General features: G+C 44.5%; 4 protein-coding genes across 8 annotated transcripts in view; 1 reads left to right on the top strand and 3 right to left on the bottom strand.

The window, feature by feature from the left end:
- gipc3 (GIPC PDZ domain containing family, member 3) overlaps positions 1-14,527 on the bottom strand; it is a 26,284-nt gene extending 11,757 nt beyond the window's left edge. The window contains 3 exon segments of the mRNA XM_056277763.1: positions 6,238-6,418; positions 7,375-7,560; positions 14,234-14,527. Of these exon segments, the coding sequence (XP_056133738.1) occupies positions 6,238-6,418; positions 7,375-7,560; positions 14,234-14,527 (661 nt within the window).
- A 37,118-nt stretch (positions 14,528-51,645) lies between these two features.
- si:zfos-943e10.1 (GRAM domain-containing protein 2B) lies at positions 51,646-71,824 on the top strand. 5 transcript variants are annotated; one of them, XM_056276115.1, is made up of 13 exons: positions 51,646-51,782; positions 63,658-63,816; positions 64,696-64,759; positions 65,272-65,344; positions 65,547-65,650; positions 65,848-65,946; positions 66,186-66,257; positions 67,010-67,078; positions 67,525-67,621; positions 68,121-68,210; positions 68,468-68,567; positions 68,860-68,967; positions 69,443-71,824. In XM_056276115.1, the coding sequence occupies exons 1-13, from the start codon at positions 51,691-51,693 to the stop codon at positions 69,456-69,458; spliced, it is 1,143 nt and encodes a 380-aa protein (XP_056132090.1). In that variant the 5' UTR covers positions 51,646-51,690; the 3' UTR covers positions 69,459-71,824. The 5 variants fall into 5 exon arrangements, with proteins under 5 accessions (XP_056132090.1, XP_056132089.1, XP_056132093.1 ...); XM_056276114.1 differs by having other exon boundaries at positions 63,655-63,816; XM_056276117.1 differs by lacking the exon at positions 51,646-51,782 and adding an exon at positions 62,006-62,315.
- Positions 71,825-81,839: 10,015 nt separating this feature from the next.
- Positions 81,840-91,582, bottom strand: lim2.2 (lens intrinsic membrane protein 2.2). Its single transcript, XM_056277826.1, has 4 exons — positions 91,399-91,582; positions 90,851-90,991; positions 90,486-90,620; positions 81,840-81,910 (listed from the first exon to the last, which is right to left on the bottom strand). The coding sequence occupies exons 1-4, from the start codon at positions 91,574-91,576 to the stop codon at positions 81,840-81,842; spliced, it is 525 nt and encodes a 174-aa protein (XP_056133801.1). The 5' UTR covers positions 91,577-91,582.
- Positions 91,583-131,171: 39,589 nt separating this feature from the next.
- LOC130110464 (WD repeat-containing protein 47-like) overlaps positions 131,172-144,179 on the bottom strand; it is a 45,566-nt gene continuing 32,558 nt past the window's right edge. The window contains exons 13-16 of the mRNA XM_056277572.1: positions 136,901-137,071; positions 136,011-136,142; positions 134,697-134,915; positions 131,172-131,314 (exon numbers count right to left, since the gene is read on the bottom strand). Coding sequence (XP_056133547.1) covers positions 131,172-131,314; positions 134,697-134,915; positions 136,011-136,142; positions 136,901-137,071 — 665 coding nt within the window. The remainder of the gene's footprint in view (positions 131,315-134,696; positions 134,916-136,010; positions 136,143-136,900; positions 137,072-144,179) is intronic.

Raw genomic sequence — 144,179 nt, 5'->3', positions numbered from 1 at the left:
GGCTCCAGGCTAACTTGGCAGGGGATCTCGGAGCAGCAGTGGGCCCCAGAGATATGGTGTGCAGGCACTGGCACCTATCAACCACTGCCCCGCTGCCTTGTGGGTGAGTCTGGAAGACATAAGGCTAAGGGAGCTTACCCCAACAGAAAAGCAAGCTGTGGCGGCACGCTTCGAGGCGGTTTCCGAAAAACTGGATTTCCGGCAGCCCCCTGCAGTTGTGTGGAGGTGCCGGTCGTCTAGGGATCCCCCTTGCCATCGGAACCATCTCCTCTACAATCAAGTCATGTGGCGTTGGGAGAAGCGCACCCCCCATGCCACTTTAAAAACCATCTCTGCGCAGGTATCTTCTGCTATCTGAGTCCTCAAAGGACCCACAAATAGAAGAAGATGGTCATCATCGGGCACGATGGACAACCAGCAAGCAAGCAAGTGTGTAAAATAAAACTCCCTCTCTTTACATGGATCAATAAAGTATCTTATATTTGTTGTTGTTGCTGTTGTTGTTGTTGTTGTTTTTGTTGTTGTTGTCATTCAGATATTCGTTTTCTTCTGTGAGGGCAAGTATGTGTCCTTCTGAGCATGGAAACATTAAATTTGGATATGATGTCCTATCCAGATGTGTACACTGTTATAGGGAAATGTCTTTCCCAAACGTTCCAGTTATACTGAGTCAGTAAAGAAGGATGTGGATGACACTGCGATAGTACTCCCACGGGGTCAGATTTCCCAACATCCACCTGGTGTTTTAGAAAGGAATTGTTGACATGGAAACAAAATATAAAATCAAATATAAATATACAAGCAGCAATTCAAGGGTTCAAGCCAACATAGACCATTAGAAGTTGAAAGCTTCAAAAGCTTAGTTAAAACTATCCACCAAGTTTGGTGATGCTTGGCCAAACTGTCATTGATGTATGGTCAAATTTGCACCAGGCCCATGGTCATGTTTGAAACTGGTGGCGCCGCCTGCTGAGCGATTTCAAAATAGTTGGTCGAGTTGAATGAAACGTTCAAGGTATGTTTCAGGTCCGTATGTAGACATATCCTCCAAGTTTTGTGATGACTGGCCCAACGGTTGTTGACTTTGGTCTATTTATGTGCTGAGCCTCACCCTTTTGAAGTTCATTGGTCAATATCTTGAAAGTAAAAAAGATATTAACAACCTTTATACAACTTTTGATAAGCTTGGTCCAGTATGATCAACAGAAAATCTGGTAGCAATCGGGTATAGGAGGAGATGCCAAAAATGTTCATTCATTCATTCATTCATCTTCAGCCACTTCTCCGGGGTCGGGTCATGGTGGCAGCAAGCTAAGTAGGGCACTCCAGATGTCCCTCTCCCCAGCAATGCCCTCCAGCTCCTCCTGGGGGATCCGAAGGTGTTCCCAGGCCAGATTGGACATGTAGTCCCTCCGGTGAGTTTGGGTCTACCCCAGGGTCTCCTCCCAGTTGGCTGTGCCTGGTAAACCTCCAAAGGAAGGCGCTCAGGAGGCATCCTAATCAAATGCCTGAACCACCTCAACTGTCTCCTTTTGATGCAAAGGAGCAGCGGCTCTACTCCAAGCTCCCTCCAGATGTCCGAGCTCCTCACCCTATCTCTTGGAAGAGTGGGGTGGTTGGCCGGGTACAATTGGGGAGAAAAAGGGGCAAAAAAATAAAATAAAAAATAAAAGAAAGAGTGTGACTGTGATATTCAGGTCAACACAAGAACAGTATTTGTTAAGCTGCTGGCGCCTTAACAAGTGAGCTGTAAAGAATTTGAATTTTGAATTGATCCATATATCACACAAAGTTCTTAACTGTTTGGCTATTGTTCCCATCTAGTCAGGCTCATTAATCAATATGTACTAGCACAGACTCTTTGTTTGGAAGATGCCGGTTGTCTCTCTACCCCTCGCGAGTCAAGACAAAATCACCACCAGGCAAGAGTCTTCTCTGGAATGAACTTCCAGATACGATCAGGGAAGTCGACTCCGGACATTTATGTCTAGACTCAAATCACATCTCTTTCCCACATCAGTCAGTATTCCTTAATTTTCCAGTCGTTTTGACTATGATCATTTGACAGTTTTTCACTTCTGTTGCGCTTTCCTTTTCATTTGCCACCTATTCTGTAGTATATCTCTTGCCTTCTGCAGTTATTTCACTTTATTTTATTTCACTGATTATGATGTATAAAGTGCATTAAGACTGCTGTGTGATAAATCCACTTTAAACAAATTTGAATTTGAAATTAACTTGTAAGAGTGTGTGTGTGTGTGTGTGTGTGTGTGTGCGTGCGTGCGTGTGTGTGCGTGCGTGCGCGCTTCCTTGTAAATTCTGTGGAACATGGCTTTACTGTAAATTCATTGGGTTTCTTGAGAATCGTTTAGTCTGGCCCCTCTCCACCACATTAAGGTGGCGATTCTCGGAGGGGGCTCGGGGTCCCTTTCTCTCCCATCATTTTCCCATGGCTGCTGCTCTTGTTACCCTTCTAGCTTGGTTTAAAGAGGGATTAAAATAGTCCTCAATGGGAGGATGAGTTTGTGGTCTTTTGGAAGCGGGCCAAATGGACATATGTATATGACTTTTCAGTTATGCATGTGAACTGTTCTATTCTGAGTGTTAGCCATGATTCTCTCGGGCCAGCTAAAACATACAGGATAATACTAATTCACTGGCTCTGTGTTGGTATTTGTCTCCAGAACCTTGTCAGTGCTCTCAGGATTGTTACTAGTGTGGGAGTGCAGGAATGAGGAGACGGAGAGATCGAGTTGAGTCAATTCCGTTTACTCGCCACACAAAACGACACCGATACAGCACAATCTCTCGTGGCAACCAGCTAACAGCTAGGCTGCTGCAAACATGTCTCCACCCGGAAACTCTCAGCAGTGCCCTACGTCAGCATTCTGAATGTCTGCCTTAAAAGAGCAGCAGCCCCTGGTGAATCTACCCTCATTTGTGTATCACCACACTAGCATATTAAATCATTTTGCGCATGAAACCTAATCCATCATATTCTTATATTCAATTAGCTAATGCTATGGTAATCATGGGGGCTTCAATTATTAATGGTCTTTATTTACTTGGATGAACCAATAAAGAATTTGATTGGCAGGTTTGTTCAGTGAAGTAAAGGAGGATTGTTCTGGTTTCTCTATTACCTTTATAATTAGCAAAAACTTGAACTGGAACTGTAATGTCCCACTTGACAAGCTTATGTTGAAGGTGTGTCAAATTGTTACGTCTTTTTTAAAACAAATTTTTAAACCTTTTGAGATCTTAGAAATATTCTGTGTTACAGAGGACCAGGCCACGTCAAATCACAGTCACTATACAGAAGAATCACATGAATTTGTGGAAAGTCCCATGTGAGCGTCCCCACACGCATTATTAATCTGATCAAATCACGTGTGTGGAGAACATGTGCTTTTCACACGAGATATGTGTAGCTTTGGAACCTTTGCACGTGGTAAAGTAACTTCATGTGACAACACAGTACACACGTGCACCACATGTACTCACACTGAACTCTCATGTGTTTTTTTTCTGTGTCGGGGAACTGCACCTTTGAACCTTTCACTCCTTAAGTTTAGTTGAGTGCAAAAATTGGATGCACGGTGGCCCAGCGGTTAGTGCTGTCACTTCACAGCAAGAAGGTCCTGCGTTCAAACCCTGCAGTTGTCCAACCCTGGGGGTTATCCCAGGTCCTCTCTGTGTGGACTTTGCGTGTTCTCCCTGTGTCTATGGTGGGTTTTCTCCGGGTGCTCCGGTTTCCCCCACCATCAAAAAGACATGTATTTAATAAAAATAAAAGACAATAAAAATCACAAAGACATGGGTTTAATACTCCTATCTGTGCCCCTGACTGAGGCAATGGAAAGAAGAACTGGAGTTGGTCCCCGGGCGCTGCACAGCGGCCGTCCACTGCTCCTAGCTACACAGCTAGGATGGGTTAAATGCAGAGAAGAATTTCCCCACGGGGATTAATAATGTATAGCAAAATTTTTTAAAAAGAGCATAAAGGTACTGTAAAGTGCTTTGAAATGTGGGAAATGTGCCTTACACCATAAACAACAGTATGCTAACCCATACTTGATTCGTTTTGCAGCTAGGAAGGGTAAACTGATGACAAATCATCTTTTTAATGAACAATTACATCCTTCTGAACATTGTTAGGTCTTGCACTCTGACGTTACACTAAGAGATTCGGATTAATAACAGGAAACATGTCTAAGGGTTGCTGACCTGGCTTCCTGCCTGATAAACAAGGGTGTGGTTGATGGAGCGTCTAGCCATTGACCACAGCCACCAATGTTTTATTGAGTCAGAAGATATTATTTCCATCATGGCTTCCCCTTTCTGTGTGACAGAACCAGATGCAATCAACAAGTCTCTTATTGCTGTACTGTAAACCGACAAAACCATTTTCAAAAAGGAAAGGGCGTCATGACTGCCTTGAGACTGTACCCCGGCTGAAAGATCATAGGGTCAGAGCCCCAAAAAGCTATGTGTGTCCTTGAGCAAGACGCTAAAGCCTCAGTTGTTCACCAGCTCTAAATGTGAACACCAGCTAATTCTCCATTATGCAGTTGAACTGGATAGAAGTCCCTGTGAGTGCTGCACCATGGCTAGGAAAAGATGTGGGGTCAACCAAGGTTCAGTTAAAACGAAACTGAAACTCATCTTAAAAACATAATTTATTTATTCAAATCACTCATGGCTTCATGAATAAGTAAAACAAAAAGAAAAGCGAGGCCATTCTTTGTTAACCAGTGGCCATATAGTCTTGCCAAAGTGCCGTTGAGCAAGACATGTAGATTCTACCTTTTCCCACACTGTAAGTTGTGTAAGCCGAAGTGAAGTGAAAAGTGAAAGTGCTTTTCAAATCCTCGCAACAAGAGAACACACAGGAAGCATTTCTTATTATAGTTCCCATTTCACTGGCCGGGTGATGTATATGTATATTACGAAGGGCATGACTTCATGTGGAATGTGTTTTGTGTGTGTGTGTGTGTGTGTGTGTGTGTGTGTGTGTGTGTGTGTGTGTGTGTGTGTGTGTGTTTGTGTGTGTTTGACTGCTTACAGAGCTGTAACCCCTGGGCTAGACTGATGTGGTTCCAGTGAACTCAGAGGACGGTTAACTTTTATCCTGACAACTGGGACTGTGTTGCAGTGCGTGGAAATCAACCCTGCATGGATACATTATCATGGGAAACATACACCGCTCCTGGCTTCAGGAAGACAAACGGGAACGTTTATATTCACATCTGCAGCGCTAAGATTGCACCAATTTGCTTTACTAGGTAAAGTGACATCTTGATATAGCTTTTAGGAAACCTTATTATCTTTATTGCACAGAGACCGTCATAGGTCTCTTTTGGCTGACTGCCTGGCAGGTCCCTGTAGTCTTCCCATGGAACCACAAAATCCCTTCGTTTTCCATCCAGACTATCGAGTTGTCATTCATTTTCTTGCCAGAGAAGGGAAATATGTCAAAACCAAAATTACTTTCACAGACATTTTCCTCACTAAGTACAAAGACGATCCAGGAAATCTTGGGGGCATCTTCAGGGACATGCCAGCCACTTAAGTGGTAACAGTACTGCATGCAGGCACAAATGGCACAGGCATAAAAGGACCTTACCCACAGTGTAACTCATTAGCCCCCAATTTTGTTTTGTCTTTTTTTTACCCTTTTTCTCCCCAATGGTACCTGGCCAACTACCACACTCTTCTGAGCCATCCCAGTCGCTGCTCCACCCCCTCTGCCGATCCGGGGAGGGCTGCATACTGCCACATGCCTCCTCTGATACATGTTGGAGTCGCCAGCCGCTTCTTTTCACCCGACAGTGAGGAGTTTCGCCTGAGGGACGTAGCACGTGGGAGGACCACGCTATTCCCCCCAGTTCCCCCTCCCCCCTGAACAGGCACCCCAACCAACCAGAGGAGGCGCTAGTGCAGCGATCAGGACACATCTGGCTTCCCATCCGCAGACACGGGCAATTTTGTCTGTAGGGACGCCTGACCAAGCCAGAGGTAACACAGGGATTCGAACCGGCGATCCCCGTGTTGGAAGGCAACGGAATACACCGCCACACCACCCGGACGCCCCCTTGTTTTAGTTGTCTACCTGAAGCAAATGCCATTTATTTCATCTTTTGGAGGTTACACTTAGTTTTTCCAGGCTAAAGCTGTCATCCAAGTACCTCAAAACAGACCAGAGCAGCAACTCAAAAAGAGATGTTTGCAACTCACCAAAAGCTTTCTTTGGCCCCACCAGTCGGAGAGTGAAGGGTATACCTCTGGGTTGCTCTTTGAGCATCTTGGCCACCTCGTAATGTCTGCACCCTACGATACTCTGGTCATTAATGGCCTCGATGTGGTCCCCAACGCACACCGTCTTCAGCCTGTCTATGGTGCTGCCTTCCTTTATCCTCTGCACAGAGTAAATTGGAAAAAATGTCAGAGTTGGAATATGAATGAAGGTGTGCAAAATGTCGAACTCAAGATTTTATTTCCAAAACCTCCTATTCCACTGTGGATCTTAACTTGGAGTGAAATGCCAAATAGCTCCAAAATATAGAGTACATGTCCCAAACATGTGTTATCATTATGTTCTCTGAGCTGAGTCAAACTGATCATTTTTACAAAGCAACCATGATCACAAACCTAAAACGGAAAATGAGCAACTTTTTAAAAAATTTTTTTTACTACTTTTATTAATCCCCATGGGGAAATTCTTTCTCTGCATTTAACCCATCCTATTGTATAGGAGCAGTGGGCAGCTCCAGTTCTTTTTTCCATTGGTCAACTTGACTTGCTAACTAAAAGTTTAACCTTTTTCATTCCAAGTCACAGCATTTTTTCCCCCTTTTCCACTGTCTGAACAGTGAAAAACATAAAGCTATATGAAATCCAAGTTTGTTTTCATGGCGCAGTCCTCTCACTTCCATTGCTTGTTTTTGCTGTATATTCACACAGGGAGGACAAATGTAAGGGGAGACACAGGAAAGGACATTATAGGTGGGACTTTATTTTGAGCCAGTGGATTCATGCCCAATTCCTGTCATCATTCAGGAATACTTTTCTTTTCTTTTTCTTTTTTTTACACATTCAAAGACATGTAGGTCAGGTGAATCGGCCATACTAAATTGTCCCTAAGTGTGAATGTGTGTGTATGTGTGTCGGCCCTGTGATGGACTGGCGGTGGCCATACTAAATTGTCCATAAGTGTGAATGTATGTGTATGTGTGTTGGCCCTGTGATGAACTGGCGGCTTGTCTAGGGTGTCTCGTCGCCTGCTGCCCAATGACTGCTGGGATAGGCTCCAGTATCCCCGCGACCCCGATTGGGTTAAGCAGCGTGGATAATGGATGGATGGATGACATTCACCTTAATGAAAGCATATCCGGCTCCGTTGTCTGTAATGGTGAGGCCAAGCGCGTCTTCGGTCTTGATGACTTCCACTTCTTTGGTCTCTCCTCTGACATGGGCAAAGATGAAGTCCTCCAGCCCGATCTGCCCCCCAAGCAGCTTCTGCATGTCCACCTTATGGGAATTCAGGGTGCAGAACAGGATCTGATTGAGAGAGATGAACACAAATGTTATGTAAGCACGGTTTTGCTTGTGTTAACTTTACCCATATTTTGCATGTTTATATTAAGCTTTCCCAGCAGGATAAGCGGTTCGGATAATGGATGGATGGATATTAAGCGTTCCCTTTACTGGATTTCTGCAGTATTTGCAAACTGCAAAAGAATACGCAAGAGAGCGAGCGAGCTTGACTACTGGGTCACTGCACCCTGGCAATATAGATGTACCTAAACATGCAAGTGTGACTGCAGTGCCTACATTTGACAGTGAAGCGATAGGTGAAAAAAACAACTCTGAAAAACAAAATTGGACAGAAGACAGCATCGTCTCTTACACCATGATTGCTTAAACCTATGCAAAATTCTGAGTATGTGTCCAAGTGAAACCACAAGGGTACCAATAACTTGTTAGAAATAACAAACCACTTGACAAATAGATTGGCAGATATTCTTTTCTATCTCATTATGACCCGGAGACTTAGAGGTTTTGTTACAAATCCAGCATTTTAAAGTGGGATATCCACTCTTACTCAATGGCTGATAGCACAACAAAACTCGATGACACTTTTGGAGAGGGAGCTTCATTCCCAAGGCTACTAAAATGTTTACTACACTTCTGCTTTAAATTTCAGGCTTTAAATTAGGAACACTAGCACTCTCTTAACATCTACAGGAAGCATTTTGAAGTGAGAACTGGTAATTATTAACCTTCTCTCCCCCTGCTATGTTGCTTATTTACATCATATCTTGTTGAAGTTATAGTAAAGTTAATTGTTAGTGCTTTCATGATGTGTTTTATTGCTTAAACTTATTATACGCCTACTTCTCCTGGAGGAGGTATCCCTCCTCCGTGGGTGTCATCTGTGTAGCCCCCTTTTTTTTGTGCTCAGATTTTCCTCATCCAAATTGAGGGTCTGGTCTTTGTGTAAAGGGTCTCGTCCATTGTCATCTACTGTTTCTTACTGTGGGAATGTAAAACCCTCTGAGTCAACCAGTGATCTTCGGCCTATATACGGCTCAATACAATTGACTTGATCCAAGATGATACCATGGATAATGATGGATTGGGATATTGGAAATAACGGCTAATTTCTGTCAGACTCTCCTATTTCACCATCTACTTCTCTCACGTTCTCTCCCAGCTCCATGATGTAATAACACAATCTCAACAACAGAGGGCAGTGTGATCCTGGAAAAGTACCCTCGCTGTTGTGGCCATTTTGGGACCCCAAATGGATATATGTCTCTCCTGAGTTCATAGTTTTGCTCCCATAAGAGATTGCATTCATTTAGAAAACGCGATCCTTAATTAACCCCAATTAAACCAAAGAAATCACGGTCCCTCTGGAGGACAATGGGTAATGGCAAAATCATAGTAGACAGAATCTTCTTATTTTATTTTTAGCCAGTGTTGATCTTTTAACATAAGGGTATGTTTGAGAAAGAACTCGTGAAATTTTGGGATACAAAATCTAATCATTGACCACAAAATTGTTTCCAATGTATCAGAGAAAGTGTTATGGGTGGGAGTGGAGTGGTGTGGAAGCTTAGCACAAAATCCCTATAACCCTCATTAATACACTTACATTTCAAGTACAGGATATGGGCTTGATTGTCTCGTTCCCTCATAAAATGTGTGTCACGGCCATCTCATGAAAAGCACAATACCATTCAAACCTTTTGAAGCAGCTAAGAGGATTTGTGCTCGGGTTTGCTCCCTTGGAGGAGTCTCAATTAGATTTTCTTCACGGTGATTCGTTTGGATGCCAATTCTGTAAAAGTGCAGCCCAAGGTCTTTCTTGGCAACTTACTTAAGCAATGCAATACCATAGTCCAAACAATATCAAGAAGACTGCTACACTCTGAGTTATCTGTGATAGCACTCATAAGCCTGTTTGACTGTAGTTCAAGGTCTTCTCTTACATGGCACACAAAAGGCTTGTTTTTCAAAATACTGCCCATTATTAGAAGCAAGTGAATGATTCATGACCCCAAGGTTTTTCTTCACTAGCTCCTAAAATGATAACTCATGTTGTGAAAGCCAAAAATTGTAAAATCTCAGAAGGCAATCATCAGGTAACCCCTCCAGGAAACCATCTGTACCATAAGGAGAGAGTCAATCTCTTGCACATATCGATGACGGTTTTTCTGATAAACTAGTCAAGGTTGCACTCTCTGGAATGTACATGGCTCCGTATCAATTCATCTTCACGGTCCTTGAAATCAAGCAGGTAATATCACACAGATAGGGTCAGGCTTTTACTGTAGCCTTTACAACACAGCTGATACGCATTAGATATTGTCAATGTCACCTCTCTATTATACTTTCTGTTTCCATGGTGGGCTACTGTAATATAACATGGTACTTTGAAGTGTTAAGGTGTGTGACTTTATGAAGGTTTGGCAGAGTGTTACGGGAAAACAGCATATCTCCACCACATGCTTTTCTTATAACGCCAATCTTTTCATCTCATCAATCTTTGGGACAGCATTTGCTTACTTTTAAGGCTTTAAATGGTATTGCTCCTTTATACATTTGTGATTTGTTGACTTGGTATGTCCCCCCTCGACTATTAAGGTCTGCAGATGGAGCCCTGCTAGGTATTCCCAGGTCTTGGTTGGTTACAAAGGGTGATCGGGCTTTTGCTGTTAGAGCCCCCACACTATGGAACGCTCTTCCTGCTGAGCAAAGACGAACTAAGCCTTTAGCTTCTTTTAAATCTCATCTTAAAACTTTTCTTTTTATGAAAGCTTTTACAAATATTTGATATTGGTTTTTATTTTTACTCTTATTTGATCTTACTCTTATTCCTGCCTTGTCTGGTTTTATCTGTTTTTCTGCGAAGCACTTTGTAAATTTTTTTTAGAAAGGTGCTATATAAATAAAATTATTATTATTATTATTATCATTATTTATAAAGTCTCAGTGCACTGAGACTTTACAAATGTAGTCCCAAACAAGTATTTAGCTTTCTTCACTGTATTCTACAATTGAATTCAAAGTGAAGAACACGTCGAGAGCAACTTGCAAGACATAAAGACAAAACACATGCGCTATATGGTAAATCTACCTGTTACTTACATAGAAATAATCCCTTATACTGTCTCTCTTCCACATTCATTTCATTGCCGAGCTCTTCTACCTGGTTTTCCTCTACCATACATGACCATTCCACAGTCATTACATTGTAGGTTTTTTAATTTTAATTTTATTTTATTTTCATTTTAATTTACATCCTGACAGGATGTGGAAGCGGGTCAGGCTAAGCTAACTGCTAGCCCATGCAGACCGGCAGTTCCGATAACACAGAGGGCGGTGTGGCGTTGACTGTGTTTTTGGTGTCATCGTGTGGAGTGCGGGGAGGTGTGTCGAAGGTGTCTGGCTGGGAGAGCTGGTGTTTGATTGGCTGGGGGAGCCTGGTCTGCTGCATCCGGTGGGCCCAAGGACCACGGCTCTGCCTTGCGCTGCGCCCAAAGAGGAAACACCGAGGGCAGTCTGACAGGATGCAGAAGCAGGGCAGGCTAAGCTAACTGCTAGCCCATGCAGATCAGCAGTTCTGACAGTCATCCTGGCTGGTGTTCGCTCTCTTGGACAGTGATTTTTTTTATTTTTATGTTGGATATATGTGTTTTTGTAGTTTGGGGTTTTTTTTTTTATATGTTGGATATACACTACCGTTCAAAAGTTTGAGATCACCCAAACAATTTTGTGTTTTCCATGAAAAGTCACACTTATTCACCACCATATGTTGTGAAATGAATAGAAAATAGAGTCAAGACATTGACAAGGTTAGAAATAATGATTTGTATTTGAAATAAGATTTTTTTTACATCAAACTTTGCTTTCGTCAAAGAATCCTCCATTTGCAGCAATTACAGCATTGCAGACCTTTGGCATTCTAGCTGTTAATTTGTTGAGGTAATCTGGAGAAATTGCACCCCACGCTTCCAGAAGCAGCTCCCACAAGTTGGATTGGTTGGATGGGCACTTCTTTGAGCAGATTGAGTTTCTGGAGCATCACATTTGTGGGGTCAATTAAACGCTCAAAATGGCCAGAAAAAGAGAACTTTCATCTGAAACTCGACAGTCTATTCTTGTTCTTAGAAATGAAGGCTATTCCATGCGAGAAATTGCTAAGAAATTGAAGATTTCCTACACCGGTGTGTACTACTCCCTTCAGAGGACAGCACAAACAGGCTCTAACAGGTACTATTTAATGAAGATGCCAGTTGGGGACCTGTGAGGCGTCTGTTTCTCAAACTAGAGACTCTAATGTACTTATCTTCTTGCTCAGTTGTGCAACGCGGCCTCCCACTTCTTTTTCTACTCTGGTTAGAGCCTGTTTGTGCTGTCCTCTGAAGGGAGTAGTACACACCGGTGTAGGAAATCTTCAATTTCTTAGCAATTTCTCGCATGGAATAGCCTTCATTTCTAAGAACAAGAATAGACTGTCGAGTTTCAGATGAAAGTTCTCTTTTTCTGGCCATTTTGAGCGTTTAATTGACCCCACAAATGTGATGCTCCAGAAACTCAATCTGCTCAAAGAAGTGCCCATCCAACCAATCCAACTTGTGGGAGCTGCTTCTGGAAGCGTGGGGTGCAATTTCTCCAGATTACCTCAACAAATTAACAGCTAGAATGCCAAAGGTCTGCAATGCTGTAATTGCTGCAAATGGAGGATTCTTTGACGAAAGCAAAGTTTGATGTAAAAAAAATCTTATTTCAAATACAAATCATTATTTCTAACCTTGTCAATGTCTTGACTCTATTTTCTATTCATTTCACAACATATGGTGTTGAATAAGTGTGACTTTTCATGGAAAACACAAAATTGTTTGGGTGATCCCAAACTTTTGAACGGTAGTGTATGTGTTTTTGTAGTTTTGTCATTTTTTTCCTTTTTTTTTCTTGTAGTTTGGATAAATTCTTTTGCCCTGTGATGGCCTGGTGGCCTGTCCAGGGTGTCTCTCTGCCTGCCACCCAATGACTCTGGGATAGGCTCCAGCATCCCTGCAACCCTGACAGCAAGATAAGCGGTTTGGATAATGGGATGGATGTATGGATGGATATATGTGTTCCTGTAGGTTTTCGATATGTTTTTGTCTTTGTGTTGCACTGCTGGGGGAGACAATATTTTGTTTCATTTCATGTAGTATGCAAGTACATGAAATGAAATAACAAATAAATGTTCCGGATTCCTGATTTTATTTCTTGGTCACTGTGGCTTTAGTCTTTACACTCTCACCAATAGATGCTTGTTATGACGGCGATTTCAGAGTTTCAGCTAAAGTTCAAGCTTATTTTACTCCTTGTAAATCACCCTGGATTAAAGCAAAGGGCAAATGCATTCAATAAAAGAACTGCAAAAACAAGCCCCGTTTGCTTACACCACTTTCCATTGTATCATCACAGCAGCCTCTACCTCAGGCAGCCCATGATCTTTGGTTGCAGTTGGCATTGAGAACAGCATCAGGCTGCTGTGTAGATGGGCCAGTCCTGACCTACTAAAAAGTTTATTCAGTAGATTTCCTCTCAAAGAATCGAGCCCTGCATGCCAGCTGTCTGCTGCAACTTCACTGCAAGAGTACATTTTGAATTCAGTGCTGTACTAGAAAGTATATGCAGGTATGTACCAACACACACTGGTACATACTCATTTTGGGGAACATACTGTTGTCTCCTGAAGTACTTAAGTACTGTTTAGACACAGTCTTCTTGTTTCGTGGAGTCAATTAATTTTGTCAGAGCGGGCGTCATATTTTCCAAATTATGGATATTTAATTTTAAATTATAACTCTAAATTCTACAGGTTCCCTGAAATCTGCTGCCATCTTCGAATGTAATAATATCATGGCTTCTGTAATTATTGTATTTGAGTAGTGTCACTTTTTGGACTATTTCCAAATTTTAATACTTAATCATTCCGTTTGTGTATTCAAGCACTTGATTGTTATTTTTCTAGAGTAGTAAACCCAGTGAGAATCTGTGTGCAATAACAGTGACTTTGGACTTAATGTAAACTTTCCATAAGACACCTGTGTATGGTTACTTTTTCAGCTCATGTTTACAAAACTAAAACTTTGTGCTGATTGTGGTGGCTATTTAAAATATTTTAAAGGCACTAAGCAGAACAGATGGTACGCTAATTTTTAAGGGCAGGGAAGGGGAAAAGTACACCAAAAAAACCACATAAAAATTCTCACTCAAACATTGAACTGAATTAGCAGTATTTCTACATGAGTAAAACTTGTCGGTATTCTTCCCACTTCTTGAGTTAGGTGGTGTGGTCTGATGTAAGGGCCATTTTCACTCTATCAACATGATCCATTGTCTTCTGTGTGGTGCTTACTGACTAAAGATCATTATCTGGCTATTTGGTCCAATTATTTATCCTAAACGAGGATCATATGAGTGCAGAGTCTGGCAGAAAGTCTGGCAAGGCTAGACGATCGTCTACAGTGCATCATGGAAACAAGCCTTAATGGAAACCTAACACCTTCTTCCAGCCGGCCTGTCGGACCACAAATGCAAAGAGGGGATGAAAAGATCCATTTACCTGCATTTTCTTACAATAATTATCATTGACATGAACTACCATAGTAGTTATCTGATTGTATTTACCACATTAACCAAAAAACAGCTCTAGAATGTTTTGTACCTCTGAGGAGGAGATGTTAAACACTTCAGCAATCTTGGCGTACAGCTCCTTGACGTTAGTAAATCCGTGAATGCGGCCTGTTGGACTCCCATGGGCCAGCTGGGTATGAAAGATGAGCCTGGGCCTGGGATATTCTGGTGGCCCTGGCGGTGGTGGTGTTGGAGGTGGTAACGGTGGCGCTGAAGGCTCCACAACTTCCTGCGGCCGGCTGTCATTCTGAGCCTTCTGCTCCTCTGAGGCCCTGGCCCCCGCCGCCTTCGAGTCCTGCGGGCTCATAGCCTCCCCGTTCTGCATCAGCCCCTGCTTCGGTGTTGTCCTCCTCCGGAAGCCCTGCTGGTGTACTGCTCTGGCCTGGGCACAGAGAGACACTGTCCTTCCCCCTTACGTGGAACGTCCAACCTACCAACAACCCGTCCAACCAAGCAGCCACCGGGAGCTTTGTGGCCCAGGGTGCTACTGAATTAATCATAAGGGCAGTCAGGTAATGACAGTCCGAGGTAGCCTGCCGGGCCCTACCAGGTAGAAACCCAACACCCTTTGAGCTGAGGATCATATGCATGACATCTGAGCCTCCAGCAGCTCACCCATGGAGCAGCAACAAAACATGATAGGTAAAAGTTTTTTTCATTAACGTGATACCACTAAGACCTTAATCCCCTCATATCAAAGTGTGAGACATACTCTACATACATGATCCTGAATGACTGAAAGCATATACTCCTTGGAGGTGTGAAAATACCAACCATATCTGCCAAATGACCTTCAAATTGTGCCACCTTGGTATGGCCACAGACAATATCCCGGTGTTGAAGGTAAGATAATACCGTTGAGTAGGGAGTGAACTCCCCTTCCAACATCACTGAATGAAAAAGAAGGTGGTTGCCTCATTGGATGCATGGCAAAGTATTGACCTTTTTTGACCCTGAAGACAACTCACAGATATACCAGATGCCAGTTTAGCCCAATAAAAAATGTTTATTTCAGATGTGTGCGCTGGAGTTTTCCAAGATAAAAAGGTTGCCTTTTTTGTTTTGCTTTCTTTCTTTCTTTCTTTCTTTCTTTCTTTCTTTCTTTCTCCTTTTTTTTTGGGGGGGGGGGTCCGACCTGTTTGTTTAAGGAAAAGAAATTAACTTGTTAAAGGTTCAGGAGCAGGGTCACACCTCAACCACTCCTCTAATCACCTAGCAAGCCTACCTGGTCAACCCATCCAGTACTGTTTGTCTCCGTTCTCTCGATGAGAGACTGTGCTTTGTGCCTGCACTTGATCACATTGATTCAAAACAGACTAACGCGGAAAATAAAACAAAAACCAACTCACCATGGATCCCAAACTGCAAATCAATCCATCTGATTCAGGTGACGAGCTACTCAATAGCATTTCTTCTCCAGTCATGTTATTCTCAAAGCAATCAGACCATAGCCAATTTTCTCACCAAAGCAGCTTGTGTTCTACGATACACATTCCTCAGCCTCATGGGCACCCCCATCCAAGCCCACCTAATGAGATCTCTCCATCTCCGACTCAATCCCAGGCTTTGTCTCCTCCGTCCACGAGGCCCAGGACCCATGGTCACAACAGACATAGACGCGGAAGCCAGCTCAATCGCTCTCCTCATCAGCGGCCTACCTCACGTCCAACTCCCGACAGCCTCCATCGGCACACTCGAGGTGCGCCTCCATCGCATCAGCCATCTCCACATCAAATTAAAATAAGCTTGAAACAAACTTCAGAGACTGGGCCATCGCTTACCTTCAGCGTGCCCTAAAGAGGAAAGTCATCCCCTTCAGTCGCTCTAATAATAAAACTAGGTTAGTTCAACCTTACTTAGCATCCACCAACACTCCAGCCACAGCAAACAACGAGCCTCCTGTGCTTCCGGACCCTCACATGAGCTACCGAACTCCAGGATCACCTCCTCCACCATGGCCACAGCCAGTACCATCAGACCCCCCCCCCCAGCCCCCAGCAGGTACCAGGTCATATTTACCCCTGTGCCTGCTCCCTCTGTCTGATTTCTCTCAGTTCATCACATCTTTCTTTTTCATCCCTGTCTTTCCAGACTTCACAATATCCCCATACATCCTTTCATCCCATCATCCATTCCAGGCCCGTAGCCAGAAACATATTTTGGGGGGGGTCGGACAACACTGCCGAAAGCTACCGGTAAATAAAATTCCCACACTGTATACTATAGCCTAATACCCAACCGTACGGTAAATGTCAACGTATTAATGGCCCATAGATAACCATCAACGCATTAATAAATAAAAGTGGGTCTTACCTTATAAAAGCAGGTCCAATCGTCTTTTTTGTCTGCAAAAGATGTCCAGTACCTCTTCCGGCGTCACCACAATGTCTCTGTGCTCCGAGAACAATGTCAGTCCATTAAGCCGTCTTTCCGTCATTGTACTGCGCATTTTGTCCTTGATCCTTCCCAGACGGGAAAAACTTCTCTCGACATGGGCACTGGTGACAGGAAGCGTGGTCAAAACGCGGAGAAGCTTGAAGATGCTTGGAAACAACTCACTGTTACAGGCATTTAATGCCTCAATGGCATTTTGTGGAACATAAGTTGCATCTTTCCATTTATCCCGCCAGGTGTCAATTTCTGACTTTACAACTTCCAGATGCGGTGACACTTCATCAGGATACAGGTTGGAGAGCGCTTGAGCTGAGCTGTCGTTCAGCATGCTGACCTTAGATGGCAGTAAAGAGCAGAGGTTGGAGATCACATTTCTGTGTTTTCTGAAACGTTCCTTCATCTGTGATGAATAAAAGTCAAGCATGACTATGAAAAGCTTTTGCCCGTAGTGATTTTCACAGGCCTTCAATGGATCCTCATTGCAGTCCGCGCCTCTTCATGGTCAAAATTCAACCCCATACTTGGCTGCTTGGGAAGAGGTCTTTTGGAAAATCTGCCTGAACTCCATCTCAGAGTTAGCCCTCATCTCATCTACCTGCTTAATAACAGCATCAGCAGCTGAAACGCAACTCACCAAGTCACAATTTTCCTTCTGAAGGAAGGTGGGCAGGTGGTAGGTTTTTGCAAGCATCTTCTCACTCACATTCATGGACAGCATGAATTCTGCATTGTCAATTGAATTAAAGAGCTGAGTGGCTTTGACAGATGTGTCTCCTGCGAAGGTTTCACTGATTTTCTGCAGGCTGGATCGCACAGGGTCTAAAAGCTCGTTGAATGTAAATATTGCGTCGTGGCGTTCGACCCATCTCATTTCACACAACTTCGTCAGTAGCGTTTTCTTGCAGTCGGGTAAAAGACGTTCCGTCTCGTGTCGCAGACTGCATGCAGACCGCAAAGCCGAATCATGGAAAAAAGTGCAGATTTCCGAGACAATTCCAAAGCAATTTTGCACCATTTGTACAGTGCAGCACTTGTTTAGGACCAAATTCAAACTGTGGCCGGCACAGTGCACATAAACTACTTGCTTGTGCTTCTCTTTGATTTTAGCTTAGGCACCATTTAAACGGACACTCATGGCAGATGCGCCGTCATATCCCTGGCCACGTAGAAACTGTAAATCTGTCACATATCAGGAAAGAACCCAAAAGCAGACGGGACAACCAGGTAAGGGAAGAATCCAGTCTTTATTGAAGTGACCGATCTCGGGGGTAGAGCAGGAGGTGGCTCTGTGGCAGGTAGGCAGGCAGGCAGAAGTCCATGAATGGCGACATTCCAGTGAAGACTGGTCCACAGTGGAGGCCTTCTAAGGGTGAGGACGATTGCTTGATGGCCAGCTGGCGTGCCGGGGTGAAGGAGGGGGCAGCAGGTGTCAGCTGGTGTAGCAGGTGTCAGCTGGTCTGCCGGGGTGAAGGAGGAGGCAGCAGGTGTCAGCTGGAGTAGCAGGTGTCAGCTGGCGTAGCAGGTGTCAGCTGGTGTAGCAGGTGTCAAGGGTGATCGCTTTGATGTCAAGGGCGAGAGGCTGTGACAGTATCCCCCCTCCGAGGGGCGCCACCGGGCGATCTACTAGGCCCGTCAGGGTGCGTCCTGTGGAAGTCCCGGATGAGGTTCGCGTCCAGGACAAGGCGACGAGGGACCCAACACCTCTCCTCCGGGCCATATCTCTCCCAGTCCACGAGATACTGCAGGCCGCGACCGCGGCAACGAGAGTCCAGGAGATGATGAACGGTGTAAGCTGGATGATCGTTGATCATACGAGGAGGTGGGGGCGGGGGGGCCGGAGGAACTAGAGGGCTGGTAGAGACAGGTTTGAGGCAGGACACATGGAAGGAAGGGTGAACCCGGAGAGTGCGGGGCAGCTTCAGACGGACCACAGAGGGGTTAATGACTTTGACAATGGGAAAGGGACCAATATACCTGGGGGACAGTTTTTTAGCATCAGATCTCAAGGGTAGATCCTTTATAGAGAGAGAGCCATACCTGGTCACCAGGGGAGTAGTCCGGAGCAGGGGTGCGATGACGATCCGCCAAGCGCTGGTAACAGCCGGAGGCCCTGAGCAGTGCAGCACGGGCTCGTCGCCAAGTCCGACGGCACCGACGGACATGGGCCTGGACAGACGGAACCGGAATGTCTACCTCTTGAGAAGGAAAAAGGAGGGGTTGATAGCCGTAAAGGCATTGAAAAGGGGACAACCCAGTAGCAGACGATGGCAAGGTGTTATGGGCATATTCTACCCAGGGAAGTTGTGAGGACCAAGAGGATGGGTTGGCAGACACCAGACAGCGGATGACAGTCTCCAATGCCTGGTTGGCCCTCTCGGCCTGGCCGTTGGTCTGAGGATGGAACCCCGATGACAGGCTGACGGTGGCACCGATGGCAGAGCAGAAAGCCTTCCAGACAGCAGAAGTGAACTGGGGGCCACGGTCAGACACTATATCATGGGGAAGAGCGTGGACCCAGAAAACCTCCCTGACCAGCAGATCCACAGTCTCTCGGGCCAAAGGCAGTTTAGACAAGGGCAAAAAGTGAGCAAATTTACTGAAGCGATCAACGACAGTCAGTACAACGGTGTTACCGTCAGAGGCGGGCAGACCAGAGACGAAATCCAAGGACAGATGCGACCAGGGACGGTGTGGAACAGGCAGGGGGTGCAGCAGACCGGCACTGGCCCGAGTGGAGGGCTTATTCCGGACACAAACAGGACAGGCAGAAACAAAAGACCCAGTATCCTCCGTCATGGAAGGCCACCAGAACCGCCTGCGGAGGAAGGCTAGGGTACGGGTTACTCCAGGATGGCAGGTAAATTTGGAAGAGTGAGCCCACTGCAACACGCTAGATCTAACAGCGTCTGGAACAAACAAGCGCCCGGGGGGACCGTTACCTGGGTCAGGCTGAGTCTGTTGTGCTGCCATGACCTCCCTTTCAATGTTCCAGGTGACAGCCGCAGCCGCAACCACACAGGTAGAGGGAACGATGGTGTCAGGTTGGAGCTTGGGCTCAGACTCCTCCCCATGCACACGAGACAGAGCATCGGGCTTGGCATTCCTGGAGCCAGGTCTGTACGTCAAAGAAAAATTAAAACGACCAAAAAAGAGCGCCCACCTGGCTTGGCGCGCGGTGAGTCACTTTGCTGACTGGATGTATTCCAGGTTCTTATGGTCAGTCCACACTATAAAAGGAAGCTCAGACCCCTCCAGAAAATGTCGCCATTCCTCCAGTGCCAATTTCACCGCCAGGAGCTCACGATTCCCCACATCATATTTCCTTTCAGCTGGGGAGAGACGGCAAGACAAGAAGGCACAGGGGTGTGTCTTGCCATCCTCACTGGAGCGCTGAGGAAGGACCGCCCCCACCCCAATCTCAGAGGCGTCCACTTCTACAACGAACTGCTTGGTTGGGTCTGGCTGGATGAGGATAGGAGCTGTGGTGAAGCGGTGCTTGAGGGCTTGGAAAGCTGCCTCTGCTACAGGGGTCCACAGGAACGGTCTGGAGGTGGAGGTGGGAGCGGTTAGTGGGGCCGCAACGCAGCTGTAGTTGCAGATGAACTGTCTGTAGAAGTTGGCAAACCCGAGGAACCTCTGAAGCTGCTTACGGCTGGTCGGGCTTGGCCACTCATAAACCGCTCTGACCTTGGCGGGGTCCATTCTCATCTGCCCATCGGCCACGATGTAGCCCAGGAAGGTGACTGAAGGGGCATGGAATTCGCACTTCTCTGCTTTTACGAAAAGGCGGTTCTCCAGAAGCCGTTGAAGGACTTGGCGGACGTGCATGACATGCTCTGACAGGTCTCTGGAAAAAATCAGGATATCATCCAGGTAAACAAAAACGAAACGATCCAACATGTCACGTAGGACGTCATTGACCAGACTCTGGAAGACAGCTGGGGCATTAGTGAGACCAAACGGCATCACCAGATATTCAAAATGCCCCAGGGGGGTGTTGAAGGCAGTCTTCCATTCATCTCCGTCTCGAACCCGGGCCAGGTGGTAAGCATTGCGGAGGTCTAGTTTAGTGAACACTGTGGCTCCCTGGAGAGAATCAAAAGCGGAAGTCATGAGGGGCAGAAGGTACTTATTCTTGACTGTGATGTTATTGAGGCCTCTATAGTCAATACACGGCTAGAGGGTCTTGTCCTTCTTGGCCACAAAAAAGAACCCCGCACCAAGGGGTGATGATGACGGGCGAATAAGACCAGCAGCCAAGGAGTCCTTGATGTACCTCTCCATGGACTCCCGCTCAGGCTTGGAGAGGCTATATAGGCGACTGCTGGGGAGGGGAGCGCCCGGCAGCAGGTCAATAGCGCAATCATAGGGGCGATGAGGAGGCAGGGAGAGAGCTTGCTGCTTGTTGAACACGGCTTGGAGGTCAAGGTACTCTGGAGGCACCAGTGACAGGTCAGAGGTCTCAGAGCTTGACACCTGACAGGGGACAGACTGAGGCAGAGCAGACTGGAGGCATATGGCATGACAGACGGGACTCCAACTTGAAATTCTGGCCGATGACCAATCAATATGGGGACTATGCTTAACCAGCCAGGGATGACCAAGTATAATGGGAACAAATGGAGAATTGATAACGAAAAAACTTAACTCCTTTTGATAGTTTCCCGACAACAGGAGGCGCACAGGCTCGGTCTTAGAGGTTATCCGGGCCAGGAGACGCCCATCCAGGGCATTAGCTTCAATAGGCTGGTTCAGACTCACAGTGGCAAGACCTAACTGCTTCACAACACTTGCATCCAAAAAGCTTTCATCAGCTCCAGAGTCAATTAAAGCCAAAAGTTTAGTGGACTGACCTTTAAAACTGATGGTAGCTTGCAACTGGGTACGTGGACGAGGAGACAGAGGGCAGACAGTTGGGCTCACGAGGATCCTCCCCCTCCCTCGTGAGCCTGCTAGTTTGACGGAACGGTGAGGGCAGGAGGCGAGAAAGTGACCAGGCTGACCACAATACAAGCAGCTGTTCTCGGTGATGCGACGTTGACGCTCCTCCGGGTTGAGCCGGAAGCGGCCGAGTTGCATCGGCTCCGAAGCTGGGGAAGAGTCACGCCTCGGGCTTTCTCGGAGGACGGCAACCTCAGTCGAGCGAGCTCGGCCCCCAGAGTTTGGAGGTGTGGCCCGTGGTAAGTTGTTGTGACCAGGAAAGCGGCGTGTCCTCTCTCGCCTCCGTTCCCGGAGACGGTTGTCCACACAAATGGCCAGGGTAACCAATTCCTCCAACCCTCCAGGCTCGGGGTAGGAAACCAATTCGTCCTTTATGGATTCGCTTAGCCCGTTGGAAAAGCCGGCTTGGAGGGACTCGTTGTTCCATCCGCTCTCCGCTGATAGCGTACGGAACTCAACTGAGTAGTCAGCGACGCTGCGGGAACCCTGGCGGAGAGAGATCAGTCTTTTTGACGCCTCCTTTCCCCGCACGGGATGATCAAAAACCTGGCGAAAAGCAGTGGTGAGCTCAGCGTAGGATGAGGACTTGGAGGCCCGCATCTCCCACACCGCTGTAGCCCAATCCAGGGCGCTTCCCCGGAGAAGACCCATGATGTAAGCGACTTTGGCCCCATCCGTGGAATATGACTGGGGCTGCTGGTTAAACACAATCTCACACTGCATCAAAAAAGGGCGACAAAGTCCAAAATCTCCATCATACTTATCGGGCGGGGCAACCCATGGTTCCTTAGCCGAAGTTGATGGCGCTGGGGGTGGCGGAGCTGGAGGGGCGGATCCCGGGCTAGCGGAGGCACTAAGTTGGGTCTGGATTCCGGAGATCTTTGAGCTGAGCCCACGGAGGGCGTCAGCCATCCCCTGTAGCACCTGGCTGTGCTGGCCGAGGACCGATTCCTGGTTGGCTACAGCCTGGCAGACCGTGGCCAGGTCTGTGGTGGAATGGTCTGCTGGGTCCATAGTGGCTGGAACGTACTGTCACGTATCGGGAAAGAACCCAAAAGCAGACGGGACAACCAGGCAAGGGAAGAATCCAGTCTTTATTGAAGTGACCGATCTCGGGGGTAGAGCAGGAGGTGGCTCTGTGGCAGGTAGGCAGTTAGGCAGAAGTCCATGAATGGCAACGTTCCAGCGAAGACTGGTCCACAGTGGAGGCCTTTTAAGGGTGAGGGCGATTGCTTGATGGCCAGCTGGCGTGCCGGGGTGAAGGAGGGGGCAGCAGGTGTCAGCTGGCGTAGCAGGTGTCAGCTGGTGTAGCAGGTGTCAAGGGTGATCGCTTTGATGTCAAGGGCGAGAGGCTGTGACAAAATCAACGCCTGCATTTGTCAACTGACTTTCGATTGAATTGGCGATTGCCTCCCCGGTTAACCTCGATATCAACAAAGGACAAAAAATCCTCTCTGATGCTATATTGGCTGTCATGCTGGTTCACGTGTCTGACACAGACAGAAAGCTGCTCCCGCCCTGAAACATCTTTCATTTCATCTGCCAACACAGCGAAACACTGCGCGGAGTTTATTTTCTGCACCAGTTTGTTTGTTATCACATCTCCAATTATGCTGATTATTTCATTTTGTACATCAGGACTGCAGTAGCTAGCGTTTGCTGCACATTTACTCAAGTGTTGTAACAGTACTGTGTCGCCAGATGTAGCCCTAAACCTGAGTAAAGCCCTGAAATTTCCGTCATTGTGAGTTGGCTCATTCAATGTCACTGGTCCTGAATCAATATCACCTCTCAGGGCGAGTTCTTGGCGACCGCAAAAAATCAACGTTGCAATGATGCTTTTGAGTTTTTCTCTGTTATCTTGGACTCGCTTTTTTCTCTCAGAATCTAGCCTCAGTGAAATTGCATCCATTTTATTGTTGAGAACCATTTGGAAATTGTCCGCTTTCAAACATGCATCCTTGTGATATGCCTTTTGTGCATGGTCTTTGAACGTCTCTAAAGCATGTTTCCAGTCTGAGAAGTGGACATTAATTAGCTTGCCAGCTTTTCTGTGCCCTCCCTTGCCCACATGCTCGACTGCAAACGCAACACAGTGCTTACAAAAACAACCGTCGGACCTTGTTGAGTATACTAGCCAGCTAAACTGGTCAATCCAATGACGTTGGAAACGTAGTTTACCTCCTAGTTTTGTAGGGAATGTTTGTCCGATATTGGCCGTCCAGTCCAGTGAGTATATTTCTCTTCTCTGTTCGTCTGCTATTTTCCCACCAATATAATCCACAAAGTCGTGTGAAAACGTTTCCGAGGTAGAGGACGGCGGGCGGGTCTGCTAACTCTGGCTCCGTTTCCGAGGAGGAGGGCAGTGGGTCTGCTAACACTTGCTCCGGAAAATCGGTAACGTTAGTGACCAGATCATCTGTAATGTTCTTTTTTTTCTTTTTTGGGTCGGGACACGTTGAAACAAAAAAATCACTGATTTTACGAATATTAATTTTACTGCTCTTGCCTGATTTACAGGTAGCTTTCGGCGGCTCCATTGCTTTTGAAAAGCAAACTATAGATCGACCATTTAGCTAGCATAACCAGTGGCAGGTTGCTTAGCTGACTCGTCAGACCCCTGAGCCAATCAAAAGCGTGTGATTTTATTTGTTCTACGAAACAGACCAATAAGATACATCATGTTTGGAAACAAATTAACTGACAGGTTTAACGCCTGTCAGTCACGATGGATGCAGTGTATGAGTAGGCTAGAGGGGCGGTGACAAATAATCAAAACGATAACTAAATAATTATTGGTGCCATTTCAGATGGGCCGTGGGGTTTCGGGGGGGGGGGTTCAGACACGAAAACCACCTACCTTGCTACGTGCCTGATCCATTCCTCTACCTTTCCTTCAGTCATACACAGCAACACAGCTCGTTCTACTTCTAATACTTCCCTAACAGCAAACACAACAACCCAAAACTCTCGCCCAGTGACCCCAGAGGCCCCATCTCAGATGAACCAAGCTAGGATAATTTCAGCCTCCCCCTCCATTTCCTACTGGTCTACCCATTTTCCCCTCCCTCCATAACACTCAAATTTTTCTACATACATCTTTTCACCCTAGCTACAGCAATGCCAACCCCACGGCCAGCTTCATCAATCAGCTGCCCTTCCCGTCCCTACAGCTTTACGCCAGTGACATTTCTTTTTTCTAAACCCGACGACATTCAACTTTACACCGATGCAGCTCCTTCCATAGGCTTCGGCAGTTACTATGGCAGGAGATGGTTCGCGTCCAAGTGGCCCCCAGAGTTCATTTTTCTTGTCTCACAATCCTTTCCCCCCCTTGTCCATGTTCCATGAGCTGTACCCCATCATAATACCTGCCATTCTTTGGGGGCACGAATAATCTAGGAAGTATACACTCATCCACGCAGACAACACCACAGTAGTAAAACTCATAAACAAAGGTTGATCTCGTTCTCCAGAAATTATGCAGTTCCTACACAGACTCACATTAATCTCCACCTAACCAGTTCTTCCTCTGTGCAGCTCAGGTCCCCAGGCACCACAACTGCATAGCTGATTCATTGTCTTGCGTCCCCTTCCAGAAATTCAGACTTTTGGCCCCTGAATCCCACATCCATCCATAACCAGTCCCACCATTTTCAGCCACCATATTCAACTAGTTCCACAACTCGCAAACCTATCAAATGCTTCACAAGAATCCATCCTTAACAGCCTTGCACCATGCACACTCTCAGCCTACCAAACTGACTGGAAATGTTTCAAAGCATATCTCGCCACCTGCCAGTTGGTAGGTAGCAAGATATGCCTTGGTCCTTTCCCTCGCTAGACATCATAACTATGTGCAACTTTATTACCCACGCTCATTCAACGCTAAAAAAATCCGTTCCTCCACAATCCAGACTTACTTGCTGGGAATCAACATTTTCTTAAAATTGGTCACCAGCCACTGTCCCTCTATCTTCTATTCCCATGTATACATGCTTCGTAAAGGCTTGTGAAAACAAGAACCTGCCCTCTCTGCAAAACGCTTGCCACTCACATCTGATCTTCGCAGCTTCTGAATCCTTTCACTATGCTCAGGCTACTCATCTTAGAAAAAAAGTGCTATATAAAATGCAACTTGATTGATTGGTTGATCTCCCACAGTCGACCTAACCTTAGAATCCATATTTTTGCTGGCCTTTTTTGGCTTCCCACATTGCTCTGAATTCGCCTCCAACTTCTTCTACCTATAATCCATGTCTTAATCCCAGTCTGTCAGACATCCCTGTTCACACTACTGACCCTCTCATATTCACACTCCATAGAGGGAAAACGGACCAATTAGGAGCTCCATTTCCCATCTACATCTTCCGCCTGCCTAGAGTCCTACCTCTGCCCATATGAGCCACTATCCAAATATGTCTGTTCCAGGTATGCTGCAAATGCCTCACCTCAAGACCCACTCTTTCTTACTGAAACCGAGAAAGTGGCCACCAGATTCTTGTTTAACAATTTTTCTTTTTGCGTCTTTGGCATATCTCTGAAACATTATTCTATCCATTCCTTCCACATTGGAGTGGCTCCCACAGCAGGTAGACTGGGCATCTCAGATAAAACAATTCAAGTTCTCGGTCATCTCAGGCATATCGTTCTTACAGCCGCAATAATCCCAATGACTTCTGTCAAGCCCATGCTCACCTCAGCTCCATCTAATCCAACTTTTTGGGGGTACGTAGTCGGAAAACCATCACCTGAGACGAAACCCTCACCCTGAATCTCTTCCCCAGCCATCGTATGTCAAGATGTCTCAAGCGGCCTAACCAGACAACCTCCACATCCATCCTCACGTCCATAATTAATCCCCATCATCCAATGCTTCCTCTCATTAAACCTCTAAACTCACTTTGTTGTGGTGTGGTCCTTGCTACTGAAATTAAGTTGTTAACTTGTTAACTAAGGTTCGGGAGCAGGGCCACACCTCAACCCCTCCTCCAATGACCTGCTCAAGCTTACTTATACTTGGTCAACCCATCCAGCACTCTTTGTCTCCGTTCTCTCAACTCCCTCCCTCTCTTGCGTTCACCCTTGTACCTCATCCCTCCCCCTACGCATCCTTCACATCCATTCATCCCCTCATCCCTCACCATCCTTCTTCACATCCTTCATTCCCTCTTCACTCCTTTTTTTCCTCTCCTCTTTTCTGGCACCATCTGGGGTATGTATTCAGCTCGGCACTGGAGGACAAAGGCAAAAACTCACATCCACACAAGTACTGGGATTTCACAAATGCTCGTCGTTTATTAACTACACGTCAACCTTACCAAGCCCGGTTGTACGGCTACTATTTTATCATACATGAACAAACAGAGGCCACATCTGGATCCATTCTATAAAAATAAAACCACTGCATACGTTATGTATTATATAATTACATATCTGCAAGAATATCCAACTGATAAATCAGCTAATGTGATGATCACTTTCAAATGCAATGAAAAGAGCAAATGCAATGAAAAGAACTGCTATGTATAGGGCCATTTCCCAGTGGAATAGGTTGCCATATGTTATTACTCAGGCAACAAGTAAAGAAAGTTTTAAAAAGCAACTTAAGGGGTTATTTTTGGGTACAGACATACACAATGTCTAAAATGTCTAATACATAACTTTTTATATTTTTATTCTGAAATACGTATGTAGCTCAAAGCAGTTGGTAGGAGCAGTCTGTGATCGATGCTACTGTAAGTGTGTGTGTGTGTGTGTGGGGGGGGTTATGTGTTTGGCTTCTCTAATAATGCATGTTTTATTGAGGTGGGTGGGATGGGGTGGGGGATGAATTTAATTTAATAATGCAACTGTGTTTATTTATGTATCCATGCATGTGAAAGCACGGATGATGTAGGAAGTTTTAAATGTGGACCCCAGGAAGAGTAGCTGTTGCCTTGCGTGGCAGCTAATGGGGATCTAAATAAACATAAACATAAACTTTCAACAATTTAAATGAGTATGTGTCACTTTTTCATATGGTGTCTCTCAGCTGAAAATAAAACAACCCCATGTTTAAAATATCCAGGCTGATGCATGTCTATCAAAATAATCAATCTGTTTTGTACCATGGTGAGCTGTGGTTTCATGTCTCATCAATTTCTGTGTTTAACATGTGATGCATCACTTATGTGCGTCAGGATGGTTTTTGTAAACAACAAAAAAGCCCAGGACACAAAAAGCCATCTATCTCTTTTGCAAACCAAAATTCCAGAAAATGCTTGTCACAGTTGCATGACGGCGAATGCCAGTCATCTTTACCAACCTTGTCAAAATGACATTAAATTGCAAATAAGAGTTTTTTTCCGAGCTATTGATACCAAGGGATATTTACTCTTAAAGAAATTACTTACACTGCACAATTAAAACAAGTGAAAGTAATTTTTTGAGGATAGCAGACAACTTAAGGCTGCATTTGAAAAGAAATGGGAAAAAAAATTTAAGACTGGTTCTTAGCCTTACACTGTATTTGTAAAAAAATACTGAATGGTATATTTTATGTTTTGTTTTGTTTTGTTTTTCTAATTTAGGTTTATCACATTGGAAATACAACTCCAATTACCGGCTACTGCATAAAGTAATTCATGCAATAATGTACATGAACAGCATCAAGCCAAAAAAGTGTATATTCATATTTCAGGTGCAAACTTTGTCATATCTTTTTCTTTCCGCAACATAAGCATTCCATCACACCTGTGCTGTAGCTTGCATGCTGTAGCTGGCTGTGCGTCACAGCCTTTGTTTTTTTGTTTTTTTCCAGGCCAAGGTCCCATCTCAAGGTCAGTGTATTTTCACACAAACACTAAGATAATGAGAAGATTTCCAGCAAAACAAACCTTTGCAACGTTGGACAAGTGGTCATCTAAGCGGAAGATCGCTCACTCACTTTTGCTCTAAATAAACAGAGGATAAGCTCTACCTAGTTTACTATAGCAATCGTAAATATTGAGTTACATAACATCAAAGATGACAGGGAGTGGTTTCTCAAAAGCAAACTAACCTTTTACCTTTTCTTTCACTGGCTATAATGGTTAGTGCATCCAAACATTAACCCATTTATTCCCGAATTTTCGCCAGACATGAAAATATCCAAATCATGTGTCAGTCGTATCCCTTACGAAAAAGCAATCATTATTTTATGATTTTTTTTTATGGAAATTTGGGTGAAAAAGTGTGTTTTATGGTCGGTCACAATTGTAACCAGTGAAATAATGTGTTGTATACTGAATTAACATATTTCTTCTTTGCAGTCAACAAAATTCTTATATATCCCAGCCCAGTTATTAACACATCTAAAACTCTGTTAATAGAATGCTCTATCGCAGTGTGACTATTTTACATATCAAAACCCCTTATACAACACTGAAATGAATATTGAGCGCAAAGAACAATCAACATATTTAACCACTGTTACTTTATTGTAACACACGCTGTAACATTGTTACTTTAGTGCGTGTATTGAAACATCCATCCATCCATACATCCATTATCCAAGCCGCTTATCCTACTCTCAGGGTCGCGGGATGCTGGAGCCTATCCCAGCAGTAATTGGGTGGCAGGTGGGGAGACACCCTGGACAGGCTGCCAGTTCTTCACTAATATTGTATCTTTATTTTGACATTTGAACTTGTGCTTTAGTGCAATAATCCTTGTAACTGTCACTGTCACATTTTAGTGCAAAATTCACTAACATCTGTATAGCAGTCATGTGATTCTTTCACACTGAACATAAAGGTAACATTTAGGATAGAGGTAGCCCATACAATATGCATTCAAGTAGAGGCCTACACTGAATAAAATAAAATAATATCTATATCTATCTATCTATCTATCTATCTATCTATCTATCTATCTATCTATCTATCTATCTATCTATCTATCTATCTATCTATCTATCTATCTATCTATCTATCTATCTATCTATCTATCTATCTTCAGTAGATAGTAGGTCAATATTTTGAATTACAATCAGTCAGACCTACTGTCATACAATATGAATTGAATCAATTGAACTTCCTTTCCAAAAACAAATTTTGATTGTCTTTTTCCCTTTTTCATCATCTTTTCTTCCTAGAATCCATTGTACTGCTGCTCCTCACCTTTTATTGACTTTTCTATTTTTTGATTGGCTTTTTCAGCCCTTTTTCGTTCACTCTTATCTCCTTTTCTGCTGTCCATGGTATACCGTGAACCATTCAATGTGGAGTGGAGCTTTATATTTCTCACATGCATAGGTAGTGCATTTGTCACCATGATGACATCTCTGGAACCAGTGCATCATGTCGATTGGCCAGTGAGAAGCACTGTCCTATCTTGCCTGATCTACAACAGTAGCAGCCAGATCTCCTTCCTTGGCTCAGCGGTTTCATGCCAAACTTTTGCATGAGACTGTGCCAGTGTGCCACTATTGGTGAGAAGGTGAGCAGGTCAACTGTCCCTCCCATAGCGTCTCTGAAAAAGAAATGGCTGTTTATGATTGCACTGTTGAGAGACCATGCAAAGATGGGCCAACACCACTTCTTAGACCTGATCGAGATATGGTATTATGAAACCTGTAGGTTGTGAAGGTCAAAACCACCCATGTGTTCATTGTATCGGTTGATGCATTTTGTGGGACTTTGTCAAAGGCACATCCCCAGCAAACATGCCTCTTTGGGGCCCATGTGGGGCCACTGCGGGCAGGAACAGAGGGCCCACTGTGGGCAGCCCACTGTGGGCCCCGTTACCAGCATGAAATGCGGGGCACGTGTGGGCCCCACACTAAAAGCCCCTGGCGGGGCCCAAATGGGCAGCCCACACTCAGACCAGAGTGTGGGCTGAGTGTGGGCTGCCTACACTAAGCAGAGTGGGCCCGCAGTATACCCATAGTATGCCCACACTTTTGACTGGGAGCAGTGGTCCCACACGGGCCCACAGTGCCCCGTGTGTACCTGGTATGCTAGTGACATTTATTGACAGCCAGCTCAAACAAAAAAAAGGAAGAAAATATAAATTATACAAAGAAAGAATTTATTGAAAATTGGAAGCAATTGGAATTGAAAAACAAAACTATATACCAAATTAAATGCTTTTATAAAACAGAACAGCAAACATAGAACCACATTTGAACACAATAAGAACATTCAATCTAAAAAAAACCCCAAACATTAAATCTATTTATTTTTTGCTCCTTCTGCTCCTTCCTCCATCTCTATCCCTGGCATTTCTAAGCCACATTTTGATGGCAGCTTCCACCTCGGATGCTGTGGCCCGGCTGCTTTTGTCACAGCATCTGAAGAAAACAACAATTGAAATATAAGTGCACAGTATGAGTTAGCCACAGGTGGAGCATTTAATCTAGCCTGGGATCAGAAGTTAAAATCAAGTTAGAAGTTAGATTAAGATTAAATTAGATTAATTTAGCTAGGTTAATCTGTCTTTGTTTGCCTTTTTTCCCCTAGTGTAATCAGAAACAAAAATTATCATAACATGAAACAGCTGCGACAAACCAAAAAGTTGAGACGGTACTTGTCTTGTTGGATGGGCAGTTTTAGTTAAGTATGGGATGGACCAGTTATACCTTGAACAACTTGTTTACATTTTCCTGTCATTTTTGCAGAGGTCTGACTATATGCAGCATTGGGCATGGGTGGTAAATGAAAAGTTTGAGTACCGCTTACCCTAAAGCAGTTGTAATCTTAAAACATTTTAACTGTACTGTCAACAGGGTGTTGACCTCAAAGGTCAAAACTGCTGTGGGCCCCGCATGGGCTGACCCACAAGGGGCCCATGTGGGTTCACTGTGGGCAAGATCACAGTGGGTTGCCCACAAAAAACCCCCATGGGGGCCTCAAAGGGCAAAACTGCTGTGGGCCCCGCATGGGCTGACCCATATGGGGCCCATATGGGCTTACTGTTGGCAAGAGCACAGTTGGGCTTGTCCACAATAAGCCCACATAGGGGCCTCAAAGGGCAAAACTACTGTGGGCCCCGCATGGGCTAACCACATGGGGCCCATGTGGGATTAGTGCGGGTTTGCCCCTGCCCACATTGCCCCACAGTAAACCCACACCTACCCACAGTGGGCCTGCACGGGCATGTTTGCTGGGTTGCTCTTGTTTCACTTCTTGACAGATGTCTCACTGTATTTCTCCTCTATGTTTGTTGCCACTGTGACAATGTTGTTGTCTTTCCAATGGACCAGCAACTTGTGTCCTTGGGTCAGAACCTCAGAGGTTCCCTGGGGTAACTTCATGAAGTCGTTCTGTGGCTTGAATGGGACATCAAACAGATGATTTTGCCTCATCGTTCCAGAACTCCCATATCCTATTTCTGTCATTTCATCGAGGAGTGCAAGCGAAGTGCAGAGGTCATCATGAAAGAACTTGCAATCTTGAGGCACCTCAGCTTCCTGGGCAAGAACGAGAATGACACTGAGTCCCAGATTCAACCCAGTCAGACCTGCCAGAGTTCTTACCAGTACAAGAAAATATCATCTCATTACTCCAATACATAAATCACTTTGATGGTTTCCCATTCAAGATAATTCACTTAAAATCCTCCTATTGGTTTTTAAGGCACTACATGGTTCAGCTCCCCAGTATATTTCTGACCTGCTCACTGACTGCACCCCCATCAGACCTCTCAAGTCTTCAGGCAGTGGCTTTCTGGTTGTATCCAGAATAAGACCAGGAGCTGGTAAAGGTGCATTTAGTTACTCTGGACCTGCCCTCTGGAATGCTCTGCCTGATGAGTTACGATCAATAATAACTGTATCTACATTTAAAGCTAAGCTCAAAACCTTACTTTTCCCCAGGCCTATCCTATGAATAGTGTGTGTGTGTGTGTGTGTGTGTGTGTGTGTGTGTGTGTGTGTGTGTGTGTGCGTGCGTGCGTGCGTGCGTGTGTGTGTGTGTGTAAGTATTGTTATTTTGTTATTATTGTTATTGTAATCATTATTATTATTGCTGGTGTTTTTATGCCCCTATGTTGCATATGCTTGATGTTTTCATGTCTCTTTTTAAAAGAAAAACATATTGAGTTTCTTTGTAATGAGATGTACTCTACAGATAAAGTTGCCTTGCCTTGCCTTGCCTTGCCAGTCTCAGGGAGGAGAGTGTGAGTAACCACTGGATGAGGCAAGGCTCCTTAGCTTGTAACCAAAACAGATTGGTTTACCTCTTATGACTTGCTAACATCCAAGTTGACTATAGTATGGGATCATGCTCTCATCCACTGACAGACATTCCTGAAATGGCATGACTTTGTATGACTGCCTGAATTCGGAGAAGAGAGTCTTAGCCTTAAAAAATGGGTCATCAGCTGTCTTTGTGTTGTCAATCACATGAACTGAGGCCATTATTTCATCGAAACGATTTCATTGTGCACATCACTGTCAAGTGACCAGTACATGTGCCTTTTTGGAACAGAGCTGTACCCAGATGTGATAAGGATCCCATAGAATGTAAGGAGCTCATCTATACTCATATAGAGTTGCTTGTTTTTGGTCGGGGTGGAGCAGAGCTTGGACATTTCAGTGGTGATCGTTCATAGGGTGGGTGGATACATTAGTAGGAAAACAACTATCGGAGTGGGGCAGCTTTGTTTACACAATCTGCAGCATTTGGGCTGTATGATTCCATGACAAATGCTCACAAGACAAATGCTCACAAGACAAATGCTCACAAGATAAATGCTCACAATACTAAAAGAAAAAGAGACAAATGCTCACAAATTGTTTTATAATCTATATTTACAGCGAAAAATGATAATATACAGATATACAAATATGAAATATGTTTACATATCGATTTAATTATGAAAATATGTACAAATACTTTCAAAACCCAATGCACTAGTAAAATATGTACATGAAATCGATTTCCTTTGTAGTTCTATGACTCTATAGACACTGCTTTAAAATCTCTTAATTAGGTCACTGTGATCCCTATTACATGCTTAGACCTATGTGATATTTCTTGTGACATGCAACAGACTGTTCAATTGAATATTTTTCCATGAATAAAGGTTAATTAAGATTATGTATTAGCAAACAGTAATTGATAGTGTCATTATCATGATTATCTTTAAGATCACCATTTCATTTGTCAGGGAGATGTGATCCCTCTCACATGCTTAGGCTTATGTGATCTGTCTTATGTGACATGCAACAGAATGTTCAGTTGACTTTTTGAAAAATAAAGATTGTAAAACAATTTGTGAGCATTTGTCTCTTTTTCTATTAGTATTGTGAGCATTTGTCTTGTGGGCATTTGTCTTGTGAGCATTTGTCTGCACACCGGGCTGTATACTATGTGTTTTGGAATCACAACGGTGGCGGGCCTTTTCGATCGTTTGAACAATTAATCTTTATTTTTTTACCGGCAGCTTTGCCCCTAGCTCTTCTGTCTGGCCCCTATAGATTGCAGAGGCCCTGATATGGCAGTTAACTAGTCTCAAAACCCGCACACATAAAAACCAGGTGCGTGCACGTGATACGAGCGCACAGAACACTATTTGCAAGTGGGAAAGCATCCTAGCGAGAGAGCATTTCTACTCCGCGCGCACCGGGCTGTGACTCGAAACTGCTCAACTCAACATTCACTTTATCGTCAAGTTGGCTTTGGTACTTTGGAGGCAGGGATGGAATGGACAGTGGCTGATATCCCGCTCCTTTGATTGGTTACTATGAATAATGACCATGCCATGACATTTGATTGTTCTCTAAGACAATTGCCGGACTTCGGCTGTCAGTGATCAAACCAAACAGCCAATCAAAGGTCATGGTCAGTATTCAAAGTGACCAATCAAAGGAGTGGGATATCAGCCACTCTCTATTCAATCCACGCCTCCAAAGTCTCAAAAGTCAGCTGGATGAGCGAGCGAGTATTCAAAGGGGAGAATGAGTACATTAATTCTGTGTTTGATTTTTGAAGGGGATGTAACTGGCTCAGAGATAGTTATATTGAGTTCATTCAGCCGTTAAAAAAACAACAAACGATTACAATGTAATAAATAAGTGGTTAAAAGGGGTAACATTTATAAAAAATGTATTTGAAATATAACACGGTAAAAAATGTTTAGTTAAAAAATGTGCCCTTTATGCAAGGTTTATTTGACGTTAAAGTGTAACGGGTCACATGACCAGTTTCGTTAAGAGCATAGCCGTTGCATTATGGGTCAGAACCAATTTAGATGCAGAGGAGAGATCTCCGTATACAGCCCCCCAAATAACTTTATTCTACACGTGGTTCAAGAGGCACACACGGTAATTGTCCTTCATTTGTTTTATATTTGCGTATAGCGTTTGTTGATGTGGCTTTACATGGACAGTGTGATATGTTTTCAGCAATTTTACTAGATTTCATTGCATTTCTGTTGTGCTAACGTCTGGGCCCGTTGATCAACGGACACTAGCTTGAGAGACTTTAAACGGAATGGGAGATGTATATTTCAAACGTTATGTCTTTTATTTTCTTGTAGTTTTCACGGGGTCTACTGACGACAGAGAGAGAGAGCGATATAAAATAAATCTTCAAAACACATCTGTATGATGCGTGGCCGTTATTTCATTGGACCAGTGAAGCTACAGTGAAAATGTAACCGCCAGCGTGGCCGAGAGTTCAAAGTAAGGAGCGGCGCGAGTCCAGGAAGAAGCGAAGAGGAATCACGATCGCTGGGGCAGCGCGTGGTGGCCGGAGAAGACGTTCGGGAAGAGGCTTGCCGATTCGCGGAAGAAAACGGGGGGTGTCGGCTCCTGACACCGTCGGGTTGAGAGCACCGCTAATTCACCAAGAGAGGGCAACGTTTACCGGCGTAAGCTACAGCTCTACAAATACCATCTCTACAGGCTTCAGCGTGCTGTGTCTGTTTCATTCCATTGCTGTCTTAGGGCGGGAGAGTGTGGCTTTGCAGACGGCATCAGGTTTGACTGTGCTACCTCTACAACTTTATGGACATTTGTAAGATTTGAAAGGAAAAATACTTGTTGAAAGCTGGTTTATTATTGAGAAAAATATTTGATTTATCATTATAGCCTAATTGTTGTTATTGCTTTACTAGTGTTGCATTGTTATGAATGTTCTAATGGTGTTTTTGAACTGAGAGTTCAAATGCATAATCAAAGGAGTGCATGGGGGGGGGGGTTACCTGAGTGAATAGTTACTGCATATTGGTACTTGGATTTCACTGACAATTACATATTTGTAAAAGGTTTATATACATATTTAGCAATAACTTGGTGATAGATACAGTGCGTTTCCTAAAACATTTACGGTGTCAGTTCACAGAGAAACAAGAGAGAACACAGAACAAATTGAGTCCCTTCAAATAGAACTAACTAGGTTAAGTGAAAAATTAGAATCACAAATTGATGAAGTTGAAAAGTAGAGATTAGAGTTACCCATAGGTGATATTCATGCTAACATAGAAATACACCAAATAGCAATGAAGGAGCCTACCTCCGACACTTTAAAGAGAGTTGAACCCAGGAAATCTTCACGAGCGAGAAAGTTAACCCCAAAAATGCTGGAGCTGAAGCAATAAGAGACTTCTCAGAGAGAGAGTAAATTCACTATGTTATATGAAAGGTGGAAAGAACAAGTTAGAGCTACACGTACCAAACTTAAGGAGGAATGCTCCAACCAATACTTGGGTGACATGATGGATGATGTTGAAGTGCTGGAGACACAAGTGAGAGATGTGTATGAAAATATACAATCTCAGTCGGCATCTTCTACTGAGATTATAAGAAAGATGGATTCCTGCACAGCAGTTACAACAGATTTGATGGGGCTAATGAAAGGATGCATGAGTGAAGTGGGGCTAGAGAAGTTTGATGCCAAGGCAAAAAAATGCAAGACTTTGTATGGTGCTCGACAGAGAGTATGCCCAGTCAATATTTGGGACTACAATCTCCAAATATACTGTTCGTAGTCACCACTCAAGCTGTTCATCAGAACAACAAAGCATCACAGCAAAAAGAGCAGTGTGCCGCACAGCTTGCTGCAAAGAAGGCCAAAATGAAGATGGAGGAGGCAATCGCGGCACAAGGACAAGAACTGAAAAGGCTGGAAAATCAGAGAGATCTTCAAGTAATAGCTGCAAAACTTAAGGCATACTCTGAAGCTGAATCAGGTGAGGCCTGTGATGAAATTAGAACAGCATGCATTGAGGTGGCCAATTGTCCTCCAGTACATTATAAAGAAATTGAAAGGGAACAAACAAGAAAGAAAAATAACAATGAACAAACAAACAATACTAACAAACATCGTTAGTACAAGCCCTACATGACACATTGGTTTTCACCAGACTTCCTACACCGGAACTCTCAATCTTCTCTGGGGACCCACTTAAATTCTTAGAGTGGAGCGCAAGTTTCAAGGCATTGTTCGAACGATGATGCACAAACTCAGCTGACAGGTTGTTTTACCTACAAAAATACATCAATGGTGAGGCACAATCTGTATTGGAAGAAATCTTTTTCAGAAAGGATGATGATGCCTACAACCAAGCATGGGTGACACTGAACACCCGGCGTGGTCATCCCTTCGTAATCCAGCGCATGTTTAGGGAAAAGCTGAATAACTGGCCAAAGATTGGTTCGAGGGGAGTCAGTTAAACTGAGACAGTTCAGTGATTTTCTCACAGGTTGCAGCAACGCCATGCCACATGTAAAAGGGCTTCAAGTGTTAAATGACTGTGAAGAGAATCAAAAGATGCTTCAAAAACTCCCTGATTGGATGACCTTTCACTGGAATCGTCATGTCACAAAGCAGTAGAAACAAACAGAGGAATGTCCTAATTTCAAGAAGTTTGCAGATTTTATGGCACAAGAAGCAGAAATTACTTGCAATCCTGTAACATCATTTCATGCCTTGAAGCCTGCCGAAGAAAAGCCATCTGGAGATATAAAGCATCCAAAGGCTAATGCATTCATCACAAATGTGAAAGCGTTAGATAAATCAAGTACAGTGACAAAAACATATGGTGCTGTGGAGAACAGCTCAGGTGATTCTAATGCATCCATGAAAGTAAACACTTTATTTTCATCTTCAAACCCAGTTAAATGCATGAGCTGTGGAGAAAGCCACTCCATCCACAAATGCCAGAAGTTCATGGATAAGCCTATGGATAACAAGAAAAGGTTCATATTTGACAATAACCTGTGCTTCAGCTGTCTTAGGCGAGGACACAACTCAAACGGCTGTAAGAATAAAGCTACTTGTGACATATGTAAGAAACGTCATCCAACACCACTTCATGAAGACTGTCCTTCTGCTGCTAGAGACAAACCATCTTCTCATGCTACACATCTTCCCTTTCTTGCTGCGTAAACAGAGGCTATGGTGGGAGCACATCCATGATAGTGCCTGTTTGGATTTCTTCAGACACCAACACTGAAACAGAGACCTTAGTGTATGCCCTACAAGACACCCAGAGTAGCAACACCTTTGTAGACTAGGAACTGTGTGAGCAGATGGGCGCTGCTTTGGAACCAGTGAAGTTAAAGCTTTCCACTATGATAGGAAAAGACTCCATTGTTAAGAGTGAGAGTTAGTGGGCTCAGAGTTAGAGGGTTTTCCTCACAAAGCTTTATCAACTTGCCACCTGCCTACACCAGGGATTTCATCCCACTTGAACATCCCCACATTCCTACCCCTGAAACAGCCAAAAAGTGGAAACATCTGGACAGCATAGTACATGAGATACCAGAGCTGATGGACTGTGAGGTTGGATTGCTAATAGGCTATGACTGCTCCAGAGCATTAGCACCAAGACAAGTCCTCATGGGAGGAGATTACGAGCCATATGCCATTAAGACAGACCTGGGTTGGAGCGTTGTTGGAGGCACACCACAGGATGTGAAGTCAACAGAAGTGACAGGTCTGTGCCATCGTGTAGCTATTAAGGAACTTCCACCATTGACACCAGCCACTGTAATCAGCCCTCGAATCAGACTTCAAGGATACAAACCCTGGGGAAAAGGGCATATCACAAGATGACACAGAGTTCATGCAATTCCTGAAATAAAGAATACATCAAAATACAGATGGTCACCTGGAAATGCCCCTCCCCTTTAAGACACACCCACTCACCGCTGACAGCATCAATGATCCCAAAGGCTTAGAGCCACTTACCCCAAACCATTTACTTACCATGAAAGGCTCTGTTCTGCTGCCTCCACAAGGAAAATTTGTGGGTGAAGATCTGTATGCCAAGAAAAGGTGGCGCCGAGTACAATATCTGACAGAGCAATTCTGGAGCAGATGGAGAAAGGAATATCTAGCAAAAATTACCCACAGACAATGTTGACACTCTTCAAGACGAAATGTGAAAATTGGAGATATCGTCATTGTCAAAGAAGAAGAGATTCCCCGCAATGAGTGGAGACTTGGAAGAGTCCCTGGTGCGAAAAGTTACAATACAAATAGGAAATAGAAAGCTAGGGAAAGGAGGTCAACGACTCTTTAATCCATCCATTCTTGAACGTCCTATTCATAAATTATTTGTGCTTGCAGAAAATAACTAAAATGTGTGACAATATAACTAGTTTCTAAATTTTTGGAGAGTTTAAAGTATCAGTCTTGACCTAAGCATTTTTTATAAATACCGACTATTTGGTTCTGGAAATTAGTAGATTTATTCAAATGTTTGCATAAAGGTTATCATAAATCAGTTATTTGGTGGGAGTATAACTGTCTCCGAGATAGTTATATTGAGTTCATTCAGCCGTTAAAACCCCCCCCCCCAATTAAAATGTAATAAACAAGTGGTTAAAAGGGCTAACATTGATAAAAATTGATTTGAAATATAACATGATAAAAATGTTTAGTCCAAAAATGTGCCCTTTATGCAAGGTTTATTTGACGTTAGAGCGTAACAGGTCACATGACCAGTGTTTCGTTAAGAGCATAGCCGTTGCATTATGTGTCAGAACCAACATAGATGCAGAGGAAAGACATCTCCGTATACAGCCCCCAAAATAACTTTATTCTACACATGATTCAAGAGGCGCACATGGTAATTGTCCTTCATTTGTTTTATATTTGTGTATAGTGTTTGTTGATGTGGCTTTACATGGACAGTGTGATATGTTTTCAGCAATTTTACTTGATTTCTTTGCATTTCTGTTGTGCTAATGTTTGGGATTGTTGATCAACGGACACTAGCTTGAGAGACTTTAAACGGAATGAGAGATGTATATATCAAACTTTATGTCTTTTATTTTCACTGGAGAGAAGAGGAATGAAAGTCAGTAGGAGCAAGACAGAATACCTATGCGTGAATGAGAGAGAGGACAGTGGAATGGTCAGGATGCAAGCAGTGGAGGTGACAAAGGCATTTGAGTTTAAATACTTGGGGTCAACTGTCCAAAGTAACGGGGAGTGCAGTAGAGAGGTGAAAAAGAAAGTGCAGGCAGGTTGGAGTGGGTGGAGAAGTGTGTCAGGAGTGATTTGCGACAGAAGGGTACCAGCAAGAGTTAAAGGGAAAGTTTACAAGATGGTTGTGAGACCAGCTATGTTATATGGTTTGGAGACAGTGGCACTGACGAAAAGACAGGAGGCGGAGCTGGAGGTGGCAGAGTTGAAGATGCTAAGATTTTCACTGGGAGTAACGAAGAAGGACAGGATTAGGAACGATTATATTAGAGGGACCGCTCAGGTTGGACAGTTTGGAGACAAAGCAAGAGAGGCAAGATTGAGATGGCTTGGAAATGTGTGGAGGAGAGATGCTGAGTATATTGGGAGAAGGATGCTGAATATGGAGCTGCCAGGGAAGAGGAGAAGAGGAAGGCCAAAGAGGAGGTTTATGGATGTGGTGAGGGAAGACATGCAGGTGGCTGGTGTGACAGAGGAAGACGCAGAAGACAGGAAGAAATGGAAACGGATGATCCGCTGTGGCGACCCCTAACGGGAGCAGCCGAAAGTAGTAGTAGTAGTAGTATGTCTTTTTTTAATTTCTTGTGTCTGCTGACGATAGAGAGAGATCGATATAAAATAAATCTTCACAAGACATCTGTATGATGCGTGGCTGTTATTTCATTGGACCAGTGTAGCTACAGGGGAATTGATAGAAAGAGTATACCATGAATATGTCTGTTACAGGATGAGGGCATATGAGAGAGTTCCTCTCAGATGTTTTTGTTGTCAAGAATTTGGACATGTTGCTGCAGTTTGTAGGGGAGTCAGAAGATGTGGGAGATGTGGGAAGGACAACTGCAAAGAGGAGGAGTGTAAAGTTGAGAAGGAGAAAGCACAGTACCTTCACTGGGAGGGAAATCATGATATGGGGTCAGCACAGTGTCCAAAAAGAATTAAGGTGAATAAGTGAATAAGTGAATAAGATGAGACTGAAATGGGATTGTCATATGGTGAAGCTGCTAAGAGAATGGATAGAAATGATGAGATGGTGGAAGTACAAAAAGAACTGGAGCAGAAAAGGAATGGAGCGGACCAGAATATCTGCACAGACAAGAAAAGATTTTCGGCGTTCATTGGCATGGTCATAAATTGCACTGCTGAAATAAAGGGGAAGTTGGAAAGGATCAAGATGGTGTTGGACGCTGCCAGGGGATAACTGAATGTTGTGGACATATCTGGAGAAGAGCTAGATGCTACACTGAGTGAAGAATTTACATAAACTCAAGACTGGGTCTGGGTTATAGAATGGACAATGCCACGAATGGGATCATTTTGAGTGTACAATGTAAATAATTAGTACTGTAAAGTTCTTACATTTCAGTAGGTGGCGGTGCCGGTGATACAACATTTCAGATGCCAACCGCCAATAAAAACCAAGAAGAAAAAGAAGCGTGAGTTTTGAGTCTAATTAACTGCAATACCCTTGGCTCTTCTGACTGGACCCTCTGGTGGGTAGAGGCCCTTGGCTCATCATTATCAACAGTGTAGTGGGTGGGGGAGGTTATTATCACTGATAACATCGTTCGTGTCGTGATCTGTTTGCATAAATTCAGCATATGCATTCAACAGCCTGGCTGGCAAATGGCCTGTCTCCCTCTCATAATCTGACTCATCGCGATCGCAATCGTGGAGGACAGCATCTTTCTCATTTGAGGGATAACTGCAATATTGCATGCCTTGTCTGGGCGGTCACCTAGATCCAACATATCCAGAACTTGACTCAAAGTGAAAATGAAAGCAAGAACAGAGTAGAAAGTTTGGTAGAACAAGAACTATATATGTGTATAATAAGTATGTGTATACCGAGATCCCGCTGGTCACTTTTGTTGCCGTCAACATGTTTACTCATTCTATGAAGTCAAGTCAAATCAAGTCAATTTTATTTGTATAGCCTATTATCAGAAATTACAAATTTGCCTCAGTGGGCTTTATAGCAACTCAACATCCTGTCCTTAGACCCTCACATCAGATAAGGAACAACTCCCTACAAAAACCCTTTAACAGGGAGAAAAAATAGGAAGAACTCTCGGGGAGAACAACAGAGGAGAGAGCTCTCTCCCAAGATGGACAGACATGCAATGGATGTTGTGTTTACGCAAATTACAGAATACAACATTGAAAGAGGATAACAGAATTAGGATGGAATTATCAGATATATGAAGAATATGATGCGAGGATGCCAAGCAGTGTCCAGATGTCACCAGAACAGCCTAGGAGCTGAACCACATGACCACCATCACCATGTAGATCTGACAGGAGGACAGACTACACATGCACACAAGAGAGACTCACATCACACCATTCACATACGTAGAAGAAGAGACGAGGGGGAAAAAAAAACACATCAGTCACACGTCTGAGTGAGAGAAGGATATAATATTGAAACGGTAACAAAATTATATGAACGGACTGAACAAAGATGAGTAATTGGAAGTGCATATATCAATATTAGACACCTTAAAGATGATGTCTACCAAAGATCTTTGTCCTATCTTTATGCAGTGGTGGGCTTTCAGGGCCATCAGGGCCTTCTCTGCTGGCCCTATCAACATTCATTCATTATCCAAACCGCTTATCCTTACTTAGGGCCGCGGGGATGCTGGAGCCTATCCCAGCAGTCATTAGGCAGCAGGCAGAAAGACACCCTGGACAGGTCACCAGACCATCACAGAGCCGACACACGCACACACCCACACACACACATTCACACCTAGGGACAATTTTAGTATGGCTGATTCACCTGACCTTACATGTCTTTGGACTATGGGAGGAAACCGGAGTACCCGGAGGAAACCCATGCAGACACAAAGAGAACAAGCAAACTCCAAACAGTGGTCAGCCAGGGACGACCCCCAAGGTTGGACTACCCTGGGGCTCGAACCCAGGACCTTCTTGCTGTGAGACGACTGCACTAACCACGGCGCCACCATGCCGCGCTATCAACATCAAAATCACAATTTGTTTTTCATAGTTAGATTGAAGTTTGCCTGAAATATGTCATAATTCAATCACTTGTTTTCTCGTGGGGCTGAGCAGGGGTTTCCTACGTCATCTAAACTCATCACAGCTCCTTGGACCAGCACTAGTGGTATTGCCAGCCTTTTCTTAAAGCCTGAAGCTGCAAACTGATTACAACTTTAAGTGACCGTATCATCAGCCATCAAAATGTTATGTGTACGGACAGAACGCCCCAGGGCCCAATGTATTGGTGCTAGCCCTGGTGTTGCTATCAATTTAGGTCTTGAGCCTTTGGTGGGTTGCGAGCGAACTAAGAGCAATGGCCACCTCATTCACAGCTACTGACCATCTTGTTGCCGATCTACTCTCTGTTTTCTGTGAATCTGGTTGGATTGTGGACATTTTTTTTAAACCCATCTGAAGTCTTTTAATAAGGGCCTCTTCCCCCAGTAGGTGGTTTGTCGCCAAGTCTGAGTACCAGAGAAAAGCAGATGTGCCTGGCGGACATCTGCACTCTTCTGAGTGTGCTCTTCTAGGTGTTTTTGTTTTTGTGCCATGTGGTGTGCGTGTGCAATCTGGTTGCTGAGTGACTTATAGCAAGATCTGATGGTGATGCTGCAGTAACTGCTATAGTGCAGAGCGGTGTATGATGTGGTTGTTGAATATCAGCTGTCTTGTTAGTGTTGATCCAGTAGTGCACATAATGCGTGATAGTGTATTTTGTATGTGGCTGTGTTGGCTGTACCGGCACCAATATGAGAAACGTGTGTGAGTGTGTGTGCGTGTGTGTGTGTGTCTGTGTGTGTGTGTGTGTGGGGGGGGGGGGTGCAGTTCGTTACTGAAGGCCCTGACTGAAACCCCATGGCACGCTAGTCTTTATGTTAACATGCTTTACTAACTGTTTGTTTGGGAGCTTTGATGCTGCCATCCTGTTCTCATTGTGCAATCAGGAAGTAAACAGTGTCATGTGACAATTTACACTAAACATGGGACACTGCACATATTTCACTGAGACCCTTTATTATTTCAATATTTGCTGGAAATGCGTTGATACATAATTTAGTAACATTTTTAGAGCCTTATAACTGAAAACATTTTTTATGGTCGGTTGTGTCCGATGGTATGCTGAATATGGAGCTGCCAGGGAAGAGGAAAAGAGGAAGGCCAAAGAGGAGATTTATGGATCTGGTGAGGGAGGACATGCAGGTGGCTGGTGTGACAGGAAGATGCAGATGACAGGAAGAAATGGAAACGGATGATCCACTGTGGTGATCCCTAACGGGAACAGCCGAAAGTATTAGTAGTAGTAGTAGTAGTAGTAGTAGTAGTAGTAGGTTGTGTCCGATGGTATTAAACGAGTTTGCCAAAAATCTTCAGCGTTTTATGTGCTAGCTAGATTTTTAGGCTAGAATATGACCCTATAATGACTGATTTTTGCTTGCCAACTGTCCTACCCTCCATGGAAGAAAAACCACCTACTCTGATCTTAACACAAAGATCTTCTTTGTCCATCGGCTTACAATGGGACAAAGGTAATCTCAGCACAAAGCTGCTTCTTAAAAACAGTCCCTTGGTCTGCATTCTCTTTCACATGTTTTCAAATATGCTGTTGGGAATATAATATTCACACATGCAGTCTTTCCCTGAAATCTTCAAGAACGCTTCCCGCATAAGGAGTAGGGATCAATATTCAGGAAAATCTGTGCCGCCAATTTCCCACTTCAAGGCTATGTATAATTTCAGGGAAAATGCCGGTAAGATTTTTTTGTAATTATGACTGACTGAAGAGGTCACTTAGATGAGTGATGAAAGCAGCGGAGGGCTAAAAAGGTGGTGGTGGAGCTGGGACAGGATACAAAGTGAAAATAAGACTGATGATCTGATGCATAGACTGCACAGCAGATACACATAAGTGGGGGAAGATTTTTGGTAATTGTGTAACTAATTGTGCTTGTCGGGACGCCTGGCCAAGCCAGAGGTAACATGGGGATTCAAACTGGCGAGCCCCACGTTAGTAGGCAACAGAATAGACCGCTACGCTACCCGGATGCCCAGATTCCTTGAATCTTTTAATTATGTTATGCACCGTAGATGGTGAAATATCCAAATCCCTTCCTATCTTTCACATTGTTTTTAAAGATTTCAATAAGTTTCTCACACATTTGTTGGCAAACTGGCGAGCTTTGGCCCATCTTTGCTCCTAAAGGACTAGGCCTTTCCTGGATGCTGCTTTTGCACCAAATCATGATAGCAATCACCTGTTGACACCACCCATTTCAAATCACATTGTTATTTAATTATTTTACCTCATTACTAGCCCTGAATTGTCCCGTCCCAACTTTTTTTTGGGAATATGTTGCAGGCCTGAATGGCAGGATTGGATGTATATTTACAAATGAAATGAAGTTGACCAGACAAAACATGAAACATCTTGTGTTCATACTGTCTGCAATGAAATACAAGTCAAAGTAAATTTAGAAGTCACTGCATTCTTTTTTTATATTAATTTCCATATCATCCCAACTTTTTCCGAGTTGGGTTTGTATTAATAACTGCTGAACTGTCCCTTTCCTCATCTACTCCGGCATTGTCATGGCATATGTGAAAAGGCACACAACGGAAATGTTCCTGAATATAGCTGTATATGTGGTGCCTGAAAGATTATCCCAGTAATTTACTGGGAACTATGTGAGAAAAGCACTTTATCCAGAGACAGAAAGTAAGAACCTTAACTGAAGGACTTTACTTAGTATTAAGAGTTTTGAGGTTCCTGTACTTTACATCAGAATCTGTACCTATATCTCATGGAAGGGTATACTTTTACATGGCTCTGCTTTAAAGCAAAACTAACCCCGCCCCCTTTTCTCCCCAATGGTACCCTTCCAATTACCCCACTCTTCCGAGTCATCCTGGTCACTGCTCCACCCCTCCCCCCTGCCGATCCAGGGAGGGCTGCAGACTACCACATGCTTCCTCCAATACATGTGGAGTCGCCAGCCACTTCTTTTCACCTGACAGTGAGGAGTTTCACCAGGGGAATATAGCATGTGGTAGGCTCACACTATTCCCCCTAGTTCCCCCTCCCCCCTGAACAGGCACCCCAACCAACCAGAGGAGGCGCTAGTGCAGCGATCAGGACACATCTGGCTTCCCACCCACAGACACAGCCAATTGTGTCTGTAGGGACGCCTGACCAAGCCAGAGGTAACACGGGGATTCGAACTGGAGATACCCATGTTGGTAGGCAACAGAATAGACCGCTACTCTACACGGATGCCCTAAAGCAAAACTGACTTTTTACTAAACAGATCATGCCACAGTTGGAATGAATGGTGGAATTAACTCCTGGCTTCCATCACGCCACAGGCTTGCTCACCTTGTTCAAGAAAAGCCTTACAGCCTTCCTTTTCCAAGCCTACCTTAATATCTAGATGATCTCTCTCTAAGTATGATTGTTATACTGATTTGTGGTGTTGTCCAGTTAAATTGTAATTTGAAACCTGTACTACTATTACTCATGTCAGTGTTGATATGTTGTTGACCTGACATGAAATGCACTCTGAGCTATGATCTATTCAGCTCTCTTAAGACACCTGTGGGTCAATACCCAAATTTATCTGCTAATTGCTGACTCTCTTGTGTATTGCTTTGGATAAAGTGTCTGCAAAATAGTAAAATGTAAATGACACTTATGGCACCAACATTAATGGACAGCTGACATCTCTGGCCTTATCTGTGGAGGTTCAGGTGTGGAAAGTTAACACATTTACAGATTACCAACATCATGTAGGACCACTGAGGAGTCACAGCCACATTAGCCTTGGCAATGGGTTTGAGAATTATTCCTTTGACCCTAGAATGATTATGTACAATGACAGTCCATGTATTTTATCACTAAGTAAAGACATTTAATCCAATAAGAAATGGGTAACAGTTTTTTATGCCAAGTAAATCTCTTATAATGGCTTCACCTTATTATACCTGTTGTGAGTGAAAGGCTAAGAATAAGGATATTTCTGGTGTTTATAAAGGAATACTGTAAATACACCTTCCTGGTATGATTCCACCAGCTCATTGGCTATTTAAAAGATCGACTGCCTTTGAAGTAATGCAATAGCCCATATTTGCCTATTGACCAATTGGGACAATATTTGTTAGCTAGATCCAGGTAATGATTTATAATAGTGAGTCACACCATCAGTATTAGCCCATGTCTTTTTAACTTGAATAACATGTGACTTTATGCATTTATGGTGACAGACAAGCTTATTTATGTTTTAGAATTTTCACTGGTATGAACTGATATTTAATGGTGATAAAGACCTTGTCAGTTGTTGACCGTGAAGTGAATTGTGCTCTATTCTTCATGAGAATGTACAAGAAAAAAGAAAAAAGAAAAGTTGTGCCATTATTTTTAACATGTTTGCGTGTCCAGCCTGGGACAACACAGATTCCTGTTACTATTCAAAAGAATATAATCTTGTAATCAATACATTGTGTTTTATGATGTGTTGTATTATTTATGACATTACTGTTATTCATGTAATGTGAAGCTTTGGTGTAGTCACTACGTTTATTGGCCTCTCTAATGTGCAATCATGTTCACCTTCATGGCTTGCAGCAATGGTTAACAGATGGTAAGATAAATAAGAATTAGATAGATGGATAGATAAGACAGATCAATAGACAAGACAGATCGATAGGTAGACAGACAGATCGATCCACCATGGTCAGATCTATTGAAAGATAGCCGTTTTAATCCCCTGGCAAACACCAACTGACTAATCAAAACAGAAAACCCTGTTATTGCCTACATTGCTTAACAAACTCCCCTTTTTTTTCATCACATGCTCCACACACTCCCTAATTTCCTCTGTTCTTTCCAGTGTCCTGCTGAAATGGATGTGAGGATGCACTGAATGGCTGGGGCCTGGCTGCCGGGACAGATCTTGTGTGAGGTTGGTGGTATGTCATGTGGCAGCACACTGCCCCTTTTGTTCTTGCTGACAAGGTGGCCCACGATTTACAGTCATGAGTTTTTTTCCCAAGAGAAAAGTCTTTCAAATCCTAGTTCTACACACGTTTCCTTGAGATTGTAGACCACGAATGATTAGTTACATACAGGCTTTTTTTTAAAATGTGTACTCTCAGTTAACGGCCCTCCTTTACAGAACTGTCGACTGAACAATGCACACTGTTGAAATTAGAGGGAACATTATTTCTAAGATGATTCACTTACATGTCCCTATGTGAGTTATCTATTTGTTCCCTTTACCAATGCCACCAAGACAAATGCCTTGTCCATTCGTTTTGCATGGTGAATTAAGTACATTTAGACAGGGTCTGACGATTTCAATCGATTTATGACTTTGAATTATGGTTAATTTTTTTAAATGAATACATATATGTTTACCATGAATAAGCTCATTTGGAGTCAAAGTGCAGCAGGTCCAATGTTACTATAACTTTGCCGGCAGTTTAATTTACATATTTAAGGTTAGCCTACTGACAATACCATAGGTGATGTTTGTTTGTATGTATGCATTTGTGAGTGTGTGTGCACGTGCATGCGTGTGTGTTTGTGTATGCTTGCCTCAGATGTTACATGCCGTGATCTCAGTAGAAGAGCCACCAACAGCACTATTAACTGTCTCTGAGTCACTGACTTCCTCCTCCCTTCATGGGAGCTGAAAGAAATGTTAACTACCTATTGGTTTCATTCACTGGACAATGAAGATTTTGCTTCCTGAACACTTTGGGATGTATTTTATGGATATTGGGTTGCTGATCATGAAAATCACCTTTCAATTTTCCTATCACATACCATTTTGTAGATATAACCCATTTTTTTTTATTTTCCACCATATTTTAAGTCTGTTGCCCACAAAGCAAGCTGTTTTGGTCGGAACAAGCATGCCTGGGCATGCACTCAGTGTAGGTGCTATGCAAATGTTGTCTTAGGCATGCCTGGCCATGGTTAGTCAGGTTAGATGCTGGCAGACAGGCTATAAAAGCTGCTCACATTTACAGATGCTGTTTGGACACATGTCGATGCACATGTTCTTCAGGCAATAGCATAGTGAGTATACTGAACAATAGGATTTAATGTCTTCAGGAAGATTTAATACGGCAGAAATGTCTCGTCAATTTTGCAATAGCTGCAATACATTCTGTTACATCTGTGGCGAGTATACACTTAAGGCTGAAAGACGCACCATGACTGCACTTATTAAGAAAGCCTGAGTTCTACTTCCGATATAAAATTGGTGACCAAGAGAAACCCTGGGCTCCTCACATTTGTTGTGCAATATGTGCAGTCAACCTGAGAGTTTGGCTCAGAGGTACTCGGAAGGAAGTCAATGCCATTTGCAGTCCCAATGATAGAAGAGAACAGAAGGCTCACGTGACAGACTGTTACTTCTGTCTGACCAATGTATCTGGCTTCTCAACTAAAAATAAGAAATCTATTGAATACCCCAATCTGCCTTCAGCCATGAGACCAGTGCCACATGATGACAGTTTGCCAGTACTGAAGCCACCAGAGACGTGGAGCCCAGATGAGGCAGATGAAGTTGCTGCAATGCATGAATCAGATGTGGAAAACGACACTGATCCAGATGTTGAACCCTTTATGCCTGGTTATCCTCATCTGATAACACTGCCAGAATTAAGTGACCTGGTCAGGGACTTAGATTTGTCAAAAGCTAAAGCAGAACTACTTGGTTCAAGATTGGAAGGATGCGGTTTGCTGTCACCAGGTAAAAAAATGTCTATCTTTCAGAACTGTTAAGAACATTTGACAAACTTCTTTACACAGGTTGACAACCTTTGTTTCTGCACTGACGTTGATGGATTGTTCATGGCTTTGGGTTGTGTGCATGACCCACAACAATGGCGTCTTTTTATAGATTCGTCAAAGTTAAGCTTGAAAGCTGTCCTGTTACACAATGGCAATGTGCACCCTTCAGTACCCATTGGCTATGCAGTACACATGAAAGAAACTTACAATAACATGGAACTGTTGTTAAACCCTTACAGTAAAACAATTATGACTGGAACATCTGTGGTGATCTAAAAGTATTGGCACTGCTACTAGGAATGCAGCTCAGATATACAAAGTACTATTGTTTCCTTTGTGAATGGGATAGCCGTCCTAAAGAGTCACATTAAAAAGAACTGGCCGCACCTTAAGCATTTCATTCCAGGGCAGAAAAGTGTGGCACATAAACCACTTGTTGATCCAACTAAAATATTTCTGCTCCCTCTTCATATAAAACTCGGATTGATGAAATTTTTTGTGAAAGCGATGAACAAAGAAGGTGATGGATTTCACTATTTCAGACAGATGTTTCCAAGATTGGCTGATGCCAAGATTAAGGAAGGCATTTTTGTTGGTCCACAAATCAAACAGGTCATCAATGACAGGGAGTTAGAAGATCTGCTAGTGGGGCCAGAGAAAATAGCATGGAGGACATTTAAGGATGTTGTTGAGAATTTTCTTGGCAACTACAGAGCAGCAAACAACACTGAGCTGCTTGACAACATACTTAGCGCATACAAAACCGTGAAGTGCAACATGTCATTGAAAATTCATTTTCTGCATTCACACTTGGACTTCTTCCCTGCTGATCTTGGTGCAGTCAGTGACAAACATTGTGAAAGGTTTCACCAGGACATTGCGACCATAGAAAAGAGGTATCACGGCAACTGGAATCCATCAATGCTGGCCGACTATTGTTGGACACTGACACGAGAGGCACCAGATGCTGAGTACAAACGAAAATCAGATGCAAAACATTTTAAACTCAGTTGAACTAACACAATGTGTCAGCATTATTACGTGATTAAACATGTTAAGTTCAATAATGTTTCTCCAAATTCCTATGTAATATAGCAAATCTGAAATTATATTTGTGTTCCGGTTGACATTGTCTATCATAATCTCTAAATTTTTCAGGAAGCAAAACTTTAGAAAAAAATTTGTTGCCCAGGGATCATTCATGAGATTCACTTGCATTCTCTCATCTGTCATCTATTACTATTTGTATCTTATCTTCTTCAAATACTGAAAGGGCATGCTATTGTCTTTTAAAGTACATATACTGCTGGTTTCCAAAGCACAAAAAAAATTATAAATTGTAAAGTAAAAATAATCAAAAGCAGCCATCACCTCAGTCAGATAGGCTTTTTCACTTTATTAATCATTATACGTTATGTTCAGATTTTCACCTCAAACGTTGTATAACAATTTGTGAAAGTTCTTTGGGAAACACGTTATCGTTGGGGCATTTTGCTCAACCTTATCTGCTCGTACAATTAATTTCTCTGCTGTGTAGTCAACTGGGGTAGGATGTGATATAATATTAACTAAGTGATACACGAGTGTCTGTTGTGAAATGTAAGATTATCCGTAAATCATTGACGAAACGACCTCGCTGATGACACCATGGACCCCACCCCTCTCTGGCTACAGACAGGAGTACGCTGGAGTTACATCCCATATAAAGAAATGGGCGGTCGGCAATAGTCAAGTACCAAGCTGTGATTGGATAAAAGGTCTGACATGACTGGGTTTTTTTTAGGTCGTAGCCAACTCTCATTGGCTACTACACTTGGTCCGATTTAAGCTCATTATCCTAATGAGCCGTGGATGAAGTCAGAGAAGAAAAAAAAGACCCCAAGCTAAACAAACCCAGAGAGAGTTGGCGTGGAGCGTCGTCTCAAGACGGACCAACCACCGGCGGAAAGAAGAATGCTTGAAAACAAGAGAGAAAGATTGAAAACCTTCCTGAGGAAGATAGACGAGAAGGCAATGGTCAGAATCAAGCATTTCATGAAAGAAAGGTAAGCTAAATATAACAGTTGGCTCGGAGCTGTGAACCGTTATCTGAGTGCCAGCCTAGCATCCTAGAAGGGTGGATGCTAGTGAATAGCTTCTTTTGATCGCCAACACCCTTATGTGGGCTAATACCCTTTTACGTTTTTGGAAAATAACAGACCTCACAAGTAGGAAAGCAACTGCCTTATGGTGTTGTTGAATTAGACATAGAAACCTCAGTGTAGTTAAGTGATCGTTCTGAATACGTGGATAAAGCTAGCCGGTTAGCCCTGCTGTTCTGCTTTGCCTGTGTGTTGGCATCAAAACTACCAAGCCACAAGGTTGATGTGTGAGCTGGCCGAAATTAGCTTTGCAAATACATGCAGACAATTCTGTCACCAGTGAAAATTAAAGGTTCATCGATGTCGCTACTCATAACCCAGTTAATTGTCGGGTGACAGTAAAATTGATCCGTGTAGCTATAGGTAGTTTTGATTGTGTTGGCAGAGCCCTTGCAAACGATGAGGAAAAACCTTTTTAGTGGGTAATCAAGACGATTTAATGATGTAAGGCTTTGTATCATAAAGGGGAAATTGGGCCAGACTCGAGCCATATCTACAGAAATTGTCCTGAACGCCAGACAAGTCTCATCAGATACAGACTGAGGCGTTTTGTTTGCATCGAGCTCACTAGTAAACCAATGACACTTACCAAGTGACCCCCTTCAGTATTTATCTCTACATCGATGTGCATGTATATTTAGTATATGGTCGTTTTATTTCAGGCGATGTAAACAAACAGCTTCATGTGATGTGTAATGGCACATTGAAAAGTCAAGTCAAGATTTGGTCGCTTCTTAATCTCACCCTTGACTCCTAGTCGGAAACTGTGACTTCATCCAGGGCCTATGTGGGTCAGATTGACACGACTATTTGTTCTGCCTTCGTGATCACGGATGATCCAGCTCTGCTAAGATCCAGAGCCAGCGTAGACTGCATGGATGCACAAAAACACACACTCATAGACACAGGTTCTGTAATGCTATGTCTCTCTCTTTTTCTTCTTCTTCTTCTTGCTCTCCAAGGTCAGGCACACACTCTTCACACAAGGGAGTAGGGGGCTGTTGTGTTGTCTTGGAAAACCCTATTTTTAGCTCCCACGGGTTCGACCACAGGTGGTCTGTAATATTATGTAAAGTCTCTTGGTATCTCTATTACTCCCTTGTCCAGTGGGCATTGCCTTTCACTTTCTTCCCCATAGATAGGCATATACATGGAAATGAGAGGACCTCTCCAGTCAGACCTGGCCTGCTACCCGCATCTATTGATAACAGCTATATTGGCATTCATAAGGATTTTTGGTCACCTGCTTCCAAGGGATTGTAGTGGATACAAACAGACCCATGTGAGTCAAGGTGGCTAAGTGTTTGGAGGCTGTGCTGTAACCCTCAGGTCATAGGTTCAAAACCCCACAACTAGTGTGTGTGTGTATGTGTGCGACAGTCAGGCTTTATTTCCTTACCGAATGTCTCAGGACAAAAACATCAGCTCATGTATACAATAGTAAAATAGCTTGTATAAAGGGGAGAAGTCTGTATCGTGGAACTGCATTACATTGGAGGAGCTTGGAATAGGTGGGGTGGAGCAGCTGCGCAGGCGTCCAGTTGGCTCTGGAGCGATGCTTACAGAAAAGGGATTCATGACCAGCTGTGGGCAGGGCAAACCCTGTGGGTCTTGATTATGAGCTGTGCTTCAGGCTGAAAGGAGTAGCCTAAGTTAGTCTCTAATGGAGGATTTGGCTTAATGAGGGGTTTTAGACCAACCCGCTCGTTATGGCTGAAGGTGTCTGTGTGTGAAAGTCAGAGGGATTTAGTTTTAAGGCTTGTGCCAATGACTACTCCCAAGCTATAGTCACAAAGTAAAGGGTTTTTCTCTTCTCAGCTGTTTCACCTTTTGCTCCTGCCGTAGGCCTGGCAAATTCCACCTAGCATATCCCACACAGATCCGCCTCTTTCTAAACACACAAGCTTTTGTGTAAGCTTGTCCAAAAGCATGAGCCTAATCAGTGGCTGTTTTAACTCGTGTCTATCTGGTTATTCTTGTTAATACTTGGCACCTTGCTGACTTCAGGATTTACAGTGCACCTACTGTAGTCCCATGAGGCAGTGTCAGTTCAAATCGGCTATTTTTGTTATCCGAGTTTTACTTTCTATATAAGTGTGGCCCTTCGCTCAGGGGAGGAACCCTTCACCTTACCATGTGATAAAGACCTACTTTTTGTAGGTTTAGGAAATCTGTACATTGAAGATAGGGGAAAAGAAGAGTAAAATATAACAGTTTTCTTAATAAAAGGTTTGCACCCAGAAGATGTCCTGTCTTTTCCGCAGCACTTTGATGCATTTCACCACTATATATTTTCAGAATCAGAATTTTGTGGTAGCTACTGCCAGTGGAATTCATCCATGTGTATAAGCCTTTTATTCTGTCTTGACCATGTGACTTTACAGTGAACCTAAATTGTTGAGCATCTAAGGTGAATGGATAATTCAAATGGGCATAATGAAAGAAATTATCTGATGACTCACATGTTTATTCTAAAGGGAGTGTGAGATTATTGTAATTTAAGGCTAAAAATTGTGTTGGAAGTAGTTCAGCTAAAGACTAGGTTATACGAGGCTTTTAGGAATATGTGTGCACTTATTAATGTTTTGGGTATGAAATGGCACACTACTTCAGGATATTTTAATTCACAAATATAAACCACTTCCTTTCTGGAGGATTAAAATCGAGACCTCACTGTAGAGTCAACATAAAGGTTCCCTTTGTACAGGACCTATGCACTGGGGTTTATATTTGTGATAGTTTTCACTATACTGGAGCCAGGTGGGATTTTCCAGCCAGTTGCTCTTGGTGTGCTTGGCTTCTGAAAGCCATGTGAGACATGAGGAAGAAGGACCCTCTCTGTCTGAAGAGCAGTTAGCATGGAGGAAGTTGAGGGAGACGCTGTGTGCATGAGCCCGTATGACTTCCCATACTCAGACACACTCGCACAATGTTCTGTAGCGCGCACACTCGAGTGCACACTCTTTCGCTGGCCTATATGTTCTTCTTCACACACATGCATGTACACTCTAGGCTTTATATGACTTTATATGATGCACAAAATAAATAAATAAATAATCTACTGCTGCAATTTGTAAGTTATGACTTATAAATGAAAGAGAATGAATGACAATACAACAAGCATTAATGAATGACATTAAAGTTAGTTTAGCTATTAAGAGAAAAAAATGGTATTCTTGTTCAATATTTTTCTTTCAGTCTTAATCAAAAGTGAAAGTATTTTCTGTAGTAACCCAATGGACAGTTAAACCTCCTACAACGGAAGAACGTCTATCCTTAATTTGATACTCCTCGATCCATGCGAAAACACTCCCAACAAACAGTTGAAACAAAACAAAAGTTGGGCACCCAAAAAAAAAAAATATTATAGCGCTCATTATCAAAAAAATATGTTCTCTGATACTCAAGTGACCCAAGAACAGAAGTAGGTGATGGTGGCCAACTCATCTTCAGTGTCTAAGGAGAATGATGTTGTCTACTCACCTCCTGTCCCATCCATCAGCTAGCAGGAAAACATGGCAGAGAGCGGTGATTTGACAATAAGAAGAGCTAGATGCTGGCAACACTTGGCTAAATCGTCTCTCTTCTTCTTCTCTCATTCAGTCAAATACTTTCCCAGTTGTGTACAGCTGTCTATGGGATAGATGTCGGAAATAAAATGACTGCGATACAATAGTGACCTGTGACCCAGAATCCATTAAACAGTGACAACGAACTCCATCCATCCAAGTTTCATCCTCACAGGGTTTTCCAACCAGACCATCGGGGATTTGAGTGATTTCGGCTTGCAATTGTATGAGCTCATACATACAGTGGCCAGAGCGGGTGGAACTGATTTGGCTGTGAGCTCCTACATGTTTAAAGGTAGGCTTGACTGTGGGGCAACTTGTTGGCCCTGCCCAACTGTGGTACCTCTCACACAATTTCCTTTGCACCAAAACAGCATTCGATTCGTTAGTGCATTGTGGCAGTATGTGAGAGTCCTTCCCACAATTGTAACAGCACTTCCTGACTTTTGTGCATTGTCCTGTAGACAACACAGGAGCTGGTAAAGTCATATCTTATAGATATATAAAGCTACCACAGGAGCTGGTAAAGACCTGGCAGTTTGCCACAAAGCACACGTTGTGGGCACTGGTCTGCTGCAGATAAACACGTGCACGCACATCACACATGATTCAGTCTTCTTTATACAATCTTGATCCAGGCTCTTTTTTTCTGTTTGTTTTTAAAACATTGCTAATTATCTGCTTTAATTTGTTGATGGCATTTACACCTCTTTTTATGCAGTATATCTTGCCATTCACTTTTTATATGGTCGAATTGCTTTAAATTGTCATGCAGAACAGATATAGGAAATATTAGTTATGGTGTTTGTTGGCTTTGAATTGATTATTGAGTCAATTTGAAACATTTTTAAAATCTTAATTGCCTGTAGTTCCACTTGCACGGGTTAGAAACGCCCAGCCTAAGTCATCTGATGTTTTGTGCTGGAGTAAACTGACCTGATTGGATGATGAGGGATCAGCAGTTCACATGACATTATTATTCACAGTTGTCCACTGGGTGGTGCTCTCACACCATCTGCTTGCTGAACTGGTGGACTTATTTTCAGGACATACGACTTTCCTTTGCATTTGGCTACATCAATAATGTTGGCTGTGGGAATGTTGGGACCCGAGTTTGCTCTGAATCTACTAGTGTCATAGAACAGCTGACGTCCACAGTGTGACGCCAGGGGGTAGGTTGTGCCATCTCCAGTTTTGCAGATCATAATGTTGTACACCCCCAAGTACCACTCTCAGCAGGAATGTCCTTTAGTCTCACACAGGGTACACATGCCCGCAACCAGAAGAAAAACACCCCCTAACCTTCTCTGTTTACAACCTGGGTAGGAACCTGACACCCATAACCAAGCCAAATGCTGTGATTGAGACTAGTACACTTGAATACACAAAAAGCACAGTGGCTGGCTTACCTGAATACATTATTTTAAAGCACACTGTAGTGTGTAATTGCAGTTAATCTAAATTCAGGCCGTCTATTTGGATTTTGGAATCCATCCGTTCAATGGCCATTTGTAACACAGAGGAGCCGGTGTCGGGATCATACACATGCCATTCAATATATTCAGTTCAGCAGCCTCATACTTAAATCCCAACTTGGACACAGCACACCAAGACTGCCCCACCTGTCATATCTCAATGTTCATAGAAGTCTCTGGGCTAAAAAAAATATTAGCAGATGTCTCAGCACATCCACCCAATTGGTCAGATCCCATCTCAGATCTCACTCTGTTCTGGTGGCTCTTGGTTTCCTGTTTGATACCAGGAAGAGTATTTTAAGTGTCAGTGATTTTCAGGAATGGAGAGAATAAACAAGGCCTGCACGATAAGCACTCGTAATGCCTCCCTATTTGGCCACAGTGAGCATTCTTCAAGCCTCACATATAATGGAAAGTGACAAACACAAAGAAGAACTAGCAGTCGGGAGGTGTTATCAATTTTCAAATCATATGATGTGTACAAAGGTAAAAGGTGTATTTTCCCCATCTTGTCAGGTCTTGAACAAGTGCCACTTTTTGCCCACTTGGCTGTGTTTCATGTAAGCCTGTTTAAGTTTACGCTGTTTGCAATTTAGTCTGTTATCTAGTTAGCTGAGCAAATCTTGTTTCTACTGCTACATCGGCCACTTGATTGTGCCAGATAGGCAGCTGCTTACTTTAAACTAGGGATTAACTGATGGATGAAAATGAGGATAAGAAATTAAAACTAGTATTTTAGATGAAGTATTCTCCATTTATGATGTTCTATCATTGTATTACCTCAATGAAATTTCATTGACCTAAATAAATATACTGGGAAGATGTAAGAAAGGTAAAACATTGGATCCTTAATCTTTTGGGAATCTTATTCCAGGTGCCGACGTTATACAGCTTTACCATAAGCAGCTAAATTAAGATGAGCCTTGTGTAAGCTGTATGTTTTGTAATATCCGTCTAGGAGATTTACTACAGTCCCCTGGTGACGACATCAAATGAGACGCCTGTGTGAGTGGGTCTTTGAGCTGTGGGATGACATTGCAATGGCGTAATGGCCCTGTCATCCACTGACACAAATGGGCAACACAGTATTTACAATTATCTTTTAAGATAATATTCTTCTCCTGCCTAAACAAGTAAGGGTCCTCTGGCATGCTCAAGGATGATTCAAGAAGTCCCACATATGTTCAGCTATCACACTGAACTCTTTTGGTTATGGGATGATCCCTAACAACTGGGCTGCCCCGCACCAAGCTTCCTATATTAACTTCCTTCTCAGGTGGTTTGACATCAAAATATTGCGGATAATGGATGGGAGTCGTAAGGCAGTGGCAAAATCAAGGTTAACGTCCTACGGACGTAGTTGGACTTTTGTCTGATTTGCCCTCCTGGTGATGAAATGGTGATGAATGGAAGCCCTTAATGATTTGACATCTGTAAATCTCTTAAGGCGAGCTAAGTTGACAACACCAACTATAACCTAGCATTGAGTTTCTTGTCATTTTATGACCCTAGCTTTTTTTCCTCTTAATCAGCCACACTTGTTCTTGTGTACATCAGCCCCCCCCCCCCCCCCGTGCAGCTTCCACAATGAGGATGAGCTAACCATTGACATGCTTATAGCACCAGCTGCTATGTAACCATCCCCCTTCTTACTATTGCAGCTAAGCTCCATTGTGGGTTCAAGAATTCGGTGAGAATAAGTGAGTGATGTTACCTTCCATCCTCCACCACCATTGACCTCCTGTTGTTCTTGATGTAAACAGTTTCTGTTGCAAGGCCATCCAACCTCCTCAAGAAGGACAGGGCTTGAGCAACAATTCATATTTTAAACCCAACCCTCATTTTTCCCATCCTCCTGTGTACTCGTTCTCTCTATTTAATTTGTTCACACTGTCTTTCAAGCCATCGTCTTTCTCAGTCCTTGAGTGGTTGGCAACATGACAATAAAAAAGACCTTTACACCCTCTCCATAAGCCATTGCCATCTCAGGCTTAAAGGGCAGACAGCTGAGCACATACCGTACACACCGCTGTCTCAACCAGTGTGTGTTACTAGCTTCCAGGGGACGTGGAGAACAAAATCTGATGATCATGGAGAGAAGAAGCTTGCTTGGCACTGCAGACCCTTCCAGCTCAGGGGGAAATATAGGGAGGTAGGGCAAACAAATCTATTATTTGGTGATTTCCCATATGGCTAAATTTTAAACATAGTCCTGATTAAGGACTTAGTTGATTCCCACTAGGGATACAAATTTGAAATATTGACAGCATTTAGTACCTTTTTTAAAAAAAATTAAATCAATAGGGCTTAAACATCTTTCATATCATCTTGTTACGGAGGGCCTCTAAATGAATTCTGTTTCTTAAATTTGCGACCAAAGGTTGTTGTGTGTTTGTTGGTTGTCAGCGTCTTATCTCTGCGCAAAACCTTCCTCGTCAGCGGCCGCTCTCAAGGCCACTCTCAAGGCCTCTGTGAGGGCTGGGAAAAAAACGTTTTATTGTAGCAATGGACATACCTCTGAGCAGAAAGTTTTCCATTTTGTTTAACCCAGTAATGTGGCTTGCCCATAAGAATTAAACTAACTAACATGGTTGGACGTTGCGTCAATCCATGTCTGTTGGTCAGTAAACAATATTGAGTGGTGCATATTGCGGTCAGCATGTGATGAGAGGCTGTTTGTGTAGCACTGCTCTCCATGTGAAAATATACCCAGGCAAATATGCATGTTTATTACAATTCACCATGGCGAAGGTAACCTGATATGCCCTAAATGTGTTGCTATTGTTCGGCATTGAGTTGTTTTTCTTAAGAAACTGTGACCATTTTTAATTGGGTCACAGCTTCTCCTCCTACAGACCTCACATACAACTTTTACTGTTTGCCAATGGAAATGGTTCAAAGTTCAAGGCTTCAACACTACCAGTACACATTTACTGCCAATGTCTATTTGTGCCACTTCTGGTTTGCAAATTGGTTGTGGTCATTGAGAATCTCAGTAGTTGAAGTTTTTTCCATCTTCTACATATTGTGTGAGCCAAAAAAAGGGATATTATGATTTATTTATTTTTTTCAGTTATTACAGGCATCACTAGTTGGTCTTCTTAAACACCAAGGTGCTTTCACTAATAACTGTTAACTTTTTTTTAACTATTTTTTAACTTTTTTTTTCACTAACTTTTTTTTTTTAACTGACTGAGGTTTCTTCCTATTTTTTCTCCCTGTTAAATTTTTTTTTTAAGGGAGTTGGTCCTTACGCGATACAAGGGACTAAGCACAAGATGTTGTGTTGGTGTAAAGCCCCTTGAAGCATATTTGTAATTTTTGATATTGGGCTATACAAATAAAATTGACTTGACTAATCAGATTACCAGTGAGGCCCCTCACTTCTCTGCCCTCTCTGCCTATGGCCTTGGAACACTGTTATGCAACAGTCTGAATATCTCTGGCTAGATTAAGAAGGTAGCCTATTTGCCAACATAAAAGGTATGTTTTGAAAAAAAATTTTTTTTTTAAATATATTTACAACACTACATTTTGCATATACATTATGAATGACCACCTCAACCCCACTCCCTGTAATCAGTATGGAGTTTCATCAAGCCAGAGAAAATATAAAGCCATCCTTCCAGGAACACCGTAAAGAGCACAGGCAGCAGACCCGGGCGCCTGGCTGACTGCCCGTGTGTGTGTGTGTGTGTGTGTGTGTGTGTGTGTGTGTGTGTGTGTGTGTGTGTGTGTTTCACTGCAGGGTCTCTTACCATGTATGTTTTGTACTGGTGTTCGTCCTGTGACTTAACAAGTATCCTGTTCAGTAGAATTGTTCTCTTCACCCCACATAAGTCAGTGTATAGGAAAGGGATATAGGAACACCTATCTGTTACCATTTTGGTATCTCAAAAAGCACTGTCTCAGAATTGGGTTTAAGGTTGTATAAGGTTGAAGATATTCCACCTTGCAGGCAAACAGCCATTTGAACTTTTTTTTTCTTGAAATTTTTTTACGCATATGCCTAGTTTTGCTTTCGATTTTAAGTGTTGATTGTCACGGTCTGATATGCAGTCATTCAGAGTTGACAATCTGAAGTTGGTTAACTCGTCTGCTGTAAGAAAGCATCATGTATTTTTCCACTGACCTTTGCCCCAATTTCTCATCTGATCCCTTACAAGAAATCAGATATCTGAAACGTGTTTCTGGCAGAGCAGATGTGGCATAAGGACGTTTCACTCAATCGTTGTAAGAGTTGACTTGAATTTTGTTTTGCTATTTATAACTTTTTCCATTGTGTGACGACTGTGTGGTAGTTTTTGTGACTTTAAATGAATCATGCCAAACACATGGTCTTAGGCTAGTCATTCTTATCTTGCTAGGCCTTGGCTTTCCTAATGGATTTCATTCCAATACTCAACATAGACTCATTTGGGCAGGCAAAAACCATTAAAAGAAACTCAATATTCATTATCCTTTAAAACAAAGAGTGTCTGTTTTTTAAACCTGCAACTAACTTCCATATTGTACTCGGTTATCCCTTTTGGATGTTTTCTCATTGAACTACAAAGCTCTTCATACTGACTAAGCATGAAGAGAGTTCCTGAGGTCAAACTCTGTCCTCATAGCTATCATCTGTTGTAGAGAGGACACGACAGATGACAGCTATGAGGACAGAGTCTGACCTTGTTACGTAGGTCCTCCATTTCCTTATTTAAATTAGGAGCCTAAACAGGCAGGGGTTAATCCACCACTCCCAGATCAGGCCAGATAGACCGGTTTTAGCAATTTTCTGGTAGTTCAAACACACACACACACACACACAAACTCAAATCTACCTTTTAGAGAATTGATGCTGTTTTATTGCCAACCAGAACAAATCCCAACAAGATTTAGTTCTGCATAATCAATGGCAGTTGAAGACTGCAAGGGGAAGGGCCTCCTTTTTCTTGAACATGTCAGCACCTGTGCTTTGCTCCAGTTCACTGTACCATACAAGTGTGCTCCCACCATGCCTCTTGTTGTGGTGGGAGTGGCTACGCTTGACGTCACCCCACTACAGAGAGTCACGCCATTCTGAACACAAAGCCACTTCCCCTCTCAGCATTCTTACAACAGCTTTTTCTGGCAGGATGTGGCCAAGGACCCTGGCTTGACTAGCACAGTGAATCAGCTTGAAGTCAAACATCGACAGTACTTTTTCATAAACGTTTTCATAAACAAGTTTGAGGGATCTTGCCTTCATCTCATTTTGGACTGTTTTTTTGATGTGAGTAGTGATGGCTTGAAGCCAGTCACCATAACCTAAGTAGTTTTGAGTGATTTTTTTTTTTCTTTTAAGCAACAGAAATGCCTACAGTGAGTAGGTATATGAGTTTTCGCTCATCTAAAAGATTTCATCTGAACAGGTAAGGGGGATGGGGCACCATTCACCACAGTCTTTTTTTGTTGTTTTAGTAGTTTTCATTCCAATATTTCACACTTGCTTTTTTGTTAGCAAAAGGTTTCCATGCTGAATTTCAAGGGTAAAATGCTGTCTGGTATTGAATACCTATTCTGAAATATCAATTTGCCAAATCAGAGTTGTTTTGTTGTGTACAAGTTTTGGCCTCAGAATCACCTTGGCCACAGCTGCTTTGTCTTATTTTATTGAGTTTGAACGTATATACGAGTAAGGGATTTAGTGGGGTGAATTAGGGCTGCAGTGCCTGTGGAACAACAGCCCTAGTGTCTGTTGATGGATAAAACACTGAAGCTTATTTTTATTTTAGACATACTTGTGCGGATGAGCTTGTAATGTAAGCAGGAGGTGTAATTTTATGGTCATGGCATGAGAGCACTGATGCAAGATACGTTGATGAAACTTCCTGATGAGAAGGAAAAAAGAAGCCTTATCCAACATACTATAAAGATAAACCTGTTTCCCAGTAGCCCTGTCCTGCATCACTAAGCACATAGAAAGTCTTATAACGCCTCCCCAAATTGTTTTTTTCAACAGGAAAGAAATTTAATTTGTGTGTGTGTGTGTGTGTGTGTGTGGGAGGGGGGGGTACTAGTGTCTGTTATTAAATCTAAGTATTCTTGAAATGTGTTATTCTAAATACTATTCTAAATAATAGCTGCTTAAACGATTTTTACCAGTCATCTGTGTTTGTAGAAGTGGCTAGCAGCTCCAAAGTGGCTGGCAGAGAAGACAAGCAATACAGCCTTGGGAGTTTTTGACTACTATTTCTGATTTTTTTTCTTCCACTTATTCCTGTCATTGATGGTGACAAGTATCAGGAAGCTGCTTCAAAGCCTTCTACATGTTTGACTGTTGGTTTTTCAAAGGTGTATCTTGGGGTTATTGGCTTAGTTATCTTAGTAGGAACACAAACAACCAATTCTTTACTAGAAAATATGCATCATAGAGAAAGGGTGTGTGCTGTTCTAAGCTGCAAGTTGCCTTGCCCTCAGATTACATACCACTGGGGGGGGGACGACACTAGTCTCAACATGTCGTATATCAATGGCTGTTTTAGAATTAGCTTATATAACTTGTTTTTATTGCAGTGAGCAGTTGGATATTACTCACATAGTGGTGGAAATGTAAATAAATCAGCTGCATTATTAGTTGACATTGTGTCTTGAAACCAGTGCCACCAAGTCGAACCCCAGCCGATTTTTTTGTACTTGGCAAACTAAGTGATTTTGAAGATGTCTATTTTTGTAAAGGTTGACTAAAGACTGCGTCTCCCTGTTTTTCAGCAGCTACCCAGCAGAGAGTGGGGGTGGTGGGCTGCCAACCAAGGTGAAAAAAGGCAAAAGTTTTAGTAATGGCAGCATCAAGAAGAAAGTGGAGCCTAGAAAAGCCCTGAGTCTGGAGGAGGCCCAGCTGGAGACCCAGCAGCAGCACAAGACCCTTACAAGGTAAGTCCCTGTCAGGAAGGCAGAGAACACCAGTACACCAATCCATCACTTCTATCAGGGGAGGCCCTGCTTAGGTGTGGAAAGTGAGGGGGGGGACAAAGGTTTAAGAAATAAATTCAATCATCTCTCAGGTCTTGAAAGTTTGGCGGCTGCTCAAAATGGTCTGCAATAGTGAAATAATGGAGATCAGATTTTTTACTTTGTCAGGTCGCATGAACATTAATTATTTTATATACATATGTTTCGTATTGTGGTAAAAATAAAATGGGAAATGGGGAATGGTATTTTTTTATGTATTACACTCATGAATGCAAATGTTTTTGAAGGCTTTGCAACATTTTTGAGTGGGTGTTTTATCATCCAATATTGAAACATAGACCATTTTAATGCTACAGCCCACATTTGATCAAAGATCAGGACCAATGATCAATAAGGACAGGATGTTGTGTTGCTGTAAAGCTCCTTGAGGCAAATTTGCAATTTGTGATATTGGGCTATATAAATAAAATTGACTTGACTTGATATTAGCTGGGAGTTATACTGGTTCCACTCAGAACCCTCTGTGTATCCAATACACAGAGGATTCTGAGTGACAGGGGTGTGTGTGTGTGGGGGGGGGGGGGCACAAGTTGTCATTTTGCCATTGAAAAAAGCATAATTTGTAAGGAACCAGTATAACTCCCAGCTATAGCTGCTACAAAAATTATCTATATAGGGGATACATCTATGTGCAACCTTTGTATCCCCTATATCCGCTTGTACACAACCCTCAAATGGCAAGCCTGTTTGATTTGCATCTGTTTATTGCCTCAAGGTCAGATACATTTGCACAAACCAAAAACTTGTCTGAGCTAACGTCCATGTTATTTGTCCTTGCAGGTCACAGACATTTGAGATTGATAGTAGATCTTTTGAGAGGACTGAGGGCACCAGCTCACAAAGTGTAAGTCTGCCTTCAGGCTCAATGTCTAGTTTGGGTGAACAAACAATTGTATTACTTTCTAACACAGCAAAATGTACTTTAACGTGTGGTCTTTATGCACAATAATGATCATTGATGCATAGCTGCAGTGAAAATTCAAGTTTGCATTTATTGAGCAAGTTTACAAATAAGTTTACAAATACTAGGGGTTTTTATTGGCATAAAAACATTGGATATGAACACATTTTTGAAGTAGAAAAACAAATGTTCGATGCATAGGGAAGTTATGGAGTAATTGGTATCTCTCTGTCAATGCAAAGAAGTGAGCATTGGAGTGAATGGGCCATTCTGTATGTAGCCATACTCAAGTATACAGTAATCACAAACACGTGTGTGTGGTCCCAAACTTGTAAATGAAAACTTTTATTTTTTCAAACTTGACCCAAGGCAAACACATTCATGAAATGTTCTATCATGTTTTTCCTCTTATCAGATATGCATTTCCATGACACATCTTATTTTTATGTTTACAGAGTTTCATAAAACACAACAAGACATTCCACAAACTGTTTCCAGACATTCCAGAGAGTGAGGACTTGATACATGGTAGGTATATGGGATACAAATAGAGACATGGCAAAAATGGGTTTCAAAAAGCATTTAAATCTATAGCTCTTCTATTGCCTTACCTGGATAGTACCAGTCTTCATACCACTGGTGACCATTGACCCCCTCCTACAAACACATACATCTACAGCTGTCAAGTTTATTTTTTCATAACAATGGCTGTGTTTTATTTCTGTCCCAGCATACATCTGTGCCCTGCAGAAGGAAGTGCCCTACCATGGTCGGCTGTACGTCAGTGACAACCATGTCTGCTTCTACTCTTCTGTTCTTCTCAAGGACACTAAGGTAGGCAGCGCCTCAGCTTTGGCACTTTCACTCCATTTGATTAGACGTTTGACATCTGTGGGGTTGAAGTCTTAACATGGGCCACTCCCAAGTTGGGTCACATCATCAAGTTTTCTCACATAGTAAACCAATTTTTTCAATTTTATATTATTCATTCAGAGTTCTCAATCATCTATATGTGTGTCTGTGTGTGATAGGTTGTGATTCCAGTCTCCAGCATCCACATCGTGAAGAAACAGAACATGGCCTTGCTGGTGCCCAATGCCCTGTCCATCCGCACCATGGAGAGGGACAAGGTCAGTTTGCGGCAATGCAACACAGCCATATTAACACACCACTGATTAAGACTGGCATGGAACACACTTCATAGTACTCAGTCATCACAAAGCCTTGTGCAACAGCATTGAACTCTGCTGTAAGAGTCTGAATACTGATTGTGTATTTTCAAGGTGAATGTTTGCCGGCAATACATATGACTGAGCTAATATGTCTGTTGTGTTTTTTTTTTCCTTCCCTATTCTCTTTCGTTTTCAAGTATCTGTTTGTCTCCATGCGCAACCGCGATGCCTGCTACCAGCTGCTGCGCTCAGTATGCCCTCAGATAGAGGTGAGCAGTTTAGGTCCTATACAATAGTAGTTTTATAAGTCTTATCATATAGGTTTCTTTCACTGGTCTGGATACGTTTGTGGGTTGATGTTCATATTCAATAGGTTTTGGAAAGCTCTGATATTGCACAAACATTCTTGTTCAGTCCCAATGCACATTTGACTACACCTTTTTTTTATTTTGAAGCATGTTGAATACAGTAACTAAGGCTTGGTTATCTCAGATGGTTATTTCAGATTCACTCTTTTGTGGAATAATCCCAAGATCTAGTGTAGCGGCGTAGTTGACAATAACATTGCTCAGCCACTATCTACATATATGAATCTGACCACAAAATCAAGGTCCTGGATTATATCTTACTTCCATCATGAAAAGTGTTAAGGAACCTTGTTATTGTGACCATGCTGCATCTCAGTAAAGACATAAGATAAAACCCACAGCATTTGAGAACACCCTAGGTTTTAGAAATTAGACATATCCATTGCACGTTGTCCAATTTGGGAGAGAGATCCCTCCTCTGTTGCTGTCCTGAGGTTTCTTCCTATTTTTTCTCCCTGTTAAAGGTTTTTTTTTTTAGGGAGTTGGTCCTTATCTGATGCGAGAGTCTAAGGACAGGATGTTGTGTTACTGTAAAGCCCCTTGAGGCAAATTTGTCATTTGTGATATTAGGCTATACAAATTAAATTGACTTGACTTGACTTATTGTATTAAAATGTCATCACTAAGAAAAATGAAATGACTTTTGTTCATAGGATGGCAGCACCAACAGCAGCCCTGTCTTCTCCTCTGCAGAGAACAGCTTCGACAAACGCAAGCTAGTGGTGAGAGACATTCCCCTAATATTACAAACCTCCTGCGATTGCAAAGTACTCTTCGATGATCAAATGTGCTTTTTCAATTACAAACTTCACAGGGCTTAATAATTGTGCCTCTTGATATTTATCACACTTCAACTGTCTTGAAAAAGTGACTTGAGTGCTTAACTAAATAAATGTTAAATGATGTACAAATAGTCTATTATGACAGCTATTTTGATAGATTTTTCATTTTATATTCATGTTAAGTTGGTGTACTCCAGCAGCCCCTTTGGCAGTTATAATTTGATGTCTAATTAACTCCTTAAATCTTGGTTGGGAGAATATTGAATGTGAATGGTTATTTGGGGATTTACAAAATAATGCCTTGACATTATGTAAGAAACGTGTCTGTACATTTGATGTCTTTGAATTTGATTCTGATGTCTCGTCATACTTCTGCACTACCACAGAACTCCAGCCAGTCCAGTTTAGATGACAGTTTTGAGCAGTATGATGGTACTGACCCAAGATCCCTGCTGGACCCGCCTACACACAGGACACAGAGAGGTGAGTGAACAGCAAGAAGCCTCCATTCCATGTTTATGTTACACATACATTTTAGGAATTCAGCTCACGCTGTTATCCAGTTTAATGATTTATAATGAATGCAACCATTAGAATTCCCAGATTATCAACATTTTAAGCGCAAGGAGTTTAAGGATCAGAGCCACAATGCCTTGCTAACAAATGCAGTGAATATTCCTGTACTCCAGGAATTATCACATATAGTAGGATAGTAATAGGTAAAGCAAGAAGAGGCTTGTAGTAAAGATTGGTCACTTTTAAATCAAGGAGAAAGGTCAGCATGAAAAGGGCCAAGCTGTTGTGTTGCTACAGCTAATATTCCTTTGAAACTACAGCATTTAGCTTCAGATAAACTGTTTACCATTTTTGATCTAGTGCTGTTATCTATTGGTGTGTTCTGATGCTTTCTCAGCAGACAAAGTCCAAGGTGATGATTCTGACTGCTGACTAACAAATTGATTTTTTCTTTTTTCTTCTTCAGACCCGGTGCCTAATGGAAACAGCTCCTCTTTCAGGAGCCTTCACACACAGCACAGCAGTAGCTCCTCTTCTGATGACCTGTCAGTATCAGGTAATGAACAATAACATGAACACAAACTCATTCCTGTGTTAGAAACCGGCACCATTTACCAGAAAAATTCTTATGTAAAAATTATACATTTTCTGTCACAGCAGTCATCCACTAAACATGGAAAAGTTACTGTTAACATCATTGGACAATAACTCTTTCGACAGAAGTTTTTTTTTTACCTTAAAGCTGAAATCCACTGTGAAAAGACTGTTCTTTGACATTCGCACCGGTTTTTACCTGTCTTTTTTCTGGTACAGGTGGCTCATGGGTGTGGAGTGTGACTGAGAAGGCCAGGTCCCTGCTGGTTCAGAGAGAGGCCACCACCCTCAACACCCTCCTCTTCATCTACCTGATTCTGTAAGTATAACCTACAATCTCCTCTCCTTTCTCTACTCCTGTTCTGTCATCCTCTTCTCCTTTCTTCTCTAAAGAGTCGAATGTGATATGTAGACTGGCGAGAAAAGCAATTTTATCATGACCTGATTTTTAAGCCACAAGTCACTGGATTTTTTTTTCTTTGAAGACAGAGTGAGAGAAAGCATGCTTTGGAAATTGGCATTCAAACAGTTACAGTACCACAATTAAGTATTAAGAAGGCAATGGATGAATGAATGAATGTATGTGACTAATATATTATCTTGTGTTGCAGAGTTGTGCTGCTCCTGCTTTCTTCGGGCTACATTGGCCTGCGTATTGTGGCTCTGGAGGAACAGCTGACATCCCTGGGTGCTCTCCCAGAGTTCTCCCTCCAGAGCGGGTAGGAAACCATGATTTTCCCCCTCTCTTTTTTTAATTTTTCCTCTTGTCTTTCTTTCCTGCCTTTGTGTGTCCTCTCACCTTGCCACCCTGATAATCACAAAATAACCATGAGCGTAACTTTCACTCACTGCTGTCCACTCCACACCACAGGTCAGAATATAGATGTCATATTCAAACTTAATCTGCAGCCTCAAATAAACTGGCCATTTTCAGCCAATAAAAGCTATTGATCCTGTAGTAATTTCACATATATTTTTGTTCTTATTCTGTGTTAAATGATTGTCCCACCTGATGTTAACTATATTGCCTAGTCTGCCTGTTTTTGTTTTTGGGAAACAACAGGCACTGATAACCAAATTCCTAGAATGGGTGCAGCTATGCTGCGAATGAAACCAAATGTTCAGTCATTATTAAAGCATGTCTTTATTGGCAGCCCCACTCAACTGGTTCTTTCTTGTTTCTCTTTTTCTTAGGTACCAAGACACATAACCCTTTTTGGGCTGAAGGAGAGATTGGTTGACTAATGATTGGAGATTGCATTTTGGCCACATTCACACAACGGGAAATCTCCAGCCCATTCAGACTGTGCTCCACACGTGGCCCGATGAGCCTTGAAGGAAGAAGAGCATCCAACCTGTGCAATTTCAGAGACAATTTGCTAACTTGAAGGGCTATACCGCCTCCTCGTGCAGTAGACAAGGGCATGCCAAGACAACAATGCACACACACACATGCACACACACTGCCTGGTTGCAGCGTGTCTCTGTGATTCCAACCAAAGCCAGACGGCTCAAACTTGAAGAGATGCCATGCTAGCTAAGTTGCAAAACACTTGTCTGACATGAAACTATTTTGTGAACTTATGTTATTCCTACATGCTCCTTACAAATGTTTCCTTAAAATGCGCTCTTGGCAGGTCTGTACCAGTCAACATTAGCCTGCTGTAGCACTTTCACATAGTCCGCCTGAGACACATGAGATGTAGTGCTTTACATAGCCAAAGATGCAATGAGTGCACATCTTTTGCATGAGCTCACGTAGGTGACTCTTAAAAGCTTTCCTGTTTCCAGTTTACCCACCCATGTACCAACTGCAGTTTTGCAGGGGCAAATGCAAATCTGCGTTTTCATCTTTCCAGTTTTATTTGAATGCTTCTAATCTTACAAATGACTCACACATTGAAATGATGGTAGCCTAGTTGACCTGCTCGGATCAGCTCACAGAGGCAGCCATGTTGAACTCGGTACTCTCCTGATGGTCTCATCCATTCTCTGTCTGTTTTCCTGAAATCATCTTTGATTGCAGTATTTATTTTCCCCGGCATTCAGCATGATTTAAGCCTGTTTAATGATCAATGCTCGGGGGGTTTAATTTGCCATCAGTTTTGACTGGATGTACATGTCTTCAGTGCACACATTCTAGTGCACTTGGGATATGGGAAGGTCATCTGGTAGGCACCTTTTTTTTTTTTTCTCTATGTTGGCTTTTCTATTACTTTGGGTCTATGAACGTAGTTTAGAAATATGGATACTTGGTCTGGTTGAGATGCCCATCAATGTGTGGTCCACCAGCAGAATAGAAACTATAACAGTGTTTTTCTAAATCAAATGAAAGCACACTCTTATTGTCTTCGACAGTCCCCCCAGGGACCAAGTGGCATTTCTGCAAGCTTTTAGGAGATTGAAAATGGCACCAATATTGTTTTTGTACTGTTCATGCTTTTGTCTAAAACCATTGACACTCGACTGATATATGCACTCTCATTCTTATCAGCTTGAGAGGAATATCTTTTTCTTAAGTTATTAAATATCAAAACCACACTGTTACTGTAAGGTCCAAGTTTCAACAGAAAAATGGTGGTCCAAAACGATTCAATATGCAACAAGTGATTATGCATGGCAAAAATAATGTTATTTGTTAATATTTTTTCTTCTGTTTTTAAATAGTGTTTTTTTTTGTGGGGAGATAATTGTGTTGAAGAAGTAGTGAAGGTGAAAGGAACGGCTCAAGCGAGCGAGAGCACTTTTAAAAAAAAAAAGATGTGTTGTGCCTGTCGCAATCCAAAGACCATGTTTGGACTGAGAGAAAGGTGGAACAGGTGTTCTGTGGTATTTGATGGTGCTAAGACCATAATTTTATATCATTTCACTCAGGGGTGGTGGGCACTAACCTGCCACGTGGTTTTAGGTTCATGACTCACGACCCGCTCCCTCTTTGTCTTTTCAATGTCTTGTAATGGGGGTGGGGTCTACACACTTTGGAGTTTCTTGATTGTCCCTTGGAGAAAGAATGCTCTCCACTCCTCCATTGAGAATCATGTGTGACTTCAACTTTTGTCAGTCTTGTTGATGTAACTATTTGGCATATCAGAATGCTTTCCCCCCATTTTCCCCCTCATGGTTCTTTTTATAACAACGTCACAATGCATATCAACAGCACCTGTTGTTGACTAAACGTCACTCTTGTTGTTTTAGCGCCACTTGTTTTAACAAGGTGTAGCATGTGTTGGTGTTACTTCGGCTACACCGTGTTTCAGGGGGGCCATATTCAAACGTTAAGCTGAGGTCGTCAACTTGCTTTAAAGCAGTACTGTCAGTTCCTACAATCCCCCACCAGGGGCAGCACACACAAATCCACTGGCCTCAAAAGGACTTTTCAATGCAAGAATCTCAATGATGAGGGCAGTATTTGTGTGGTTTTGCACTATTCAAAGTGTTGTAAATACTTTTTGTATCAATTGTTAATGTCTTTAATTCTACAATGTTCATATATATCTATATTTATTTGCATTCTGTGTAATCCAAAGTAGTCTCTGTGAGATGGCTTTGATTGTTCAAAATAAATCAGCTGTTGAAAGGATTAATCATGTCTTCTTTTTTTTAAACCGGGTTCCTATACAGGTCTACATAAGCTTCAAATGTATACAAAATGTTATGTCAAGGTACTGAAAGGTTTGAAATTTGAACATGGTCTCAAATTTTTTGACGTTAATACCTGATACACACTACATTGTAGACCTGATAACATTTCATACTATATGTTGCTGGGAATAGTCGGCTACTGAATAATGTAACCTGGATCATATCTGTCTCCCAGCTACCATAAGCAGCTGTATTTAGCGCCAAACCAGAGGTCCTTAATTCATTTAACAGAAGATATCGTGTTTTAGCAGCAGATGGCGATCGAGAGCGAAAACGGACCAGAAATTACATGGAGGTCTAGTTGTTTTTTTTTTTTAATAGGAAACTTGATAGCATTCATAGACAACTGGTATAGAAAAGGCGATTTTCTAAGTTTGGACTTATCAAATTCATAAACTATTTGGTTACAGCAGCCATACCAACATGTACCCTGATTCTGCTGATTGACGGAAGCTAAGCAGGTGCGGGCTCGGCTAGTACTTGGATGGGAAAACTCCCGGGGAAGGGTCACGACCCCCCCCCCCCCAAGTCCATATCCCTGGGATCCTAGGTTGAGCAAATCCTGGGACATCGTGCCTTCATATGGGGAATTTGTGCCATCTCCTGGCAGAGAAAGGTATGACAGCCCTAGGCTAGATCAGTGCGCTAGAGTGTAAACGGAAGATTGCTGGTTCAGTTCCCCGACCGGGTCATACCAAATACTCTAAAAATGATACCCATTGCCTCCCTGCTTGACACTCGGCATCTAGGTTTCTATTTAATGAAAGTAAATGGGGACTACAGGTGGAAACAATTAATCTTGCTTACTGTGGCGTATTAACAGTTCATCATCTATTCTCTGTTTATTATTACATGCTGCCTCATCATTACACCATTCCAGACTTAGCTTGTGAGACATAGCAACATAGTTATTGTTGCTATGTCTCACAAGCTTCGTCTGTATTTTTTTGCTTGTGACATGGCAAAAGGGAGACCTCAACATTCCAAATAGAAAATGGCTACCTAAATGATGCCGTAGAAGAAAAGGTTATTCTATGGCATAGCAAAAGGGAAAGGTCCATTAACAGGACATTAACATTTACATTTACAAAGATTGCAATGTAAATTTCATTTCAACACATCTTTGTAAACACCCCATAATAAGAAACACAGACAAATGTATCATTGCCATTATTACATTTGCATCATATGATATGCTAAATTATATGCCAAATAAGCTAATTTTACTAACAACTTGCTAGAAGACAGTCAGTTGGATTGTTTTGAGTGGCAATCTCAGGTTAATCTGATGTTTCCAGATGACCCAGCCTTCTCACACAAGTCTTCATTCCATTCATTTCAGGTCGCATTCAAGTAAGCATGCTCAGATTTCAGATTTTTATTGACTAACTGGACTGATTCTCAGAGGCTTGCTGGATAGTTTTGACAGCATCTCCTAGGATAAGAGGCATGGCACCAAAGCAGAAGACACTTCCTGTCATGGTCACTTCCAGTCATTATGGGGTCATCTTATTGCAACAATACTAAACTTGCATTTAGTAAACACACAGACATTGACAAATCTGTCATTGACAAAATTATTATTTAATTATTATTTATCAACTCACCAAATTTTAAGTTTAAACAGCAGAATTAAAATGAAAAAAAAAACAGACAGTGGGCATTTTTCTTCTCCGTAAATTATTTCATTTTAAAAAAATCTCAATTTCACAGAGACCCATAAGAAATCACACATGTTAAACCAGAATACAATTTTGCAAACAAATTAACAACTTCAAATATTATTAAAATATATTTTAAAATACCAATTTAAATATTTCTTTTTGTGTTACTGTTGGCATGTTGACCTCATCACTAAATTGACTCGAGTGCTTTGCCTAATGACAGACAATCCCACACTTCTCAACATTAAAATGTCCCATGTTTGTCCTTTGTTTAAACTACCTATACTATGATTAATATAATTAGCCTTTTCACAACATTATGCACCTCTTTTAAACATTACCTAGGACTTACCTTGCAGTGCAATAACTTTAAAATAACAGTGCAATAACAGAACTTTGCAAATAAAATGTAAAAGAAAAAATTGAGCCACAAATAAGTTAGAGAGACCCAATATCGAGGTATTAAGGCATAGCAGAGGAGTGAAATCCACAGTGAAAAGATGAAGCTCGCGACACTGCAGACTCTTCAAAATAATTAAAGCATTTATTTCTGCTAACGTGACATGTTTCGAGACCAGCTCTTCATTGAGAGCTTCATCTTTTCACTTTGGATTTTGCTCTTAGCTCAGCACCTGCCCTGGCCGTGGCCGTTCCTCACCTTCCATAGCAGAAGAGTGAGCCCAATTATTTCCTCTTTTCCAGTTCCTCATCTACAACACTTTTAAAGTGCTCATAGCTCGTGTACACAACACCTTCAAAACCAGTAGTAGTGGATTTCCTAGTTACTGGGCAATAGGTGAATATCTTCTGGCTACTCCCAGCCAGCAGCTTTCTCCTTGGAGGGTGTGTACCGCTTCCGCTGCCCACCACACTGAGGTACTTGGCAAGCACTGCATGGCCTCCTCGACTTGTTGGGCATGACTGGTTTGGTTGTTGGTGCGGCGGGCCGGGCGGTGCTACCACTGTGAAACTCTGACTGCATGATGGCCCATGAAAACTGATGTTTGGAGCCTGAGGCTGTGCAGGAACCACCAGGAGCACAGATGCCCCCGACACCGCAGCTCGAATGAAGGTGGCCTTGGCAGACTTTGGCTGAAGGGGTCGGTGTAGCTCCGCTGGCTGTGGCAGGCTTTGGCTGAATGGGTGGGTTCGCAGGCTCAGCAGTGGCAGACTCTTGATGAATGGGTCGGCTCACAGGCTCCGGCTCTTCAAAATCCAACCTGCAAATATAAAGCATACGATAAGATTAATGTGCATTTACTTTCATTACCACTTAAAAAACTACTCACATCATTTAAAGGTGTACTTGGCTGTTTGAAGCATTACAAATGAGATATATAGTGATGACATAGAAAATCACACTACATGATCACTCAGACCCCACTAGATATATGGTCTATTCAAAACATAACTTAATTAATTAGATTGTCTGATATTCTGCAGAGGTTCCTTTCTGTTTACGTGTCTGTTGTGGTTTGAGGGAAACCATTAAAAAAAAAAACACACACACACAAACAGAATGGTAACTGCAGAAAATTGGACAATCTAGCTTTGTTCTTTTCAATAGACCGTTTATCTAGTGGGGCCTAAGTGATATTTAAGTATAATTATCTGTGTAATCGCTTAACATTTTATTTTTAATCGAGCAAACAGCCTACTCACATCATTTAATCGCTGTAAAGATGTAAACATCTTACCTTCTCTTCTCACCACGCCTTTTCCCAGCGACGTGACGAGGCTGCTGATACTGCACACCGGTTCTCCTTCGGTGCATGGATTTTCATGTGGCGTGTAAGGTTGGACTTTTCAGTGAAGACCTTGTCACACACGCTGCACTGATTTACTCTGTCCATGTTGTTGTTCACCTGGTGGAGTGAAACATGAAGAAATATAAGTAATTTGTCTAAAAGCCCATAAGTATTCTAATAGCCTATTTTGCTATCCAAAACCATGTATATCCTAGTCCTATGAGTTAAACTCATTTTATTTCGTAGGCTACTCTCAAATGGCTTACCCTTTCATTGTTAAAACTCAAATAGATTCTATAGATTGACCGGTATCACACAACACTGTGTTGATACAAAAATATTAGAAAGTGCAATTTAATTTACATGACACTGCACACACACAATATTTCTACAGCAGTTACCGTAAAGAAACCCTTTCTCAATTACAGTTGAAATGAAACTTCAAGAGAATTATTGGGAGACAATATAAAACAGAGGGTAACGTTAGCCTACAATCCACTCGTTCCTCAGAGGCTGTTTTGTATCGGCTGAGGGGCTGAGAAACATAGGCCTACAGCCCGAATTGAGCTGCCGGTAACTTCAGTGGTACACATCAAGTTAGATAAGACAATAATACTGTAAGCTGGACTGTTGTTGGACTGAATAAAGCTAATGAAAGTGTGTGATTTCATGTTGTCTGGCGAGGCTAACAACGGTAGCCTCCCGAGCCAAGTCGCGCATCTCGAGTAACGTTAGACTGACTGACGCTGTTGTCCGATTTCCTAATAATGTCTTAGTAAAACGAAAACCGCTTAATCCATAACAAGAACTTATGTTAAGTATGAAAAAGATTGCTATTAAATTTACCTGGAGTCTCGAAAAACGGTAGGGAGACGGACATCAGTTGAGTCGACAGTTGCCAGTAGGCTAGCGCGCTGTCAGGCGATCGGCCCGTGACGAGGCACGCTGATTGGTCGTTGGGGACGGGTGTGCTGCTTAACTATTGGACGCTGAAAGCTCAACCTCGCTCAACCATTGGTCCAGTTGAGGGAAAACCTCGCTCGCTCAACCATTGGTCCAGTTGAGGGAAAACCTCGCTCAACCATTGGTCCAGTTGAGGGAAGCTCGCTCAACCTTTGGTCCAGTTGAGGGAACCTCGCTCAACCATTGGTCCGGTCGAGGGCCGATAAAGACTTGTAGGCGCTTTCGCTTGGGGAAATGAGTTGGGGCTGGAAGTGGTGTTGGTAAGCCAGCAGGGGGCAATCTTCCCTCTGGTCCTAATAAGAACAACAATAAAATCTCAATGCCACAGTGCAATGACGGGGACACTGTGCTGTAGGAGATGCCGTCCTTCAGATGAGCCGTTAAACTGAGGTCCTGACTCACTGCGGTCATTAAAGATCCCATGGCACTTATCACAAAGAGTAGGGGTTCCCTGGTGTCCTGGCAAAAATTCTCAACCTGGCTCTCTCCATCTGGCCACCTAATCATCCCCCCCATGTAATTGGCTTAATGAGTCCTCCCTCTCCACCTCAAGCTGATCTGTGGTGATCGTTCTGGCGTAAAATGGCTGCCGTGCATCACCCAGGTGTGTGATACATATTGGTGGTGGTTGAGGTGAGTTACCCCTTTCACTGTGAAGCGCTTTGGGTGTCTAAATAAAGTGCTGTATAAATGTAATCCATTATTATTATTATTATTATTATCATACAAATTTCCTTTAACGTCATGCCATAATACAACACAATAAGCGGGCCCATTCCTTGGGCCTAGGGTTAGAATGCGGTAGAAGTCTATTTGATGGATAGTGCCTTTCTTAAGATATGAGATGTTCCAAGTAGTGCGATCTTCTGTAGTTCTGTAGGCTAGCTAACCACTGGTCCAGTAGTCCCAACGTTAGCATTGTTAGCTAATAATAGCTACCGGTAGCTAACGTTTGCTAGCTAGTTAGTTATTTGAATGAAAATATTGCATGGCCAGAGCTAAGGTTGGACAAACATAACTAGCTAGCTACCAGTAACGTTACCGGACGCTACCGATAGTTAGCTTGCCTAGCAGCATTCAAACAACTAGCCAGCAACGTCAGCAACTAGCTAGCAACGTTACCGGGTGGAAGATAGCTAGTTAGCGAGCTAGCTAACGTTACGTTCGCTAACGTTAGTTGCTTGAATGAAAACCACAGCAGAGCTAGACAAAACTATTGGAAATACTATTGGAAATACACCGAGGATACTCACTCTTTATGCCCCCCAATCCAAGATAATTGTGCAGGTAGCAGGTTGACGCTCTCTCGAGTTGTCTGCCTGGTGCGGTGAACTGACCCTGACCCGTGAGTGTGAAGCCAGTCTCTTTTGATGTCAAGTCTGGTGAAGCCAGACAGCAGGCAGGTGCGGGTCACGTGAGGACGCGATATCATTCAAACTTTTAGAAAAAGTAAATTAGTATAAAAATAGAAGAAAGACTTCATTTGCGATTTATTTTGTGATGCTTGTGAATTGGCACACAGTGCCGGATCTCAGCTCCGGTTGACTAGGGGGAGGAGGGGAAGTGCCGGTGTCGGGATCCGGGTAGCTCCGGCCCACTTTAATCACTGACCATAGCTGGTGTTGTTCAGGAGGGAGGATAGTGGAGTAAGAGCTATGCAAAAGAGGGGAGGAGAAAGAGAGTCGCCTTGAAATATGCCGCTATTGATGTTGATCTGCCTTGAATTTAGCGTCCCATCGGTGTATTTTAGAACAAGGGTTGTTTTCCACTGGTCCATATTTGCTGTTAGGAACTGGATAAGGATTGGTGATATTTTGTAGATGTCAAGACATTTTAGTATCCAGTCATGGGGTACAGAGTTGAATGCCTTCTTATAGTCTATCCAGGCTGTTATCAGATTTTTCTTCCTCATTTTTACGTCCTTAATGATGGCCTTGTTTATTAAAAGCTGGTCTTTGCAGCCATAGCTCCCTTTTCAACATGCTTTTTGTTCTATAGGAAGTAGGTTGTTTTATTCCAGGTGTTTGTAAACTCTCCCAGTGATGATGGATGTTAAGATCTTGTAGGTTGTAGGGAGACATGTGATGGGACGATAGTTTTTAGGGTTTTCGGTGTCATCTGTTTTGGAAAGTAGGTAGGTAGTACCAGTTGTGAGCCATTCAGGGTAGGTTTCTGGGTTGCTGATGAATCCATTGTGGGCGTTTATCAGATCTTGGTATAAAGATGGAAAGTTCTTGATCCAGAAGTTCACTATCCCATCATTACCAGGAGCTTTCCAGTTACTGGACTTCTGTATTGCTGTTTTTGTTTCTTCTAGGGTTATTTGTGGCCATTCTTGTTGGTTGGTTTAGATATTCTCTGTTTCTATTTGGCCGATCCATTCAGCATTTTTTTTGTAATTCTTTTGTTTTTCCTAGATGTTGCTCCAGAAGTTCTCTACTTCATCAATTTTAGGGGGTTCTTTGACCTCAATGGACCTTTTCCCTAGTTTGTATAGAATTTCTTTGCATTTTCTTTGTAAGTTTTGTTCTGGTGGAAGAACATTTGTCTCTTATCAAACCTTTTCACTTGTTGGGCTTTTGATTGTAGTTGTTTCAAATTTTCAATGGCTGTTAGTATTTGCTCTTTCTGTTTGATGTTGTGTTTCCTGATGAGTGCTCTTTTTCGTTTTTCTTTGACTGGTTTCTCTTTTTTAATCTCATTTAGTGTAGATGTGTCTCCCTAATTTTGCATATTTCACTTTCAATTTTCTTTTTCCATTTAGGTTAGTTATCCTTTCTTGGTCTGTTCTTCCTCTTTTGTTTGATGCCAAGTGATTCAGTGCTGGCAGAGGCAGTTGCATAGACAAGGTGGTTAATGTCTGTGAGGGACAGCACTTCTAGGAGTTTGTCTTTTATCTGGCTGATGGCTTTATTTTATGTTTCTATGGCTGATTTTGAGTGCTGGTCACTTTTATCTTTGGAATTGGTGGTCTCTGGCCTATTGGGGTTTCTTTGGCTATTTTGTATTTTCTAAGGATGCTTTCTTTCATTGCACTCACTTTCTCATCTTTTTCATCTTTGTTCGGTGGTTTTTGGTCACCTGGCTTATCAGTTCTCTAATTTTTGTGATTCTTATCTTCATTTTGCTCCTCTGGATCTGCGTTTGTATCCCTCTATCAGGTTTTACATTCTAATCTCTCTGCTTTACTCCTGCTTGGATGGCTTGCAGCTCTAGTTCAGTTAGTCTTTTCTTACTGACGATATCACGGCGGACATTTGCAAGTTTGTTGGCGTCTAGATTCAGCCTGTTTGAGGTGTTATTGGCACGCCAGATGTCATAGGTGCTTTGAATTACAGATGTTTTTGGGTTGAAGGAAGCAGTGTAGAAGGCTTCCATGACTTCTTTGTACTCTTCCCTAGATCATTTCTGTCGACTGGCTTTAGTGGGATTTTGAGATGGTGCAACATGAAGGCCTCTTTGAGGAATGTCCTCAGTGTGGTAATCCTCGGGTGCATTTTGGGTAGAGTTTGTTCCAGTAGCACACTTTTCGATCTCAGCCTGGTTTCTCACTGAAGATCGCGGTCCTTGGTAACCCGCGCGACGACTGATGCGGTATGAAGATCTGGTAATTCAAGTTTCCATAATAAAAAAGTTTTAGTGAATTTTAGGTTGCACAACCACCAGTATTTTTTTTAGATACCAGCTCTAGGAGACTTACCGACCAAGGTTAAAGAGCTCTCCTGCCCATGAGGCAGGCTAACCCCCGCCGGATGCCAACCCGGTACTTTATAGCCTCGGGGCTTTTGTTTTTGTCAGAGACCCTTTGGCCGCTTGTATTGCTGGCTTGCCATACTTGCGTTGCCCGGTCCGTGCCACGTGGAGGAGTTGAACTTCTACGGACCTTATTATTATTATTATTATTATTATTACTATTATTATTATTATTATTACAAATAGGGTATTTCCTCCATGTATGCAAGAGGTCTGCTTTTCCTCACAGTACAGCAGGCGGAAACAGTTGTCTTGATGCTAAGTGCTAAACCAGAGACTCTGACTTTCACTAGATAAAGATAGATAATGTACCTCTGGTCTGAGCAAAAAAAGTGAGTTAATATATCCCTGCTTTAAGCCAACAAGCTTAGCTGTCATAAAAATCTTCTCAAACTTTCAGCTATGCCATCTTAATTTGCTAATTATTCATATACCAGCTAGGTTAACTAACCAATATCATGTCACCTCAATGCTGGTGGAATTGCCTTGGGTGGGAGGTCGTGTCAAGACTTGTTCACAAATGCCATTATCATGTTATAAATGCAGTTATAGTCCAGGTACTCGTAAATCAAGAGGGACGGTGGTTTTCTAGCAGCTACATCCACTGCCATGTATTCTGGTCTGTGACCCGGGACGTTCTAGTAGAACAGGTCCTGTGATCACTTCCAGTACAATGGAGGTCTCAGCGAATCATCTTTGGTTTTACTGTTACAGAACTTTCTTTTTTCACATGTAGATTGTGTTGTGGGATTAGCTTGATACTGAAAAAAATTGGAAAGGTTAAAATACAGAATTTGGTCACTTTGAAATCTCAGGTTTAAATTAATCAGTGCTTGTACCAAGGCTGTGGTATGGGATCAATACAGGGCCAAATAGTTTAAGTGCCAACTTTCTATTATATGGATTTTCTACAAGGCCCTTTGTGACTTTGATGTAATAAGCTATTACTTGCAAGGTTATTGGAGAACATCTGAATTAAAACTGGCATCGTTTGATAAAACCAAGGTTGCTGCTGAAAGCCCTTATAGTCTGGTCTGCAATGGGGGTGTTTTATTTCTGTGTGTGTGTGTGTGTGTGCGTGTGTGTGTGTGTGTGCGTGTGTGTGTGTGTGAGAGAGAGAGAGAGTGTCTGAGCGAGAGAGTGTCTGAGCGAGAGAGACAGAGAGAGACTGCCATCTAGTGGACTAACTTTAGAGACCTTGTAATGTATTCAATTTTAGATTGACAGCTTCACTTTCATTTAGTCCAGGTCAGATCGGTGACTGAGGTATAATGTTAACTTACTAACATAATAACACAAACGTCAAACGTGATTATGTGAAACTTTAATGACATCTAGGATGGTTATTTGACTCACTGTGGTTCGTCCTATTTACACTAAGAACAGACAGAACAAATCCCTTATCTGGAAGCCCCTTGGAAAAAAACACATGTCAAATCATGATCTGATCCCCACTTCACCTAATATTTGATAGAATTTTGTTTCAATTAAACAGTCATTCCCCTGACATTTGTTGTTTATGTAATTCCTTTATCACACTTTAGATTAAGCAGTGTCAACTTAGCTGTGTAATCATTAGTTTAGTTTCAATTCTCTGAATATTCAGAGAAAAACAAAAATGCACTCTACTGTCCTTCCAAATCCAAACATTACACCAAATTAACTGAATGTATAAGTCAAACAAATCAGAGTTTCAAAGGCGAGAACCTAATGATTGAAGTCAAATATGCCATTTTATTTTGTTCTAGGCATCCCTGAACTGCGGAAATATCCAATGCAATAGTCTGTATCTGTGGTAGCGTGTAGATGTCCCTCTCTTGTTCAGCTGTCGGGGATGTTTGGAGGGGCAGGTTCTGTCACAGTCTTCTGGTAAGCACAGAGCTGAAACACACCTGAAAGAAAAGAGAGCAAAGAGAAGCCTTTGATCATTGAAATAATAGTCAGAATTATTTTACTGCTAAGTAAAATAAAATACAGATATTTACATAAAAATGTCTATGTGGAAAAGTTATAATGTGCATAAAATGACAAATATCAGGAAGGGTTGCTGAGTGGTAGTGATTGAAATCAAGTAAATTACTCATGATTAACCCTCCACTCCCCAAATTTCTGCATTCAAAAAAACACACTCCTGTAATAGATGTTACAATATGGCCTGGCAGCCTGTCCAGGGTGTCTCCCCGCCTGCCACCCAGTGACTGCTGGGGTAGGCTCCAGCATCCCCGCGACCCTGAGAGCAGGATAAGAGGTTTGGATAATGGATGGATGAAAAATATACTGTGTCTGTAGAATAGCCATTCGTGGTGGAGCAGTACCAGGTAAATAAGAGACCAAGGCATATACCCAGTTTCAACCCAATACAAGTTCAGAGTATAGTCTCCAATATGAACTCCTCCTCCTGCATCCTAGACATCATCCCCACTAAGCTGATCAATGAGGTATTTTCCACTATTAGCCCCATTATTCTGCAAATTCTTAATAATTATCTGGCCTTTGGTTCTTTTCCAGACAGTTTTAAGCATGCCATTGTTCACCCATTGCTAAAGAAACCTAATTTGGATCCCCTGTCTTTAAGTAACTACAGACCAATCTCCAAAATGTCTTGTTTAACTAAGGTTCTGGAGAAAGTAATTTCATCTCAATTGATATCTTTTATGAATACTAACAGTGTTTTTAACAGTTTCCGGTCTAGTTTTAGAGCACTACATAGTACCAATACAGCTTTAGATAAGGTTACTAATGACCTACTGCTGACTGTAGACAGTGGTGACCACTCAATTTAAATTCTTTTAGACTTAAGTGCTGCCTTTGACAGTCGATCACAGTATCCTCTTACATTGCTTAAAGACTTGGGTAGTCATGAAGAGCTCGTCTTTTGGTTTAGTATGCTCTTACCTACCTCTCCAACAGATTTTTTTCTGTTGTTCTTGGTAACTCTAATTCCTCGGTGGCTCAGTTGAGTTGTGGTGTCCCTCAAAGCCCAGTTCTTGGCCCCCTTCTATTTTCTATATACATGCTGCGTCTTGGCCAGGTTATTCAAAATCATGATGTGTTTTACCATTTTTATGCTGATGACATTCAGTTATACATGCCACTAAAACCCACAGATCCTAGCAGCCTAGCAAATCTCACAACTTGCCTCTCTGGCATTAAATCCTGGATATCCCAGAATTTTCTTAAATTCAATGACGATAAATCTGAGGTCATTTTTGTAGTCCCCCAAATTCCACCAGCCCTTTTGGTACTAATCTTGGTGGTCTGTCAAATAGTCTTAAACAGGTGGCTAGGAATCTTGGGGTAATATCCGATGCTAACCTCGGTTTTGATAATCAAATCAAACATGTTGTTCAGTCTCTAATATTAGGTCATTTTTATCAATTGCTGATTTACAAAAAGTTGTACATGTTATTATTTATTCTTGGCTGGATTATTGCAATGCAACGAGTATCAGCAAGGGCTTCCTCCACCGTTTGCAGTTGGTACAAAATGCCACTGCTCGCCTCATTGCCAGGACTAAGAGGTATGACTATATTACTTCTGTGCTTGCCTCCCTACACTGGCTCCCTGTTAGATTTTGAATAATTTAAAAATTTCATTGCTCACTTTTAAGGCCTTAAACAGTCTTGGTCCTGCATACATTTCCGATTTATTGACCTGGTATATGCCTTCTCGACCATTAAGAGCTGCAGATGGATCCCTGCTGGTCTTTTCCAGGTCAGGTTTGTCACAAAGGGTGATCGGGCTTTTGCTGTTAGAGCGCCCACACTATGGAACTCTCTTCCTACTGAACTCAGACATACTAAGTCTCCAACTTCTTTTAAATATTGTCTTAAAACTTGTCTCTTTGTGAAAGCTTTTGCAAATGTTTGATTTTTTTTTTTAATTATTTATGCTGTTTTTATTTTTACTCTTACTTATTTGGTCTTGTTCTTATTTTTGCCTTGTCTGGTTTTATTTCTTTGTAAAGAACTTTGTAACATTGTGTTAGAAAAGGGCTGTTGTGATGTACAGTATTAGGGGAATACACCTTTAAGGACACAGGGAGTTATGGGATAGTAAACAGAGCAGCCACGGGAGCGGGAAGGTAGACGAGAGTCAGTCGGATTATGTGCACGTTATGCACCGAGCGAAATAAACATGCTGAAGTTCCACGGCTAATTCAGAAACGGTGTTATCATCTGTGAGAGTGAAAAGTAGGTCATTACAGCTGTATGAATAAAATCACAGGAAGTTGTATCAGTTCATCTGGACACGTTTATTGAGAGAAACATTTCATCATTCATGTAAGTGACCTCTACGGTCTCAACTGACTGCAGGTATCCCCACCCTTATAAACAATACAGTGGCATAACGACCAACAACAATGATCGGTGATTGATTTCATATACAAATTGCCATGACCATTAATTAACGAGCGTTATAATGGCAATGTGTACTATTCACATAGGATTCGGGAATGGTTGCAATCACAGCATTGTAAGATGGTGACAGATGTACTCTTAGCCCCCCCCCCCCCGAGTTCAGTGATGGTCGTTCCCTCTTCACATAGATTGCTTCTTTGACTCCCCATTCCCCTATCCCAAGGATGTGCACACCCTCATCCTTGAAGTAGTGGCGTAGTGGCCACTGGCCTGTAGATGGGTGTAGACTGCGGAGTCCTGGCCTGACGCGTTAGCTCTCCTGTGTTGCGGCATCCTCTTGGCCAGTGTCTGTTTGGTTTCCATGATGTCACAGCCGGCACTTAACAGCGTACACTATATTGTTCCATTTGTGCCGAGGGACGCGATCCTTGGGGTGGACCAATTTCTAGAGCAGCGTGTTTTGGGGTTTGAAAACAACTGAGACGCGATGTTTGGAAAATACACGTCTCAACAGTTCCGAAACTCTCGCCACATAAGGAATCACCACTGGTTTATGCTTAGGCAGCTGTTGTCCTTCCCCACCGTGTCAGGGGTGAGGAGCAATCCCATATTAAACAGGCCCTGGTTAAGTGTGGTTATCCTAACTGGGTGTTTGTCAAAGCCAGGAAGATACCCAAACAGTGCAACAGCCGATTGAAGAGAGAAGGACAACTGCTGAGAAGGACAACAGGTGATTCCATATGTAGCAGGAGTGTCAGAATAGATGAGACGAGTATTTTCCAAACACCGCGTCTTGGTTGCTTTCAAATCCCAAAACACGCTGCGCCAGAAATTGATCCACCCAAGGATCGCGTACCCCAGCACAAACAGCGCAATATAGTGTATGCTGTTAAATGCCAGGAGGATTGCCGTGACTTGTGCATCGGTGAAACCAAACAAATGCAGGCAAGGAGTATTGTATTTAGAAATCACGTCAGGACACAGCGCTGTCGCTCGATACAACCTCTCCGTGGCATTCTTTATTTAGACTGACACAGCATCAAAGGCAGACCCGATCAAACAACCCAGAGCCCGCAGGCATCACCAATCGATCCCAGCACAATAGAACAGCACCAAATCAAATGCAGCACTGTCGATGTGTGCAGACATAACATCCCCCCCCCCCCCGGCAGGATTTCAAACACAAAGTCCTCTAGGTGGCCAGGGCGTAAATGTGTGCGAACAGGTCGCGGGGTGGCCTGAGGCTGGGCAGGCCGAGGTGGAGAGGGAGAAGGCAGGGGAAGCTGAGGCCCAGGAATGTCTGGGGCCCGTGTAGGAGCTGCATGAAGCCCCGGGGCATCTCGCCATGCTGAGGGAATGGCTAAGGTTTTGTCACCAGCTGTGTGTGGCGGAGCTGACACCTTCCGTAGACGACTGGAGTGCCACCGAGTGCCATCGCTGAGGAGGTAAGTGGCTGGGCCCAGCTGACGGGTGACTTGGAGAGGAGAGGACCAGTATGAAGCCATTTTATTGTCCCTGTGGGGCCTGCGGACCCTGACCAAGTCTGACACATTGATGTCTGGCACCCTGGTTCGTTTGGACTGGTCAAACCGTTGCTTCATCCACGTCTGCTGACAAGTGACTGAGGCTCTGACCCCAGAGGGAGGTGCCTGAGATGTGGAGGGGCGGAGCCTGTCAAGGGGCATGCACAGTTCCCGGCCTAGCATGAGAGAGGCTGGGGAGACGCCTGTGGTCGAATGCTGTGTGGCCCGATAGTGCAGAAGAGTGTGACGGATGGCCTGCGTGAAAGAGCACCCTTGGGCCATGTGTGCTCTGAGGCCGTTCTTCAGTGACCGGTGAAAACGTTCAATGCCGCCATTGGCCTGGGGGTGGTAGTACGCAGTGCGTATATGACGGATGCCCTTGCTTTCGAGATAAGCAGTGAACTCAGCAGAGACCAGCGGAGGGCCGTTGTCAGTGGTGATGGTCTTTGGGAGGCCCCAGCGAGAGAAAAGAGAGTCCAGGAAGTCGATGATGATCTGTGAGGTCACAGTGCCGGAAGTGGTGAGTTCAGGCCATTTTGAGTGTAGATCGTAGGCGACCACCATGAGGCGTTGGTGGTGGGGAACTCCATGGATCTCACCACAAATGTCCAACTGCAGGTGTTCCCAGGGCTGAGAGGGCCAGGCGAGAGGTTGCAGGGGTGGGGGAGCCTGGTGGCCAGTCTTGCCACTCACAAGGCAGGCAGAACAGTCCTTCACCAGAGCCTCAATATCTCTGTCTATCCCCGGCCACCACACCAGGTCTCGGCAGCGCTGTTTCAGTTTCACAATGCCCAGGTGGCCTTCATGCGCCGTATTCAAAACACGTGCACGGAGAGCAGCTGGGACCACTGTGCAAAACCCACGTGCCACGCAGGTGTCGTTCCAGCAGGAGAGCTCCTGTCTGACTCGGGCGAACGCAGCCAGCTCCTCTGGGACCTTGTGAGGCCAGCCGTTCTGGATGTAGGTGCGGAGCTGGGAGAGGACAGGGTCCTGTTCTGAGGCTGCCCTCAGCTCCTGCAGAGAGACAGTGGCCTGGAGGGGTGTGTGTAGCATTTGGACAATGTCCTTTTCCACACAGTCAGTGTCCGTCTGTGGAGCTGGGGTGGAGACAGAACGAGAGAGCAGGTCGGCGACAACATTGTCTCTGCCTGGGGTGAACTGCAGGCTGAAGTTGTACTGGCGGAGGCGGTCAGATCAGTGGTGCAGCCTCAGGGGTTTGTGGCCTGTCCCAGATGTGGACAGCAGCGCTGTCAGGGCCTGGTGATCTGTCCTGAGGGTGAAGGAGCGGCCATAGAGGTAGAGGTGCCACCTTTCACAAGCCCAGATACAGGCTAACGCCTCACGCTCACCCACGGAGTACCGCTACTCGGTCAGGTTGAGGGCACGGGAGGCGAAGGTGATGGGCTTCTCCACACCGTTCTGGGTTTGAGACAGCACAGCCCCTATCGCTGTGGCTGATGCGTCACAGGTCACAAAGGTGGAGCTGGAGATGTCGAAGCGAGCCAACACTGGTGGTGAAGTCAGTTGAGTCTTGAGATCACGCACAGCGTCACTGCATGCCTTTGACCACACCCATGGCTCGTCCTTACACAGCAGCTGGCGCAGGGGGGCTGTGGTCGCAGAGTACTGGGGAAGAAACCTCAGGTAGTAACTTGTCATACCCAGGAAGGAGGCGACCTGGGCGGCCAAGCTGGGCTCAGGGATGGCCTGAATGGCGTCCACGTTTGATTGTAGTGGAGTTACACCGCTCGCTGACAGCCAGAACCCCAGGGGCGGAGCTGAGACCGAAAGGCATCCTGGTGTAGCGAAACACTCCTGCATGTGTCACAAAGGCTGTGAGGTTTCGGCTGCTGGGGTGGAGGGGCACCTGTAAGTACCCCTGTCTGAAGTCGAGCTTGGAGAACACCTCAGAGCCATAGAACTGAGCAGTGAGTTCTTCTGAGGTGGGCAGTGGATACTTATCAGGGACCACTGCCTTATTTACTGCACGTAGACCGACGCAGACACGCAGGCCCCCCGACTTCTTCTTAGCCACCACGAGGTTTGAGACCCAAGGTGACGCGTCCACCGGTTGGTTCAATGATGCCAGCTTCCAGCAGTTGTTGCAGCTCGGCGGAGACCCCATCACGGAGAGCCAACGGGATGCGGTGCAGTGGTTGGATGACAGATTTCACAGCAGGGTTGAGGAGAGGTTGATGGGCGAAGGCGGAGAGGCAGCCCAGCCCCATAAACAGCGATGGCCACTTCTGCTGCCAAGGTGTGGCAACAGTCAGGATTGCTGCCCCCCTTGTGTCTAAGAGGGAGAACCCCAGAGCGGAGAACAGGTCCAGGCCCATCAGGTTGGCCCCACGGCGTGCCACATGAAAAACTGCATTGGGCACCAGCTTGGTTCCATAGCAGACAGTCACTTGGAGAGAGCCAACCAGATCGATTTTGGAGTCACCATACCCACAGAGGACAGCTGAGGGTGCAGACAGTGGCAGTGAACCGAAAAATTGACTGTAGGTATCAACATTCAGGAGAGACATACCTGCACCGGTGTCCCTCAGCAGGGGGATGCACACATCATTAATGTTGACTGTGCATGATTTGAATGACACTGGCCCAGAACTCACCTTGTGAATGACGGCGGTTGAAGACTGGGGGGTGTGGCCCTCTGACCCAGCCGGGGAAGATCGACAGACGTTGGCAAAGTGATTGTGCTTACCGCAGCTACGGCATGTCTGGCCACGGGCAGGGCAGTTCTGAGCCCTTGAAACATGAGACCGAGACCCACAGTTACCACAGGACTGTTGAGGGCGGGGCCGAGAACGCCGTCGTTGCAGTTGCAAGACGTCCCCAGTGGAGTCGGCGCCCGCCTCGCTCTGGCTGGGTTGCGTCCCGAGGGGCAGCCGTGAGTAGAGGGAGGAGTCGTTGGCAGCTTGACTGGAGGTGGCCACTTGCTGTGTATTTAGCATAGCAGCACACTCAGCTGCTCCCTCAACCTGTAGTGCGATGGACAGCAGCAGATCGTCTTTTTCCACCAGGAGAGTCTCACGCACCTTTGCGTTATTGGTGAGTTCGATTAGCTGGTCGCGAACCATCTCGTCCTGAAGCGCGCCAAACTTGCATGAGCTAGCTAGCCCTCGCAAATTAGCTACGTACTGCCGCACAGACTCACCAGGCAGTTAGTGTCGCTGACGGAATATAAATCGCCGAAGGAGGGCACTCTGTGGAGCAGCGAAATGGGTGCTCATAAGTCCCACAGCTTCGTCAAAGCTTGTGACGTTCCCCAGAGTCCCGAGCACACGATGACCCTCTGCTCCCAAGCAGTGTAGCAACAGAGCCGTCTTCCTAGCCTGGCTCACGTCGTCGAGCCCTGAGGCGATGATGTAATTTTCAAAACTATGTAGCCATCGAGTCCATGGTACCGGAGGCTCGCCAGGTAATGCCAGGAAGGGGGCAGGTGGTGGGAGAGAGATATCAGCCATCCTCGTCGCCAACATTGTATTTAGATATCATGTCAGGACACAGCGCTGTCGCTCGACACAACCTCTCCGTGGCATTCTTTATTTAGACTGACACAGCATCAAAGGCAGACCCGATCAAACAACCCAGAGCCCGCAGGCATCACCAATCGATCCCAGCACAATAGAACAGCACCAAATCAAATGCAGCACTGTCGATGTGTGCAGACATAACAAGGAGGATGGCACAACACAGAAGCGCTAACACGTCAGGCCAGGACTCCGCAGTCTACAACCATCCACCCACATCTTCGAAGATGAGGATGTGCACATAGGGGGGAACACTGGTTTGAACGGGGAGTCAACAAGGCCATCTGTGTTAAGAGGGAACAACCGTCACTGAAGGGGGGGCGCTTAAGAGTACATCTGTCGCCATCATACAATGCTGTAATTGCAACCATTCCCAAATCCTCTGTGAATAGTACACATGGCCATTGTAACTCTAGTTAATGCTCACAGCAATTTGCATATGAAACCGATCATTGTTTTCGGTCGTTATGCCACTGTATCGTTTATAAGGGTGGGGATACCTGCAGTCAGCTGAGACTGATGATGTCACTTAGATGAGTGATGAAACGTTTTCTTTTTTTTCTTCTTAAATTTATTTCTGATTTTTCCCGTTTTCTCCCAATTTAGTGGCCAATCACTCCCAATTCTAGTTCAAACAACCACGCTCGTACTGTATGCGTTCGCCGACTGCATCTCTCTGGCCGGCAGTCTCGACGGAGACGCCTCGCCCCTTTCGCGACAAGGCGAATCCAGGCCGAACCACTGCTTTTCTCGACACACAGAGACGCATTCATGTGACGAACACAAGCCGACTCCGCCCCCTCCCGAAGACAGCGTTGCCAATTATTGCTGCTTCATCGAATCCGGCCATAGTCGGATCTGACGAGACCGAGGCGCGAACCCCGGTCCTGATGAAACGTTTCTCTCAATAAATGTTGTGTCCAGATGAACTGATTCAACTTTCTGTGATTTCCTTACCTGGATTATTGAGCATGCATAAAAAGATAAAGCCTATAAATAAAAATTATTATTATTATTATTATATAACAGATAGGCTTTTTTTTTAACCTGCAGCAAAGGCCAAGATGATGGCCACCCAGCCTATGATATAGGACCAGGAAAATCGCCAGTCCAGAAAGCGTTTCCCAAAGAAGGTGACTGTCACTCCGGTGTAAATGGCCAATGCTAGCAGAGCCAGGAAACCTGAGAATTCAGAAAACGAGAGTAAAGTCAGACAATAGACAAAGGGCCTGTGGCCATGGTGATAATGTCCGATGACTAACCTCAAAGATTATTTTGAACCAAACAACCACCTCAACCTTTACATCCATCAAGCAAAAGCTTTTAGCTCCATTCCAAAAAAATACCATCCCTGACTTAACTGTAGGCACCCTTGGCACTCAATTTTTCTCTCCTTGTCCACTGTGCATTACCTGAAAGGACAAGGGCGATGCCCCCAGTGCGGACCCTCCTGTTCTTGGTACCATTGGCAAAGGCACTCAAGCCAAGCACCACGCCTGCAAAGCAGCTGAGCACTGCCAATAACATGAAGGCTCGCGTGGCATCCCAGAAGGCTTTACACAGAGACCAAAAGAAATGAGAAAGTTTGGCTTAGTTTAGTTTAGTTTAGTTTAGCTTAGCTGTGATGATAAAACACAGCGATAAAGCAATTGAGTGTAATGGTAGTTCAAAGAAAGAGGGATTGGCAGATAAAATAAAAAATATATAAAATGCTTAAACCAGCTTCAATCATAGTGTTCATAGGCCTGCCTGTGAATGTTATTGACCGTGCCGCTGAATTTAATTCTGTTGGGTTGTGTTGTGACCCTACATGAGCGCAGTCTGACAGAATCTGAGAATGATCTCAGAATCTGTTCTGTTCATCTTAGCTTTATTTTTTCCAGTGTGAATTGAGTCAAATACAACAAATTGGATTCTGTTTGCACTGCAATTCAAACTTGAATAACTGTCATCCACTCACCTACAGTGATGGTGTGGGCATGGCACTTGTGATTGATGCAGAACCTCCAGAGCCCCTGATTGGCTGAGCTGCCTGAGTAACGGTACTGCATCCAGAAGTCCGTTGCAGTGGAGACGATAAGGAGCACAAGGGCAGCGACGCCGCAGAGCGTGCCCCCTCCAGCTAAAGTGTACAGCATTTAGGAGAAAGCTTGGGGTAGCACAATCCTCCTAAATGCTCAGCGACTGTTGGGGGAATGAGACAGGGCAAGGCAAAGAGGGCAGTTAATGCAGACTTAATAGTTGTGATTTACAAAATAATGCCAAACACAGTTGAGTCGCAACTGTTGAATATTATTTCTCTGCGGGACGGATTTGCTGTTCTTCTGCAGTCTTTATATTACCAGGAAATGATCAATAGGTATTGTTAAAAGATAGTTTTCAAACATTTAGGCCTGGAACAAAGCTTGCTTATAATTTACAATTTAAATCATGATAAAGATCATCTTTAATCTTTTTAACCAAACTAATCAAATACTTCTTAAAGCAGTTCAGTAACTTATAAAGGCATGCTGAAATTCACATCGTTGCAGACTGAAATCTTTATCTCCACGTCAGGTAAGAAACTCACTCACTGAAACACTATCAACAAAGCAAATGACCTAAAATGGCAACACGTCAACGGGAGTGCTGATCAGGCAATTCGGAGCCATTGTCCAACACTAATTCCCTCAAGCGCATCCATCGCATGCTAATCTTCTAAAGCTGAGCAATAGAGCTGGCAGCATTGTTGCTCTCTCCACCATGCAATGAGCTGTAATCATCCCATACGTTAAAAGTGATTTCAATTCCCAGACATATGCCTCAGTTCTCCAACAACGTTACCGAAATCCCTTTGAAATGACATATGCAAATCTTAGTCAGACACTGCGGCCTGAAACACGGTTAATCTGAAACACTTGAACCCGAGACTCGGTTTACAAACTATAAAGATCTATCGCCCCAGATGTAAAATGGGTCTTCATATATCAGCTGTCCTGTCTCCAGTCTTCATCTCAAAACACACTTCAAGAATGCTAAATGCCATTTTAAAACTCCCAAAATTTGTGATTCTTTGCTACACTGCCAACCAAATCGAAACTCCTTGGCAGAACAATTGCTACAGTTTTGTAAGATCCATAATAGTTCAAAAAAGATTTTCTGATACCTCAGTGTTGGTTTGTCTGTCTTTCTCTCTCTTTCCTGGGTTCCTGACTGCCGGCGTGTGCTTATGCTTTTTAAGCCCTGCCCTCCTCTCGCTCATTGTCCGCCCCACAATAGAGGGAATGATCGAGCGCAACATGTGAACAAAGGTACTGTAAATCCCCCTTCACTGCTCTCTTTCTCTTTATTTCTCTCTAGTCCCCTCATTCTACATCCCTCCATCACCCTTCCCATCACTCATCCTTCCCTCCCTTCCTCTCTCTAACCTCTTTGCACTCTGACTCTCTCAGTTTTGTCTGTCTCAGTTTTGCCTGCCTATTGCACCTTATTATATTCTTACATGGTCTTTCCCTGCAGGTTACCGATTATCTCCAGCAGATAGGGGCGTTAAGGGACTCTTTTGTAGTCAAGGCCATGACCTTAGGGCCCAGGGCTGATCCGTTACAGCGAGGAGCTTCGACTGTCCAAACACTGGGCACTGACCCACACACCACAGCGCTTCACAGCTGGATAAAGAACCTGGGCCAGGTTTACAAAAGCTTACTGCAAAGGCAGCGGGGAAAGAAATTTTGCCTACACACCACAGTGGTTGATACATCCCAAATTTGTCAGCTCCCTAGGTAACGTATGCAAGCACACTGGACCTGATGGGACGAACCGCTGATAGAGAACAAGGGTGAGGATTAACCGTACATAGAAACGCGGCTTCAATGTTAAAGGAAGTGGTGGAACATGTGAGGACAGGTCTGTCATTGCGGCTAGTGAGAGGACGCTTCCAACTGCAGAGGACTTGTTGAATTAGCACTACTACACCTCCAGAAGACTTGAAAAGGGAAATTTAGGCATCGAGACACCATCCTTTTTTATAGATACACAGATCTGAAATAATCATACATCGATATGGACATTTGTTATTTCAAAAAGGCATTTGTGCGAGTTTAAAGGTCACAAACCCCAAAGTAGATGTACATTCTGGTTGTGCTCGGCCGATATTATCTGGAGCAGACGTTGTCTGGCCAGGGTGGTTGGTGAGGTGACAACAGTAAAAATACTGAAACCTATAATGAGACAAGACATCATGTTGACATTATGCATTTGTGCTGCCAATTTCAAATTAAACACTGAAATTAAACTGGTCTGCAGATTCCTTGGGAACTCCCAATAGGACCACTGGCAATGTCAAAAATGTTATTCTAAAGGATTTCAGCATGAGCGTAAAAACAAATTCAAATGGGAGCTCTGAGATATTAGGGCAGAGGTTAATTTTGGGAGAGTTATTCGGTCATATCATTATTTGTGATAAAGCACATAAAACTTGAATAGTCCTTATTGATGGCCAGCAGAACAAACCATATCTAATAATAAACAAACGCATTAACAGATTGCACCAACTAACAAAAATGACAAAGGAGCCAAGTGGAGACATGTAATCTACATGTTTACAATAAGTTTATTGACCACAAATTTAAAACACACACCCCAAAAAAAAAAACCCAACAACAACAGAAAAAAATAGATCATTTTGCATGACCAAATGTGTTGCCATATTTACAAAGAACAGGCGCCCGACCGACCAGAGGAGGCGCTAGTGCAGCGATCAGGACACATACCCACATCCGGCTTCCTAGGGAAGCACGACCAAGCCGGAGGTAACGCGGGAATTCGAACTGGCGATCCCCGAATCCCGGCGATCCCCATGTTGGTAGGCAACGGAATAGACCACGCTAACTGGACGCCCAGTATTTTATTTTGTAAATATCACGGCAATCGTCAATGCCGGTATATCCCGACACCCCTAAACTATTCTAAAACAGAATTTATGACGTCACAGTTTTAACAAGAGCAACAACAAAACAATAGTAATAATAATAATAATAATAATAATAATAGTAAAACCAAAATTATCACCAGCTTCTCGTGACAACAGAAAAATATTTACCAAAACAATGTGATAGTTTCACCCCCAAGGCAGTTTCATCATTTGTCTCACGTTTCTCTGAAAAACCCATTGCTGTGCAAAATGAATTTTTAAATTGAAAAAAGAAAAACATCCATCTCAAAGAGTGGCATCACCCCCCTGTATCAGCTGACTGTCTGCTTCTCTCATCTCTGAAAAATGCTCAGAAACGGGACACGTTGGATGCAAGTCTGCTATTAATGCAGAGTGGTTGTTGGGATCAGACTGTCTCTGTGATCAGTAACATTCATTCTTTCAAAGTGTGTCAAGTCTGGACAAATTACTTTGACTCTTAAGCATTGAACGCCTAGGGTAGAGTTCATCTTTCAGGGGTGCAATGATGGCAGGTTTGTTGGAGGAAAGGGGGTTTTATCATATTTGTACAGACACAATAACAGACACACATTGTCAAGGCTTGACTATCCAAAGGAGTTAAATCAGGTGCAACTGGACTTGGTGTATATCCGTAAAGACGTTTCGCTTCTCATCCAAGAGGCTGCCTCAGTTCGTGCCTTTCTGATTAGACCAAGCTAGTCTGACTGGCTGGTGATGAGACTCAGAATTTAGCAAGTCCAGTTGCACTTGATTCAACTCCTTTGGATAACCATGACCTGGAGGAATGAGAACATTCACAGACATGTCAAAGATTGATGTATTTCATTACATTGTATCCATACGTTTCAGTGTATCACACTGCATTACCCTGGAAGTGTTTGTAGCTGCTTTTCCGGTGGCTCAGTTAGGATCTTCTTTCGCGTTGTCAAACTTTTGCTTATGTCCATGAATGATTTGTTTTTGGTCTGTGGTAGGACAATGAAAATGTACACAGCTCCTGAAGAACAGATCACCATAAACACCAGGGAGGTAAAGGTTTGTAACACCTCCTACCACAAACAAAGAAACAACCACACACCAAATCAGAAGTGGGCCACTTAAAAAAAAAATTACCCAGTAAATAACGGCATCATAGCTTTGGATTGTTGATCCAAAAAATACAGAATTGAACAGCTTTACTCTAAAATGGGACATTGTCCCTTTGAAAAACTGATGCTAAAATGTCAGCATCCAAGTAAGTAACAACTCTTTGGCATACAAAACAATTGATTTTCAAGATAAACTGATCTATTTCTTTTAAATTTGACTGAACACTAGAGGGAAAAATCAAACGCTATATAATAGCACGATATAATGTTACTCATTTCACTTGACATTAGTTGAGACACAGACCTGAATGAAAGGCAGCACCAGGACCCATGTGAAGTTGAACAGCCAAAACACAGTTCCACCAACCATGGAGGCAGCAGGTCAGTAGGCTTGTTCAAAAAGTTAATTGGCCAGAGTGAAAGCCGTCCCAGCTGGAACAGAAGTTAATCATGATATCAACTGGGAAATACTGGCTTGGGGTAAACGCTTGGGACTCCCTTTTTACGGACAGGCCATGTTAAAGTTAGTATTCCTGATCATCAGAGCAAGATCCTTCTCTGCTCTCTCGGTTTTTATGTCACTCTGCATATAAGCATCTTCACCAAAGTGGATTTATGTTAATGAACAGATTATTCCCAAATCTGTCACAGGACTATGTACATTACCAGGGTTATAAAATTCTGAAGTCGGGGGGGGGTGATGTGTTGCTTTGTCATAATTTTCCATCTTAAGGTAGTATGTACTATGTATGACCTTTGTGTTTGTAATGATAAGTGGATAGATGGGATGTGAGTAAGCAGGAACATGTTAAACACTACTGGCTGAGGATAGCACTAGCACTGATAAGTTAGGCAATTTGATTCCAGGTTGGACCATCAGTGCTAATCACACACAGGCTCATTATCATCTATTGAAAATAATATTTTCACGTGCTGTACACCATGACAAAGTAGGCAATTTGATTCCAGGTTGGACCATCAGTGCTAATCACACACAGGCTCATTATCATCTATTGAAAATAATATTTTCACGTGCTGTACACCATGACAAAGTTTGACGGCATACCATTAGATTGGAGTGAGTTAGCCTGTTGATTAAAATAACACGGTGGCGACAATGGTGTGATAACAAACATCCACAGAATTGTATTGGAGAATGACTTTATGAACTCAATAACATAAATGTTTAGATGAGATTAAGGGAACCCACATCATTACCTGGACCAATAGCAAAGAAGATGTGTGTTGCCAATAAACAACCAAAGCTGAGGAAGGGCATCCATGATGCTCTGTGCTGAAGGGAACATGCAGTAGAAAGTCAAAAACTGACACATCGCATTGGCAATTAATGGCTAAATGAATTAAGATATTTAGATGTTGTAGAGATTGACAGACAGGTGGATAAATGAATGGATGGGTGCCAGGGTAACAGCAAGGACAACTCAGATTTGAAAAGTATGCAGCATGCAGCACTTCACTTCTGATTCCGGTGTGGGAAGATGATGCCACAAACTTGTGTTTGCGGCGGCTTCACCCAGTACCGTCCATGCAGTGTCTTTGTCCACGTCTTTGTCTAAGTTTGTATATTTGATGGCTGGGAGAGCTGGCGTTGGATCAGCTGGGGGAACCTGGTCTGCTGCGTTCGGTGGGCCCAAGAACCATGGCCCTGCCTGGATCTGTGCCCGAAGAGGAAACACTGAGAGCAGTCTGACAGGACACGGAAGCGGGGCAGGCTAAGCTTACTGCTAGCCCATACAAACCGGCAGTTCCGACAGTCATCCTGGCCGGTGTTCGTTCTCTTGGACAATGATTTTTTTTGTTTTTTTTTGCTTAGTTTGGATATATATGTGTTCTTAGTTTGGATATATGTGTTCTTAGTTTGGATATATTTGTTCTTGGTTTGGATGTATGTATTCTAGTTTATGCGTTCTAGTTTGGATATATGTGTTCTTGTAGTTTTTGGATATGTTTTTTTCTTCTTCTTTGTGTTGCACTGCTGTGGCCTGGGGGAAATGATATTTCCTTTCATTTCATGAATGCACGTACATGAAGTGAAATGACAGTGTTTCTGATCCCTGATTCAAGTAATATGCAATATGACTTAGCATTAGGGATAAGTGGATCTGCTTGTACATACATATGGACTGTACTTATAGTTCACCAATACTTTATTAACAAAACAGAGCAAAATTCCCTGGACAGTACATACACAGAAGCAGAAAACACAGGTGGCAGCTGGGATGGAGGTGGTTTAGCAGCAGCAAAGCAATCATTAAACTGCAGCATAAACTGGTTTCCTCCAGTTAAGTAGCCTGTCTTTAAGCATGGGCAATTGTAATCGGTGAATGGCTGAGGCCCGGTTGATCAGAGTTCCCAAGAGTTCCCTGACATAACGCACTCCACCCATAATGACAATGAATAACACCAATTTGTGAATATCAATAAAGGTGTTAAAAATAAAGGCGGTTGGCAGCTGAGTGTGAAATGGCCAGGATGAGAGTCAGCACCTCCAAGTCTGAGGCCATGGTTCTCGATCGGAAAATGGTGGATTGCTCCCTCCGGGTTGGGGATGAGTTGTTGCCTCTCGGGGTCTGGTTCACGAGTGAGGGGAAGATTGACAGGAGGATTGGTGCAGCATCAGCAGTAATGCAGACGTTGTACTGGACTGTTGTGGAGAAGAGGGAGCTGAGCTGGAAGACAAAGCTCTCAATTTACCAGTCAATCTTCGTTCCAACTCTCACCTATGGTCATGAGCTTTGGGTAGTGACCGAAAGGGCGGGATTGCGAATACAAGAAGCTGAAATAAGTTTCCTCCGTAGGGTGTCTTGGCTCTGCCTTAGAGATAGGTGAGGAGCTCGGACATCTGGAGGGAGCTCGGAGTAGAGCTGCTGCTCCTTCGTGTTGAAAGAAGCCAGTTGAGGTGGTTTGGGCATCTGATTAGGATGCCTCCCGGGTGCCTTCCTTTGGAGGTTTTCCAGGCATGTCAACTGGGAGGAGACCCCGGGGTAGACCCAAAACTTGCTGTAGGAACTACATGTCCAGTCTGACCTGGGAACACCTTGGGATCCCTCAGGAGGAGCTGGAGGGTGTTGCTGGGGAGAGGGATGTCTGGAGTGCCCTATTTAGCTTGCTGCCATCGTGACCCGACCCCAGAGAAGTGGCTGATGATGAATGAATGACTAAAGGTGTTAAAAACTAGCAAGCACAAATGAAGCCAGAAAAATTAGGATCCTACCCAAACAATAAAGGTGCTGCTTGACCAAACAGAGGATGTACTGATGTTACCTGAACTCTGCCACTTATCCATGTTTGCCACCTTACTGATGGAGGCTTTGGAGCTCACACCTCAGTACTACTAACGTATGTGTGAATTCACTCTGTGCATGTTAACAACCCGTGTTTGTGTGTATAGTGTTAGCATCCATTGAACACACAAGTTATTGGGAGTCTTTATTGAGTTGATGGGATGAAATCCTGAACAATTTACCTTCATTTTACTTGCCCTGAAATCTCACATGATTATAAATTATTCCCTGACCTGGATATTAATAAAGAGAGTTAGAAGTCCAAAGCAGACCGCCATCCCAGAGTAGCCTACAATGATGAGGGTTCTCCATCCAACACGCTCAAACAGTGACTAGATTAACTTTTGCAATCAGTGTTCTGCCATGAATATGTTTGTGTGCTGAGGGGACATTAAGTTGACTGTTCAAGTATGTTTTGTACTGTTATTTGCGCAAATGATTGGGGAACTTTTATTTTGAAAGTAGAGCTTTTATTTTTGAAACCGCGCAATAGAGGAGAAACATGAAGTAGGAAGTAGCTGTTAGCTGTAAACTGTGAAAGGGCATGGTCGAATCTTCATGGTTTGTCAAGTGTAATCAAAAGGAATCTGCTGTGAATACCCTTCAGAAAACAATGGCTGTAAGTTTAAAATATTCCTTACATGTTAGAGAATTGATATTAATGATTATTGTGCGTATTGTTTAAGTTTGTACGAAAATAATAGTTAATACGTTGTAACCTATGGAATACCATACTTACCTGCTACTTACCTAGTCCTAGTCGTCTATTAATGTCAATCTTCATACTTAAGCTGTTGTATACTTAACCAAAAGTGCTGTTTGATGCTGGATCTGTTTCCATTCTGTATGGAAAATATATGTTGTCTAGAAATGTCTTGTCTAGTCTTCTTAAAGGAAAATTGTCTACAGTGTTAGTGCTAGGCTGTTCATATATAGCCTACCTGTTGTTTACATAGCAGTCCTTTAAGTCTATTTTTGTATCTTTCTTTTTCTAGTTTTACTCTAATTCAGTGTGCCATCTTGACTTACCTGATGTACGAAGTCAGTAAAGGAACAAGGATGCTCACTCTCCTGGCTCCTGGAAAGGAGTTTGGTTGGCTGTTTATTTATGTTAACACTTTGGAAGTTTAACACATAAAGAGAACAGTACAATCAGCAAAAGTTAATCTAGTCACTACATGACACTGCTGGAACAAAAACACGAGTTTTCATTTTGTGATTACAAAATAACAGTATTGGCTATTTCTAGTAAATAACCATGATGTTCCTGACCCTAGTCCATGGCTTAATCCAGTGCTTGTTCTTCATCAATCCACCTGGGTAAATATGTGACAAAATAATTTTCTAGATATGTCCTGCAATATGACCACACTCAGAGTGTTAATAGAGGAAATTAATATTGTTACTCCCACGCTCAGCATAATATAGGGCACCAAGCTCTTGGATATATGACAGAAGTAGTGAGGATACTATTGGTGTAGTTTACAACCTGGCAAGGGAAAAGAGAAAGCACAACACAGATTTCATGTTGATATCGCAAGACTGCAACATTAACTTTGAAACAACAACACTGGATTTACAATTCCTACGTTTTACAATTCTATGTTACTACTTACAATTCCTATATGATTGTTCTGACCCCAGCTAGGTGTTACATTACTGTACTGAATACATGTTCTTTTGTATATTAACTGAACTCTCTTCCAGGTGAGAGATGCACACAAAAAAAACTCAACTTAGAACATGATTCCTTCCTGCTCTGTATAACTGCATGAGAACTGAAGACGACAGAACTGCCCATGCTTTATGACGTTTGGTTGTTACAGTGCTGCCCTCTCTTGGTTTTTTTAGGTACTGTTAACTTCACCAGCTGAGAGTTCATTTTGTTTATCTTCCGTTTGGCTCGTTATGAAGCAGCAAGCAGTGTATGTGAAATGCGGTCTGTTTTTCTTCGTTTGAACCTTGGAGTAGATATGTCTGTGAGTATCAGCACTTACATGTTAGATCTGAAACGTAATGTTGTAGCTCATTCAAGCGGACAGCTCCCTAGCTAGCATCTGACTAATTGACATACGTTCTCATGTTTGCTAAGTTCTTATGCTAGTTTTATTGTTTGGCTATCTATATCTGGATAACTCTAAAGAAATGAACGTTATTGTTAATTGTGACATGTTATATTTCATGCTAAAAAAGCAATTTCATGTAAGCTGTATGTGTTTAGTAACCTATACCCCTTTGTTTGTATTTTCAGTTTTACAATGTTGAAGACGGGTGTTGCAAGTGTGGGTGCTTATAAATAACAGACAGAGTCGGTTAGTAACATGTATCCACCGGCTGTGCCCATAACGCAACTGAGGCATGTTACACAGGGCAAGTATACATCAATCAGTGCCCCCAGCGGTAGCTGTTGGCTGCATAACATTACCCTACAACATCTCCCTTCCTTTTGTAGAATACAATACCAAATAATATGATGGATAGTATTAGCCATTAGAACATTAGTGCTCATATCCCAATATTAAAATAGTGCAATGGAAATAGTGCATCAAGAAGGAACAGCAAGTCAATATCAACCAAAACCTTTGCAGAACAATAACGACAAAATGGTAGCATCAGAACATCCACAAGACCACTGAATAAGAACATTAGAAGTGAACATCACAGTTTTTGTTTCGTTTTTTTTTAATGTGCACAGTCCAGTGTGTGTGTGTATGTGTGTGCGCGTGTGAGTGTGTGTGTGTCAATCTCAGTACAGTGTATGACCTAGAGGTCAAGTCTTTCTGGAGCCTTAATCTGCCTCCCGCTTCGGGAGAAAGCCCGGCCCTGTAACTCACGGCATGGTGTGGTCACAGCCTGTGGGGGAGATGGCGGCGACCTCAGGGCTGACGACCTTGGAGACATTACAGGGCTGCTGACAACTTCCTCCATGCTGCCCCCGCTCACATGGCCCCCTTCAGCTGCACACGCGCCACAGGCTGCTCCGGTGGCCGTTCTGTGTGGGCTGACGGCTGTGGAGGAGCAACCTCTGCTGGTCGGAGATCAACCCTGTTGCGACGGTACGTGGTTCTCTCCACGTTGACGAGATAGGACCGCGGTCCCACCTGCTGCAGGCATACTCCTCTCCTCCATCGGCCTGTCCTGTCACCCGGGATTGGTTTCATCCTGACAGGCTGGCCGACGTTTAGCTCTGGCAGATCCCTTGCAGTTCTGTCATATGTCAGCTTCGCTGCCTGATGCTTCACCCTCAGCTTGTCTGTGACCCCAGTGATGATCTGAGGTGCTAGTAGCTGGTCGGCCACAGGGAGAAGAGTTCTCAGCCTCCGTGACATCAGCCGTTGTGCTGGGCTGCAGCGCATGCCCTCAGTGGGCGTGTTTCTCCAGTGTAGAAAAGCCTTCCAGGGGTCTCGGGGAGGACATGACATGTTCGAAGCCCCACTCCCACGCAAATGCCCGAAACTCTCCACAATCAAACTGACCTCCGCAGTCGGAAATGACCCGGTCAGGGATACCGTACCGTGCAAACTGCGCCTTGCACCTTCGGATGGTCGTTTCTGCCGACAGGTCTGGGAGTAGATCAATCTCCCAGAAGTCTGAATAGTGATCCACCATGAGCAGGAAGTCCTGCCTTGCGTAGCTGAACAAGTCCATGCTCACCAGCTGCCAGGGACGTGTGGGGAGTGGGTGTGACATCATAGTCTCTTTTTGTTGCTCGTGTGCATACTCGTTACACACTGAGCACTGCTGCACATAGTCTTTGATTTCCCCCTGCATATTTGGCCAGTAGAGAGTATCCCGGGCCTGTCTATAACAAGCCTCACCCCCCACGTGGTTGTAGTGGATCCGTTTCAGCATCTCAGGATGCATAGCTTTCGGAATGATGACACGCTGGCTCACAAAAAGCACACCGTCCTTTGCGCTTATTTCATCTCTAATGGCCCAGTATTCTCTGATGGCTATGGGGCTCTCCTGTTTGTGTTCTGGCCATCCCTCCAGCACGACCGACTTGAGTGTTTGAAGACACACATCCTCCTCTGTGTGTTTTCGAATCTGTGCGAGGCGTTGGCTGGTGACGTTTAGATAGTCTGCTTGCTGAATGGCTGCCATGTCGTACTGGCACCTGCTGAATGCTGCAGACCATTTCACGTCTGTACTGAGTGTCCGTTCTCTGTGGCGGGGTGGTGGCTCTGCTGAGCATGTCACTGATGTACATTTCAGGGCCTGGCTTGTACATCACCGTGAGGCAGTAGTTCTGAAGTGTGAGGCGCATGCTTTGAAGGTGCTTGGTGCACTGAGAAGGGGCTTAGTGAAGATTGACACCAGCGGGCGGTGGTCGGTCTCTGCAGTCACATCACCCCTCCCGTATAGGTAGTAGTGGAAGCGTTGACAAGCGAATACGATGCTCAGGCACTCCTTCTCAATCTGTGCGTAGTTTTGCTCCGTCTGGTTCAGCGCACGGGAGGCGAACGCGACCGGCTGTCCCCCCTGAAGCAGGCAGCAACCCAAACCGATCTGACTGGAGTCGCTCTGTATGGTGACTGGCTTGCTGACATCATAGTAACATAGTACTGGCACCGCCATGACCAGCATCTTGATTTCCTTCATAGCAGCATCATGTCTGGGCAACCAGTGCCACAGCACACCTTTGTCCAGCAACCTTCTCAGCGGTTCACACACCTTTGACAAGCGGGGCATGAACCTCGATAAGGAGACGGCTGACACAGAAGGTTGGTACATCCCCCACTATCTTGTCAACCATAACGGAAAGAATCGCCTTGTCTTCAACAGCTCACATCAATACCTCGGACAGACCCTCAACCAGCACCTGCTAGCGGGCCCTACCCTCGGTGCCCCCCTACTGGGAGTCTTGGTTAGATTCCGCGAGCACCCTGTTGCAGTTAGTGGAGAAATAAAATGAATGTTTCATCAGGTGCGCCTCCTCCCTGATGATCGCCCCCCTGCTCAGGTTTCTATGGAGGGACTTGCGAATTGATGAGCCTCCGAGAACATTCGAGTGGCAGGTGTTGCTGTTCGGCACAACGTGCAGCCCCTGCTGTGCCATCTACGCCCTGCAGCACCACGTTGTTGACCACAGCCAGCCTGAAGATGACCGGAGATTCTCTGTGGAGAATCGCTTCTATGCCGACAACTGCCTACAGAGTGTGCGTACACCAGGAGAAGCCAAGCTGCTGGTGGACCGGCTCAGAGAACTCCTGGCCTCTGCAGGCTTCGATCTGCATCAATGGGCCTGCAATGATACAAGTGTCCTGAGCCACCTACCTCAAGAAGCCAGATCAGTAAGCCTGGACCTGTGGCTGGCACAAGATAAGTCCAACCCCCTGGAATCAACACTCGGCCTAAGCTGGAACTGGGAAACAGACTCTCTAGGCTACAAACACAGGCCTCTGGTCTACGATGCCCCAACTCTGAGGAATATCTACAGAGTCCTAGCTTTGCAATATGACCCCCTGGGGTACCTCCTACCCTTCACCACTCGAGCGAAGCTCATCATCCGACAACTATGGAGCAAACAACGTGGTTGAGATGACTCGAACCTGCCCTCAAAACTGATGCAAGCCTGGTCCAGCTGGGAAGCTGAGCTCGAGTCCCTACCTCTCCTTACCTTTCTGCGTGCCTACACACCTGCAGACGTAAACCTAGAGGGTGCCACCCTCGAAGTGCACATCTTCGCCGACGCCTCGGAGCAAGCCTATGGAGCAGTAGCCTACATGAGGACTGACGACGAGGAAGGCCAGACGCACCTGTCCTTCATGCTTGCCCGCTCGCAGATTAAGTTCTGCATTAACCCCCCAGCAGCACCACACTTAAGCGGAGTGTGGGAAAGAGGAGTCCGTTCAGTCAAGTCTGCGCTCTACACCTGTGTGGGGGCCCAACCCCTGCACGAAGATGTCCTTCTCACGGTGCTCCTGGAAGTTGAGGCAATCCTCAATTCCAAACCGCTAGGTTATGTGTTTGCAGACATCACGGACGTGGACCCCGTGACTCCAAACAGTCTGCTCCTGGGGTGGCCTGATGGATCACTCCCCCAAGTGGTCCATCCTGAGACGGAGATCTTGAGCCGCAGACGCTAGCGGCATTCGCAGATCCTCGCTGACCAATTCTGGTCCCGATTCATCCGGGAGTACCTCCCGAGCCTACAGACCCGACAGAAATGGCACTGTTCTCCTCCCAATCTGCTGGAGAAAGCCGTTGTCATGCTGGTGGACCCCCAGTTGCCTTGGGCCCAGTGGCCCATTGGACATGTAGTCAAGGTTCACCACAGTGACAATGGGTGCATCAGATCAGCTGATGTAAACATCAAGGGACATGTGTACACCCGGCCGGTAGCTCGGCTGGTGGCACTACTGGATCCCCCGTCTGGGGAGGATGAACCTTCGCAGAGCGCAGTCCCCCCTGAACTTGACTGATGAGCCTTTAGTTGGAAGCAAATGTGCCCTGCACATTTGGGGGTGGCTGTAAAAAGGGCTCTGACATTTAAAGGTGCCCGCCCCTTTAAGACTGCCTGCCCCTTTAAGACTCTGGCCAGATTCTCCTGCTGTGAGTGACGCAGCCTTAGGTTTAGTTGTAGTTTGCTAGATGCCTTGCCTAGCGCACGTTGAGACTGTGTTTGTGTTATAAGTACACAGTACATGTAGTTTTCCCCTGCAATTCTCATGTCTACGTGGATAGTGAATTTGTCCTCGTTTGTCCTTTGTTGCAATCCAGCTTGTTCTTTGAGTCACTGACGAAAAAACTCACTATAATTTATGCTGGATTTCAATGCAGTTCACACAAAGGAAGTCCATGTCTCCTCTTCATTCCTGTGTTTTGACCGACACACCATCCTGTTTACTCTCTACCTAAGACAAACTAGCCATTCCAAATTATCCCACTAACACATTCCATTATTTGTGATTTTGGTACAAAACGTGCTTCTCAGCTCCTCATACTTAAATAATTAAACAGAAATTGTTTTTGTGCTCTCCAAAAATCACTTACCTGTACTGCAAGAGGCATATTAAAAATATTATAATAGTGTAATAGAAATAGTAATAGTAACACCACTAGTCAATGTCAGGGAAAGGTTCATCAAATCATGAAACTGAAAATTGTGCTCACCCCTCCTGAGCCTCCTTGATGGTAGCCGATGGAAGCTAACTGCAAAGAAACGCTAGAAAATATGTTTAATAGAATAAGACCACCTACAAACTGCAGTATCACCTATGTTCCTCCCTTTTCTTATCTTTGAAAAGTAATTAGATAGAATCGTATTGATGTCTTTGGGTAGGGGGGAACACATTCAAGAACACATATATCCAAACTAAGCACACAGATATCCAAACTAAGCACACATGTATCCAAACTACTACTACTTTTGGCTTCTCCCGTGAGGGGTCGCCACAGCGGATCATCCGTTTCCATTTCTTCCTGTCCTCTGCATATTCCTCTTTCACACCAGCCACCTACATGTCCTCTCTCACCACATCCATAAACCTCCTCTTTGGCCCTCCTCTTTCCTCTTCCCTGGCAGCTCCATATTCAGGATCCTTCTCCCAGTATACCCAGTGTCTTCCCTCCACACATGTCCAAGCCATCTCTATCTCACCTCGCTTGCTTTGTCTCTAAACTGTCCAACCTGAGTTGTCCCTCTAATATAATCGTTCCTAATTATGTCCTTCTTCGTCACTCCCAATGACAATCTTAGCATCTTCAACTCCAGCTCCACCTCCTGTCTTTTCATCAGTGCCACTGTCTCCAAACTATATAACATAGATGGTCTCACAACCATCTTGTAAACCTTCCCTTTAACTCTTGCTGGTACCCTTCTGTCACAAATCACTGCTGACGCTCTTCTCCACCCACTCCACCCTGCCTGCACTCGCTTCTTCACCTCTCTTCTGAACTCCCCGTTACTTTGGACAGTTGACCCCAAGTATTTGAACTTATACACCTTCATCACCTCTACTGCTTGCAGCCTCACCATTCCACTGTCCTCCTTCTCATTCACGCATAGGTATTCCATCTTGCTTCTACTGACTTTCATTCCTCTTCTCTCCAAGTGCATACCTCCACCTCTCCAGGCTCTCCTCAACCTGCACCCTACTCTCACTACAGATCACAATGTCATCCGCAAACATCATAGTCCACAGAGACTCCTGTCTGATCTCATCCATCAACTGTTCATCACCATTGCAAACAAGAAAGGGCTCAGAGCCGATCCTTGATGTAATCCCATCTCCACCTTGAACCCATCTGTCATTCCAAACGCACACCTCACCACTGTCACACTTCCCTCATACATATCCTGCACCACGTCTACATACTTCTCTATAATGCCTGACTTCCTCATACATTACCACATCTCCTCTCTTGGCACCCTGTCATGTTTTCTCCAAATCCACAAAGACACAATGTATGTATATAGAACACATGGGTATACATTACATTTTAAAGTTGATAGCACGCATTAGGTTGACATGACAAGCTGTGTTGTAGCATGTGTAAATAAATACACACAAAAGAAATGTCATGGAGCTAAAAATTCTTTATTCTATCACTCCAGTACTTTCACAATTCAATAAAAGGTATCAAATAAAAAAGATCATACCCTTGGATTTACTAAAGTGCAGGAAAAAAAACAACCAACAGTGTGTTACAGTAATATGCCTTATTTGCATTATTAGTGATGAAATATGAACTTGGTTTTCATTAGAGGACAACACGTTAAGAGCAAAGGGAATTTCCATGTGTTTCTTGTTTTATTCACACTGCATAGAAATATGTCCTGAGTAAGTCTGATTTCTATCGTATTTACTCAAGACACACATTTTTATGCGAAGTGCAAACAGGGTGTTTGTGAATGTGCAAAACTTTAATGTATATTATTTGAGGATCCTAGAGTTATAGCAAGCATATTACGATTACTGGCGTAGGTGCTCTTACCTACCCCCATTCGTGTAGCTTCTAAACTAGATTTCTACACTGGCACTCGCCCTTAATAGCTACAGATGTTTGCCATAGTCAGAGTGCAATTGCCAATGTGCCCATGTCACTGTCAGACCATCTATCCTGCCATCTGGTTTTCAGTTAGGCAAGATAAAAGCATGTAATATCTTATTTACACACTTGTGACTGTGTTCTCTTTCTACAACTACATGTAGCAGCATTTCCTTTGACAAGCAAACTGTCATAATGGCCTGGCCATTCACCATATATGCTTCATTGTCTTTGTCTGCAACACAGTTGGCTCACCTCTTGGACCATATCAAAACCATAATCTCAAAAAGAAAGGAGGAAAAAAAGTTGTGTGTGACTAATTTGAGAATGTACACATTTATCAGTGGCCAGTCATAACACATACGTTAGAAGATATATACTTGAACTTGGGTTTGCTGTATGAATCATTGGTTGATAATAAACTTTTGAAGCTTTTCTTTTTCCTTTTTGGATTTTTCCTCCTTTTTCTCCTCAACTGTATCAAGCCAGTTACCCCACTCTTCCGAGCTGTCCCGGTCACTGCTTCACCTCTTTGCCAGTCTGGGGAGGGTTGCAGACTACCACATCTCCTCCGATACATGTGGAGTCACCAGCCGCTTCTTTTCACCTTACAGTGAGGAGTTTTGCCAGGGGGACATAGCACGTGGGAGGATCACGCTATTCCCCCAGTTCCCCCCCCCCCCAACCAGAGGAGGTGCTAGCGCAGCGACCAGGACACCTACCCACATCCGGCTTCCCACTCGCAGACACGGCCAATTGTGTCTGTAGGGATGCCCAACCAAGCCGAAGGTAACGCGGGGATTCGAACTGGCGATCCCATATTGGTAGGCAACGGAATAGACTGCTACGCTACCCGGACGCCCCTTTTGAAGTTTTTTTTAATTCATAGTAAAGATAGTACAACTTTGGATCAAAACGCCTTAAAAGACTGGCTACTCCATTTAAACTGACTTCATACATACTGCCACTCTCACAAGTATTCACCCTTCTTTACCGTTGTTAGATTCTATTGTGCTTCAAAACTGACTTAATGAAGTCAATATGATTTGAAATTCATTAAAAATCATTCAAATCTATCATTTCATTTTTTTAAATTTCCCACCTCGTAAGATTTTTCCGTTTACAATGTAGTGTTCATAGTCTAAGCATTTTAAATGGGTTCCCTCTAGAATAAAAAGGTACAAAAAACTAAGCAGGGCTAACTTTCTGAAGTAATTGCATATCCACGGCTGAGACCACACAAGTAAACTCAAGATCAAGTTGAGCAAACGTAAGAGAAGCGGTGTGCACATTTCCAAGTGACAATCAGTGATCTCGTCTTTGCATAACAGTGACTTAACATTCATGTATACATTACATGGTATAAGAGAACATGTAAGAGTAAAGCTTTTACTTTTTTTTAATAAAATGATCGCTCTCCAGCACACAACCAGAGTCTCTCAGAACGCTGAAAAAAGGCACCGTATGATTCATGTAATGACATCTGATAACACAACATGGAGGCCATGTTGTCACTGTGAAGGATTCATTGGGTGACTTGCCGCTACGCTACCTGCACGCCCCACAAACATGGAATCATCCTTTAATGGCAGGTGTAAAGAAGACCCAAAGAGGATCCGCCATCTCATTTTGTCAGCAGTCACCAGCAACGCACCAATTTATATTTTACTGTAATTCTGTGCCGACAAGCATTTGGTGAAAACAAGAAAACTCAACAAGAAAAGTCACATAGTCTACATTTGCCTGTAGGTAAATAACACATTAAAAAAAGGATTTCATTATGGCTCAGATAAGATGATGACAAACCTCTTGCAACAGGTTAAACATGCCTTCAGATTTCAGACAATTTTTTTTTACTAGTGTTGCAATAGAAATGGTTATAATCTATTCTCAACAACAGCAGGTATGTAGGCTGTTCAACCAGTCTAAGAGGCACAAATGCTTAACAGAGTTTAAATGTATACAGCAGCAACATCCAGTGCATATATGTACATTGGCATGTGTCGAAAAGAATGAATTTAAAGAGAACATGCACACACACACACAGCCACTCATACACAGTTGCACTGAAACAAATCTGCAAGGACGATAATATACACCATCCACTGCAAAACACAAACAGAAAGCTGCACACACACACACACACACACACACACACACACACACACACACACACCAGGGGCGTAACCACGGGTGGGCCTGTGACAGGCCAGGCCCACCCATTTCAAGCCCAGGCCCACCCAATCACGCTGGCTTACAAGCACGTAGGCCGGCCCCTTTTATGTACGTAGAACTGCAAAATCTGAGCGCGCATACCATCACACTCTGTATTTTTCACTGCTGCTAACTAGCCAATAGCCAATAGTTAGCCATAACTTATGGAATGGCGAAACAAAGTTCAATCTTCCCCTTTTTTAAAAAGCCACGGATGGAGGAGGAGGAAAGCACACCTGCTCCAGCACCGACTGAGCCGCCCAATGAGAGTGAGATACCGCTGGTGAGAACGACAGAGGAGGCTACAGCTTCTCCGTTGCAGGCAGCTTCTCCTTCCCCCTCTGACGACGGTGAGATGATTCCCTTGACCATGCCACCGCCAGATTTGTCTGCTGTGGATGAGCCACCCTCTTAGCCTAAATTAGTGTTCCCCGCAACCAACATTTCAGGAAAATTACGTTCTTTTTCCCATAAGTGGTATGAAGAATTTAAGTGGCTTGAATACAGCTCAGCAAGGAACGCTGTTTTCTGTAAAATGTGTAGGCATTTCCCCGAGCCCCATATGGAAAACACGTTTTTTCGAAGCGGGTTTGTAGATTGGAAGCACCTCCGCCAGGCATGCTCGAAACATCAGGCTAGCAAACCCCATTGTATTGCACTTGGTAAATTTGAGGGTTACAGAGCAAGCCTGCAAGGTCGGGGGACTGTTCTAGACCAACTAAACCCTGAGGCAATGGACCGCTCATTTGTGGAAAGAAATCGTGATCACGTAAAGGTGGTTCTGGACATTGTTATGCTCTGTGCAAAACAAGAACTGTCATTACGTGGACACTGTGGAGTTAGAAAACAACGAGACAGGAGACGTGAGAGTAGACGTAGTCGAGGTAGTTTACTAGCTCCAACTTTGCATGTCATACATTCGACAACGACACTGAACTGTGTACCGGAAGCGGAAGTGCATTATCTGACCCCTCGCCTCTTCCGTTAAAGGTACACCGTCCTCTTAGGTGAATGTCTCTAGTTATATAGATGTGAGTCACCACACAAGCCCCCCCAGAATTCACCTACACAAAACAATGCAAAACAGCAAAAGCGCAAGTCATGAACATAAAAATAGACTCTACAACAGAACAGTCAATGACATAGTGCAAAGTCACGGGGAAAACAGGTGACGAGTCGGGGGGCGGACCCTGCGGCCATAACGGCTGCGCTTCACAGGAGGGGAAACAGATGGGGCCGAAACCCGGGCCATAGGCGGGGCCGAAGCAGGAACAGAGGCAGGTGCCGGGGCCGACCTAGGAGGGCGTCCCCGCCGCGGGGGTAGGGCCAATTGCATTGGCTCCCCAATGTCCAAGTGAGCGGGCTTGAGACGGTCTATAGCGACCCGCTCTGGCCTGCCCCCCATGTCCACCACAAAGTTCTTATCCCCCGCCTCCAGGACGCGGAAGGGCCCGTCGTATGGGGGCTGCAGCGGGGACCGATGGCTGTCGTGCCTAATGAAGACGTACCTCGCCGATGGCAGATCCTTGGGGACGTAGGACCGGGGGAGGCAGTGTTGAGACATCGGAAGGCACCAGCAGCACTCCGGGACGCACTGAGGTGAGAAGCGGCCGACCAGGGAGCCGTAGCATCCAGAAGAAACTCCCCCGGAACCCGCAGGGGCTGGCCATACACCAGCTCAGCGGAGGAGGTCTGGAGGTCTTCCTTCGGGGCCGAACGCAGGCCGAGCATGACCCACGGGAGCCGGTCCATCTAGTCGCAGCCAGTGAGGCTTGCCCGCAGAGCGGCTTTCATGTCCCGATGGAACCGCTCACAAAGTCCGTTGCTCTGCGGGTTGTACGCCGTAGTGCGGTGGACCTTCACCCCCAGGTGCTCAGCGACCGCCGTCCAGAGCTCCGAGGTAAACTGGGAGCCCCGGTCGCTCGTGATGTCACCCGGCGTGCCGAAACGGGCCACCCAGCAGCCGATAAACGCCCGTGCTACCTCTGCTGCCGTCGTGGAGGACAAGGGAATAGCCTCTGGCCACCTGGTGGCCCTGTCCACAATAGTGAGGAGGAACGTATAACCACGGGAGGGGGGCAGGGGACCCACCAGGTCAACATTGACGTGGTCAAACCGCCTCTCTGGAACCACAAACGGCGCCAAAGGGGCCTTGGTAGGGCGGTGCACCTTGGCGCGTTGGCACGCCACACACGAGCCGGCCCAGGCTCTAACATCCTTACGGAGCCCAGGCCAAACGAACTCGACGCTCACCAGCTTGGTCGAGGCCTTCACTCCCAGGTGGGAAAGGCCACGGACGGTGTCGAAAACTCGGCGCCGCCAGGAAGTAGGCACCAGGGGGCGCGGTTGACCGGTGGAGATGTCACAGAGGAGGGTGGTGTTGGCCGCGTAGAACGTCACGTCCTCCAGCCGTAGCGCCGTAGGGGTCGACCGGTAGTCTTGAACGGTCGCGTCCTTGGCTTGGTCCGCTGCCATAGCGGCGTAGTCGAAGTGAACGGCGTTAACAACCGCCCGTGAAAGGCAGTCGGCGACGAAGTTATCCTTGCCCGACACGTGTTGTATGTCCGTGGTAAACTCGGAAACCGCCGCGAGATGGCGCTGCTGACGCCCAGACCACGGTTCTGAGGTTTTGGCCATACAGAACGTCAGCGGTTTGTGGTCCACGAAAGCGGTGAACTGTCGGCCCTCAAATAGGAACCTAAAGTGTCTGGTTGCGAGGAAGAGACCCAGTAGTTCCCTATCAAAGGTGCTGTATTTGCGCTCGTTCTCACGGAGTTGTTTACTGAAGAACGCCAACGACTGCCAGCCCCCACCCACTGCTCACACACGGCCCCCACGGCGTAGTCGGAGGCATCCGTTGTAAGGGCTATGGGGGCGGCAGGCGACGGGTGAGCTAGCAGCGCAGCGTTGGCCAGCGCGGTCTTGGCGGCCACAAAAGCCTCGTCCATCCCCGAAGACCAGTCCAGCTCGTCCTTAGACTTCTTACCCCGCAGGGCCTCATACAGGGGACGCATGATGTGGGCGGCACGGGGCAGGAAACGGTTATAAAAGTTCACCATGCCCAGGAATTCCTGCAATGACTGTACAGTGCGGGGGCGGGGGAACATGGTGACAGCCTCAACCCTGGCAGGGAGGGGAACGGCCCCCTGTGGAGTGATGTGGTGCCCGAGGAAGGTGATGGACGACTACCCGAACTGACACTTAGCTGGGTTGATGATGAGGCCGTGTTCGCTGAGCCTGTTGAACAGCTGTCTGAGGTGCGTCATGTGTTCCTCCGCCGACGCGCTGGCCATGAGGATGTCGTCTAAGTACACAAACAAAAATGACATGTCGCGGAGCACAGAATCCATAAGGCGCTGAAACGTCTGCGCCGCCCCTTTAAGGCCGAAAGGCATACGTAAAAACTCAAAGAGCCCAAAGGGTGTGATGACAGCCGTTTTTGGGACATCCAGTGGGTGGACCGGCACTTGGTGATACCCCCGCACTAAGTCAATTTTGGAATAGATGGCAGCGCCCGCCAGGTGGGTAGAGAAATCTTGTATGTGCGGTATGGGGTACCGGTCGGGGGTCGTGGCATTGTTTAGGCGACGGTAGTCCCCGCACGGGCGCCAACTCCCGTCGGCCTTAGTAACCATGTGAAGAGGGGAAGCCCACGGGCTGTCAGAACGGCGGACAATGGTGAGGCGCTCCATAGTCGAAAACTCCTCCCTGGCTATTGCGAGCTTGGCCGAGTCGAGGCGTTGGGCCCGGGCGTAAACTGGGGGGCCCGCTGTGGTGATATGATGTTCCACGCCGTGCTTGGCCACCGCCGAGGAGAAGGTGGGTGTGGTGAGCTCGGGGAAATTTGCGAGCAGGCGTTGGTATGGATCCCCGGTGGAGAGTGTGTTAGCGAGGCACAGCGCTCCAGCCCCCCCAAGCGTGCAGGGGTATGACGCAAAAGAGACGGCATCAATCACGCGACAGTTTTTAACATCCACCAGCAGGTTGAAAGCACAGAGGAAATCCGCACCTAGGAGCGGGGTGGGTACAGCAGCCATCACAAAGTCCCAGCCGAAACGTCGGCCGCCAAAACACGTCCACATGTCTGATACCGTACGTCCGAATGGACGGCGTCCATCTGGGGGCCGTGACTGTCGGTCATCGTGTCCACAGCTTGTGCTGGTAGTATGCTGCGTTGAACGCCAGAGTCAACCAGCAGCCGCCGGCCCGACAAGGAGTCTCTGATGAACAACAGCTTGCAGTCACGGCCGGCGCCCATAGCCGTTAACGAGCGCCGGCCTTGGCGTTTCCCTGAACCCTGTAACTGCAGGGTTTGCGACACTGTTTTGCTTTTGCCCCAAACCTGACATGGTAATAACAGAGCCCGTCGTCGGGTTGGCGGCGGGCTGTCACCGCAGCCGCGGTGTCCATATAGTCGTACACAGGTGGTGGTGGGGCGGTCTTGTGGGGTAGCAGGTGTAACCAAGTTAAAATTGTTTTTATTTTATTTTGTTTGAGTATGAAATATCACCAAATCCTGTCTGTGTGCTGTTATTTGTGTTTACTACATTTTATTTTATGTCATTATTTACTTTTATGTGTTTTACAACGACCGTCATATACGTGTACTGTCGCTTTAAGAGAGAGGTCTTATGGGTACACGGAAGAGGGAACGCGGGAGAGGCCATTTTTGTTTTGTGGGAGGAGTCTCAAGCAGCGATCGAGCCGAGCCACGCGTGTTTCTTACCGTAGGACAGTTTTGCTGGTTGAGGAGAACGTAACCTTGAGTATCCCTGTAAGAAGATACTGCAAGTTGTGGGATAAAATACTTGTTTATCCTTTCTTACATCGGAGTCCCGTGGACGGTTTCTCCTTCTAACGCACACGAGTGAAGTCCGGGCAGTGGTTGAACTTTGACCCCCACGTCCGTAAGAAACACCGCTCCCGCTGGAGGACTGGACGTTTGTCGAAGGGTTTGAAACCAAAATAAATGGCAAGGTGGGCCAAATAGAGTCCTGTGTGTCCCCCCTCCTTCCTTGATCATGATGATGATGATGATGATGAGAGACTGAGGGCCCCCCACAACATCTGGGACCCCACCGAAAATAGAACACAACGCAGAGCTGATGATGGAAGTGACGGGCGTGCAGCAGGCTGACCAGCAAAGAACAGCATAGGTCTGCCCCCGTTACATTGGTGCCGTGACCCTCCTGGATCCTGAGAGTGACATCAGTTGCTCGCCGCGGGAGGCTGCTGTCGTCATCGAGCCCCAGACGTCCTCAGGTATTTCTATAGACTGTACGCTCATGTTACAGTGGACTGGAGTTGAGCTGTGTGGACACTGGACAGTCATAGCTGTGGTTACCATGGACTGGGCTTGTGAACAGGACATTTGTATATACTGAAGGAAGAAAAACACACGAAAAAAAAAAGGAAAAAAGGTTAATGTTGATGTGATTGAAGGACTCGTGTGAATAATCTATTGATGTAAACTACTGGATATGTGCATACGTGATTAATCTATTGGTGAATTTGTTGATTGTGTGTGATTGTTTCAATCGCTTAGTGATTTCTAGATTCAATTATTTAAATGAATTGAGCTTTCCACTTTTTTATTTTATTTTTTATTTTATCTGAGTGTTAGAGGTAGGAACATGGCAGAGGGTGGTTCGTACGTAGGTGGGGGTAACATTGCTGATCAGGATCTTTTGGATCGCCAGTGTGCTATGGAGAGGGGGTACCAGTTAGATGTGGGTGGGGGTTTACGGCTAGGTGTAGGTAGGAGTTTCGGGCAGCTCTTAGAGGGCGGGGAACCAGACACCAGAGCACCAGGACCTAGAGACCCGACCACATTTGGCACTCCTCAGTTCACCTCCACACGCTACGTAGAACGGGCCAGGCCAGGTATCAGCGAAGGGGCTGTGCTAGGTAACAGCGAGCAGCCAGTGGGTGAGTTAGCAATGCTCATTACTCAGTTAGCAGAGAAGATAGGAGAGTCAATCACTGCTAAGCTGCAGGAAACACAAATGCTTAGAAACATACACACAGACAGTGCTAGGTCTGCTGAACAGTGTTCGGAGACAGTGCCTACTGTTAGAGTAGTAATGCAGACAGATGCTAGGGAGCCTCCTATTTTCAGGGGCGATAGCTCTGATAAGTTTACAGTTCATGAGTGGGAGAGCCTTATGACTTTGTATTTGAGGAAGCGAGCCATTCCAGTTAGTGAGCAGTCACATGAGATTCTAGCTAAGCTTATGGGGAAAGCAAGGGACGTGGTGAGGATAAAGCTGCGCAACACATCTGTCGACCACATAGCGAACCCCCACATTATTTTTGATGTACTGAAGCAACACTTTAGTGACTTCACATACTCGAGCATGCCCCTGGCGGACTTTTACAGTACGCTGCCCAAGCCAGGTGAGGACGCTATGGAGTATTGGATTAGGCTTAATAAGACAGTGGAGGTGGCTGACGAATGCTTGAAGTGGCAGGGCCGTAGTATTGAAGAGCCAAGCCACGAGGTAAGCATGATGTTTATCAAACACTGTCCAGATCAGTCTCTTGCCAATGTTTTTAAGTTCAAGTCCGCAGGGAAATGGTCTGCTAGCGAGATCCAGGAGAGGCTTGATGAGCACATGCTGGAGAGGAAGTCCCGTGTTGCTGCAGGTGGACAACGTGAAGCAGGCGCGGTAGAGCATAGGTTCCATTCACAGGTTCATGTCCCTGTAGTCGACATGGCTCCCGACTTGAACACGACCGTGCCGGTGGTGCCATCTCCCGTCCCGGCTCATGCGTCATCTCCTATACCATTTTTTGCAAGGTCTCCTACACCGTCTCCCGCACCGTCTCCCGCACCTGTCTCTGGCGGTGATGACTATATGAGGAGTTTGGTGAGCTTGCTAGACCGTTTGGTCACAATGCAGACTCAGGTTCCAGTTAGCGCTGCAGTCCGGACACCGACGCTGACTCAACCGCCAGCTAACGCCATAGGGCGGGTGCCAGACGCACCACAGAGGTTGTGCAGGATTTGTAAGTCTCCGGATCACTCCACATTTTCCCACTGCAGCCGGGAGAACCGATGTATAAACTGTTTGTCTCCTGGTCATTGGAAGAGGGACTGTCCTCACCCTCAGCCGCCCAACCAGCTCCGTTCTCAGCCTGGTGGAAGAGCTGGTCGTCAGTCTCGTCCGTTAAACTACTAAACCCACACCTAGAGAGGGATGGTGTGGGTAAAGTAGATGTATCCCTCACTGATGTCTCCGACCTGGCTCACTTGTATGAAGACAAGTGTGCCAAAGCACCTCAGGGTTCACGTATGGTCATTCAGGCGACACAGAGGATTCAGGCTTTCAGTGACTTGTTCTATGCTCCTGTTCTTGTCAACCAGAGTGTGCAGCTTAATGGCATGTTGGATACTGGCTCTATGTCATGCAGTATCAGTGAAAATGCAGTAGAGAAGCTCCGCTCTGGGGGTGTTTTACCTGAGAAGCAGCAGCCTGAAGAGAACATTGTCTTGATTGGCTGCGGTGGTCTGGAGACTAGGCCTGATGGTTTTTATGACCTCAACATGCAGCTTTATGGTGTTTCCTTTGTCATACCCACTCAGGTCGTGCCCGGTCAGCATGATGATCTGATAGTCGGCACAAACGTCATTAAACATGTGGCCCATGTACTCAAGAGTGGTACTGAGTACTGGGACATCACGTCCAGACAGGAACATCCGTCTAGTCCTGATGTTGAACAGTTCCTGTCCATGTTCACGAATGTAGAGTGCTGGAGGGGTGGTGCAGTTCCTGAGAAGATAGGTACTGTTAAGCTCACCCAGGCCGTGACACTCTTACCGAGGCACGAGCACTTAGTCTGGGGCAGACTTCCTGCTAAGGTGCCTATGTCAGCTGGAAGCACTGTTGTTGTGGAGCCGACAGACTCCAAGGCCATGCCACGCAGTGTACTCGTAGGTCGACTTGTCACACCGCTCTGGGGTGATAGGTGGGTACCCATGACTGTTGTCAATCCATCTGACAAAGCCATCACGCTGAAAAGGAACTGCAAGTTGGCTGATGTGTTTCCATGCTTGGCGATTGAGGACTTTAATGTTTTCCAGGGACTGCAATCAGTTGCAGGGAGGCATGAGTCCAACGCCACAGATAGTGCCTGTCCGCCTGTCCAGCCGGCTAGGAGTTTGTCAGAGCTCGGACTCAGTGACATTGACCTCAGCTCCTGTCAGGTTAGTGAGGCATGCAAGTCCCAGCTCACTCAGCTGCTCACCGAGTACCATGACATCTTCTCCAGGGACTCTCTGGACTGTGGCGAGGTCACAGGATACACACATCGCATCCATCTGGTGGATGAGCGCCCCTTTCGCTTGCCCAACAGGAGGGTTCCCCCAGCCCATTATCAGAAGTTGAGACAGGTTCTCACTGATATGGAGGAGAAAGGGATTATCCGGAAGTCCTCGAGCGCATACGCTTCACCGCTGGTTATGGTGTGGAAGAAGGATGGCGGGCTTCGGATCTGCACTGATTTCAGATGGCTGAATGCTCGGACCTTGAAAGACGCTCATCCCTTGCCACACCAGTCGGACTGTCTTGCCGCGCTGGGTGGTAACTGCCTCTTTAGTACGATGGACCTCACCTCTGGCTTCTTCAACATCCCAATGCATGAAGATGACAAGAAATACACTGCTTTCACGACTCCCCTTGGGTTGCATGAATACAATCGCATGCCACAGGGCCTTTGTAATAGCCCTGCAGCCTTCATGAGAATGATGATTGGGATCTTTGGGGATCTGAACTTCACGAAGCTTTTGTGCTATCTTGATGATCTTCTTGTCTTCGCGCCGTCAGAGGTTGAGGCTCTGTCGAGGCTCCGCACTGTGTTTCAGAGGTTGAGGGAGAACAACTTGAAACTGGCTCCGAAAAAGTGTCATCTGCTGCAGAAGCGGGTGCGGTTTTTGGGCCACGTGGTTGATGGCGGAGGTGTGTCTGTCGATCCCTCCAAAGTAGAGGTCATCTCCAACATGACAGTGCAGGATCTCATGGAAGGTGATGGGTGCACGCCTTCTGTTCGTAGGATCAAATCTTTCCTTGGTATGGTATTTTACTACCAGCATTTCCTCCCGAACTGCTCCTCCGTGGCTAAGCCCCTGTTCGCCCTTACAGCTCGACAAAAGAGGAGGGGGAGGTCAGCTAAGGATAAGAAGCCCCATGGCAGCTTCCGTAAGCTTACCTCCGCAGACTGGACGGTGGAATGTGGGGAAGCATTTGATCTGTTGAAGACGATGTTACTGGAGTGTGTGGTGCTTGCCCATCCAGACTTTGAGGTGCCTTTCATTTTGTCGGTCGATGCGTCTTTGGACGGACTCGGCGCGGTGCTGTCTCAAGTGCCCCGAGGAGAGTCCAAGGCCAGACCTGTTGGTTTTGCAAGCAAGTCCCTCAGTGCCTCACAGCGGAAGTATCCAGCTCATAGACTGGAGTTCATGGCGCTGAAGTGGAGTGTTTGTGAAAAGTTCAGCCACTGGCTGAAGGGTCAAAGCTTCACCGTTTGGACAGATAATAATCCGCTGACTTATCTCCTAACGAAGCCGAAGCTTGACGCGTGTGAGATCCGCTGGGTGTCTAAGTTGGCTTCTTATACTTTCGATCTCAAACACCTGCCAGGGAAGAAAAACGTGGTGGCGGATGCCTTGAGTCGCGACCCTTTTTCCAAGCCCGTCAGTCAGAGGCTACTTAGGGAGCCCTACCCGGCCCTTGTTCAGGAAGCCGACGGGGTTGAGGGGGACTCTGTGCAGGATGTTTTCAGACTCAGTTGCCAGTCCCAAACAGTGAGTAGTGCGCGATCTGGGTTTGCTGGTGATGCAGCTGAGGTCAGGGCTTTTTGTCAAGCCAAATGTGACTGGCCTGATGCATCAGTATTCACAGCACTCAGTTTGGTCCAGCACGTTCAGCATCTGTCGGGTGGTCAGGATACACTGCCAATGTTATCCACCGAGGAGCTCAGGTTGAGTCAGGAGCAGGACCCCTGCATCTCCAAGGTGTTGCCCTTTGTCGCTGTTCGGAAGCGGCCATCGAGACGTGAGAGGCATGGGGCTGACCAGAAGGTCCTCAGGCTGCTGAAACAGTGGGAGAAGTTGGAAGTCAATGATGGTGTCTTGTACAGGGTGACAAAGGACCCAGTGTCCAAGCAGAGGAGGTCTCAGTATGTTTTACCTCTGAGTCTGAAAGACAAGGCACTGTCTGGCATCCACGATCACGCTGGTCATCAGGGCCAGGACCGTACTCTCTCTCTTGCAAGGCAGCGTTTTTATTGGCCTGACATGGAGAGGGATATCAGAGCATATGTCAGATGCTGTCGGAGATGTGTGTTTGGGAAGACCCCAGAGCCAGCTGCTTGCGCGCCCCTGGAGAGCATTAAAACCTCCGCACCAATGCAGCTTGTGTGTATGGATTTCTGGTCCGCTTAGGACAGTAAGCAGCGGTCGGTCGATGTCCTAGTGGTTACTGACCACTTCACTAAGCTTGCTCACGCGTTCCCCTGCGCCAATCAGACAGCGAAGCAGGTCGCCAAGAAACTCTGGGATCATGTATTCTGTGTTTACGGGTTTCCGGAGAGAATACATTCTGACCAGGGCACAAACTTTGAGAGCAACCTGATTGCAGAGCTTCTCAGGTTGGCGGGTGTAGCGAAGTCCCACACGACGGCCTACCATCCTATGGGTAATGGCGGGACAGAGCGGTTTAATCGCACGATGGGGAATATGCTCCGTTCCCTTCCGCTTCAGCAGAAGCAACAGTGGCCTCAGCAGATCCATTCTCTCACGCTCGCGTACAATGCCACTGTTCACGAGACCACGGGTTACGCGCCTTTCTTCCTGATGTATGGGCGTGTCCCAAGACTGCCGGTGGATGTTATGTTCAGGCAGGTTTTGCATGACCCTCACGTTGTTGACTATGACTCTTATGCTCAGTCTCTGCTTTCCTGTCTAAGGAGTGCAATGGAGATCGCTCAGAAGCACTCCACGGCTGAGCAGCAGCATCAGGCGCGACAGTACAACAGACATGCCAAGGGCACTGTCCTGTCTGTCGGGGATCGTGTTTTGGTTGCGAACCAGAGTGAGCGAGGGAAGAGAAAGTTGGCTGACAAATGGGAGAACGGAGTGTACACGGTTGTCGGTGTCAACCCCAATATCCACGTCTACAAGATTCAGGATGCAGAGGGGCACACCAGGGTGGTGCACAGGAACCGTTTGTTGGAGGTCAACTTCTTGCCCCTTCCTGAGTTAGATCAGGGTGAGGAGTCCAGTACAACCAGTCAGTTGCTTGACTGCGCAGGGTCCGATGAGGAGGACAGTGCAGATGGCCTGATGGTCTCAGGGGATGCAGTGGGGCTAGCAGTCTCATCACTTGGAGACTCACCTAGATCTGAGTGGGCAGAAGCGGAAGAGTTCATTCCGTCTAGTCTGGTAGTCAGTCCTGTGGGGGCCACTGCTCAGTCTCCACCCAACACACATGCACCACACAACACACATGCACCACACATAGAGGCATCACACTCACTCGATGTAGGTGTTATATCTCACACTGATTCGCACACAGGGGCACCACCCTCACTCGATACAGATGTTGCAGCTCGCACTGTCTCACGCACACAAGTAGAGAGCGATGGTCGGGTTAGGACACGCACAGGGAGGGTGGTGAGGTCAGTGAACAGGCTAATAGAATCTATGGCTCAGATGCCATTTCTACGGAGTGTGAGGGTTTGAACTTTGATGGAGGTTGGAGTCATTCAAACTAGTTTAATGTGAGTTATTAGGTGTCTATCAGACAGGGTTGTTTTGGGCCAAGTGCATGGTGTGGCGTATCAGGCGTCACATTGATCTAAGGGAATTCTGAGACTTGATCAACCTCATTATTTTCTGGACCTCGTAACCGAGGTAGCTCCTACGTTGACTGGAGGACTAGGTCCTTCTTTTCACTTGTGCCAGTAGTCAGTGATGGGCTTTTCCTCTCCTCTTTCTCTGTTTATCCTGCTGTCAGGATGTTGGTGAATTTCAGGAGGGGTGAATGTAACCAGGTTAAAATTGTTTTTATTTTATTTTGTTTGAGTATGAAATATCACCAAATCCTGTCTGTGTGCTGTTATTTGTGTTTACTACATTTTATTTTATGTCATTATTTACTTTTATGTGTTTTACAACGACCGTCATATACGTGTACTGTCGCTTTAAGAGAGAGGTCTTATGGGTACACGGAAGAGGGAACGCGGGAGAGGCCATTTTTGTTTTGTGGGAGGAGTCTCAAGCAGCGATCGAGCCGAGCCACGCGTGTTTCTTACCGTAGGACAGTTTTGCTGGTTGAGGAGAACGTAACCTTGAGTATCCCTGTAAGAAGATACTGCAAGTTGTGGGATAAAATACTTGTTTATCCTTTCTTACATCGGAGTCCCGTGGACGGTTTCTCCTTCTAACGCACACGAGTGAAGTCCGGGCAGTGGTTGAACTTTGACTCCCACGTCCGTAAAAAACACCGCTCCCGCTGGAGGACTGGACGTTTGTCGAAGGGTTTGAAACCAAAATAAATGGCAAGGTGGGCCAAATAGAGTCCTGTGTGTCCCCCCTCCTTCCTTGATCATGATGATGATGATGATGATGAGAGACTGAGGGCCCCCCACAACATCTGGGACCCCACCGAAAATAGAACACAACGCAGAGCTGATGATGGAAGTGACGGGCGTGCAGCAGGCTGACCAGCAAAGAACAGCATAGGACTGCCCCCGTTACACAGGGCATGCACAAACTGTTGCCGGTTGGCCAGGAAAACCCTGTCTGCTTCAGCAGCCAGAGAACGGTAGTCCTTGGAGGCGGCGAGAGGAGAACTGACCAGTGCTGTGCGTACAGGTGCGGGGAGCTGCCTCAGAAAAATGTGTGTGAAAAGAAAGGCCGGATCAGCCGATCCCAGCACAGACAGCATTTTTTCCATTAACTCAGACGGTTTGCCGTCGCCGAGGCCATTCGGGGACAGTAAACGGTCTGCCTTCTCCAGCTCCGACAGTTCAAATAGTTTCAGGAGGAATGTCTTTATAGCATCGTACTTGCCAGCAGCTGGCGGAGCTTCCAACAGTGTCATTGCTCGCGCCGTTGTCGATGCGTCTAACGCCGCCACTACGTGGAAGTACTGCGTTGCATCCTGCGTTATCCCTCTCAGCTGGAACTGGGCTTCCACGTGTTGAAACCACGGCCGTGGATTATGCTGCCAAAAGTCGGGTAGCTTCACAGTAGCGGTGTAAATGCTAGCGTTAGCAATAGCCATGTTGTTAGCACCGGCGTCGTCGTTGTCAGACATACTCGTATTAGTAGTTCGATCACGTCGGGGTCACCAATGTGGAGTTAGAAAACAACGAGACAGGAGACGTGAGAGTAGACGTAGTCGAGGTAGTTTACTAGCTCCAACCTTGCATGTCATACATTCGATAACGACACTGAACTGTGTACCGGAAGCGGAAGTGCATTATCTGACCCCTCGCCTCTTCCCTTAAAGGTACACCGTCCTCTTAGGTGAATGTCTCTAGTTATATAGATGTGGGTCACCACAACACAAAGAAAGCGAGGAAGCAGAAGCACTAAACAAGGGAATTTTTTTTAGAATTGTTTAAATTCATTTCCAAATACGACCCAGAAATTCAAAGTCGCCTTCAACAAATGCCTAAAAATGCAATGCTCATGAGTGCAAAAATTCAGAAGGAATTGCTGTAGTGATATAACGCCATGTATATACACTGGAACTACACTAGGTGTTATGTACTACCCGGACTGTTATTATGGTTACACCACTAACATGTATGGTTATTACGTCTGCCTACTGAGCCACGATTAAACCTGAGTTCTATAACCCGGTGTGGTCATTGATCCTCGACCAATACTACCCCAAGTATTGTAATATTTGCTAGTAATATTTGATTTGCTAATGTCCCTTACGGCTTTCCGTAGCGCCACAACAAAGTCACGTGATGTACGTAACAACGTCAGTCGGAATCCGGTCGGTCAATAAACACCCAGCACGAGAGAAGTCGTCCTTGCTTCATTAATGTTATAAGTTAACATAGCCAGAGGGCACAGAACATTACATGGTGTCAGAGTAGCGGAGTTTAAATACCCAATATGGATTCGTACGGCGTTCCAGCTCCACGGATGGACTGGGAATCGGCGAACTTACCTGAAGCATGGAGACGATTTCGACAAACAACGGAGCTAATGTTCAAGGGCCCCCTGCGCGGGAAGAACGAAGAGGAGAAATGCAGCTACCTCCTGCTCTGGATAGGGGAAAAAGGGCGAGATGTGCACAACACTTGGACACTCAGCGGAGAACAAGCCAAGAAGCTAGAAACGTACTACGATAAGTACACTGAGTACATCACCCCCAAAGCAAACCCGATTTATGCCAGATATAAATTTCATGAAAAGATGCAGGGAGAGAGTGAATCCTTCGGACGATTTGTAACTGAGCTAAAGCTCCTAGTCAAAGACTGTGGCTACCCAAATGCCGACGAGATGGTCAGGGACCGCATCGTGTTTGCCACCAACTCACCCAGAGTGAGAGAAAAGCTACTTAGCCAGGGAGCTGAGCTAACGCTAGAAAAAGCCATAGATGTAGCCCGCTCACACGAGCTAGCAAAGCAACAGCTAACGTTTATGGGCCAGGGCAGCACACATGAAACGGTGCACGCAATAGGCAGAAAGACTTACAAACCGAACGCACCCAAAGCAGCTAACGCTAACTTCAGACAAAGGGAGGGTAACGTTAGCACCGCCGCTAGGGCGTGTAGCTATTGTGGAGGGCTACACGGCGCTAAAGCCACTTGCCCAGCTAAGGGTAAACAATGCATTAAATGCAAGAAGCTCAATCATTTTGCTAAAGTATGCAAGTCTAGCTCCCAGGGACAGACAAAGTACTACCGCGGCACAGTACATGCCGTCGGAGAGAACCCAGAAGAGTACACCACTGACAGAGAGCAGGAAGAACTGTACTTCGACAACATTACAGTGGAGAGCACCGCTGGGGGAGAACAGACAGAGCTGTACATAGACTGCATCTCAATAGAGAACAACGGAAAAAGCAACGAGCAGGCTTACGTAGAGGTTGGAATTGGCACACCTCCACAGAAGGTAAAGTTTAAACTAGACACTGGGGCACAGGCCAATACTATTCCCACCAACCTGTTCCAGGCGCTGTTCAAAAATGTGACACTGAAACCAGCAATACACAGACTCACTGAATATGGAGGAGGCGCGCTGAGCGTGAAAGGCACATGCAAACTCAAATGTAAGTACAGAGACAATGCAATGATGCTGGACTTTTACGTCATTGACACAAACGCCCCACCAGTCATGGCAATGAAAACATGCCGTGACCTAAACTTGGTAAAAATAGTGATGGCTGTGAGCGAGGAAAACAATGTCACATCACAGAGCATAATGGATGAGTATGCAGATGTTTTCCAAGGAATAGGAGAGTTCCCAGGCGAGTGCACCTTCCGCGTCACACCAGATGCAACGCCGGTCGTCTGCCCGCCACGCAGAATCCCCATCGCCCTACGCAGCAAACTGAGGGACGAGCTTGACAGCATGGAGAAAGGCGGCATAATCTGTAAGGTAACAGAACCCACAGAATGGGTGAACGCACTCGTCATTGTTGAGAAGCCAAAGACAGGCAAACTTAGAGTGTGTTTAGACCCCAGAGCTCTTAACAAAGTGATACAACGACCTCACTACCCCCTCCCCACGCTGGAGGACGCCACCACAAAGCTTGCTGGAGCTGAGTACTTTAGCGTGTTAGACGCGCGGTCAGGCTATTGGGCCATCAAACTGAGCACTGAATCCTCAATGTTGACGACATTTAACACAGTGTTTGGCAGGTATCGTTTCCTCAGACTGCCATTCGGAATCGTGTCCGCTCAAGACGAGTTCCAGAGACGCGTGGATGAAACATATGAAGGATTGGACGGTGTGACGGCCATAGTGGACGATATACTAGTGTTCGGCAAGACTAAAGAGGAACATGACCAGCGTCTCAGAGCGATGCTGAAGCGCACAAGGGAGCGAGGGGTGAGGCTCAACCCCGACAAGTGTCACATATGCGTGTCCGAGGTACGCTACTTCGGCCACACGCTCTCACACGAAGGCATCAAACCAGACCCACACAAGGTGAAGGCGGTCAAGGACATGCAACCCCCACAGAACAAAGCAGAGCTGGAGACAGTCCTCGGCATGATCAACTACCTCGCCAGATTTGCTCCACACCTCTCACAGATAAACTCACCCCTCAGACAGCTTCTGAAACAGGACAGTGAGTTTGTGTGGGATGCAGTCCACGACAAGGCGTTCCAAGAGATGAAGAATCTCATTACACAGCACCCAGGTCCAGTACTCTCATATTTCGACCCGCAGAAAGAGCTGCGACTCCAAGTGGATGCATCCAAAAGTGGCCTTGGGGCTGTCATGCTCCAAGATGGCAAACCAATTGCCTATGCGTCCAAGTCACTCAACAGCACTGAAGAAAACTACGCACAGATAGAGAAGGAGCTCTACGCTGTGGTCTTCGGCTGCAAGAGGTTCCACGAGTACATGTATGGACGAAAAGTGATTGTGGAGTCAGACCACAAGCCTCTGGAGGCAATACTAAAAAAGCCACTGGCAGCAGCACCACCCCGGCTGCAACGGATGATCCTGGCGCTCCAAAAATACGACATCCAAATCATCCACCGCCCCGGTAAGGACATACCGGTGGCCGACACACTGTCACGCAAGTCAATAGAACACCACGACAGTGACCTACAGGAAGGGATGGAGGCCCAAGTGCACACAGTCCTCAGCAACATCCCTGTGAGCGACACAAGACTCACAGAAATCAAGCAGGAAACCGCGCAAGATCCACAGCTCACCGCACTCAGACGAGCCACACTCACTGGCTGGCCAGACACAAAGAAAAAGTGCCCGCCCAGCATCCAGGAATACTGGAACCACAGAGCAGAAATCTCAGAAATGGACGGTATCCTGTTCAAAGGTGAGAGAATCATTGCCCCCCAAAAGCTTCGCAAGGACATGATACAGCGCATCCATGCCAGCCACCTTGGCGTGGAAAAAAGCAAATGCCGAGCAAGAGACTTACTGTTCTGGCCTGGCATGGGGAAACAGATCGAGGATGCGGTAGCAGACTGCAGCATATGCCAAGAACGGCGCAGCGCAAATGCAAAGGAACCAATGATGTCACACGCCATACCCGAGCGGCCGTGGCAAGTGATAGGCACAGACCTATTCACATGGAACTCACAGGACTTCATAGTCACTGTGGACTACTACTCCAGATTCTTCGAGCTAGAAAGACTTTACAGCTGCACCTCATCTGCCGTCATCATGAAGCTGAAAGCAGCAATGGCTCGACACGGAATCCCCGAGACTATCATCAGCGACAACGGTCCGTGCTACAGCTCTGGTGAGTTCCGCAACTTCTCACAGACATGGGGTTTCTCACACACCACCACAAGCCCCCACTACCCACAGAGCAACGGCCTCTCCGAGAAGACTGTCCAGACGGCCAAACGCATCCTGGACAAAGCCAAAGCTGAGAACAAAGACCCCTACATGAGCTTACTGGAGTATCGCAACACACCGGTGGACAACCTGAAATCACCGGCACAGCTACTGATGAGTCGGAGGCTGCGGTCCATTCTCCCATCAACAGCAAAACACCTGCAGCCACAGATCGCCAGTCAGGAGGATGTTCACAAAAGGAGAGAGGTATGTCAACAGCGCCAGCAGGCATACTACAACCGAACAGCCAAACCTCTGCCCCACCTGCCCGCAGGCACACCAATCCGCTTCCGGCAGGAGGATGGATCCTGGAGACCTGCAACTGTGGAAAGACCAGCGAACACAGACAGGAGCTACCACATCCAAACCAAAGAAGGTCAGATCTACCAACGCAACCGTCAACACCTGCGACAAAGCAGAGTGAACACTCACACTACACACACACACACTTCACAGCAGACTGTTACCAGCGCTAACAACAACACACAAGCCCATCAGCAAGAGCATGCTGAACCTCCAGACACGAACAATCAGCGACAACCAGATACACAGCCTGGTTACACCACGAGGTCAGGTCGCACGATCAAACCAAGACAAATCCTTGACTTATGAATGTTAAAAAAGAGAATTTTACACCAACCTGTACTATACCTGCTATGTTTTGAAAAGAAATATTTACAGCGTTCACTTACCTTGTGTACCTACCTGCTGTTTGCAGTACCAGTAATGAAATGAAAAAAAAAAGATGAAATGTTATTACGGTGTCACATTTAGACAGTGAAGGAAATGTTTTACACTACTTTGTTGCAGTCCAGTTATATAAGAGTTCCACTTTCATATTCTTTCTTATTAAGATTGTATTCGCTTATAAACATGCTCAACGTGGTCTGTATCTCTGCAGAGAAAGCAGCACTTTTCAGAAAAAGGGAGATGTAATATTTGCTAGTAATATTTGATTTGCTAATGTCCCTTACGGCTTTCCGTAGCGCCACAACAAAGTCACGTGATGTACGTAACAACGTCAGTCGGAATCCGGTCGGTCAATAAACACCCAGCACGAGAGAAGTCGTCCTTGCTTCATTAATGTTATAAGTTAACATAGCCAGAGGGCACAGAACATTACAAGTATTACTTCAATTGCTAGAATCTGCTGCCTCATTACTGTTGCGCAAGATAAAAGCAGAGCTGCGTGAATCACCCGCCACCTACTATGCCATATTAGCGGACGAATATAAGGATATGTCAAAGCGTGAACTGGTCGCTGTGTGTATTAGGTACATTCATGCAGGGACAATAAAAGAAAGAGCAATTGGATTTGTAGACACCGGTGATATGAGTGCAAATGCGATATCTGGGAAGATTTTAGAAGTGCTGCAACCACTGGAACTTGATCCCTCTCTGTGCGTGGGTTTAAGCTTTGACGGGGCTTCCGTAATGTCAGGGAACAGAGGGGGTGTGCATGTTATTTTAAAACGCACTTTTCCAGACGCGGTATACGTCCACTGTAATTCCCACCGTCTTAATTTAGTTTTTTGCACCGCATGGAAAGTGTCGGGACACGACAGCACTTTTTTCGAGACACTGAACTCTCTATACAGTTTCATGACAGGTGCGCACAGACACGCTAAATTCCTCGAAATACAGAAAGAGCTTCATCCTAACAGACGATGCCTGGAGTTAGAGCGCTCAACAGACACAAGGTGGAGCTCGGAGTCAGGATTAGTGAGCAAGGTTTTGGTGTTACTTGACGTTATCTTGGAAACACTAGCACAATTTTCCGAAACTAGTGGTCACTAAAGTTGAAGCCGAATCACTTTTGCAACAAATTCAGACGAAGAAATTTTTGTTTTTGCTGGTTACATTCGGGAAATTATTCGAGAGCAGCGATTTTGCAACAAAAGGTTTACAGAGTGGCTCATTGACTGTCACTGACTGCATAGATCTAATTCAAGGCCTCAAAGACAGTTTTGCACAGTTTAGAGATAATTCACAAGGTGATTTCAACAAAGTGTTAAAACTAACAAAGGAACTGATGGAAAAGAATGACGTCTCCAGCTGGGATGTCACCGGCGCTCGGGAGAGAAAGCTGCCCGCGAGATTCAATGAGTCGGTGGTTACCACTAGTTTGGGCAAAGCTACAAACGTGAGGAACAACGCTGACCTGAAGCAGCTATGGATTAACATTCTGGACAGGCAGATTACTGAGCTGGACAGTCGCTTTCAGCAAGATCAGTATGGCATCGTGCGAGCAGCCGCTGCTTGTTTACCAGGATCAGTTAGGTTTGCCCAGAAAGAATCATTGCAGGATTCGTGTGATCGTTACCGGATATCTATTGAGGACGCGGAATGGACCGTTTTCATTCAGGCACTGCGTCGTAAAGTGGAGAGGGGTCAGTGTTACCCATCCCTCATTGAAGTGCTGGACAGCTGCAACTCTGACGTTTTCCCAAACATTAACAGACTGTTAAGGGCAATGATCACCATTCCCCTGACTTCATGTACTGTTGAAAGACTCTTCCCCACTACAGGCCGTATCAAAACATGTCTAAGATCTTCCATGCTACCTGCACGCCTCAACAATCTATCCCTGTTGTCCTTTGAAAGGGAACTTACTGACTCTTTGGACTATGATGAAATAATCTCGATCTTCAACGCTCGCCCTCGGCGTCTACACATTGTGCTGTAAAACGTGTACTATAGGCCTATAGCTTACATGTTGTATCATGATCTTTTAGACTGAGTCGGGCTGTTTTCCTCAGTGATGTTTAAATGGTTGTGCAGAGCCTGGCGAGAATGACTGGCGTGGTATTTGTTTAAGTGGGTTTTTATTAAAGTTTTAGTATGTTTCTTGGTCACGTACTAAAAACCTGTGTTATGTGTTTACTGCTGTAATGTGTTCGAATTTGCATCTTGTTTGAAGGATTATTGCTGGAAAATTTTGGCCCACCCATTTTCACTCAGGCCCACCTAAAAAAATATTCCTGGTTTACGCCACTGACACACACACACACACACACACACACACACACACACACACACACACACACACACACACACACACACACACACACACACACACACACACACACACACACACACACACACACACACCAGAGTTATTTTCACTGGCACTAGCCCCTTGTGTTAACTCAGTGAAGTTTTAAAAAGCAAACCCTACACTTCACAGTAATTCTGTTCTTGAATCTTGATGATAAAATAAGATTCACCCTTTTTTCCCCCTTTACAAAAGGCTGGCAAAAATAAAGGCAAAGCATCGATTAAAAAACAAAAAATTCTAAATTTGACCTTTACAATACTTGGGGAGGCTCTGGATAATCACAAGTGTAGTCAGATCAAGCTAAACTCACATACACTTGCTGGAAAAAAAAAAGCACAAATGCTACACTGACAAACACACACGCGTTCACAAATACATACGCACACACAAAGTGGTGACCTTCATTTTACATTGATCAGTACTTATAGCTCACTGTGCTTACACACTGCAGTATACACACACACACACACACACACACACACACACACACACACACACACACACACACACACGGCAGTTAGTCCCCTACGAGGGGGTGTGCGAGGAGTGTGTGTTGTCACTAGCCACCCTTAGCCGGCTCAGGGCCCCTTCACCCAGAGTGTGACGGTCCTGTCGGCGGAGGAGGACAAGAAGGATGCGTCGTGGGTGTGCCATCTGCACTGGATCACCTTATCCAAGTGTTCCCCTGCCACCATCTGAGGTAGCGGCTTAGTCAGGTCACCTAGGTCAGGGAAATAAAAAGAGTAGATAAATAAAACAAAACAAACCACCGTGTTTGCATCAGTATTGAAATGAAGAGGAGTGTGTAACGAGATGATTTAATGAGATGTGCTGAGTTACAGGATCACAAGAACATTCACATCAGCCTTTTTTTCTTTTATAGGGTTCGATCTGCTTTTATGTCTTTTGTTGCCCTATTTGTCTTGTACTGCTCTCCTTATATCCTTTTATTGTTTTGTTTTTCTTCTGCTATTTGTTAGTCCAATTTACTCTTTTAAATCTTATTCCAAGTCTTGCTTTTTTCTTTCTTTCTTTTTATTTGGATTATAAAACACTTTGTGCTGCATGCATTCATTGTGCTGGTTTATTATTATTTTTAGTATTATTTTTCTTCTTCAGAAACACGTGCAAATTCCTATGAGATGGTACATGGTAGCGATATGAGATTTTGCTCATTGATTGAAAGTTGTGTGCAAGTACTGTCCAAGAAATATGACCCCAATTGGCCAGATGGGGACGCTATAATTGAAGGTCAAACTTGAAAAGTCATAACTCCTACGCCGTATGTCTGATTTACACAAAACTTGGTACAGACATCTAGCTATCCTCGCTCTACAAATTTGCTTCAAGAACCACTAGAGTCCACCAGACTAGATTCTCCGCCATTTTGAATTTTTGGAATTTTTTTTTTATATCTCCTCCTAAACCGTATGTCCGATTGCTGCCAAATTTTCTGGGGATCATCACTGGACCAAGGCTATCAAAAGCTGTAGAAATCTTGTTGATACCTTATTTATTTTTCAAGAACTTGACCAATGAACTTCAAAAGGGTGCGGCTCAGCACATAAATAGACCGAAGTCAACAACCATTGGGCCAATCATCACAATGTCAACATACGGACCCGAAACATACCCTGAATGTTTCATTCAACTCGACTAATAGGGGGCACCACAAATGCAGAAAAATGGGCGTGCATAACACAAATCAGCCTATCAATCAGAAATTGTTTGTCCAATTATTACAAAACTAGCAGGATAGGTTTCATACGAATGTTGAACCATGTATGTAAAACTATTTTGAAATCGGGGGCACCTCCAGTTCCAAATATGTGCATGGGCCTGGTGCAAATCTGGACATACGTCAATGACAGTTTGATGAAGCATCACCAAACTTGGACATTTTTAGTTAAGCTGTTGAAGCTTTCAAATTCTAATGGTCTGCATTGGCTTGAAGCCTGGAATCGCTGCTATTTTGTAATTGAACTGCATACTGCATACTGCATACTGTGGTATGAAGCTGGAATTTCCGGTTCTCTGAGGAATCCTCCCTCTCACTTAACCCCTTGGCTGGCCTGATTTAACTGAGTGCCAATGGCAATGAATTATTAGGGTTAATGCCCTGGCATCCTGATAGCTGCTGTTCTGATTTTCTCTGATGACTTGGTACTATTTGTATGAATCTTAAGCAGTGACAACCAAAAAGTTCATGTAATCTCTTTAGGACACTGTCTAGGGCAGTTACTTGTTAGTAGGTGTGACTCCACCTACACTGACTGGAGAGTCACAGGTTTTAGGATATGATAAATTAGGTCAGGTCACCACAGATTTTAGGGCACACTGATAAAGACCGATAGCCAACATGCATATGTGCTTTTTATTGTTGCTGCCCATCTGACAAAGGCCTTTTTAATTTTAGTCCACACAAGTGCCTGGAATAAGTCCTGTGTCTCTCATGCATACTACATACTAAGTCTAGCTGTGCTTTGAGTAAGTAGTGCGTTCACACTGGAAAACTGGCAAAATGAAGTATACTTCAACACTGAAACATGCAAACAAAACCAGCTCAATTTTTTTTTTGAGTGCCCTGTTGGTCGACACTATTGTCCCATAATGCAATGCATTTCGAAAACTGAGGAGCAGGAAAATGTTGAAAAAAAATGGCTGGATGGAGACGGGATCCGTGGCAAAGCAGCAATAAGCCAACTTTCAACGGTGTATAAATGTGAGTGTAATCTATTGGAGGCCTTAGCTAGGTTTTACCCGTTTCAATCAATTGAAACGGGCCCCCAAACAGGCTCGCTAGGAAACACGTTCTGTAAGCAAAATGAATTGCTGAGGAATGTGTCAATCACGCTGCACCTGCAGCCACCCCCCACCCCCAGCCCTCATGAGCCAGTGGTAGCCTGGCCTACTGACACCCATTTTGATTGTCCTCGAGAATAAAAATGTGCCCAAGACCCTACGAGTACACTTATGAAAGGTAAACCTTATTTGTTCTCTAGTTGTTGTTTAAATTGCTGATGATATGTGCTTGCGCATGCACATGAGAAGGTGATGTATAGGAGAGATTTGCGCTGGTATTATTTAGTTTGAGGAGCCTAAATTGGATTATTTGGAAAATAGCTGTACGTGCTATCATGACTCTGCTGCAGAGAATTTGGAACCAGTTTACTGGAGTAAACTGGTTCCAAATCAGAATCAGAATCAGAATACTTGATGACACATGAGAATCACCACTAGTGGGCGCTCAGCTGTCATCTGATAATGCATAGTGCTATTCAATGCAGACTAGTAGTTGCTGAGAAGGGTGAGGTTTCTCCTCATTCCAAAGCAAAAACGTCTTTTAGTTTTTTTAATCAAGCAAATGGTTTGGATTATTTCCATGTTGAGCTGTCCATGATCCTGGAAGTTCAAGTCTGAAAATACACCATTATTGATGCAAACCAACTTGAATCCTCACTTTTTTGCCCTCTTTTCCCTTAGTTATTTATTTGTTTGTGGGGTAGGACCCCACATTAGCTCTTGAAATGGGCCCCCCAGATGCTTAAGGCTTATGCCTACGTTCTTTGAGTCATGCAAACAAATCAGCCGTCGACTACAGGTCCATCTCTGCCTTCTCAAAGGATAATGATAAAAACAAAAACAAACTAATAAATCCAAAGAATATTTTAATAGTTTTTTTTATTTGGCGCATTCGCCTTCATTACAGCTCTGTCATTTTCTGTTAATAGGTTCCTTTCTGACATACTGTCTGTCAAAATGGTATACGATGAAAACCAGTGCATAGTTGACTACAGTGGTGGTGTAAAGTATAGAGCTGGGACACAGCGATGTCTTTTTTTAGCCCGACACCATTGTAATAAGTAGAAATCCTCATTCCCTTTCTGATGACGCTCCCCTCCAAGACCACGTGTGGAAAAGGAGCCTTTGAAGCACTTTTTGTTTAAGCTCTTACTAGTATGACACTAGAGCAATATTTTCAGATCTAGCAGAAGAGGGAGATCCTGGAGAGCGGGGATGCAATTCTGAAAGCATGTGTGCACTTATGTCTCTCAATTTTTCTCTCTCTCTTTCTCTCGCCCTCAAGCTCTAAACAAGGGTACCTTGCAGGTCAGAGATGATGATTTTGCTGTCGTAGGAGCCCGTCAGGAGGTAGTGGGCCCCGGGGGAGAAGCGCACGGAGCGCACATCGCTGCCGTGTGGGCGATATGTCTGCACCATGCGGCCTCCTCGGATGTCATACAGCATGCAGGTGCTGTCCTCCTGACCTGTGGCCAGCAGGCGACCGCTGGGGTCCACTGCCACCGAGGCGACCGCACTCCCTGGCGAGCAGTATGGAGAGGGACAGATATTCACTGTGACTGGTTGCAGTTTGTAAACCTCACCTGGCAAATTGACCGCCCTTTCTCGTACAATGATTTCTTAACAGTTGAAGGGGACGCTGAAATAGGGTCTACACGGTATCCCCCCCCCCCCCCAGTGCAAGTTAGAACTGCTTGATGTGGCCTAGTGTTTCATATTTGTATAAAAACTTGAATTATTGTTACACTACATTGAGCGATTGAGTCTGTCTTTAGCATGTAGTGGGGATTTGTTGTGTTTTACTTTGTTTGCATTTTGTCTTTGTATTTGAAACCCAAACACAATGAGACGAGAAACATCAAATTACTTTGTTTAGAATTAGATGGCACAATAGTTTCAAGTGTGGACTACTGCAGTTACAAGCAATAGTGCTGTGAAATACAAGTCTTAGTGCCCTCTAGTGGCCAAATGCTGCTATTACACAAACCTGTTAATTGTAGGCAAGTTATTTCCTGTAAGCCAGAGGCTCAAAATATATTTGCACAGTGTCTTGATAATAATAATAATAATGATAATAGTAATAATAATGGGTTACATTTATATCGCTCTTTATCTAGAAATCCAAAGCACTTTACAGTTGTAACAGTCGAAATTGGGAAATGTACCTTTTAGACGTACTTGCCTAGATACAAGAGAAGCAACGCCATCAGACAGCGCCTTGTATTCTTTGAGTTAGTTGAGTGGCATGCATGCTCAATAATCCAGGTGAAGAAACCACAGAGAGTTGAATCAGTTCATCAGGGCACAACGTTTATTGAGAGAATAAACATTATCGTAGTAGATGTTGTGCCCAGATGAACTGATTCAACTTTCTGTGATATTTGCACAGTGTATATAACTCAAGGAATCCCTTAATTCAAACACTCTTAACAGGCCAACATTGGAAGAAATAAAAGTGTACAAAAACCAACATTTAGCCACGAAATATTTTCAAATAATTTGATTTCTCTAATCCAAATAGAATGAAAATGGCTAATGGACTAGATAGACTGCCGATGTTAGACTGATTGCTAGTGCTCATTTCCCACCCCCAGGGAGACATGTAGGCATCTAACCTGAACCATGCAGAGTTGTGCCCACCACCCGCACACAGCTGGGCACCCGCAGGTCCCAGAAGCGGACTGTCTTGTCCTGTGAGCCAGAGGCGATCATCCAGCCCCCCCATGTGTACAGAGACAGAATGTGATCTGTTAAAACAAGACAAAAACGTTGGAGATGAGAAGAAGGAAGTTTATCGTCCTGGGGCATGCAGCACGCTGTATCTCTCATTGCTGAGGCATGCAGTAGTTGTCTTGAGTGCATCGAGGGACTTAACAATATTCAGTGTAACATTTTTGCATAGGCAATTCTGTGATATGAGAATGAAAAGTACTGAGAGAGACAATCTTGCTTATCTAGTGGAACAAACTGGTCAGGATGGCCTGTGATGTGTACAAATGTTCAACGGAGATATGGCATAAACATGTCTGTTGGTAATTTCAGTGATATAGCTGTAGGCTACCCTCATTTCAGACATGACGGTAGCCTCGTGTTAACTCATTTTTACAAACGCGTCAACTCTTACGTGAGTAATTATTTTCATAAGCAAGTCTTTGATGAGACAACCTCAATGAGGGAAGCAGTGTTCATTGAGGTGGTTGCACTGTTCCTCACAATAAATGGAATATAAATTATTTCGAGGCAGCGCCTCATCTGGGGTCTGTTAAAATCAAAAGGGACCCAATAAGCGCTATAAAGTATGTACTCGATTTGTTCAATGAGTAACTCTCGCATGTTAAATGTTGGTGGACATGAGAACCAGGGTTAGTTAATGGAGCTATGATAAAGGTGTTCCTCAAAGAATCTCCAGGTGCTCTGCTATGGCTGCCATGACAGGAGCACCTACAGGCTCCTTGAGACCCCTTCTACTTCTTGGAGGGGAAGGTTTTTCTTTCAGTGACCGTACTAGTGTGTCCGCTGAGGGCATGGAGGCCCTGTCCTCTCTGACAGTCAGTGGTGTAGATGTTGCAGTCACCCGCGCCAGCACTGATCAAGATGGAGCCTCCACTCTCGGGACCCTCCATGAAGGCTAGGTCCCTGATGGTACCGTCGTGCATGCTGAACTCCAGGTCTGGGCCTGAGTCGTATGAAATAATCACATGTACATGAGCACATAGATATTGGAAGTAGGGGTGCAGGGGGTGCTATTGCCCCCCCCCCCCCGCTGTCGCTCTATCAACAGCTTCCTTTTACTGTACCAAAGGTTTCTTTTTTATATACTATATACATAAAGAATTGGTGCATAAATTTGTCTGACTTGCACATTTTCTTACAACATAAAGAACATGTGCTTTCATAGCCTAGTGATGTGATTGTCAGAAATGATAAACCTGTCTCCTGCTCAAAGCACTTCATGTGTCTTTAACTATGTAAATAAATAGCCAGGCCAGTGGGCTTCTTAGCAACCTAGCAAGAAAAACTGTTGACCCATGTTAATAAAGTTTAATACAACATATGCTGCAGCCTATACGTGCATTCATAATATACAAAATAATGAATGAAAATATCTACAGTCAGTAAATGGCACATAACAAGATGTGCACATATCAATCCAGCTGACTCAAATGTTTATAGTTTGTAGCCTACATTTGTTCTTCATAGACTAAATATGCTTTTAATACACCCGGAAGTGAAAGTATTTCTGCCAACTTGTGAAAGTGCACTGCAGGCTGCTTACCAACACAGCCATCAGTGGCATAGTGCCTGTGCGGTATTGGACTTTAGTTATATAAACCACACATACACATGAAAGCTTATTTTGGTCAAAGCAGGCAAAATGCATAATAGACTAGTTTTAACAGGTATAAATGGCAAGTGTAGTGAAGTAAATGGCTAAAAAGATACTCGAGTAAAAAGTAAAAGTACAGTTATGAAAAGTGTCCCAATGTGTAAGGTTCCATGTACCAGCTGAGCTAACTGCAGGTACCCATTTTTCTATTTTCATTTGGCCTCATGTTCTGTTGCACACAATTTAGTTTACGCTATATAACTCTGTGGAATAGCCAGCCTTCATTCAGAAGAGGTCTCTCATTCAAGTAGGCTACACATATTTGTACCTTCAAGGGCCCAGGATTTGCCTAATGACTTTTGATATTCCACTTTTCATTAAAGTATTTTATTAAGGTTTCATGATTGATATGAGCATAGACATAGGCTATGCCTCTTTGCTATGAACCATTTTTATAATAAAGATGCTTTGTGAACATGAAATCTTACATTCTAGTTTTATTAATAGCTGTATACTTCTCAAATTATTTGAAATTAAAGCTTTGGGTTATGCTCATTAATAGCTCAGTCTAATCAGTATTGCTGTGCTGGACAGTGCTGTCCAGGGTGGGGCTGCTGGGGCATCACGAAAGAAGTGATAACAGTGCGAGGGGTGAAGTAGTTCATGCCCCCCTCCTATTTACAGCACCTATTCCTCCCCCTTGAAAATAGTTCCAACGTCCCTGCATGAGCATACGCATACAAACACAGATATGTCACGCTGGGAGCAGGAGTTGAGGACCCAAACGCACGACTTAAGCAACAGACCGGGCTAGAAAGGTTTTATTAGTCGAAAATTAACTTACAGACCACAAGAACAGACGCTACAGACAGCAGGGAAGGCTCGAAACAGGGCATGGCGCATCCAGTGACCAAGAGTCAATATGTGTGCATGTGTGTGTTTCTGTAATGAGCCGACATAGCGCCAGGGCAACCAGGGGGAATATATAACATTACATTGGGGAGCCAATTAGGCAGATTGGGCACAGGTGAGCAGGGCAGGGCAGGAACACAAAAGCCAATCAGGGAAATGGGAACAGGTGAGTAAAGCAGAGGCAATCAGGGGAATGGGGCAATCAGGGTTACTCAGGTAAATGGGGCACAGGTGAGCAGAAATGCTAATCAGGGGCTGGGGAACAGGTGAGCCTTGATGGCCCAGACCACACAACCATGACAGGATATATGTGTAGCATATCATCAGGCGTGTTCTTTAAAGGGTTTTCGCCCCTCATACAAGACGGGAAACACATATGCCTCGTGTACCCAATATAAATAAACAGGCACAAAAAGTGTGTAACCCACATGGTTACATGTACCCTGTGACGTATGTAAGTTCCACGAGTAGCCTCTAGGAGGCACACGAGCTACAGAGTTTAAACCATGCAAACAACCGTCGACAATAGAGAAGAGAAATACGGATATTTAGAAATACGGACAACTTTGACTATGGATACCTGAATTATTGATATTTGAACTACGGATATTTGAGCTACAGGACATTTGAACTACGACAAAAAAGATCCCTCCCACGAAGCTTCCTTGGTGAGCCGCTAGCCAAAGCTAAAAAGTAAACAGCTTTCTGTGTTCCATGTAATCATAGCCATTTACGTAGGATATCTTGATTTTATCCAAAGACAGATGATCTCCCGTTGAAGGAAGAAGGAAGACTCTTTTCTCTTGTGTTTTGTACGCTGCTGGAATCCTGGTGAGATAAGAGTTTAAAATCTTGAAATCTAAAGACTGACAATTTTCCATTGGTTGCTAAGCTAAGCTAACCCAGCTAAAACGTATATCTATGATCCTTAGCAGTTCCCATATGATTCAGAGCTTTAAAACCAGTCAGGACACCCGGTCCATAGGGTTTATTTGATGTAGGAATATTAGACATTTTAATATAATAATATGCTTGTTGTTAAAAAAAACTGTAAGCTCCAGTCGCCACTAGCCACCGAGCCAACTCGGGCTACATGGCATGCAAGGAACCCATAGCAGCCAGCTAGACGTGAATTCACGTTGATAGTGCCGCAGCCTGGCTGCGATGACATTGTTTTTAACTGTTCTTACAGCAATAGGCAGTTGTCATTCAGCCGCATATTAGTTATATGTAGGAAATGATTTAATTCTGAGAATTGACTCTAGATTTGGGTATTTTTATTTTGTTTGTAATTGTTTGATAGAGATTGCAATTAATAAGGAATCTGTACAATTTTGTGCAGACTGTTTTTTTAGTACCCCGAACAACCCCCCTTGCTACACCCTTTTGGAACCCTTGGATACCCCCTTTGGATTGCCCCCATCATCGCCCTGGATTTGGATTCATCATCATCGCCTCTACATTAACTTCCCCCTGTGATTGTGGTAGGATCTGGACATTGCACCTTGCACAGATTGGAAGACTGAATCATTCCCCCTTTTCTTTTCTTTATTATTTTCTTTGAGTGCACTCATACTTTATTTTGGATTATTTTCTTTAATTTGTTAGTGTAGAATATGGCTGCATAAGTAATATATTAGAAGGGTATAAAATAGAATATAGATAGATATAGACAATAAATAGAATATTAGGAAGAACTTTTAAAAAGTATAATAGAGTAAAAAAAAAAATATATATAACACATCTAATTTAGTATTGATATTGAAATAACTTTACTTTGAACTGTTGAAATAAATTGGTTTTTTTTATTGTAAACTATACCCACGAGTGTGTGTGTTGTCTTTGGGGTGAGTACTAGAATCTGGTCTAGAAAAAAACCTACACCAATCTCCACTGAACTTAGACATTAGACTGTAAACTGTCCCTGCGCAAGCATAGGCCCATTCCCCTGTCGTGCAGGTTACAGAAAGTTGGCGAGCCAGCCAGGAGATTGGTTAATTAGCGTTTCAGGCCATATACTACCCCACTGACCACACCTCTCTATAAAATACTTGATTATATATATTTTTATTTTGAAAATAACACAGTCAATATGGATCTTTGCAATCAGTATAAAGTCCATGGACAAAACTGCTTATTAGTTGAAGGTGTCAATGAAATGAGCTCTGCCGAAACGATAATAAGCTTCTTCGAACAACATGGGAAGATCTCATCCTGCATCAGAGTTGTGGATGAGCCCAACCAACCTAATGGTAGGGTAATAATAGAATTTGAGTGTGAAAAGTCAATCACCAGGATAACCCCAGATACCCTTGGCCTTATACCTAGCCCTGTTGATCCAACTACTCTATGGAATGTCAGAACGATTAGACAAATATGTCAAGAGGAAATAGGCAAAGACTTAGCCCAGCAATATCTCGAAGAACTCAGCGCTATTGGTGGTAGTGCCATGTCAGGCTATGCCTCCATCTTAAAAAATGAACTGAGGCGCATTCGGTCTACAGCATCACAGAAAACTGACAACACGTCTTTACCGGAACACAGCCCTATGCAAGACACTAAGCCTAGCATTGATGTTGAGCACACGCCTAGCATGACCCAAGAATGTAACAGACGGCCATCTATATCTGACATTCACCGTGCTCCAACCACACACTCATCCATGCGTAATTCAATGAGCCTTGAAGAAGACATCATTAATCCCCCGAGCATCCAGAACGTAGTAGTAGAACATGTTATTAAGAATGAGTCAACACAACCATACAGTAGCCCAAGTAAAATTCGAACCTTCTCAGGTAGGCTTCCAAAGCCAAATGGGGAAGTAGATTATGAAGCTTGGAGAACTCAAGTTGAGCTGCTTCTAAGTGACACCTATGTCACCGATTCACAAAAAATCAGAAAGGTTCTAGAGAGTTTGGTTGGTCCAGCTTCTGACATGGTGAAACCGCTTGGTGTCAATGCAAACCCTGTTGCGTACGTAAACCACATCGAATCAGCCTTTGGAGTCGTAGAAGATGGAGAAGAGCTTTTTGCTGCATTCTTGAGTGCAAACCAGAATTCTGGAGAGAAGCCATCTGATTATTTATTCAGACTTCAGACCCTCCTCACTAAAGTCATCTCTAGAGGGGGAGCTTCACTTGTAGATTCAGAAAAACACTTAATAAGACAGTTCTGCAGAGGATGCTGGGACCACTCGTTGATTTTAGGTCTTCAGCTTGAACAGAAAAAAAATAGCCCACCCTCATTTCCTGAATTGCTTCATCAGCTTAGGACAGAAGAAGGCCGTCGTTCAGCTAAACTAGATAGGATGAAGAAACATCTAGGGAGCTCAAAAGCTTCAGTGCATGCCCACACTGTTTATGGAATCGAAGGCCCAGCCGAAAACAAAAGTGAAGACACACAGAAACTCCGCGATGAGGTAGCTGAGTTAAAGAAACAAATTGCAACCCTGTCCATCAAGGAAGAACCACAGCCAAACAGAACTCAGATTGAAACCAGCTGCATGGTCATGAATGCCTCCACACCTCGAATTTACACGCGTCGTTTTCCCAAGCCATGGTTCTGCTTTAAATGTGGTGGAGATGGTCACATTGCTGCCCACTGTGTGAGTGCCCCCAACCCCGCTCTTGTCCATCAAAAGAACACCAAGCTGAGACAAAAACGTGAAGCTCACAGGAATACGCATACCCTCACCTCCATGCCTTTAAACTAGTAGCAGCTCCTGTTTCGGGACGTTCAGGAGCTAAGTACCAGCATAACAGTCCCAAACCCATTAATGATATTATGAATAGAACCCAGACAAGAAAAAATAGATACAGACAAAGATACCAAAATAGCCTATCCCTTCCCTGTGAACTTGTAGGGCCACGCTGCACTGCATCTGTCTCCATTGAAGGAATAGAATGTGAATCAATCCTTGACACCGGTTCCCAAGTAACAACCATTTCAGAGACATTCTACTTGAACCACTTATCGTTCCTCCCCATCCAGCCCATTCAGACTCTTTTCCAGATAGAAGGTGCAGGTGGCCAACATGTTCCTTACCAGGGTTATATCCAAGCCCTCATCTCCTTCCCCAGCAGCATCACTGGCGTAGCTGAACAGGTCTCTTCATTAGTTCTCATTGTGCCAAATTGCCATTTTAACACTCAGATTCCCCTATTGATTGGAACCAATGTCCTTGACAGATTATATGAAGGTGGCATAGAAAAGCATGGAAGAGAATTCTTACAAAGGCCCAATCTCAATAGTGACTGTATCTTGCTGTTCCAGCATGTTGCCCTAAGTCATCAGGAAGAGATTTCAGCCAATCATGTTAAGTTGCATGGACGCCATCCTGTCACCATTCCACCAGGAAGAAAAGTGTCTGTCTTTGGAGATGTCAGAGTGAAGAAACATTTCCCACGTTCCCTTTTCGTGGTCGAATCCCCTGAAACCGTTTCCTTACCTGGTGGAGTGTTCGTTGAAAATTCCTTGATAGAAACTCCACTTCGATCTTTAAACAAGATTCCTGTCATTCTCAGAAATGTGACTGATCGTAGTGTCACACTGCATCCAAGGCAGTTGATAGCTGAAATGATGGTAGCACAGTATGTGATGCCGTCTGAATCCCAAAATATGACTGTGCCTGACATCCCTCAGTCTCAGAGTAACACCACCAACTTTGATTTGGAAGATTCCCCCATTCCAGAAGAGTGGAAAAAACGGATCACACACCAGCTGAACAGCATGCCAGAGGTGTTTGCTGTTGATGACTTGTCTCATGGTCATACGACTGCAGTAAAACATCGCATCCGACTCCAGGATGAAGCCCCTTTTAGAGAGCGACCCAGACCCATTCATCCCTCTGACAGAGAAGCTGTCAAACAACACCTAAGAGAGCTGCTAGACGCTGGAATTATTCGCGAGTCAGAGTCTCCATTTGCTTCCCCCATTGTAGTTGTCAAGAAGAAGAATGGTGCAATAAGACTCTGCATAGATTTCAGGAAGCTGAACATGAGAACGATCAAAGATGCCTATGCTCTCCCCAACATCGAAGACACCTTCTCTGCTCTTAGTGGAGCCAAATGGTTTTCTGTCATGGATCTGAAGTCAGGCTACTATCAAGTAGAAGTTGCAGAGGAAGATAAGCACAAGACCGCTTTTGTCTGCCCTCTAGGCTTCTATGAGTTTAATCGTATGCCCCAAGGTGTGACAAATGCACCAAGCACCTTTCAGAGACTGATGGAGAAATGTGTTGGAGACCTGCATCTCAATGAAGTACTAGTATTTCTGGATGACCTGATTGTCTTCTCTGACACACTAGAAGAGCACGAGGCCAGATTGACGAAAGTGTTGAACCGGCTCAAAGACTATGGCCTAAAGTTGTCCCCTGAAAAATGCCATTTTTTCCAGACTTCTGTTAAATACCTTGGCCATGTTGTAGATGCCAATGGAGTCCACACAGATCCAAGCAAAGTCTCTGCTTTGAGAGAATGGCCTCAACCCACCAACAGAAAAGAGCTCAAATGCTTCCTAGGATTTGCTGGATATTACCGACGTTTTG

Source organism: Lampris incognitus, chromosome 3, assembly GCF_029633865.1.
Source record: "Lampris incognitus isolate fLamInc1 chromosome 3, fLamInc1.hap2, whole genome shotgun sequence".
Classification (NCBI taxonomy): Eukaryota; Metazoa; Chordata; class Actinopteri; order Lampriformes; family Lampridae; genus Lampris; species Lampris incognitus.
This window is presented reverse-complemented; position numbering and strand designations above follow the sequence as displayed.

Coding starts and splice junctions, on each gene's coding strand:
- lim2.2 (XM_056277826.1), bottom strand. CDS start 91,576: ATGCTGTACACTTTAGCTGGAGGGGGCACGCTCTGCGGCGTCGCTGCC. Junction 90,992..91,398: donor TGCCCACACCATCACTGTAG/GTGAGTGGATGA, acceptor CTCTGTGTAAAG/CCTTCTGGGATGCCACGCGA. Junction 90,621..90,850: donor CATCGCCCTTGTCCTTTCAG/GTAATGCACAGT, acceptor CTGAATTCTCAG/GTTTCCTGGCTCTGCTAGCA.
- si:zfos-943e10.1 (XM_056276114.1), top strand. CDS start 51,691: ATGCTTGAAAACAAGAGAGAAAGATTGAAAACCTTCCTGAGGAAGATA. Junction 65,345..65,546: donor GAGTGAGGACTTGATACATG/GTAGGTATATGG, acceptor TTTCTGTCCCAG/CATACATCTGTGCCCTGCAG. Junction 68,211..68,467: donor TGATGACCTGTCAGTATCAG/GTAATGAACAAT, acceptor TTTCTGGTACAG/GTGGCTCATGGGTGTGGAGT.